General features: G+C 40.1%; 4 protein-coding genes across 4 annotated transcripts; 1 reads left to right on the forward strand and 3 right to left on the reverse strand.

Annotated features, from left to right (window-relative positions):
* Positions 1–17: 17 nt before the first annotated feature.
* LOC112568207 (probable G-protein coupled receptor 32) lies at positions 18–3173 on the reverse strand. The gene has a single exon (XM_025245384.1). It carries the CDS (start codon positions 2374–2376, stop codon positions 1015–1017), a length of 1362 nt encoding a protein of 453 aa, XP_025101169.1. The 5' UTR covers positions 2377–3173; the 3' UTR covers positions 18–1014.
* Positions 3174–5320: 2147 nt separating this feature from the next.
* Positions 5321–109582, forward strand: LOC112560593 (low-density lipoprotein receptor-related protein 1-like). Its single transcript, XM_025232529.1, is given in 98 exon segments — positions 5321–5886; positions 42773–42904; positions 43402–43527; positions 45832–45867; positions 51586–51642; positions 52631–52765; positions 54184–54297; positions 54806–54931; positions 55100–55254; positions 55819–55903; positions 56183–56345; positions 56555–56777; positions 57110–57293; positions 57761–57889; positions 58298–58310; positions 58313–58536; positions 58716–58896; positions 59258–59477; positions 59881–60073; positions 61335–61457; positions 61719–61853; positions 62112–62237; positions 62448–62570; positions 62875–62987; positions 63226–63355; positions 63694–63834; positions 64303–64434; positions 64735–64820; positions 64822–64864; positions 65049–65165; positions 65489–65614; positions 65955–66149; positions 66594–66798; positions 67320–67496; positions 68056–68203; positions 68566–68662; positions 68798–68923; positions 69190–69417; positions 69770–69950; positions 70374–70480; positions 71489–71573; positions 71665–71777; positions 72177–72272; positions 72275–72304; positions 72540–72671; positions 72963–73097; positions 73562–73691; positions 74052–74357; positions 74697–74812; positions 75376–75501; positions 76437–76670; positions 77406–77515; positions 77839–77855; positions 78018–78222; positions 78675–78864; positions 79323–79451; positions 79593–79730; positions 79889–80125; positions 80529–80681; positions 81107–81217; positions 81807–81920; positions 82411–82542; positions 83219–83338; positions 85400–85454; positions 85456–85649; positions 86069–86191; positions 86784–86912; positions 88426–88631; positions 89337–89501; positions 89696–89815; positions 90531–90846; positions 91221–91389; positions 92116–92219; positions 92405–92536; positions 92906–93025; positions 93292–93543; positions 93879–93995; positions 94253–94369; positions 95659–95775; positions 96341–96460; positions 96698–96817; positions 97112–97258; positions 97575–97709; positions 97889–98017; positions 98391–98476; positions 99005–99178; positions 100066–100250; positions 100528–100748; positions 101354–101533; positions 101942–102137; positions 102519–102652; positions 103162–103344; positions 103597–103689; positions 103965–104091; positions 104405–104475; positions 105038–105125; positions 105341–105485; positions 105667–109582. Coding segments are annotated over 98 exon segments (13764 nt in total). The 5' UTR covers positions 5321–5792; the 3' UTR covers positions 105853–109582.
* Positions 109583–110410: 828 nt separating this feature from the next.
* On the reverse strand, positions 110411–116898 carry LOC112560605 (toll-like receptor 4). The gene is given in 4 exon segments (XM_025232540.1): positions 110411–113760; positions 113762–114277; positions 114587–115677; positions 116059–116898. Coding segments are annotated over 4 exon segments (2313 nt in total). The 5' UTR covers positions 116060–116898; the 3' UTR covers positions 110411–113055.
* Positions 116899–116974: 76 nt separating this feature from the next.
* Positions 116975–119114, reverse strand: LOC112560612 (toll-like receptor 4). The gene is made up of 2 exons (XM_025232551.1): positions 118574–119114; positions 116975–118254 (listed from the first exon to the last, which is right to left on the reverse strand). The coding sequence occupies exons 1-2, from the start codon at positions 118976–118978 to the stop codon at positions 117151–117153; spliced, it is 1509 nt and encodes a 502-aa protein (XP_025088336.1). The 5' UTR covers positions 118979–119114; the 3' UTR covers positions 116975–117150.
* Between the last annotated feature and the right edge of the window lie 755 nt (positions 119115–119869).

Consider the following 119869-nt stretch of genomic DNA (forward strand, 5'->3'; position numbering starts at 1 on the left):
CATCATCATCATTCCTTGCTACTCCTCGAGGAGCATAGGGCCGCAAATGCCGATAATACACACTTGCAAATGTCTTCTTTTTAGCTCCAGAAGATTTTCACCACCACACAGGAAATAGTTGACTCTTTGAAAGACTGAATGTCCACCTAGATACAAAGAAAATGAATGACGACAAAACTGAGAACATTTGGAATCTTAGTGTACTCACGGACACTTCTAGAATTTCACATCAATCCAGACTGCAAGTCCATCTTCCTTCTCCATAGAATCCGCAACCATTCTCTCCAGCTTCCGCCACCAAAAAAGCTTATGTATACGTTTGGGTCGTTCCAGTTAGATTCCTGCAAATCTCTACTCGTCCCCCTCTCTAATCTCTACTGGACAGGATTAAGAAGGCTCAAAATGCCGCTCGTATTGTCTTCTGTCAGCGAAAAGCCGATCATGTTGTATTCCTCCTTCTCTGGCAACATTGGCTGCTCTGCTAGCAAGGTTCTGTATGTCAATAGAACTTCCCCGCGATGAATATAATTCAGTGATGGTGAAGGGAGGACGGGGTTGCGATGAATAAAGACCAGAGCCAGCTGCACAACATCTTTAACTGTAAACACATTAATGTTATTAAATCTGTTTAAACAGTCAGTTTTATAGAAACACTGAGCACAAGAACGTTTTAGACCTTTTTAAACTAAATTTATTTTAAATAAGATAAAACTATTTAATCCAGACTTTCGTTCACGTTGGCACATTTTTCTTATGCCCTTGGGCAATTCTTCGAAATGGCGTGAGAGCGAATTTTGAAAAGCAAAACGTTTCTTTAAAACAGTTCTAAGTTTTAGAAGCCCATTGTGCAACTAGCTCCTACGGTACATTGTACGGATAAACCAAACAATGTACACGTTATTTGTTGTTGTGACTATCTGCGGTTACCTGAGGATTCATAACAGCGCTTGTAACCAGCTTTAAAAAAATTACATTAATCTGCCCGTATTCCGTAAATTACTGATAACGTTCTAATTATTGACGAGCTGTTTTGATACACAACATGGGGTACTGTAGAAAAATGCGAATAATGCAATTATATACCTGTAATTTCATGTTTTCTGACAAAGTTCTTTTTTTTTTTTTTTTCTTAAACTGAGGTTTGTACAGTCTCCTTTTCAAAACCTTAACTAAATTAGAACGCATACTTTTATTAGTGGTGTGCGCGCTGATCATATTATACAGAGTTCTCCTGAACCTTGACGACAGAGTAAAATAGACGAAGAAGCTGATGGAACTGTTGAGCATACACATCTCTAAATACACGCCATGCGTGGCTAGAAACAGGTAGGCGTAGCTGCGGTCCACTGCAAACTCGGCCACCACGGAGCGCGTGATGCCCAGGGCGATGTTTGGTGACGTCAGCAGGATGTAGATGCACGAGACGGCCACGAGCATCTTCACCAGCAGCGTCTGCCGCGCCGTGCTGCTGCTAACGGAGGACCCCCACATCTGCCTCCACGCCAGGGCTCGATTCAGCTGAACGACTGTCACGGCTGTAGCGAGGACTACGACGATGTATGTGGTGAAAGGAATCACTGTCATGATTATCGTGTTCTCGACGATGTCAAACACGTACTGGTTTTGCAGGTAGAGCTTGGTTACCCCCAGTTTGTAGTCTACCTGATTACTGTTTGCCCTCGGCACTGACGCTACACTTAGCTTCAAGGGGTATACTAAACACAACAGATGCATCGTGAAGACTATGCCCAATATTATCCTTGCCATCGTTCTAGTCTGGATCAAGTTCTCTGCTTTCATTGGGTACAACACGCAGACACACCGCTCTACAGCAATAACCATGGTCAGACAACCGGAAGAGAACAAGAAAGCCCGGTACACCCCAGTGACGTAACATCTGACGCTCCACTTCCACCAGTCTTGAATATCCGGCCGGAAGTAGCCCACGATGCAGTACGTGCCGATGGTGTAGAAGAGAGCCACGAAGAGCAGGTCGACAAGGGCCAGACAGAAGAGACAGAGGTTCATGCGGTCACGCAGCCCCTGTTTGTAGAACACCAAGCAGCTGATGAGGTTGGTCGGAACGCCAACGAGAGTGATGGCATTGTGCAGCCAGCAGGATAGGATATACTCGCAGAGAAGGTACGTCTCGTATTTCATAATACCGTTAGGATTACTCGAGGGGAGGAATGAGGTAGCCTTGGTGACATTTGCAAGAGTTATCTTCTCTGTTCGGGCGTCGAGATTGTGGACGAGCGTAAACTGCTCCACTGTCAAGCCACTGACCTGAAGGTCAGTGCGTTTTGAATCTGTGGAAATATTGGCGATAAGAGCATCGTCTAGACCAGACATGTAGGCGTTGAACAGAAAAGACATCACAGATTCGCACAGTTCTGCATTGCAGATGTTATTGTTTCTAATGAAACCGAATATTTAATTAATGCGTATATGTACGCCCTAAATGATTTTCATGTCGTCTAGACTCAACTCTATCTCACGAATCAGTTGCAGCAAAGTAGCAAAAATCTTCCGAATAAAGCATACAATGGGCTCTGATTATAAAATGTTTTGAGAGGAAGTCATAGAGACAGAGAATTAAAAAAGGAGCAGCTTCTGTTGTTTGAAGCCTAAATAAGACTCAATCGATAAGACTCAAGAAATAAACATTTAATTATACCTTGCATGGAAGCTTTTGTTCTGAAAGTAAATATGATGGTATGGATTTTGAAGGCTCGGTATTTCGTATTTACATACCCACTCTTTTCATCAAGATAGCAGGCAGGGAGAGAGTTATATAGTTTTTATTTAGTTATTTTCCACACGGCAATCCAGTATAGAAAAAAAGAATTTCTTCTCGCGCCAGACTCATGACAGAAGGGCATACAGCACGGTATTGATGGAAAGTGTTTCCAAGCATCTAGATTTTCTGTATGTTTTTACAATCAAAACAGAAATTAATGTGCGTGCACTGTGTGAATTCGTCCGTGTGTATACGTGTGCGTGAGTGCGTGCGTGTTGGCAATCAGCCTAATTCGCCCCTTTCCGATTCTTTGATTAGAGCTCACAGCTGTAAAAAATGCTTTTGGAGGACGATTATGAATTACTGTAAATGAGTAAGTGTGCAAAGACACACAAATAAATGCAGACACACACACGCAGAAAACATATTTCGAGGCGCGCACACAGCATACACATATGCACGCACGCATGCACGTGTATATATATATAATGTCACAGACCGATCGTTTACGAATACAAATTTATATAATTTACGTTCCACCGTCACAAGCTGTTGGGGAGATCGTTATTTTTTCTGCAACGAAGATATATAAATCATTTTCGACAGATCCTAAATCCTACTTGTACGGAAATAACGCTTGTAGGCTAATGTACCTATTTCCTTAAATTAAGTTGTGTTTTGTTTGTTAGCCGTGGCAAGGCCGGACAATAGGCTTGCTCAAATCATTTTCGGAGTAACGAGACGAAAATAGGTTTTACAGTAAACTGTAAGACACTGAAAAGGTGAAAAGGTAAACAATAAAACATCTCTTCTTAATAGAAAAGTACATTTAACAAGAAAGTTGTTGGATTTGAAAGAAATGATGTAATGTTATTCTGCTATATATCAAAGTATTCTATGCAAAAGCGGTCATAAGTCTCTAAAATGATTTTGAAACACGACTATACTTGGGCTTAGAGATAGGGAAGAAAGAGTAGATGATTTTTTTTTTTTTTTTTTTTTTTAAAGAGATTGGCCTCGTTTTGAAAGAAAGAAAACCAACAGCAGCAATAAGACTGAATGAAGATTGTGTGTTTGCACAAAGAAAGAAGTCATTAGATAAAGACACGCAATAACAAACGACAGTTTCTGACAGCTAGAGAATATCAGCCATTCAATTATTCACGTGCCCATAGATATCGAAAGACAAAGAAGCACCGACAAACTGGAGCCTAGAATAGACCAACCTGCAGTTATCAATCAATAGGTAAGACATGCAAGATTTATCCTCTACTGACAATCTTGGAATGTTCTGATTAAAAATGCCTCACACTTGTGCATGTGATTCGGTACTCTGACAGCATCTCTAAGAGGGTGAAGATGTTGAAAAGCAGGGGAGTAAATTGAAATTACTTTCTCATGAAGTTGCATCCCCTTAACTGACAAGAAATCCCACTGCGCACGATGAGGATAACTGCAAACTTGGATATGTGTGTGCTTTAAAATTAACTTCAAGGTAAAAATATGTTTAAAAAAGAGAAGCAACTGAAAAAAATTTGAAATCATTTAAAAGTATTTACGTTTAATGAAGACAGTCAAGAGAGGTTTCTCCTAGTTGTGGGATTATACAATTATGTGAGTATAGTACACTCAGCTCTCGAGAGCTGTTGAATGATTCAAATCTCGCCGTCGTACTTAATATATGCATTTATATACGTATGTATGATAAGTCTGTTGCTTGTGTGCGACCAGAGGTTATTCGTGTTTAATGCCACTGTGCATTTACTTTGGACTTATCTAATTCAGTGCACTTGAAAGCGAAGTGACTTTTTTTGTAGAGGTGTCTCGTGTTTCCTCCACCTCTTCCTCTGACGTTTTTTTTTTCTCATCTTAGGTGAACGTCGGTCAAACACTGCAATCAATCGAGAGAAATAAGAAATGTGTTTAATTTAACATAATGACAAATTATGATCAAGACCATTTACCTCAATCATAATGGAGTAGAGTTAGGTTGATCAGCTGCTCATATTGACTAAAGACTGTTTTCGTCGTCGTGCATTGAAACATCTGAGAATAGCTCATTCTGCAGATAACAAAGCAGTGGAGAAGGAAGATGCTCAGTTTTGTTGGGGGTGAGGGAGGACAAACTCCATATACTGTCAGACTGTAAACAATCGGTCATCGCAATCACAAAAATTATGTAATTTTTCAGGATAAACAAAGTTTATAATCATATTAATCACATTCAAGGTTTGCAAGTGAGTGTGCCAACCCACCGCCAGTCTTCTTTGATTACTGCCTTATTTGTTTGTAATTAAGTTGCGTTTCGTTTTCCTTTCTTTAGACCAAGGGCTATAGATGTTAAAAAAAAAACCACCTATAACTGTTACCCTCGTAAATAAAGATTTGTAATTTGACTTTCTCGGTTCCTTTACCTTTTTGTACTGAGGAATCACATCTCTAACATTGTGCCGGGGAGTGGGGTGCACAACAGATATTCTTGCATCCTCAGATTTTTTTTTTTTTTGATGGGATGGCTGCCCCCTCTTTTGGCTCCTTCGCCACTGCAAAAGTATTGTCAAATTTTTCTTTGTCTTTCAGTGTTAAAAGGCTGCACACTCGCAGAAAAGCGATCGTCTGCGTGACGTGCACAGATGGTAGTCCTGAGCGGTAGGCAACAATGTTTGGAAATTTCACTAAGCCTGTCTTATTGGAAAAATATTACTTCTTTACCGCAAAAAACGACCGAGAAATGTTTAGACTAAACAAAAAAATTACATTCATAAGATTACAAAGAGTGAACGCACAGATCTTCGCTTCTGCTTCTGTCGTCTGCATGTGGCGGCTAAAAATAGCGCCGTGTGAAGTGACGTCACGAGACGAGTTAGCGCCCTGTGAGAGCTCCAATGGTGTCGGGCGGCGGCGATCAGTAGTTTTGTAAGCAGCGTGCAAATCACTCTCGCCCACGGCTTCCACACTGGCGGTGTTGAATGTGACTTTCAAGATCTGCGCGCTCCAAACACCAAGAAGAGTGGTTTGAGTGAAAAGTCGCCTCTGAGAGAGGTGCAAAGCCATGGGGCTGAAATTTCTGAGGAGTTTACTTTTGCTGGCCTCAGCGATGTCTCTGCTGTTGGCGGAACATCAAGCGATGGGTGCAGTTGAAAAAGGTAAGGTCCGCTATGCTCCTCTCTACCTCCCTCGGTGTCTCGCTGAAGTACAACTGCGTCGCCGAGGTGCCCACTAGCAAAACAGTGTCCCATTTCGTGCATACTCTTTCACTGGCGAATGAAAAGATGAATAAACTTGCATTTTTTGAGAAATTTGCCAGGTGTTGTTTCTGTGCCACGAATACCTCTAACGAGAGTGCAAGCTGCGTCACTGTCAGGTACGGGACCTCAAGTTAGGTATTCGGCGTAATCGAGGTTGTTGGCGACGCGTAATTTTTTCCCCCCCTTTTTTTTATGTCCGCTTTCTGAATGAATAGATTGTTTACATCGTGACACGTTTCCTTAAAAAAGAGGAAAAACCTATTACTTTATATTGGATAAATGAGTAGGCTTACTCTTGCATCCATTTTGCAATGACTAGACTATAGACCACTGACTATGCTTGTGTCAGTGTGTGAGAGTGGGTGCGCTGGGACTGAAGAGGTAGACCTGCATATGTTATTTCTACATGCATTGGGCTGCTCAGATTGCTAGAATACCAAAGACTTTATATATCATTTTTGGTATACCAGACCTTTGAGGTCATCATGGAAGAAACAAGCAGAAGCATATCATGACACAGATCTGCTTCAGATAGTGTTGACAACTCCCTTTCATATACACAGAAGCCTGATCTGTTTAGGGAGAGATGTTACAGAATTAAAATATAGGAGAGTGCTTGAAATGGGGTAAATAATCCTTTCGAAGATAAACAAACCTGATATGCTGAGTTGTCCTCTGAGGCAGCAAGCCAAGAACAGTCAGAGGATCTGACTAATCATGGCCTTTTATTCAGTGAATAGTACTGATTTTCACAAGAGGCTGCAAGCATGAATATTTTTCCATTTTTAATGATAGAACACGTTTTTTCTCATTTTTTTTGTATTTAAAAGGATTTTAAATTTTCTTACTTCAACACTGCCTTATTTCTTGCTTAACAAAAGTGTTAAAGTGAGCAGAATATTTTTCACTCCATTCCCAGCTCACCTAGCCAAAGCAAGCGCTTACCACACAAAGGCTTTGATGTACAGTAAATTTTTTTATTTATCCGCCATTCTTTACTGAAGGCCCATACTGGTGTGTCTAAGCAGTTGTGTCCAGTAATTGACAGATTGCCTCAAAATCATTTGTACAGATCACAGTGAGAGCTATAAATACATACACACAAATACATTTGCCATTATTTGTTTCATATAGCAAAACGATTTAGTGGCCAATCTTTTCTTGTTGTCTCCATATACATAAGATACTCTCCAGATACTGACAATGCACTAATTTTTTTTTATGGTCTCATTTCTTTATCTTGCTTCACTAAAATAGTTATGACCAAAATGTCTGTACATGCTGTAACATATCAAGTGATGATGTGCAGATAAATTGCAGGTGTTTGTTTCCTTACTGTCTTTTAACTGGATGCCATCCTCTGCTTATGTGACTTAAAAATAAAAATTTCACTCTCTTTTACTTAAACTTAATTTTCATAGAACACTCTTGTATGTTTAAAATATGACAGCAGCATTAAATTTCATGTTGATTAAAGCTTCACAAAAATATCAGATTTGAATCTTATGGCAAGATAAGTTGTTAACATTTCTTGTGGACATATGAGTACATGTACATGTATTTTTGCAGACATCAAGACATTTAATAGTACAGTTAAGTACCTCTAGTATTCACAGCTTTTCAGGATATGAAAATTTGAGATGGTTTCTGTAAGACAACCATCTTCCCTGCAGTTAGAAAAGCAATTTAAGAGGGCCATAAGAAGGAAGTTAAGCTTTTAGTGTCCAAAAAATGAAAAAAACAACCCAGTCTAGAACAAATGAGTGGAAAGTGAAATGGGAGATTAAGAACCAACTTCGTCATCATTTCTGATATGGGTAGAGCATAACAAAGGAGTCAGGCACATGTTAAATATTTGCCTAAAATATTAATATCAGTTCTGTGTTATGATCATTTTATTCTGTAAACACTGTCATGGCTTACATTTTCATGTTCACACCCTAAAACAAACATGTATGCTTGGTTATGATTATTGGCATGTTTATTTGTTCATCTGTCCCTTGACTGGTATTTGTTGTTGGGGGAGTATATATATAGATGAGGCAGCTGACAAGGCTAGCCATGGCGATGACCAGGTCCTTTACAGAACAATGAGTCCATTCTTTCACATTCTTTAGCCAGTTCTTCCTTTAGCCACTATTGCATCGACTACCTTCCAAGATACCTTGAAGGAAAGCCTTTCACAAAGTGTTATGAGAGGTCACATGGCGAAACTTAGACCAACTTACATTGCTTAACTGTTTTAAGTAGGGGGCTCTTGGTGCAAATGTGCTTTATAGAAAGTTGTTGACATATTTTCTGGTCTGAAGAATCTGAAGTAGCCTCCTCAGGCAGGTGTTCTTGAATGTCTGGATTCTCCTCTTCCTATCGGCAAGGACATTCCAAGTTTCACATCTGTAAATCAGAATCTGTATTATAAGAGACTTGTGCAGATTTTACTTTGTAGTAAACCTGGTGTTATGGGTACATCAGACCCTGTCCAGCCTAGCCATTGCTGCTTTTGCTATCTGACGTGGATATCTGTACCCATTGATGGCCACTTACAGTCATGTAAAAGAAAGTTTCCATTTGGTTAACCAGCAGTACTGCACTCGTTGAATATTTTATAGCACTTCAATGACTTGGATGAGACCCTTTTTAGTGTTGAGAAAAGTCTATGAAGTTGTGATAGAGAGAGATCTTGCTGTAACAAGGCACTGGCTTGTTACAAAAATATTAAGTTTTGAGCAGTATTTGGTTGGAATATCACCTGATCAGCACACTAGATTCTTGGCTTAGTTCACTTATGACTTGTGATGATTAAGGTCACAAGATAACTACAGTGTTGATCCAGGCCCAGGTGTTGAGATGTGAGATCAAAATAACATTTGCTTTTAGAGGGATTTTTTCAGCAGTCACTATTTTGAGATCTTCACCATTATGCTTCTAAAACTTTTAATATCCAGTATTTAATCATTTTTCCTAGAGCCAGGGAGTCATTTAACAATGACAGAGAGGTTCATTGGAGACTGAGATAGAGTCCTAGTAGGACCATTCCATGACCATCAAAGCACAGTGGCTATTCAAAACAAAATTGTACATTAAAACTTTGGCGCAATTGCATTTGTGAGAAAGGGCTTGCAGCATTATGATTGAACAATGTTGCACATTACCATGCCTGGAAAGTGCTGTAATGAGCATTACATCACAACTACACTCGCCATACCTCCCCACCGCCACTGGCTATGTGTGAGAAAGGTCAGATGTGCTGAGTATAATCTTTAAGGTCATGGGTTAAAGGTTAGGCGAGTGATTCAGGTGGGCCGGGGTCTACCTGTGCTAGAAAACAAGGCCGCCAGGTGCCCGCGCCGGCTGTGGGAGGCCGTGCATGTGTGCGTTTGTGACTGTTGACTTGTGTAACGTGAACTATCGAGACAAGGCTCCCGCAGTGTCGGCTTTCCCGTGGTTCTGCGCTCTCTGCCCATTAACTGCCCTACCTAGCGAGGACGGAAATGGTCGCGTCACATCGTACCTGCCCTTTAACCTCTGTCACCTCACCGCACAGATGTCCACGTTCAGAGGGCAGACATGTGATGTGTGCTGTGCCGTGTGTTTCGGTGACTCGTTAGATCGGACATTCATATGTACGTTTTCTGATCTGTAACTATTTTGATGACAGGATGTAGAACTGTTGAAAGCAAAACAGAAAGAGGACTGCTATTGCATTTTTTTAAATAGTAGCTATTACTGCTAATAATATCTATAAGCAACTACTTGCAGGTATCGTAGCAATAGCTTCAAGTTTTTACATAAAGTGCCTGTCGATGGACAAATTCGTTTTTTTTTTATAATCTTTGTTCTGTCTTTGAACTTGTCAAGTCTGTCAGTCGGATCATGAAATTTAATGAATTTGGTAATGTACTAATTAATACACCGGATAACAGTCAGACTTCAAAAGACTCGGGCAATTCCTATGAAGAAGTGTTTTAACTTCTAGATGCCCAGTTGCTTCACTTTGCTAGCTCTTTTCTCAGCCTGGCGTGCGGGGTTCGGCTAACCTCTGAAAGAAGAGGCTTATTGCCTGCCCTTCTGCTGAACTGTACGGCTTTTCCACAAAGAGAGAAAAGAGAGAAATGTCAGATAATAATCGGGATTAGGTATGGTTGCTTAGGCATGAAAACAGGCATGTCTTATAGTGAAGACATGATAAGAATGGTTATGCTAAGTATGTTAAGCATGAAAGCTGTTTCATGCACAGTTTGGAAGTGGTGGTTGGTGTTCCATTCAAAAGGTGATTCAAAAGTAGATCAGGATTGGTACACATTTTTCCTATTGGTCTGATTTTAGCAGAATCATAAAATCTGGAAGATGTGAGCTGGTGCGCATGTCAATTTGCATAATTCCAAGTCAACTTTGAAATAAAAACTGTGGAGCAATTTTCCCCCCATATTGATTAGGAAAAGCTCACTGCCAGATACTATTTCCCTAAATCTGGTGGGGTGTTTTCATCCACATCTGGTGAATTATCATGCACTGATTTACTCCATTAGAAAACGCAGTTTCACCCTACTAGTCTCGGGGGAAAAAACTATTATTGTTGTTAGTCTTAAAGTATATTAGCTGCCTTCGTATTGCGCATCAGAACAATTAACTATGTTCATTTTAGGAGTGTGAACACGCGTCTCGTGTGGCGAGTCGCACACACAGACCCTCCGCATAGCTTGACAGGTGGTGGAGGGAGGAGAGGAGGAGTGTTTTGTCTGCTCGTTGAATCAAGACGTGAAACATCCGGTTGTAGTGACGGTCGAGCAGGACTTGTGGTAATACAACACCAAACGGCTAATGCATAGCTGGCGGGCGTCGCTGAGGTAGATTATCGAACACTTTCAAAGTGAATACGATACCTCACACCTTACGAGAAGGTGGCGGTGACTATTTAACAGTCTAGTCTGCGACAAGACCTCGCGATTGATGTTTTGTCGTAGCCTGTTACCGCGACTGGAAAGCTGCAAACGGAGGCGGGGTGGGAGGACCCCGGAAGGATAGCAGCGTCTAGCCGTAATAGTTTTACCAGCGCGGCCGCCCACATTCAAACCACACTGAAGTCGCCACTCAGGCGTTCAGTCGGTCCATGATTGATTGCATGCAGTTCGCTGGTCGTAGCTGCAGCTTCCAATAAACAGACCAGCATCGACTAGCACACGTGCGCGTGAAGGCACCGCTAGTTTCGCGCTTCATGCTTCCTCATTATCGCTTCACGCCAGACTCCGGGTCGCTGCCAATCTCTGTCTAAAAGCGGCGATTAGAAGTACGGAGTGCAGCGAAGCTTGTGGACATCACCTCCTTACACTGCCTTTGCCTTAGACAATCATCTTCTGCATGTATAGCAGTAACAGGTTCAGAAAACTTAAGATATCTTGCCAGACGCTAGGAAGAAAACTCGCTAGTCAAAGGCGAGGGTCTAGGGAAAGTATCCTTCTGTCTGGTCAGTCTTGCCCCCTAAAACTATAGTTTCGGCGATTGCAGTTTGGAGATGGTGTACGGTGCAATGAGCAGTGTTCAAGCCAAGGGGGGTACCCGCAGTGCTCGTGTTCTTTATCATCAGTGCATAGAGAGCGAGGGTTGGGGAACCTTTTTTTCTGCCAAGAGCCTTTTAGATATTTATAACATATTTCGCGTGCCGTACAAAACTATCAGCATGAAATCTAGCCTATTATTTTCGGTAAGCCATATAGTTTCGCCACATTGTGTTTTCCAACATGTTCATTCCTGGCACTGACTGTCCTCAGTCACTGCAGTACAGGCAGACGGGGTCACGGGCAGCCGACGAGAAGCAAACGTTTATGTCCCGTCATGTACTCGTATATGTCCTGTCAAACCCTGTAACGGACGTTTCTTGCCTGCCCCTCAAACTTTACGTTAGTATTATGATTCATTTAGTATACATTTATGTTGCAATAGAAAAAAGCTCCTACATTTATTCAGTTTTGAGTCTCGCCTGCTATTGCCCTGGCTTGGCTGACCAAATGATTTTGTGAGCCTTGTTCGGCTCACGGACCGGGCGTTCTCTATCCCTCGGTACAGGTTTTGTTTCTAGCAGCCGGGTAAATAAAACTCCGTGCAAGATGCTGTTTCCTCAATTCTGGATAAATACCCTCCTTCTCGAGATACAAGCCTGCAAACCTCATAGACAGTCGGACTCGTGACGCCATGTTTGTCCATAGATACCCCTAATTAGCAGTCCTAGCTCTCCCACTAGCTGTATCCTTGACAATGTAAACGTATCCATGTATAATTCTAATGTCTGACCTCTTTGCGATTGCTTCAACATTTCATCATACTAGTACAAAACAATCCAGCACATGTTTCATGCTAACGTGCTTCCTCGTCAGTTTGATGGGACCACACTAGCGTGTTGTGACCTCTGATGGTCATTATATGCTGTGAGTGCTTGCTGCATTAGTCCTTGTGAGAAGAGTGATGTGATGCGAAGAGCACTTCAAGCTGATTGCTGAACTTCGTCTGCACTCACGCCCACACCGACTCCCACGTTTCTCCTCACCTCCTTGAGAACTTACCCTCAAACTTTCATCATCTGTGTCATTCTGCTCTGTGTTTGATGACCAACAGTCGCATCTCCGTCCTACTTCCACCACCCGCCTCTAAAATACACACGCACACGCTTTATTTCTCACACGTGCTCTTTGTTTCACACACAATCTCTGTCTCACCACGGCATTGAACGCTCATGACAGGAATGCTAACCCGGACGTGTTATCATAAACACGTGTACTCTGACATGCTGTAACCATGCGCCACAGGTCGCGTCCGTACCTGGGTACGGGTTTGCTAAATGCCAGGCTCAGAGTCTGACGTGCGCGGTTCCGGGTGTCTGCAGTTCGCGTTGCTTTACGGACGTTTGGAGGACAAGGCTATGCAGCCTCAGAGGCAAGCATGGTAAAGCGGAAAGCAAGGTTTGGTAATGAAAGCCGGCTGCAGACGAACAGTTTGCCGATTTAATGAGTTTGCGACCGATTTCAAATTCTGACTTACATGACAGTCACGTGGGTATGCCATTCAGAGAGGCGTTTATGGTCTGAAGACAGTACAGGCAGAGAGTTGTGCCACGAACTTGTATTACTGGACTGCTTGTAAATAAGTAAATGAAAATACGACCTTAAAAGGAATGCTCATAACCAGAGTGACCATTCACACACACATTGGCAGTCATCTGCCACAAATGTACGTTTTCGTGAAGAATTGTTTGAATGCTGAGTTGCATTCACTCCTTTTTCTTTGTTGTGATGCAGTAAGCGCGAGTCAAGAGTCGGGCGATAAACTCGAACACTTTACATGATTGTTGCCTTGAGATACCAGTTGTTATGCTTTTAGTATCTGAACGTGCGAGCTTTTCTCTCTCCCTCCCACGTATCATATGTGTGTTGTAACACAACACAAACTTCTCAGGGTGGGGTTGTTTACGGACTCAGGGAAATTAATAGCTCACGTGTGCTAAGCTGTGTGCCAGATCCCAGTGCTTCAGCAGAAGTGTACGTAATTGCACTCGAATGTTTTTGCGATTCTCAGCGGAAGCACCGAGAACTACCGTGTGGCCGCCTGATGCAATGTTAGCTATTGCCAACCCAGATGTCTGCCCCGTCATCATCGTTGTCATTGTCATCAGTCATCGAGATGTCCGTTTTGCCTCTGTCGAAGTAAAACGACAGCAAAAGGACGCCATTTCTGTCTCACCTTGGCTAGTTTGTGGAAAGAGCAGTTTTCAACACAGAGTGTCGTCATTTTGCCCAGTCCCTTCATTAATTCCTTTCTCCCTCAAGGCAGCTAGAACAGTTAGCAGTTAGCGACCTAGAACTGTTAGCAGCGTTAGAACTGCTTTGACCGTCTCCAGCGGATGTAATCCGATGACACTGACCTGCTGTTGTCACCAATCTTGTCTTGCGGTCGTGTTAGTTGAAGAAAAACTTCCCTGTACTAAGAGTTCACGGATAGTAATCTGTATTACAGGGATAAAGATTGACCCTCACAGGGCAAGCAGATTACTGCCACTAGAGAAAGGCGGGAGATACGAAAGACCCGAAATGCCGGCTTTCCGAGTGAGGCCGTCCTCAAACCCCGTTTGCAAGTGCGTGGCAGCTCGCGGGTCGCCGATAGCTTGTTGTGATGTTGACCGGGGAGCGACAGTCGCCATGTGGGCGGCCTTCACCTCAACCATGCGACATTTCGTCGACGAGTCCTTGACACGAAGATGTTTAGTCATCACCTGCGTGCATGTGTGAAGACAACATGTCGATTGGAGAAAACGTGAATGATTTATTATGCTGGGAAGGAGGCGGAGAGAGAGACGAAGGAGACTGAATGATTAAAATTTTATTTAAAGGGGTTGTGAGAGTGTATACTCGATACATGCATGAGAACGACTTTAAGCATCAGTCACAGGTACGGCCGGGGAGATGTGACAGGCTTACCTGACCTACCTTTACCGCCGTCACGGCCACTGCACACTAGGTATACTGAAAGGTGAACGCTCAGTCTGAGTATGGGATTGGACGTTATGGACGTTATGGAGTCTTCACGTAGTGGACGTATCACGTGTCGGCAGGAAAGGATTTACGTGGGATGTGTAATAAAAATATACGACACTAATCATCTCTGCCATGCACTTACTAGCTATTCAGATTAATGTAAAGGAGTACATTAAATAGGCCTACTCGACGTAACTTTGAAGACATCTCTTGAGATATCTATGCGAGCTGTGTTAACTGTTGATGAAGTGCTGTTTAAAAAAGACGTTTGCAGAGGAAACATGAAACGTGGTGACATTCTCGTCTGTTTATTGTGTGCAAATGCGCAGTAGCCAATCTGCCTTAGAAAGTTTAATTTGTAGAGTTAAATTAACATTTTATTTCAACATGTTTTTAGAAAAGTTGCAAGAGTGGAGGTTTTTTTTTGTATGCCTAGAATTTGATCAGCGTTGGACCTTGCTAGATCGCATGACCTGAGTTAAATTTAGTCCGTTAGCAAAATACATTCTTGAAAACACACACACATATACACATTAATCATATATGAGTCTGCTGTCTCATTGTCTGGATAGCTGTGACCTGAAAGAGGTCAGGGTGTTTCGAAGACATTTGCCATCTAGTCGTGAGGTGGCTGGTGTTTATTGCGTGCTGCATGCTGCGGCATGTTCATCTGTCGTTAGCTGTGACAAGATGAGTAAGTGGACGTCAAGAAGTGAAAGCTGACCCGCTGTACGTACATCGAATCAAACCGAATTAAATACGGTCTTGTAATGGCGGACATCAGGCTGGGGTCGGCGTGAGGATGCATGCAGACGACCATTTTAGACAGTACATCGCTAAAATCATTAGAGAATTGCGCAGAATCCTCTGGTATAGTGGTCAGACCTTAGTGACGTCACAAACGGTTAGTCGTTGGTAGCGACACGGCGTGTTCAGAGATAAACATGCAGTTATCTCGCGTGCACGCACTAGCTGCGTGTAGCCTTTTTGTCTATCTCGAGTAGACAAGAGAAGATTGTTGACGAGTAATTCCTGTACATCGGAGTTTCGTGGAACATTCCAGAAGTGACAAATTCTGTCATGCCTCGCATAACTGTATGTGATCATGCGGCAGCGTGTGACGTTTTCAAGCCCACTTTAGATTACCTTGTCATGTTTGACTTCATTATCATTGTAAATAGCTTTTTGTGAAATCTGAGAAATCAGATGCCGTTGCCCTGTCTGACTTTATTCATTATTGTCTCCTTCCTTCGCTAGTTCCTGTCTCAATGAGGATTAGCTGTCCTGAATTCGAATCTCGTCTAGGCCATGTCACCTGTTTACAGTGCCGGATGTTTTGCCAGGATGCAGCTTTAGCTCCTGGCTTGGCGCGAAACACTACTTCCCCCCTCCTGAGGCCCCTTCCATTATTCCTAACTCCCGAAGAGGCTGCTCCTCTCTTTCTTTCTGGTTAAGAAAGATAGGACTCCGTTGCAAGAATGTCGCTGACCTTTAGCTAGACAGCTGACACAGAGAGGTCAGCTAAAGTCTTTATAAAATGCAAGCGGCTTGGCCGACTGGTTAGCGTTGGACGATGATCTGTTCGCCTGTCCCCAGGCTGTCGAGGCAGGACCACCGTGACACGATGTCTCTCCTTTGTTTACTCTGCTCTGTCCCCACTCCCTCTAATTCGAAACCCTGCCCCTGTGTTTGTGTGCTTTTTTATGTCTCTCTTTGGTCGTAAACGTTAATCAGACTGCAGGCCCATTTTTACCTTGACATGGCCAGGGTGAGCCAGCGTTTTTGCTGGTCGCAAATCTTGTCGTGTGTCTGGGCAGGCAAGACAAGAGTCTGTCTACTCAAAGGTTTATGTTGGGCACTTGATGAGCAGCTGCCATCTCACGAAGCCGGGTTGGGTTGTGGGTAGGGTGAGAAGAACTCTAAATCTTGAAGAGTGTTCTCTGTATGTTACGGACGTGTGCCGAACAGATAATGCTGAAGACGACTTTGGCGCGTCTAACGGCGTGCGAGAGATGTCTCCTTTGCTTGGTGGCGGATGAGTGTGTGGACGTCGGCACGCATTGAAAACAAAGCAGGTTTGAGAACTACATCTTGACGCACCGGCCACGCATATGACTCACGGACGCAAACTGGAAAAGGGGATAGAGGTAGAGGGAGAGGGGGCATAGCTAGGAAAGCATGCCCTCTCATAAACGGGAGTGGATTTTGTTGTAAACTGCAATTTCACATTTGATCCTTGAAAATTCAACAAGTATTATGCAGAATATGTTTAATATTCTTCGGAACACTCTTTCTTCACCCTCCTCTGTCAAGTGCAGCTACCGATCTAAAAATTAAAATATCCTCGCTGGTTCTTCCCTCTTGGCGCCATATTGAAACTCGTGAGGCAACACTGTCTTGTCGTTTGAGATGCCCTGGCTCTCTTGATATATGTATTTTTCATTAACGTTCTTCGCCGCATTTTTGTCAGAACTTTTAATACAGCTTTTGATTTCAAAATTGAGGCTGTAGGTGTCAACCTGTTCTTGTTCCTTGTTTGTATGACATTACGAGTTGTAATATGGTGGCTTCGGTGTGAGGACAGAGATGCTACAAATGTCACAAAAGTGAGTCAGAGTGGGGCGGGCAGCAGGTGTAATGACGCAGGGATATTCATGTCGAAGATTAACGATGTGCACGTGGTGCACCTGGCACATTTAGGATTTTCATCCATGCTTGGTGACGATTGGGACATGATCTGTATTGCAGCGGCGGTAGTGGACGCGTGGACAACAAACGTCTCGTTAGTGAGTGGTCCGGTCTGTCATGCGAAGGATTTTGCATGCACACGCCTGAACAAGAATTAACGTCCTTGATTAGAAGTCTTGATGAAAACATAAAAACGAATTGGTACCAGAAAGAAGTACAAAGACTGAAAGAGGACAAGCAAGATGTGATGCTGTCTAGTCAGTCGCGCAGGTGCACAACAGAACAAGGAGCAGTGGATGACACATGACGTCAGTACATAGCCCCTGCATATCGCCTGTGGGAAGAAATTACTCTACAAAGCAGTATTAAACTGTAAAAGGTCGTTCCCTGACCTTTTCATGTCGCTTGGAAAAGGTGTTAGAGACCTCAATTTTCTCGGAGCCAGCTTTACGTGAAGGCAGTGCTCATCTCCTCTCCATCGCTGCCTTACCTTCCCCAAGGAAGTCAGGTACCCATTCCCGACCCCGCTGGGTCGACTGAGGGAAGTTTGCTGCACTACACACTACATGGGTATCGAACAGGCGCGCCTCTCATTTCGGACACCAGTGCTCTAACCACCCGGCTGTCCGCTTCTCCAATATTAAACTGTGGGTGCATGCACTCTTACCCGGACGGCTAGTTATCGCGTCACATAACAAAGGGCGGAGGTATGATCGCGCTAGCTAAGGCTAGCATCCTGGTAGAGCGACTATGCACCGGGCCCCGGGTCGCTAGGGCTTGATGGCTAGCAGTCATTATATAATTAGATTGGGTAATTAGATTATTGTTTATTAGTCGTTCATGTCGTGCAGCCGGGCCCAGACTGACTCCCCCCTACAACACACACACACGGACTTCTCTCCCCCTCCTCTTGAGCGCGAAGGACTGGATCAGTTCAATAAGAATATGCTATTAAAAATGATATATTTGTAGTTTTTTTGTGAAGCGCACAGTAAACCCCCCCTCCTTTCCTTTTCGTCTGCAGTCCACTTGCACCACCGTCTTCCTGGGCTTGTTTCTAGAAGCTACGAAGAGGGAGGTCTGCACAACGCATAACGATGTTACAGAGCTTCAGCGCGTAATGCGCCCCTGTAGTTAGGCTGGGGATTGCAGCTAGGTGAACCTTTACGGCTCTTAGACGGTAGGTTACTTACTGTTCATCGGATACAATAACGGTGGCTTCATCGGATACAATAGGAGGAGCAAGAAGAAGGTTTTTTTTTTTTTTAAAAAGTCTGTCACTGTCGTACGAACGCACACATGTCCGCACTCCTGCGTGGATTGTTGCTAGAGAGGGGATGGTGGACTGGAAGAAGAGCTGAATATGGATCGATAGTTCTCCAACGTCAGACCGAGGCTTGGTCGTGAAAATATTCACGGCTTCTTAGGAATTGAGAGTGCCAACACTGAATCAGAAATGTAGGGGTAGGGAATCCATTAGTTTCTTGACCACATTGTAAGCATGCAAATTCTCAAGAGTTACATTTGGAAAGGGGGTGCTGCTATGCCGACGAAACGTGAATGCTTAGATGATAAAGTTGAATGTGAGGCTGTCTGCATTTAAGCAATACTTATTCTGTAGTTCTTTTAAGGGGATTGATGCTTTCTTAAAAGACCCTTTTAGACAAGTAGACGGCAAGTTATTTGGCCAGGTCTGGACCAACACATGCATGGGTGCGCACGCATTCGCACAGACGCTTTCAGTAGTCTCAGTGAATTGAATACCCTGCAACGTGTACTTGATTCTCCCAATCGGCTATGTCCTGGGTAGCCGCAAACTATGCTTATAGAGCAAGGGGTGCCTGGTTCCCACCGACTCTTGCTGTCTCGTTCGCTGTCGTGTAGTGCAGTCTGCTTACCACCTTTCCCATTTATTCACATGCTTTTTTACATCGGCGTGATGTTGATAGATTTTTTTTTTTTTTTTTTTTGGGGGGGGGGTATATTTTTTCCCCTATATGCCTTCTTGAATTTCTAATGATTTACCAGATCCTATAGTAAAATTGTGGAATGCGAGTACATATTGGTAGATCTGAAAAACGCTTGGGACAGCAGCTGCAACTGAAATCTTCCGACAACCGTGGGCCAGGGGACGTAGTGGGGTTTGCAGTCAGACTAACAGACAGCGGTCCCTTTCTCCCTGACCGATAAAGCAGAGCTGTGTCCTCCCGCCGGCTCTCTTTCCCGAGTTCTTCAAGCTCCATACTAGTTAATGGAAAGGATGGGGTAACGGATTTTGTGGTCGTCGTGGTCCCTCTTTCCTCCCGCTCCCCGACTCCGACATAGAGGCAGCCAGACATCTGTAAAGGCTGTAAAGGCGGCATTTGTCGTGGAGAGCCTTTTGTGGAGACTATCGTGTGCCGCACTGCATTACAGGAAACATTGCAATGCACTAATGCACGATTACACGTTTGTGTGTGTGGTCACTGACGTACTCATCTGTACGCAAATTACGGTTTGTTGATCTAGCGCTTTTGTCAAACTTGTTCACTGAGCGAATACTCTGACAAAATATTTTGCTTCTACATTTTTTTGCGATTTTTATTTGCACAGTAATGACACTTTTAGACATTCGGTGGTTGCTAAAATGCACAAAAATTTGCATCAAGAAGATCAGGAAGGAACGCACTGTGCGGACGCTCGTAGCTGCTGTCACCCACAGTGAGCTGAATGAGATGTCCCAAAACCCATTGTAGTTTAGTTTAAATGGCATGCCACCTGAAAAAGTTTTTCGAGTGTAATGTTTCGGTGCAGTGAATAATTTACTGAAGCCTTAAGGCCTTGGGTGTAAAATTAAAATCGCGTTTCAGCTCTATGGCTTTGGTGTCAGTGTTTGAGGGGCATGCCGCAACGCGAGCTGCGTAGAGGAGGCCCTTCATGTACACGGGCTTCATCATCTTCACCAGGCACAGCGTGCTGTCATCACCACCCACCCCATTTCGTCATCTCTACTAGGCACATCAACACCCGCCCCTTGTCGAGCTCGGCACATGCTGCTTCAGTACCTCCCTCACACCAGGCATCCATCATCCCGTTCATTTTGTGTCAATAACCCGGCAGCTTATCAAACAAGTCAAATGATATATTTTGTGCACCGTTTCGTTCAGTTCTTCGGGATGTTTATGCATTGTGTCCAGTTGTATGTTATGTCCACATGCACCTCTATTTTTTTTCCCTGTCCGCCGACGTTTTGCGTGCTGACAACAGCATGGCGTCTGAACCTGGTGTGCAAGTAGGATCCAGGTTGTGATGCAGCTATTAATCGCTTCCCTTGACAGATGAAAGCTAAACTTGCCGAGAGCGCCGACTGTACGCCAAGGAAGTTTTACTCGTTATGTGTAGACGGGTGCGTGGTAGAAGAACGCCGGGCATGTGCGCATGTGCAACGTCGCATTAACTCGCAGTAGACGTACGTATTGCCGCAGTGTACTTCCCGCAAAGACAGTTTGAAGTAAAAGACACGTGACCTGCTTCTCCATCCACACCAACACATTCGACCGACTGCATAAATAGTCTCTGTCCTTGAACCATCTGCTTCTCTTTTTCTGCTGCCTTGCTTAATGTGACAAAAGTACGAAACTTGGAGCCCTAACAAACCGTACTACAAGTAGAGAACACAACAGAACTAAAAGAACCAGATTAATCAGCACCCATATTCCAAAACCGTCGGCTGTCGTAAGGTGTAGAGCAACATTTGCTGTGCGTATGTGTCAGTTTGTTATGCTAGTTGGCTTTGGCGGTTATCATCACGACACATTGCAGGTCGGGGATTCATCGTTGAACACTTCATGGTCCGCTGACAGCTGCTCTGTAGTGCAGTAGATCAAACAGCTCCATTCACTACCAGGTTTTTCTATAGTTATTATATATATACAGAGAAAAGGGGAAAACCACTATAGAAAACCCCACTTGTATTAAAAACGAAGTCCATTTGTTCGGGATCAATGATCTACTCTTATACATGGACGCGCACGAAGCTGAAGCCAGCAACATGAAGTCCAAGTGCAAATGAGAATCTGCAGTTTTGTCTGACTTCTCAATCTGCATGTCATGGCTTGATGAGCAGCCACTCGCATTTGTCGAGCTGAGCGAAGCTCCGAGGTCACAACTTCGTTACCCCCCTCGCCGTTATTAAGGCCAGCTCACGCAGCCCCAATAGGTTTGCATCACGCATAGCAGCTAGGGGAGGGATGGGAGGGATGGGAGTTGGTCGTGTGAACTCCAGAGGCAGCCTGTCGTGTGACATTTCTCAACTTGCGCCAGTTCCCTTTTGCGTCTGCAACGGGGGAATGTGGGAGGAAGAGGTTATACCAGTGCATGGGCTCGACCATCAAGACCCGGAGGCAGGACATGGAGTTAATTGAAAGAAGAGACTATACTTATCTCTTGCACGACAGCCGAGTGTCTGGTGCGTCTGGTGCCGCCTGGCACGCTTGTTCACATGACACCCGAAATGGGGAGAGATAGTGTGTATTCTTTCCGCATCTTTGCTTGCAGCTGGTACAATTTTTAGTCACCTTTGCCACGGACAGGTGATGCCAAAGATAGATTGCTTCTCTCTCCTCGTTTCGAAGCCGAGGTTTGAGCCAAAAATAAACACCCATCGTTAAATGATTAAAAATAAAACCTCTCAGGTCATTCTTGTTACATGAGCTAGAGATGTGCAAGTGATCATTAACTGTCGCTAACTAGCATCATTTCGGTTTTCGTGCGCGCGTGTCCCTTCTCCCCCGAGCTCTTGCACTTCAACAGAAGCAGCGTGTACGCGAGTTGACGAGGTTCACTTGCCGAGAATAATCTTTTCTTGCCTTGTCAGCCTGATTTTTTTTTTTCTTTCTTTCTCCCTTACTCTCAGCATTAACGTGTCCATAAATATCGTATAGGCATGTTTATCTCAGCGACGTCAACTGCAGATCAGGCTTGCATTTATCGACAGAGGAATGCGAACGATTAACACCCAGAAATTCTGTGTAATGAAATACTTGTAAAAGTCGAGAACGTTTTAAAAGTAAGTTTTACGGAGTAAGCAGCTGCTTGTCAGTTCATAATGCTGCCTTGTGGCACCCGAAACCTAAGATGTTAGGAAATGTAGAAGAGCAAAGACCGGAGAATCCTCTTGTCAGCGTCAGTACCTTAGTGTTCACAGCTAAGCTCACAGTCTGTGGCGATGATGGCTGATGGAAATCAGAGACGTATTCGGGAAAAACGCGAAGCACGAACAAATCCTTAGGATCGATCATTTACCTAGAACTTATTACTTATTACTTGTTCGGCGCGCAGTGTTTGAAAACGAAAGTCATCCTCTGCATGACTTCTGTTCATGGTGACATGTTGCATTAAACCTAGGTGGCACAATATTTTTGCTCTTGTTTTTACTGACACTGCAGGAATAGTAGTGGCGCCAGTACCTGGCGCAGTTGGTGTACAGTAATAGCCATTTGGTGCCTTTATTATTATTGGAACCGTCACTAAACGTTTATTACCGAACAAGTCAAGGGTAGAGCTGATTAGCTAAAGAGAAAAGAGGGGTCTCAAGAGGGCAGGCGCAAATATGCATGCGGAGAAGCCCATCAGCACCACCAGCTTACTCCGGAACGGAGTGGTAATGGCTGTCAGCAAGGACGTACGAGGCGGAGCTGAGCTAATTCTGCTTTTTCTTTCCCCTCTCTCTTATACACATACACACTCTCTCATTGGCTAGAAAGCACTGCTTTTCTTCCCTTTTCTCTCTCTCTCTGTTCCACCCTTTGCCCTCTTCTTGGTCACGTCTTCTCACTTTTTTACACTGTCGCAATCGGAGTTAAGATTCGGGCGAAAGAATTTAACACACGACGACAGCCAGAGAAAGTTTCCAGGGGAACACTTACATAGGCGTGCTTCTCCAGTTTGTTCATTGATTCTCTAGAAGTGCGTTTTGCCGGGTATCGATTATTTTCCCATTCTTTCTCTCTTTGGCTCCCCTTCCTGCTCCCCGCTCTTTTTTTTTTTTTCTTCTTCCCCAAAATATGCACCATGTGTTAGAAAACGAAACTTTAATTAGCGCAGCTTGCGGCACATCTGTTGAAGTTGTCACAGTACAGTTTCATGCATGAACGTGTCAGCTTTACTGCGAAAGCTGCTGCCAGCATTATGATAATGCTTGAAAATTATATTTCCGAGTGTTAGTGTCACCTCGTTAATCCTTATGAACGCTGCAGATATGATGATAGAGAAAAAACCCTGTATGCATCTATGGCTTGGTGCAAGAGAGGACTGATAAAATGACAGTGGTCAGAAGCGAGGGGAGCAGACTAGCACGAGCAGCAAGAATGGCAGCGACTATGGCAGATTAGGGTCTAACACACCATCGTGACGTCAGCCGTAGCGAGACAGTATGTAACCTGACATCAGGGAAAGCTAGAGGTTGACTTTAATTAGGACTAGACGCGAACCTGTCATGGCACCTCTTACCCTTGTTGATAAGCACTTGCGCGCTTGGCTGTTTGCGTCTTTGTCATTAAAATTAGATGTCATCTGTGCGCAGCCATCTTGTATTAGCTCGTAAAACAGGGTGAGTGAATGATGGTTGTGCGCGCGGAAAAGAAAGAAAGAGGAGAGAGACACACAGATGTTTTAATTATGATTTATATTTTCTGAAATGTTCCTTCGCCATTCCATATCATGCTTGTGGGTGGTGGCTTGATTCGGAGAGGCGGTGTGCGTCAGTACACAACTGGGGCCAGGTGCACAGTACATCCTTAGGCACTGCTAGCTGTATAGTTAAAGCGAAACAGGCTGAAATAATCATACCCACACGAAGCGGTTTAGTTGAACACTTTGTTTTGCCTCCCTAGCTCCTCCTTATGAACTTGTTATGCACCTGGCCTCCAGGTTCTAAGCCAGTTTTTTGTGTTGTCGGAAGCCTGCTGATTTACTCTGCGCTGATTACTGGCTGGTTGCCATGTTGTGGAATACGCGCCCTGTATGATACTGTCCCACCCGGTGATAGACTGCCTGAATAATGCAGCAGTGAGCGTGCCTTCTTGATAGTATGTGTACATAAAAACTAACAATAATAAAACGCGGGACAGGGTTGTCAGCACAATGAATGAAGGGCTTTTGTTGATGAGACTCATCTTTGTGTAGGATAAGTGCTTTTTGTCTACCTGGGGGCAGTGCGTGCCTAGCTTTTGAGGGCCTGTCGTGATTGGCAGTGACATGAGGTGAATGGGACCGAGACGGGAGTAAGCAGCTACAGCACAGCGTGGCAGCTCGACGTGCGGTTCACCGGAACAAAATCATCAGCCTATCGCCATGATCTGAATGTGTATTGAAGGTGGTTTTTAAAAGTATTTTTGCTGGGTGCACGCACTGCGACACAACCCTTTGAGGTTGTGAATATGGGTCCGGCTTTAGTCACTTTAAGTTGGAGTTTTGATATGTGCCACAGCATAGGGACATTTCACACACCTTGTCGGCAGTCTACGTCTTTTTGTGCACCTGGCAAGGCGAGCGTCTCATTTACCTGTTGTTCCTGATTGGTGGCTCACGTCGCGTCATTCAGTCTGAATGACCCGAACTCAACCTGTCAAAACACAACCGCAGCTGTCTTGCCACAGTCTCCCAGTACAAGACTGGGTGGTGGGAACACTCAAAATTATTTTGTTTGCAGGACTACGGAATGAGACCCCGCGGATGCTTATTACATATTATCGTCTAAAGTTTCAATTTCCACGCTTTCTTACTTTTATGACTTTCTTCCATTTTCCCCCCATTTTTTTCCATTCTTCTATCTTTTTGTCTTTCATTTATTTGCTTGCTAGCTCATTCGCACGTTTGCTTCGTCAATCGCTCGTTCGGTTTTACCGAGTGGTAGCTTGCTGTAAGCGAGTCGCCGGCGGTTACATTTTTGTATGCGGCGCACAGTTGGGCTGTGTGGCTGATTGAACATTAAAAAGCTGCGCGAGTCGCTATTTGTAAACTGTGTCACGTCCTGTCTCCTCCCGGTGGATTGCACTCTGAGAGCTACCGGAAACAGCGAAACGGAATCGCCCCTTCATTATGTTCCCATGTGATTTTCAGGAAAAGTCAATCAATTTTTATTAGTCCTATTTTGGGGGAAATAGGATTGTGCATTTAATATTCTGCAGCTGCTGTGGATTTTTTAAAGGGTTTTATGGAGCGTAATCAGTGGGCTTTAAAGATACTCCGAAAGATTGGAAAGAGGAAATTCGGTGCTCAACCAAACCTCTGATTTGTTCTCCAGCTGCATACCCGCTTATAGCAGCTGTAGGTTTAACTTTTGCAACTACAAGCTGTTGAGTTTCATCTGTTACAGCTGCAAGCCGGTAGGTTTATTTTTTTACGGCTGTAGGCTCATAGGTTCTTCCAGTTCCAGGTGTCTTTATCTGTAACCCGCGCTTTGTTCATACATTTACACTTTGTTCCTCGATGTTAGTCCTTGAAAGCGTGTTTTTTTTTTTTTTTTTTTATACGACTGATAATGCAACATTTTATTTTAGTAGAAAACAAAGATTGGAAGAGAAGGTTTGCTTGAGTACATGTGTGATGTTTGCTGTTGTTAAAAAAGTGCTTGGTTGTTGCTGTGTCTCTCCCCTTTTCTCTTCCTTCCCTGCAGACAGAGATATGTTAACGACTTTGATCCCGTAAAGATATTCCGGCCTTCATTCCAAGCAGTGCGAGGGAGAAATAAACTTTGTCTCTCGTGTAAGGCCAGTTTTTATATGGGATGAGATGGGACGATAGAAAGATGAGCAGAACACGCCTTGCCATTTCTCAGTTCCACTTTATGATCGCTGTGATCTTGGCGTCCCCCTCCATCCCTTTCCCTTGTTTGATTGCCTCCTTTCCTTGCAGCCCTTGAGAAGAACCATTATGCTAGCCACTAGACAGTCTCTGGTAGAGTGGTAGACCACGATACAACCAGTACGAGGAGCTAGAACGCAGAACGTGGCGATGCCCAGCTGCACAGGCCGAAACGCGCTTGAGTTATTTCATGGCTGCAGTGCTACAAACTCGTTTTCCAGTGACACGTGCATCGCACTTTCTTCAGACATTAATGTGTTTTGTTCCTTTAGTTCGAACGCCGGTACGGAACGTCGTCCTTGTCGGCGGCGTCGCCACTTTTCTGTGGCCATTTACATCGTGATCTGTGCGTACTTGTGCACGCGCGAAGCATGTATTTGCTTCAGGAGAAGAGGTCACTGCGAAATTGCCAGCTTTTTCCTTCCGCTTCGTGAAATAACTTAGCCCTCTGTCCTTGAAATACTACCATAGGGCGTGGATATAGGAGACTAAACCTTAGAGAGTGTATAAAATGTGTGAGTGTGTTTGGTGAGTAGAAGGGAATGAAGGTGTGCTATTGTGAGGAGCACCGCTCTGGCTCTGAAAACGTTACTGAGGTAGGGAGAAAGGCGTGCTACTTCCAGATTGCAAATCAGGTTGACCAGGATTATGGATTGCCTGGAATTGCTCAGAGACCTCGAGAGTTGCCTGTGCCAGGTCCATGGTGCACGCGAGAACATGGACCAAGAAGGGTTGGGCTTCCGTGACAGATTGTTTACAACACGTCTCCTTATGCTGCAGAAACATTGGCGGTCGCCAAAGTGATTCAAGCTCAGTGTGTGTGAGAACGATACGGTGCAGGGAGACCAGTCATCCCACAGGTTTCTGCTAAGGCTAAATTCTTTGGGGTCCCAGGGACCTTCTTCATATTTTTAAGGGGTCCTGTTCTTCGCCAAATTTGAAGGGATTGACGAAAATTGAAGGGGTCCTCCGAACTTTTAATGCGTACTGTACGCAATTTTTTGCGGAAGCAGAAGCCCTGATCATGTCCATCGATATCGCAGAATTATCGTGTTTGTTACTTCCTTATAGAAGGCAGCGGAAGGCGTGTGTGGCCTGCACAAGTCGCGAGATGGCGTTGGTCTTTCTATTAAAGGCCTGTGAACCAATGTGTACGAGCGTTAGTGTGGCTAAGTCTTTTTTTTTGTTGTTTTAATAACCGCCATGTAAAACGTTTGCACGCTTGGTCAAAGGGTCGTCCATATTTGCCTGGTTAAGAAGTGCCATAGATAGCTGTGTTCCGCAAACTTTGCTTGATGGTAAGAAAAATTTTATAAAAATAGTCACGTATTGGACAATGTGCGTGTCCGGTTAAAAAGGTCTTTTTACAGTTCCTATCCACAGTGCAAACAAAAAGCTCCGTGATCGCCTTCAAAGTGTTGGGTGACAAAAAGAGGACGCTTGTATGTCGTTCCCTCATGACCTTAAAAGGACAATCTTAATTGGCATTGTTTTCACATGACCATTATATCGCATTGAAACTTTGTTCAATATTGAGCAAAGTCCTGTTGTATTTGCAACACGTCTGCACTTAGCTCAATATTTTAAGTGCAGACGTGTTGCTAATACAATGGGACTTTGGGGCACTTCGGAGGTTTGACGCTTCAGCACTTTACCTGACCTTATGTATGACCTCAGGAGATGCGCGGTTATGTCGTTTATCTTAAATCGCATTTATTTTAAAGCTAGCGACAACCACATTGTGAACATATGAATAGAAGGGTTATCATGTTTGCTTGTCTCTTTGCTTGTGCCTCTCCTATTTATGTGTCGTCGTTGGCAGAGACATGCAGGCCTGTAGAGCATAGTGCATCTGCTGCACACTGTTACACAGACTGTTTTCTAAACTTGTGTAGCGCACATTAATGTTTTAGGCGAGGAGTAACTTTGTTTCAACAGAGATCGCCTGTCTGTCGTCGCATTGGTCACAAATTGAGAGAAAATCAATATCAAGCTAACAAGACATCTCCATTTAATTCTGGTGATTATAAGGGACACATGTGTCAGCTTGGTCCGTGTGAGAGATTTGCACCCAGACATAATATGCAGAACACTCAGACACTAGCTCTCTGTTTAATCGAAAAAAAGTTAATTTCAAATGTGCTTGTTGAAAATGTTTCAGTTGCTAAAGTTTTTTCAATCACTATTAAATGTTGCATACTGTTGGCTGGGTATGTTCGATCGGCTTTCGTCTCGTCTGTTAGGCAAGATTTAGATGGTAATGCTGAAGCGCAGTCTTGTAGTCCTCGCAGACAAGACCTACTCCAGACCGGCAGGAGATACGTCACGTGTTATTTGCCGCGGAGGCGGACTAGATTCTTGCAAATGGAGTCTGCGGCAGAGGAAGAAGAGATGTTACCACTTGAAGTGCCGCAGTCGCCGGAGCGAGTGGACGAGCCACAGCTCTTCGTAGTGCCGGCACCGCGCCCACCACCGAAACCGATGAACTCCTGGCGCTTTCACGAGTGTCATCGAAGGAGGATGCTTGCGTCTGCGATTAGCTGTAGCAGGGAGAACAGCGTCCACTCACTGCTGTGGCTCAAACTCACTCCCTTCCCCCTTCCCCCCACACACACAGAACCAACAAACTTTGCAAGTCATAGAACACGACTGTGTTGAGAAGACAACTCTGGCAACGTAATTACTGCCCGCGATCTTTTCATGATTTTTAGATGCAGCTTGCTGCGTGTTGTCGACATTATTGTACAGTATCTCTTTTCTGTTTTTTGTTTTGATGTGTGTTTGTCGGAAGAAATATAAGCATGTCAGTCTAAACAGGCAGACAGACATGTGAAAGCTAAAGCAACGGCAGGCTTAGAAGCATCGTAACAGTAAGAAACATGGAATGTATTTAAACATTTCGCTTACGACCGAAGTAAGTTTATGAACTACAGCACTTCCATATGTTTGTTTAAACAAAGCCTTAATTCTTATACTCTTAAAATGAATATGATTGAAACTTTTCGGTGCACAGCAGTATTTATTCCCATAAATTACAAGTCTGCCTTGTTTAAATGTTCCCTGGGTTGATGAGCTCTTTAAAAGTGAAAAGGGCGAGAAAGTCGAAAATAAGGCCTCGTAAAAATGGCTTATTTCCTTTCTCAAGTACTCCCCCAGTCCAGCTTATCCAAGAAATAGGCATTCAACTCAGATCTTGCTTTTATTCTCATTATATCAGCCCTCTGGTACTGATTAATTTTAGCCCGTCTAATGATGTTAGAGGGCGCAGCGTTAATTAAAAAGGCGTTAGCATTTCTGTGCTCCAGGCCAACTTCGATCGCCAGACTTCCAGCTCCGTGGCATCCACTTGTCTTGAAACCCTTCCCACGACCTTGACACGTTTTCTCTCTTATTTTTCCCATGTGCCAAATTAAATCAACTTCACTGGTTTTTTCCCCCCTAAGCTGCACACAAAAAGGTCACGCATCCCTATAACGTAATTAAGATGTGTTTATGTTACCATAATCTGGCTACATTTTGTTAGCAGCTATGGCTGCTTGAATCTGACAAGCATGGCGCGGCCTTCCTCCATCGTCCCTGTCAGAATTAGGAGAGCTGCTACCTCCACACAGCCATTATCTGCACTGAGTGATTGCTAATAGGCTTATTAGCTGTCTGATCATTTGGTATATCTTCCATTTGTTTGCTTTTTTATATAGTTAGGCATCACCATTTTCAGTATCCGAATAAATATGTGGTTAACCCTTATTGTCCTGAAAAAGATTTTTGTTCTTTCTAGGAAAGCAAATTAAATGAAAATAAAGCTATGATTTAAAAAAAAATAGGCAGTACGAAATGCCGTTTCACTTCCTTTTTTTTGGTCTTAAAATCACTGAGACTTGTTTAGCCTTCGAGATGAAGACCACGCAGATATCGAAAGAGGCTAATTAAGTTTCTCAAGTGCTTCTTGCACCACCAGCACAGTACTTGTACATATGTACTTCAAGCAAACGAATGCTCTTTACGACGCGAGATGGCGGTGTATGATGGGCTTTCAGCCGGGTTCAAAGATTTATAGTAGTATTTCCATCTAGGGAAGTCAGTCTACTGGTGTGGCCAAAATGTCCATTAAATATGACTGGCTTATCTGGCTCTTTTTTTGTACGGGCGTTATCTCGCAAATGACTGTTGAATCAAAACTGCTGGGTTTTTAGAACTCGAACTTGTTGTTAATGAGATAACAACACTAACATGTTTAGTCAGAATATTTTCCCAACACGTTTAGTAGCTGCACATTTCTGCATGAGAACTACCCTTAGTGGGAGGGTAGCAGACCCGTTGTCAGAAAAAAAAAGCGCTGTTAAGAACTTGGTTGGCCTGCGGCTGGTCTAGACTCAGCTGGCCTCTGCAGGCGGCTGGGGTGCTTCTGGGGAATGGAGGGGAGTTGAGCGCCGAAGGAGTGGGCCGAGCCAATAACCGACCAAGAAGTGAGTCATTGTCATGGTCGCAGCCATCTTGATGCGAGAGATTGTATCGATCTGTTGGCACGTGCTGCCGATGCGAAGGTGAGCTAGAAGTCGAGATCTTCATCATCATCGGCCTTGATGTCTGGAAGCATACTTGGGCTTGCACTGGCTGATCATTTGGTAGCATTGCGGGCGGCTGATCATGTTCATCTGCTAGCGCTTGAGTCCTGCCCTAAATGGCGGCAAACGAGCGCGACGATGGTGATGGTGATGGGAAGAAATACCTCGCGGCCGGTCTTTTCTTGTTAGATAACAGGAATGACCAGCCAATTTGTCGTTTGCCCTCGGCATCTCTCGTTAACGTGAAATAACTGGCGTATTTCTTGGCAAGTTTGTTTGCCTCCATTTTGGGCAAGATGCTAGTCGCCAGCGCTAGCAGCTGATAACTGTGCTGGCAACTGACCTCTGGACGATTCGCGCTGGTGCTCTTTTATATGAGAGCAGCTTGGCGATAAAGCTCGATGTTCTGCCGTTGTAAAAAGATCTTTTAAACATTTGTGAGTGACTGTAATTGAAGAGTTATGTTCCTTTGCCTAAGAGGCTGAGGGAATCGGCTGTCCGTATCGCCATATTTATATATGTTTCTGCTGGGTCTGCTCCCGTCTTCTGTTTTGCAGCTGGATTGTAGATAACGTTTTGTTGTTGTTTTTTTGTTTGTTTGTTTTTTTGTTTTTGAAATACACAAATGAACTCATAAATCCAAACGAAATTTTACCAGCTCATTTTGCACATCCTTTGAAAATCCACGAAAGGATAACGTTAAACATTTGAAAACCTGAACTGTTCACTAATGTGCACAGCAATGTCGACGATTTTTTGTTTCTTATTGTATGAGCCCACATATTCGAAGAACTCTACATATATCAACAGCCGACATCAAACTGGAAGTGGTGGTCAACTATCGGCTTTTGGTGAAGGTCACATGCATACATAATTCTTCAAAATCCTTCATATAGGTCGCAGGCAGCCTACACGAAGCATACGTGTCGCTTCCATCAAGTACTCTTTTATGTCCTCTCTGTCCTGCAGTAGACGTTTCTTGCTAGTCCCTCAAAATTTACGTTATTGATGGGATTCACAATATAGATTTATGTTATGAAAAAAAGTTTTACTGAAATCTGCACAGGCCTTGGCGGATCGCATCAAATGATTTCACGGGCTGGACGTTTCCCATCTTTCTATTAGGGAAAAGGAAAGCTATGGGAATCTTCTACAGACAAGCAACAGAACCATCTTCTGTCTCTGTCCCCTCCCTCTTCTTCCCCATAATATCGTCATCCTCTTTCTTTAAGGCTGCATTTATTTATTTTTTATCTTGGAAGATGTGATCTTCACAGTAAGCGAACCAAGGACACTTCGTTCATCTGTTATCCTCGAACTGTAACCTGTATAATGCACGTTGTTCTACGGCTCCCAGACCCTCGAAAATTGAAGGAAATAATTGCTGCGGCTGAAGTCCTGGCTAATGATTGCCTACTCCAGTAAGATGTCATTGCCGGATGTGGTGTCTGCGTCTGGTCAAGAAACTTGAGGACTGAGAGAGGTACTGCGTGTTAGGATTGTCACATCGGATACCTGACCCTGCCAGGTACCCCCGCAACATAGATTCTCGTACACAATTGTCAGAACAGGGGGTGCCGCACCTAATCCCTCCACGTGCCGCGAGGTGAAGCCAGTTGGGAGTGTGTGGAGGGTGCGCATTCCTGGCTTACATCTGTCATCTGTCTGCAGAAGCGAACAGCGAGCACAATGGAGCATCAGGTTTTATCGCAAGGACAGACGATTACTTGGGTTGCGTGAGTGCAGACTGTCGCGTGTTTCTGAAGCACTTACAGTTCTCAGAATGGCTGTCCTGTGTTTCTTTAATCGCGCATTTACTACAGTTCTACAGTTGCGTCGGCGACATTTTGTGAGGGATGAGGGGTAGGTTACACTAGAGGCTTGACGTCTGGTTCAGGTTACCGCAGAAACTCTGTAGACGAAGGCTATTATGATAGCTAGTTGGCTGTGGCAGGACATCCTGTATTTTCAGCACCCTTCCCCTTCAGCTGGTCAAAGCAGTCTAAGGTGCTTTTAAGGTTCTGTCGATTGCCGTACCCCTTGGCATCCTCTGTCTTTGCTCATGGATACTGCATCTTGAGTGGGGCATCGCTCTGCAGACATCATCCCACACACACACTCTTCTTGAGGCTGGTCAATTCATCGGTCCTCACTGTCTCCCTTCTCTTTCATCTCTTTGTTGTCAAATGGCGATGCGGTGGATGGGTTGGGCTTGTGTGGGTTTATCGGTCTGCTTGGGACTTCTTTGAGGGACTGTCAACTAACGTTCTTCACTAGCGGTTCTCTCGGAAGTGGGCTAATTCAAGTGTTTACTGTAAGTTGTGATCAATGATCACACGCCAAGCTGATACTAGCTAGTTGGACTTGTTTATGCAGCATGTCACAGCAGCAAACGCACGCAGCTGAGCAACAGGTGCCCAAGTGTCGCGGCATGCTGTCCCCGTTTGTCCCCGCTGTCCCCCCTCTCCCTCCAGCTGCGCTTCGTGTTTGAATCATCCTGGTCGGTGCTGTGTGCATTTTCGTATAACTGCACAAGTACACCTCCCATCCTTCCCACCATTCTTATCAAACATTTTAGCATTTATTGACACCCCGAATGGATTTGCGGCTATTGGGGACCTTGGGGGAGCTGATAGAACACCTTGATTTTCCTACCGGCTTTGAGACGTAACGTACCTAAGAAGGGGGGGGGGTTGTTTGGTAACAGAAATTCCAAAAAGGATGTCTGCTTTTGTGTTAACTGAATGATTAAGCCATTTGGAATGACAGCGCGCACCTGGCCTGGCCTGATCGACCTTGCGACACTGAAAAAATGCTTACAGCGTCCCCTGATGGCAGATTTATGTATGTTACGCTTAGGAAACCTACTCCTGTTACATGGCTTTGCTTCGCATTCAAAAGCTGATACGGGGAAGAGAAGCTTTGGAAGGTTTTAGTTCTATCACTGGACCTCTTTGATTATATCTTGTCCTGTACTGCGTAAGGCTGTCACGGAGCAGCTGATACAGTCGTGAAATCGTCTGTTAAGTGCAATGTTGGCATTTAGTTTGTGGTGACAACAGGCTCCACAGTTCAGTGCTACAAGTAGATAGGACACAGATGTTATGAGTACCTGTCGGCATTTTCCTGTGCCAGTATTTTCTTAGTACAGTGATACCTCGGTTCTCGAACGCCTTGACTTTCGACCAAATCGGTATTCGACCAGGAAATTCGAGAAAATTTTGTCTTGGAATCCGAACAAATATTTGGAACTCGAACATCCGAACGTCCGAGATGAGCCGAGTTGAGCCGAATGGCGTTCATTTCGGCCAGCGCGCCTTGCTTGCGTCATCAGTGTGAGTGCAGAGGAGAAAAAAACAGCAAACAATTGACAAATTCTTCCGTAAAGAAATCAGACAAGCAACTGCAGAGCAAGATTCTGATTCTCCTCAGCAAAAGATACAGAGAACAGAAACACCCGAAGAGCAGTTACCCTCTGTTTTTATTGAAGAGGACTCCCCTTCAAAACAATAACCATCCCCCTTCCCTCCTCCCTCCACATTCATTCCCTCCTGCCATAAAGTTTGGTACAGGTACAGTAAATGAAACACAATTTACTGTACTGTACTGTACTATACAGTACATTTTATTTTTTTGTTTTTGTTTTAATAAATACACTTTTATTTCTTATTTCTTGTTGAGACTCATGTTTTTCTACATATTATATACAAATTAGGCCAGTAAATAGGCATTTTCTGGGGCTTGGAACGAATTAATCCAGTTTCCATTATTTCCTATGGGTTTCATTGCTTCGGTTCTCGAACAATTTGGTTCTCGACCGTCCTCCCGGAACGAATTATGTTCGAGAACCGAGGTATCACTGTATCTTGAAACAGCGATATGGATAAATTGAGGACGCCAACAACTGCTTATCTTTATTTTATTTTCATGGCAGTGGATAATGGTGTTATATACATAATTATCAGCTGAAAATATCACGTGTATAAAACATGCATGAAGATATATGACCTTTGATTACGACGCCGACATTGTAGGGTGACTTTCATTATTTCTTTTATCATTTTGCTGAACAGCTTGAAGTTAACCAAGTTGTAGTTAGCAACAGCATGCAGATTGTGTGTGTTATTAAAATAATTTAATATTTAAAAAGTGTGTAGGGGGGGGGAATTTACGGCAAGATTAAGATTTTCTTTCCGGCAAGTGAACTTTGTGAATGTGAGCTCATCATTCTTGAGATTATTGTGTCCCCAAAGTGATCGTGACTAGTTCTTCCTGTGGCCCTTGGCTCTGGACCGAACGTGAGGGGGAGAGAACGCATAGTTATCATCCAAAAGCACATACTTGAGCATCAAGTGTTGATGTCAGGAATTTTTTTATTCTGAAGTGTAAGTGCTGGCCTGCAAAAGCAGTGCTGTCTAGGGTTTGTTCAGATTATTTCCAAATTGATCGTACAGTTACCAGGCATGCAGAGTTGTTTTCTCTTTCTGTGTCCGCGTGACACAACTTCGCTGGCCCCTGACTTCTCTCCCTTAAGGCACACAATTTTTTTTTTGGAGTTGGGGAAGGGATTTCCATTCCCCCTTATGGGAAGAGTTTTTCCCTCAAGCTGACTGAGAAAACGTAATTTTTGTAAACTTATTTGTTTAATTTAAAAAGAAGATCGATTGTTTTAATCTCCTTTCGGCTTTAGCGGGTACACATTTTCTTTCTCTTTTTTTTCTGTTGCTGTAGTTTCAGCGATGTTATAGTCACAAAAAAGTCGAATGAAGCCCAGATCTGTTCGTTGGATTTTTTTCCCCTTTCAGCAAAAAAAATTATAAAAAAAAACAGGGACGCGAGGAATTGAATAAGCCACCCTTCTTACTGGCTGCTGCGTCAGAAGTTGATCGATTGAAGTTTTCTTCGCTGCCGGCCACTACCCTCTCCCCACGCTCCTTCCCAGAGAAGGACTTCATTACATACCCAGGATCTTGTCGGAGTGAACTCCATTACGGATTCAAGACTTTTGAATTCTAATTATACGCTGGTGTCTAGGAGAGGGCAATTGCCTTTGAAACAGGGTGGTCGACCACGTAGTGTCCGCTTATTATCACAAGCTTGCGGTGTAACTAAATTTCGCGTCTGCTAGATTGGCGAGGTCGCTCTCAACCTCTTCCCCCAACTCTTTCTCTCTCGCCATCAGGGAGGGCATAGCCGTAACAACAAAAAACAAAACAACAAAAAACGGCACACTCAGACTAAGTGTAGTAAGGAGGAAAGGTTTAGTTACTTCGCAGTCAGAGGATGCTTTCTAAAGAGGATTACATTTCAGTCGTTAAAGGATCGCAACGAGGGTGGAATTCCACCATACGACGACGAATTATATGATTACTGGCGCAAATGTCCTTATCTTTTCCTTTGGGGTTTGGCCACGAGACTGCAGACTACTCACCGTAATCCTGATCAAGCCTGGGGGCCCTCCTAGGGTGTGTTTGTGTGTGTGTGGGGAGAGGGTTGCGCATAAGCTACAAGGACATGCATTGTTCTTACTGTACTAGGAAATCGACTTTTATTTTATAAATGCTTGCGTACATATATGCGTGTTTTATACATATGATCATTATATTTGTGCGTGCATACATTCAGATATGTCTCCGTACCTGCTAAGATCAGCTAGAAGAACCCGAGCTACCGAGAAGTCATTTTCTACCATGTTTGCTTGTCACAGCTCCCTCTCCCTCTGTCACACACACGTTCAGGCACCTGCACACAACACAAACATGAGATATATATATATGCGAGCAGGGCCGTGCTTAGGGGCAGGCAGACGAGGCATCTGCCTAGGGCCCCGCACATTTCATCAAAGAACAACCGTGGCGATCGTGGTGTCAAGGGCCCCGCACATACCCTATGCCTCGGGCCCCGCGGGGGGTAAGAACGGGCCTGTATGCGAGAGAGAGAGATTGCCTTGTGATCAGAGGACTTAGCAAGACGTTATTGCAAACAGAAATGTATTAACTTTTAAGCCTGTCTTTACAGTATGGTGAAAAACATTTTTTTAAACCTCTCCTCGTGAGTGTGTTTGCCTGTGTGCGTACATCAGACAGAAGACCGCTTGAATTTTGTTTTGTTTTTGGCATTCAGTGGTTAGTTGCACACGTTTTTTTAAAACTTAAACTTAAGAAGCAAATTTTAAAACGTTTTTTTCAAAAATAACTTCCATTCGTTGGAGAAGCGCATACCAAATATAAGCTGAGGAACGAAATTCAGGCTAAAACAATTTTATCTTATTTAAAACGATTTTTGGTAAGTTCTAAAATTGGGTTGTACACTGCGTTTTTATGAAACTGATGATCTAATTAGATTGAAGGCCTAAAAGTGTTTAAAATTTGACAGGTGTAGTGCAGCTGGCCCCAGATGTTTTTAAGCTAATTATCATCTCATTCAAATAACGATCTTCCGGCAGTATAGTTTATGTATTCTCTTTTGAAATTTCAGTTTTTCCATAACAGAGTGTCACAAATGTAAGTAGTCATATGGACGTCAATAAACGTAGCCTTACTATGATAACTCCTGCTGCTTTTGATTTTTTTTAAATTCTTTGACTTTGATCATGCGTGACATTAGTCACGCTCACCTGATGTGACTTTATGACATGTTGCCATCGTCAGTACGCAAGTCGTATCCGACCACAGAGGTCTAGGACGGTAAGTCTGGATGAAAGGAGATTTTCGGCGTTTCACGGTGCGCATAGTGGGTGAGCTTTATGTGTAGTACAGTAAGGCATTATGTTATCGTTTGAAAAAAGCATTGAGGCGTGTCGGTCTCAAGTTGTCACTGCTTCACACTAGGATACGAAATGATTGCACGAACTCCATGCGGTTTTTGAAACAGCTGCGTGTTATTGCGTCTATGATGCTTAGATTAAGTTTTGAAAACTCAGTCGAGCCTTTTACAATGTAAGCTGCTTAACGTTATGAAATAAAAAGTGGAAGCTTTTTCCCCCTGTTAAAGATTTGATCTTGTTGGGAGATGGAGTGTCGGCACTCTGGAGCGGTTCTAGGAGAACATTATGAAGCCCCAGAAAAGCAGACCCCTGTAAAGGGCCAGATGCGAGAAGGGAGAGGGAGGAAGGAAGCAGGGAGGGAGCCAGGGTTGTGGGAGAGGGGTGTTGTCTGTCGCTAAGATCTGTGCGTCAGATCGATCAGCCTTTGCAAGCTGTCTTCTAGTGAGTTGTGCTGTTTGCATCGTGATTCACTGGCTAAACAGCTCCCGGCTCCCCCATCCCCGTGTTTCTTGTCTTTCTCTTTCTCTGCAAGGAAGAGAGGGGACGGGACGGTGCGTGCGACTGTGAATGTCCAGCCATGAAGACCATTTCATCCCGCCCTCTTTTCCTATTCTGTTGACTCAACCTATTGGCTGAGCGTTTTTCAAGCGCTGTCCCGACTTAATGCCCGATCTTCAACCGTTCAGAAACCTTTTGTGGTGGTCAGTGAAGCTCAACTAATACACGTTAGCCAAACTGTGTTATGTATTCTGAGGACATTTCCTCTTGCCTTGAGTGCCCTCTGGCTCTCAGAGCGAACGAGCTTTCGCATATTAAGCATTTTAGAGTACGTGCCCTATGGACGGGGATATCACTCAACAGACTTACTTGAGTCGTGTCTGTGTCGGTATCATCGTTTTGCTCGCGTTATTATTTTTCTTTTCTTGTTTAGACGTACATTTTGTGTAAGTGGGTAAGCAGGTAATACTACTAATAAAGTTTTGAAATTGCGTTTTCACAACAGATTGATCAGATGGAACAGATTTCTTCTCCCCAGCGTGCCCCCCTCCCCCAATCAACTTATACGAGTGAGGCCAAAACACTTTATAAATGGGTGCGGCGAGAAAATTAGATCGTAAACTTCCTCCGCCCTTGTATGTCTTTAACTTAAGTCATTTTGTTAATAAATAAAATAGGGAACAATATCTTCCACGTCATCTTTCGGAGAACAGAATGCATTTATGAACAACTTTTCTTGTATATTATGTTGGACATCCGGCGACTATATGTTGCTTTATATTCCATCTGCACACCATACACAAACCGTGTCTTTTGCAACGTCCCCATTGCCCCTGCTCCGATAAAATCTTGGAACCAGAACAAGTTGTGAAGAAAAGTAAAGATTTCGTGTAGTACTTTAAATGGCGACCTCGGTCACATAGCGTTCACGAAAGATACTGTCGTACCAGGGGAGCAGCGGCATCACTAGTTACGACCACCATCATCTTTGTGTCTGCAGCAGGCCGATGGCATCGCGCGCACCCAGCCCAAGTCGGCGTGATGGAAGAAGGAAGAGAAATGACGACAGGGTAAATGGCCGTCAATCGATAAGGCGTGTAGCCTCCTGAGGCCATCGTAGGGTAGGACGAGAAGGAAGGGGGATGATTGTAAGGGTTGGGGACAGAAGATGGAGGTCCTGCTGGAAAGCGAGAGACTTTCAGGATGGCCTCCTGCAGTCGAAGCGTCATTTCGGATTCCTTTAATGAAATCTTGGACTGTAGGAAGAGAGAGTGAGGACCAGCACGTGCTGTCTTTTCGAGAAACAGTTTTTGAAGGGAGCGGGGAGAGGCGGGATGTCGTCGTAAGAAGCGGCGAAGCACGTTTTTGTGGTACTGCCATGTTTCTGTGCAATAACGAGATGTTTCGTTCACTGCTGTACTCAGTGGTAGGCTTCTGTCCCGAAACTGTAATGCTGCCACAACACAAGTATTGAACACTGCTCACTGTGTGCCAGGGTGCCAGACGCGATTGTGTAGTGCCTGTGGATAGAGGGAGGGAGGATGTTCTTACCCTGGGAAAGTTCATAAGAGGCACACACACAGTGACAGCCTTTGTCGCCGCCTGTCTCCGGTCCCCTTTCCCTGGAGATCGGGAAATGTCTGCAGCCATTTCACGATCATTGCGTTTCGGTTGGCAGTCTGATAAGGTGATAAGGTGTATGGTGATAATTCCCAGAATGCCGCGGCTCTTTTTCGGAACTTTCTTGACAGTACACATCCATTAAAATAGGTGACTGTGTGTAAATATATGAAAATATGCCAGATATAGTCACATTTGACTAAAATTAATGTGTCAAGGCTCTAAAGGGAGTTGTCCATTGATCTTTAAAAAAAAAATTTGTGGTTTTCTTTTCTTACAATCTTCTAGCGTGAAGATTATGCATTGAAACGAAATATAGTTCTCGGGATGTCGCAGTTTGTTTAAAGACATTAAAGGCATTATTAACGTCCACTTAATAACAAACCTGCATTTGTTTTTTGCTTAAAGTACCATTATCGTGTATCTATCAGCGATCACAATAATAATACAAATGTGGCTTGACATCACCTCTTCAGGAAAGAGTGCAGACATTAGGATACTACAGTCAAATCTCCCTACTATGCCACCCCTCTACTATGCCACTCTCGGTATTATGCCACTTTTGCTCGGTCCCGACTATAAATTCAATGTAAAAAAAAATTTACTATGCCACCCCAGACTCTCTCTACTATGCCACTTTTTTGTGATTGTTAAAAGACACAAGTTGTGAAATTCCGCGCAGTGCTCGACTATTATACTGTATGGTAGTGTGGGACATCGCTGTTAGTGGGGATGGAACATAGCACACACACAGGGAGGGTGGAGGCTGGCAAGGTGGGGGGGGTGGTGGTGGTCGCTGGCCGGGTGACAGCCACGTGACAGAGGGAAGGTGTGAGGGGGTCGACTAGCGACAGGATGCAGGTGCGCGGATGTGGTTGGAAGGGGTGGAGGATGAAGAGGTGAGGGGGAGAATGAGAGGAGACAGCGAGCGAAGCCGACGATTCTTGAGAGCTTTGGACCAGACCTGGGCAAAGGCCTCCTGTCTCTGACCCGCCCGCCCGCCAGTATATATACTATACATACAGTATTAGGTAAAACTGAGTTAACTCTATTAGTCCGGCCCTCTAAAACCATCCCAGTTTCTCATGCGGCCCCTTGGGAAAATTAATTGCCCACCCCTGCTTTGGACTGACGGGTAACTTGAACAAATAAAGCCGTTTTTACGAACCCTCTCTACTATGCCACTCTCGCTACTATGCCACTTTTGCTCGGTCCCGGTAGGTGGCATAGTAGGGAGATTTGACTGTAATAACAACTTGGAAACGTAGAAATAAAACCCAACAGCACCCAGTTTGTCCATCTTAAAAACCGTTATTGCTTCGAAGATGCGCATGCTTTTGTATCTAATGGGTTTCTATTATCTGTTATTTTTTTATTATTTTAAACTTGAAGATAATAACATCAGCTACATGATAAGTCTGGCCTAGTTATAAACTTGCATAAAAAATGTTTGTTACCTTGGCATCAGTCAAGGCCGTAAATGGAAGACAAGCGTTCCCCTTCTCTCTCTGTGTCGCGTGTACACCCATAGTATGAATACAAATATTTGATTTGATGTGACCATGCCTTCTTCGGAGTGTATATACGAAATATGCCATTATTGCATATTATCATTTGATCACGAATTATAAGATTGTTATTTTTCTAGTATTAAAAGCTTTTTACAGAAATATCGATAAGATTCTCACAATTTCATTCCCATATATTGTGGGAAGGAGGGAGACGTGTAAGGAATGAGTAAGAGGTGAGAGATTGAATGAAGTAAATTTGTTGTGGTCGCAAGGCCACAGCCATGTCGGTGCCACTATCGCTGACGGTAGCAAAGGTCGGCGATTAGTAGCCTGAAAGCCTGAGTACACAGGATGGTGTTTCGTGGTAGCCTTTAGCGATTGGCCGCACTCGGGTTGTGACCTTTTGCTTCATGTCACTTGAGGTCGCAAACAGGGGCAGAGCTCATGTTACTCACTTCCCACTCAGATTTATCATCCCTTTACCATCAGTATATCCATGACTCGTTATCTCCATGACAAGACTTTTTTAACGACTGGCTGCCATCTTTTTTTTTTTCCTCGTCTATTGGCTACTTCCCTCGTCGTCTTCCTCTGCAGGATCACGATTTACTCAATTCCTGTTACCCGATTCCTTTTTGCGTTTTCTGTATTTGTCTTTTATTAGTCACCACTACTCTTGTTTATCCTTCCGTCTTTTGTAGGGCGGTCCGGTGGTGCAACGGTTAGCGTCTGTCGCCACTACAGCACCGAGGCTGTCCTGGGTTCAACTCTTGTCTCGGGCACGCTGTTCTTTTTCTGCGTGTGGCATCTGTTTACAGGGATGGGATGCCTTGCCGTAATATAGCCTTAGTTACTGGCTCGGCGTAAAACACCCCCAAATTCCACCGCCACCCTGTCCATCGTATGATGTCCGTGTCTCGTTCTTGTCTCAAGCGCGAGGGCACGCTCCTTACGAAAGTGAATATGCGCTATATTAATCTCGCGTGTATTGTTATTGTTATGATGGTGCAGCTGTACACTGTTTAACACCCACTCTCGCAGTGTCAAGGGGCAGTGAAATACAGGTAGTCCTCGGGTTACGACGGTCTCGAGTTACGTCGTTTCGTGGTTACGACGCTTTATATTACGCTCATTCCGACTTACGAGGTCAGTGCATCAAAGAAAAGGAAGGCCATCACCATGGAGGTGAAAGTGGATAAAATAAGGCAATCTGAGAAGGGGGAAACAGCAATAGAAATTAGCAGGTCATTAGGACTTAGTCGTTCGACTGTCGCTACGATTATCAAGGATAAAGATCGCATCCTTGAACACGTGACAGGATCTGCTCCTATGAAGGCGACAGTGATGACAAAGCGTAGTGTACTAGACAATATTTTACTGTACTTGTTTTTATTGATAATTATGTAGGGTACTGTGTTAGGATAGGTGTTTGGATAGGCTAAGTGTTTGCAGTACTGTACTGCTATTATGGTACAGTACTGTATAAACGGATGATCCGACTTACGTCGAAATTCGGTTTACGACGCCGCGTAAGAACGGATCAACGTCGTAAGTCGAGGACTACCTGTATATTGTTTGGGTATTCAACTAGAGACTATAATAAAAACGTCTCAGCATGTTTGTCTAGACTTTCTTGTTTTTGGCCTTTTGATTTTTTTCCTGAACAAAGAAAGAGAATTTACGTAATTACATATCGCTTAGCGAGGTGCATGATTGTTTGAGAACAAGACTTGTGTCTAATGTCAGGTGCTTTGTGTGGCCATGTTGCAGTGCCGGATGTCGACTCCATGTGCTCCACGGACACGTTTCGCTGCCAGACGGCGCTGCCACAATGCATCTCGCTTAACTGGGTCTGTGACGGCGACGAGGACTGCTTGAACGGCGAGGACGAAGCCAACTGCGGTATGGGGTGTTTTTCCCTGCATACCCTTATGCACCCCTAGTTCGGTCTCTCTCTCTCTTACATCATTATCGAAATATTTTTACATCGTAAGCTAAATATTTTTACCCCATTATTTGATTGCTTTTGCACAATACTTTATGAATTTTATACAATAGGTTTTTTGTGCTTGCTGTCAGAGATGGAGTTGATCTTTCAAGCTGTTCGACTTTTTAATAAACTTCTTTCTCGTAAACTTCTTTCTTCTTTCTCGTAGCATTGACTTTCATTTAACATCACAGTGACAACAACGGGGGCTGCAAAGAATACCTTTACAGCAACAGCATTGAACAGTTCATGGCTTTAGTAGCAACTTCTACTACAGAACTGAAACATCGATACCATATGCTTATTAAAGCCTTTGACTGTGTCAGGTGACTGGGTTAGGTTATATATTTCGTGATTTGTCGAGAGCCTTTTGCTTGAGTGCACATGGTTGTTTTTTCTCCTTGTGTTGTAGAAACCCCCACGTGCCCTCCCGACCAGTTTCTGTGTTCCAGCGGTGTGGCTCGCTGCATATCCTTAGGCTGGCAGTGCGACGGTGAGAACGACTGCGACGATGGCGCCGACGAAAAGCCAGAGCTGTGTAAGTTTTCCTTTGTCGCAGTCTGACGTATTTTGCATGTGTGATTTCCCCTGAAATTTGTAATTTCTTATTGGTCGTTTTACACACATAAAGCGTCACATTGAGAGGCAGTTGATACAAATGTGCTTGCTGCGGGTAGTGGAAAACGTAGGAATGTGGTTGTGGTATTGGTGATGGCGGACGAACGATAAGAAAGTATGCAGCATGTTTCAGATAGCCAGTCTTATGGATAAATGAATGTTATTATCAATTGTAATTCCCATGATAAGCATATATGCAGTGAAACATAACTAGATAATCCTAATGCTACGTTATGGCAATGTCTTTTCGTAAACTCTCAACGTTTCCTATTTATCTCTGGTAATTTTGCCACTATTCTGCGTGTTTATAGGGAGCGGAGATCACTGGTGTTCAACTTTTATTAGTGTGTTGAGAAATTATGTGTCAGTCACGTTTGTGTTTTCCGGTATGTGAAAAAAAACCCAACTGTTGTGTTGTCTTGTTCTGTCTTACTGACTGGACCAATACATCCACGTCAGTCGGTTAAATAAATCAGTCGGCGCCTGTAGCCCCTAAGTGGTGACTTTTTCGGCCTTACTACCCTTCATTTATCTGGCCGTGGCAGTGAATCTATTGTAGCAAGGACTGCAAGGACTGAATGTAGGAATGACACCCTTGCTGTGTGTTTTTGGAAGAAGTAAGGTCAGAAAAGATCAGGGCTAGCTCCAACTAGGTTTATACATAAATAGTACAACGTGTAAGCAAAAGTTTCTATAGTGTATTCGCTCTCTTCATTGTTCATTATATTTCGGTCACATTTGCCGGCTTGAAAAAATGGGGCATTTGGGTTGAGATTGCTGACTGTAGTCGACATAGAGTTCAACTGGATGCCGTCTCAGCAGTTCCGCAGCCAGGAAGTACAGCAGACGAGTTTTTCGCAGAAAGGGGGAAGGGAGGGAGAGATGAAGTAATCTGGGTGTTCAAACTCCGTCCACAAGTAGAAATTGAATGAACGGAAAGAACACAATGAAAGAGAGCCGAAGAATGTAAATGAAACAGAGGGGAATTTGACAGTTATCCAATCAGCTGTAGATTTGCTTGGATAAAGTAGATAAGCCTTATGCTCTATTTTGCTTAATGTAGGTATTGGTGGTTGAAAAAAATGTTTAATAGGAAAAGACAGCCGATTGTCTTCGGTAAAATTCTGTTTTTATAATAGGTTTTTAAAAAAAAAAAAAAAAAGATGAGGGCGGCATTGCATGTTCATTAGGCGAGACCAAGCATTCCGAACATTGATTAAATAACGAGTTAGAGCACTTCATGTCAGTTTATTTATTTTGAAAGAGAAACTATGACATTTTTTTTTAAAATAAAAAGCTTTTGCAAAAGTTTGTAGCTCCTAGTCATTTGTGTATACGACCTGTCCGTAATGGAGTTTGTACATAGTACTACCTCTTGATCCAGTGATCGTATAGTCCAGCAGGTATGGTGATGTCAAGCACTTTGTCTGACAGTGTTTTTGTCTGTTTAGTATTAATAGGCCCTTGAAATCGGGATCTTTGATAATTATGTAGTCAGGCAATGCGACACAGGCCATTGCAGACCATGTAAACTTACAGTGTGCGAATTGGTAGAGACATTTTTTACTTTAGGTCTTTCAAGATATTTCAAAGCAAGGCAGAGCGATTTGCTCTTTCTGCTCGGTTTTCCTTTCCGCAGTAATAGCACATGTAGGTTGCGTTTCCTGCTGCAGGAAGGAGAAAGCTATATGAGATGTGTCTAAAGCACACTATCCTCTAGACCCAGATGACCCTAAGCTACATCAGTATCCGTTGTCTATCAAAAAATAATAATAATAATAATTGCACTATCAATGGCTTCCAGGAACCAGGAAGCTTAGGCTGGAATTTTCTTTTTTTTTTTGCCGAATAGGATTTCGAATGCGAGATCTTAACAGGAATAAAGACAACACACAGTGGAGGATTTAAAAGTTTCTTTTATATTTCCTCCCCACCCCCCAAAAAAAATAATCTCTCTGCCCCTCCAGCACATCACCACGTCAGCATGCTTGTTTCAAGTTTACTTCAGGGCGAAGTAATCGTTGCAATTAGCCTATCAAAAGACTGAGATTTGCGTGTCCTCTATGATTCCTGTCGTCAGACAGGTCCAGTGATGCATGAATGTGTTGTAATGGTTTTGCTGTGTGAGATTTTCTTAACCCTGTTTTAAAGCCTGTTGCCTTTTTTTTTTTTTTTTTTTTTTTTTGTACTAATCATATCCTTCGTCTCCCTTATCTTGCATCAGGCCACAATCGTAAAACCAAGGGAGTGCACGATAGAGGTTGGTATAACTGCTTTGTGAACTACTGGCATTACCTTCTGCATTCATGTATATTTTGCTTAATTTCATTTTTTGTGTTTTTTTTTTCCCCTTTTTGTTCTCAAATATATATATAAATTTTCAACATGGCCTTCGTAATCATAACACCTGATCATTTCATTTCTGGTTACTCGTATGGGAGAGAGGAGGAAGAAACATTGTGGGTTGGGGGGTGGGACACCAAATCCGCACAGTGTCATGATCAGTGCTACCGTGAGCTCGACTTTCCCACCCACCCCATTTATATGTGTATGGAAAGCCCAGCTCTCGTGTGAAGTTCTTCTTTCTTTTTTTTCTGTCTTCTTTTGTTTCCTGCTCAGTGTAACTGTTCACCTCCTCTTTCACCTTTCCGCTCCACCGCAATTCCTGCCTTCACCTGTGCTGCCTCTTGCGCTGCCCACTGGACACCTGCTTGCTTTTCATTTAAGCCAGACTGACCGAAGTGTTGATGGTCACTGCTTCTGCTGTGCTTGACACCCGCCTCCATGCTATCGCTCTTGCACTCTTTGCTGTGTATAAACGGACGCCATACAATCGCACCTCGCGCTAGATCGTCTTCCCCGTTTGACGAGCCAACGGTACGTCTTAGTAGACTGTGACGTCAGATGTGTACGTGCTTTCTGTTGTTAGTCTAGTGCTGGCTGAGTGCTCTGTATGTGTGTGGTTTTTAATTGTTAATTTGTTAATATCAGTGGTGAGGAAGATTCTACCTGCAGCTTCAGTAGGATTTGTGGGAAAACGATTTTTTTCCTCGTAAAAGGAGGGAGAGACCACTTGATTACCCCTTCCCCCCCCAAAAAAAAAAAAAAAAAACGGTTTGGGAACATGTACATGAAGTTTAACGAGTAAGTTTAAAGACAATAAACCAGATCCTTTTGAAAGAAACACATGTTAAAGCTGCTGGAGCTGATTATTATCCGAGATATATGCTATTTGTATTCTGAAATATTGTATGTAGAATGTGTAATGCAAACGCATTGGGGATCGTTCGTACTAAATATAAAATATTATTATATAAATTATAATATTTCATGATAAGAGTCGGTACAACGATCGATTTTACTGTTGTGACATCATTTAGAACGCTGGAGACCTAGATGCTTACCAGTGGTCCCACAACATGATGTTGGCTGCTGTTCCAAACGCCAGTTATGACTAAACGCCCGGCGGTACTGATGCCCTCATTGGGTCTCTGTACTGTACATGTCATAAAATACTTCCTTCCATTGGCATATGTCACGACTGCGTAGAACGACTGTTCGCAATTAATCACATTGGACCACTAAAACATGCTGCAAGAAATACAAAAGCGTTATTGTGGGAACCGATCTCCTATACTTTGCATTCACAGAATGACAGCTGTACTTGTCTGTGTGTACTGCGGTCGGTGGAGCGACGGCTTAGCACGTCAGTGATGATCCATTGTTCTGTGCTCAAATCTCGCATTCGCGCAAGCTATTTCTGTTCTCCCCCCCACACACACACACACAACCCTTTCATCTGTATGTGACAACTGTTGAACGGCTTTTTGTCCGTGATTTGGGCAAACTTTCCTGACTAAATTCTACGACAGAAGAGCGATGTCATTTCTCTTCCAAGCACGTTCAAGTAATCAGTAAACAAATACATACAACCTATAAGGCTTGTATAGTCTGCTGCTGAAATAGGCTTTCAAAATATTCGCAATAGGGAGTATGTGGGGATTGCGTGAAATGTAGTCGCAGACTACAAACAACGTCGTCTTCAGCTCTGTCCCTTTGGTGCCCTGTCATGACTTTTATTATTTTTTTTTTTAATCCCTTTTTTTTTTCGGTAACTTTCGAAGCTTGTTGGCCGCTCGCACTGTCACCCACAAAAGCTTCGTTGTGACTTTCCTGCTTTTCTTCAAATGAACTAAAAACTTCTTATAGACCAAGCGCTGGATCTGAGAAGACAGTGTGAAATCCCCATGTATTTCTTCCACTCTCTAATCAAAATATTTTTTAAAAGCGGTCCTCACATCATGCCAGTGCTTACTCATTGTCGACAGTAATTTTTTCCCCTTTAGAAGAATGACCGAGTCTTGTGTTATATCATGTAATTGGATTTTTTAAAAGACAAATAAGCGGTGACACAGAGCCAATGCCAGCACTGCCTCATCCAGTGCAGAAACCTAAATGGAAGGATCAACGATGATTTGGGGTGAAGTCTCTCGAGAAAAGGGGAAAAGCAGCAGGCTCCCCCACCTTTTTTTGTGAAAATGTAATGCACAAAACTTATTTCATTATTGCCCACTTCGAAGACCACGAATGATGACCCGCTCCAGTTGATTTCAACGTTTTTAAATATTTATCTTTGTTTGGGGTAATTTTCTGCTTTTGTTATGGTTAATTTATCTGTTGCAAGTGTGGCGTACAATTTTCTGCTTCAGTTGTACTTTATTTCACTTCGGCTTTTTTCCCGCTTTCCTTTTGCATTTGCAACTTTTGCATTCCTCTTGTAAATACTTTGGTAACTATTGCATTAAAATAAGATGGTCTGTAAAACGTGCTTTAGAAAACCAACTCTTTGTGCAGCGCGACACTGTGCAAGTCTAAATCCTAATATTCTGGTTGCAATTCGGGGTTAGTTGTAAAGATTCGCTTTTATAGGATTAAGGATTTAAGGATTCAGATTTTTTATGTGACCAGATTCTTTTTGTGTAATTTCCACGATGCAGCGCTAGTGCTAATAAAATATTTGACTCGAAGCAAACGAAGGCCTGCTGTGTTGTTATAATGTAATATGTAATAATGTAATAAAAGCAGTTCCCGACTGAAAGCAGCACTTCGATAAACAAGAGGTGAAAAAAGAAACATCGCTGAAACCATGGTTCGCCTCTGTTGTCGCCTGCTTGTGAAGTCACGTGATGTATTCGCAAGACTGGATCTTTGTAGAACGTGGAAAACGCATGTAAGTCAGAAAGAGTTTAAAATACTGTGTGCTTCTAGTGGCAACAGACCAGTCTTGAGCTAAATTGTGGTTTAAGAAGTGAAGCTTCTTACGTCGGGAACTTAGGTTTGGAATGGATAGAGCAAGCAGCGATCGAGTGTCTTTTTTTCACACGCACAAACAGTACACACCCCGGCGCACGCTTACATGCGTGTGTCTAATGTCACTTCACTGCTTGTGTGAAAAGTCTTAGAACTGATTGTCCTAGTTGTGTATATCATCTGATGTTATTACAGACATGCCAAATTTATTTCTACCTTTTTTTTTTCCCCCATTTGCAAACCGCTTTCATCCGCAGGACCTGGTGAGATTCTAGATTTTGTGTCTGTATCTTTAATACCTATATAGTGAAGCTTGCCATTCTTCATCCTCTGTGCTTGGCTTGAAGCGGCAGAGATGGCCTGTGTGAGCCACTATGTTTAGTCCAAACAGTGCCTCTGAGCAGGTTTGTCTGGCGTGTGACAGAAGTCAACACGAAAGGCGCAGGAAGAAGAGTTCATTTCGGCAGCATGTGTCTCGCATGTTGTAACTGTACAGTCAGCATGCAGGTGTGTTCCTCTTAGGAAATCGCCCACTCCACTACCAAAACCCCTCCTTCCGATTGACCCACGCCCCTCCCCCTCAATCGTCCCTTTCAACGCTTGCCACTCCCAATCGTCGGCATCAAAGCATGGTTTTCTACCCATGGTTCACCGAGAATCACTAAGAACAAACGATTCTTCAAAATGTGTTCAGCTTTCTTTTTCAGTGTTTATGTCGTCGTCAGTTGTGTGCACGCTGTTTTGTGGTGTTTATGTTGTGGTCAGTTGTGTGCACACTGTTGATGTTTTGGCTGGATGTGCTGTGTCCATTGTCTTCTTATGTTTGGCAGTCAGTGGCGCGCACTGCCAAGCCGTCATCATATACAAAGCATAACGATTCCCTCCTCCAATATCTTACTTACTGGGAAGGCTGGTGGGCTGTATTCTGCATACAGACAAATCAAGCGGGCAATATTAGACTGCAGGAAAAGTCCATGCGTGCACAACTTCATTAGGCTAATGACAGTTGCTGTAGCCACCAGTTCAAGCTCACTGATCATCAGTGGAGAATCGTTCCAGAGGCCGGTGCTATGCCGTGGGAACCTGTCCAGAAAACTGACTAAACAAGATAAAACTTCTTACTGCTAATATTGACATTGAAATCCACGCAGCCTGTATTTTAGTTCTCCAAAGAGCTGCCTCCCTTGGTGGATCATTGTAAGCATGAAAAGGATGAGAGTGCCTGAAGACAGTTGGACATAAAGCAATTTAAAAGGGTTACTATTTCTCCCTGGTGCAAAATATGGCAAGCATGGCCCGTTGTAGGGTAGAACCATTCAAAGTGCTGTATAAACTCAGCAAAACTGTAGGGAAAAGGCTGTAAGAGGTTTTGAAGAGTAAGTCATTCTTTGTCAGCTAAAATTATCCAAAGACACATTTTTTCTACCTGAGATACGTTTTTTCCCCTTACTCTCAGTTCCCCATGGTAAATGCATTTTACCAAAGTAGAGTTGCTGACCAGCTACAAAACAGTTTTATAGGGCCCACCAGTATTTTTGTACATAAAAAGCAATATTTTGATTTAATAACTTGCTAGATGATTAGTTTTTTTGTGTTTTCACAATGATGGTTGCTCTGCGAAAGATAACTAGATATTATTAATAATGGAAGTGTGGCAAATTACAATTACAGCAGATGCTGCATATGCAAATAAGAAATACAGCAAGGCCCAACAGTAGATAGTGCTTCTCTCTTGATGTATATAAATATATGAAAAAGGTAATGAAATTTGCAGCATCTCTTGCCAGCACATCTATTCTGGGGAATTGTAAGAAAAATGTGGTGAGTCTTTCACCTTGTGTGCAGGTGGCAAATTTGAACACACACAGTGTCAAATCTCATGATTAGAATGTACTTCTCCAGAACGTGGTTAAGGGATTAATGTATCCATGGGAATAATCCCAACCTCAGCCTGTTATATTTGAATTCTAAATACCTATTTTATCTAATAATTGCGCATTTTAAAGTTAAAAAAAGAAAGCAGTTACTTTATAATTAATACCTAAACAAAATAAAAGGTTATTTGTGAAAATGCCATGCCTTTATTTAGTCAAGCGTTGGCAGTTAGCCAGATCAGATGCTGCCTTTCTAGTGTGTTTGGATCAGCTTTCACACAGTGTTTATTTAGAATTTGATTTTTAAATTATAATTTTTGAGCCTTGGTTTTTCGTCATCACAATGGACAGGCATTGAAAGGTAGACCAAAACTGCTTTTTAAGTCCTGACTGTATAAACACTCAGCAGGAGCAAGAGAGAAACATATATAGTTTATATATGACAGTAACAAAATTATTCTTTAATATTTACATCCTGTAAGCTATCCTGAACAGCAGAGGAGGGGGAGTGGAGGGGGCATCTTTACAAAAATGTTTTGAGAGACTATGCTTCTTAACACATTAACAAGGTTATTGGGTGTGGCCTTTCTTATGTAATTGTCATATGTAAATAGAGTGTTTTTAGCTGGATGTGGTGTTTTGAGAATTTGCTTATTTTATTTCTTCATTGCTCTTTGCTTGTCTGCTTTTTTATTTTCTTTGAACGACATGCTTGATTTGAAATAATAATCTACACATAATTTGACTGCTATTAGAAGCTTTTATAAGCTTTTTATATTGGTATCTATATACAGGTCTACCATATATACCACTGGAAATCCACTTTACCATTACCAATGCTCTACCAGAAGGTTGGTTATTTGGAGTTGGCGTGCACGCGTTACATTCTGGAATGTTGATGTTTTGTCATGCAAATCCACTGGTGTAGTTGGTTGCATGTCATGTTGTCTGCTCTCCAGATAATTTTGGTCAAAAGATTCCTGGAAGATGTTACTGAAAACTGTGGACTATGAATCGCATGTTGATTTGTTAAGCGTGCATGTCAAGCTGTTAATGAAATTTTATTTTGGGTGCTTGAATGGTTTGAATAAGAGGGGTAAAAACAACTGAAAAGTTTAGTACTACTCTCCTATGCACTATGACATTGCTGTAAAGAATAGTTCCTTTTCAATGGTTTAAGGTCATCATGCAGTTTCTTACATGTTTCCCCAGAATGTTTTATACCATGCCATATCAGTTACCTATGTTCAGCATTTTTTCTCATTTGTTTACCTAAGTTGGTAAATTTAATTGGTTTATATAAAAATATTTCATGCATAAAAGTAGATCATTCATGTTTAGTTTTGGGGGTTTTATTTTTGGCATTTGAGTTTGTTTGCTGCAGAAATGTAGCTTGGTTAATTTGCTCTGATTGAACAGAAGCATCCACTGTGTTTTGTTATGATGAAAACCATTTTCCAGAAAGTAGTGCTTGATAAATACAAAAAATAACCATTCAGTAACAGTTACAAATAAGTGTTTCCATCACATACCTTTCTAACCTTAACAATCTCATTGCTGTTTTGGTTTATAATCCATTGTTGTGCCTTAACAGCTTCTTATTAGAAATTACAAATTTTTTAATATTTGAACTTATTTTTGGAGTAACTGATATATCTAACATTAGTGAGACTTGAAAAGTCCTGAAATATTTTCCCAGGATGTATGCATTAATATAAAGAGAAGCGAATGAAGTTGACCACTAATACAGTAACAGCTTTTAGCTGCATCCTGTTGACTTGTGGCATTGTATGTATGCATGAGCTTGAGCTTAAATATGCATGGATATTGACATTCCAGGCGACCAGGTGGATCAGTTCCAGTGTTTGCCTAACCAGTATCGGTGTCCGGGTACTCTGACCTGTATATCATATCATCAACTTTGTGATGATACGACAGATTGTCCAGATGGTGCTGATGAAGGCGGCCATTGCAGTAAGTGAGCAGTCTGTGTGTGTGCATATATGTGTTTGCACACATGTACATGATTGAAAATGCAAGTTTGTAAACACATATTTGCACGAACTGTTTTGTATGGTCTGTACATGCAGAGTGGTATAAAAACTTATATATAATTCTATTTGTACATTATATTTCAGAATAAAGTTTTGTTGTGTGTTTCCCAAGTGCCATCATCCTTGCAAGCAGATCAACAGATTATTTCATATTTTGTTGTAATGCTAAACTTCGCTAAAATAATTAGAACATTGAGAAAATGTTTATTCTGGTTCCAAACTTTTTTGTTTTTGTTTTTGTTAAAAAGACTAAATTCAGAATATAATAAAGGTGATTTCTTGGTTATGTATGAGTTATATTCGTAAGACTATCTTTAAGTCAGTTTTTCGTATGTAAATAATAATAATAAAGGCAAAATTTGGAAAGCGCATACTCACACTCCTAAGGTGTATGCTCTGAGCGCTTAAGAACATGAGCGAAACAAGGACATCATACAAGGGTATGAAAAGTTATAAAAGAATAAACAACCATACTAAACGAAGAAAAAATCATACCAAAAACACAAAGTGGAACCAAATAGCAAGAACAAGAGCTGAGAGTAACATGTTATAACGAAAGGAAGGGTGTGAAAAAGGACTAGCATTATGGGAAAGGGTGTCAGGAGTCATGTTTACGGAAGAGGTGGGTTTTCAGTGAGTTCGTCTTTAGCATGAGTCATATATTTTTTACTTTTCTTTGCTCATAAAACATTTCAGAGACACTGTTAAATATCATTAATGCATCTTAAACCCATAATAATAACAACATAATAAACTAGTTCTCAAGACTGAGACTTGAAGTTTACAATTAAATGCTTAGTTTACAAAAATAATTCGTAAAGTATTTAAAAGACCAGTTGGGTGCAAACTTTTGTTCTGATGACGGGTAAAGGGTAAACTCAGTCCTTGATAATATTTCCTCAAATCTGGGTGAATAATCCTCTTCAGTTCTTGAGATATCTGCCTGCAAACATCACCATGTACAGAAAGAATTCAACAACATAGATTTCAGGATTGAAGGGTTCTTTTGCATTGTGTAAGGCCTCAGTCAATGAAAAACTGGAACCATATGTTAATTAGGCATATTTGTATTCAAATATGACATTAGGATTTTGACAACTTTTTGTGCATGGTGAGATGTATAGGCATGTATCTCAAGGATAAAGTGTGCATTCACACAGATTTGGAGAAATATTATCTACCTTGCATTAAATTTTACCCAATCATTAGGAAAAATGCACCCAACCAGTCCTTTTAGGCTCCTACTTAGGAAAATACTCCATTGAATGAGGTCTGTTTGCTGAACTGTTGATTACTAGTTGTAATTATTTTCTTAATATTTGTGCACATGCTGTCCAGGAAATGGAGCCTGCAGCCGTAAACATTGCACAGATGAATGCAAAGAAACAATACAAGGAGCTGAGTGTTTCTGCAGGAATGAATATCAAAAACCAAATGGCAGCATATGTCAGGGTAAGTTTGTGTCACCACCCGGAAACATGTTCCAATCTTGGTTTAATGCAGTGTCTTTAGGGAATGCCCCATTCTGCTGTAAATTAGTCATGTAATTTTATTCTCCAGATCATATTTATTGCTGGTCATAATCTATACACTGTTCATTTGAGAACACTTCTTCGTATTTATATTTTACCTGTCATTGTTCTAGAGGATTTATGTTACTAAAGACATCAAAGCAGTGTTCAGGGCAGTGGTTCAAAAAGCTTATTTAAAAGCTTTAAGTATGACTTACTTATATGTTACTGATACAAAAATTATATAGCAACATCTTAATGGAAAATAGGTTTGTAGTTATCTACATTTGTTATTATTCATACATAAAATTTAAATTTGAAGTATATGTGGTGCAGTAAATAAATGGACACTTATTATTCACACAAATTTTCAATTTTTTGGATTTTATGTATTTTTAAGGAAAAGATCTGTACGGTGAAAACAAATTTTGTGATTTTATTTTTTGCAGACTTGAATGAGTGCGAGTATGGAAAATATTGTGACCAAAACTGCAAAGATGTCATAAATGGCTACAACTGTACCTGTCAAGATGGCTACATACTTGTAAATAGGTCCAGGTGTATTGTTGATCCACGTAAGCATGTAGTCATGAAATGACTGTGATTTGTCCTTCAGCACTGTATGAATCTACATCCTATAGCAGTAATGTGCGGTGTTATCATCAGCAGTACCTGTGAGTCCCATTCTGTAGATGTTATAGATAATGAATGGATAATAATTTCTATGGGATTTTTACTACCAGGTCTGAAGGAACCAAGACTTTTCATTGCAAACCAGACAACCATACAGCAACTCAGTCGAGATGGGAAAGAGCTAAGACAGCCATCTTTGATAACACCACAAGGGACTAGAATCTTAGCGTTTGACTTAAATGTTGCCAACAACTCAGTCTGTTGGGTATGAATAACTTGAACATCTTTTATTCAAATAAATACTTATAGATATATACACACTCATGGAGAGTCACATGGTAGTGTTTTGGGGTTCATTGTTCAAAGAAGTAGATGTTCAGATCATCTATAAAAATTTGTCCCATTATGGCTGCTAGACTCCTAGTAGTGAGTAGTAGTTGCCATTTAAACTTGAATTAGACATTAATAATTGTTGCAGCTTGTCTGCTTGGGGAGGACTGAACTAATATTTAATTCATGACAAAGTTTTTGTTAGAGAAGACTGATCGACTTGGGCAGAATTACAATTTTTTGTTTGGAAGTGGTTTTGCATAACTATTTAATACTTTCCAGATTTGTTGAGTGCAACTGTTAAATAAAAAGAGAAAATGAATTGAATAGATCAAAGATAATCGGTTAACAGTGCATAAAATATAAAGAGCTACTGAAGTGTTTTCTCAGAAATTATGCTGACTTGTTTTAATCTATGCATATTTTGTGGATTGTAAACCCATAAAGAGGCAGTGTTTATAAGCTATCCATAGATTCATGTACAAAACAACTGTTTCAGATTTCTAGCGGATCTGCAATGACATGTGGGGATATAGATGGCAGAAGGAAGGCTTGGACTGTCACAGTCATGTTCAGTCTAGAATGTAAGTGGGATGGAGGTTTCCTTTATTGTTTTTTTTCCCCAATTCCTTTTTCAGCAAAAAAATCATTGCTGTAGATTTGCGATGACTGTTCACTAGATGTGTTAAGGGACTGTGCATAAAGTAAATTTGAGCTTTGTCAGCATCACTTAAGTACTACTATCAGTGATTAACCTGAAAGAAAAGTATATCTGTTTCTTTCTTTTGTTTCTTTTTGGGGTTTTTTTTCGATGAAGGCTTTTTTTTCCAGGATAATGTTAAAACATTTTTCCTCTTTTATAGTTGTAAAGCAGATGTCAAAGGATTGGGTGTCAGGCAACTGGTATTTTGCGGACGAAGTCAAAGAGCAGATTTTCCTGTGCACATCAGATGGTAGTTATTGTATGTCAGTCATCCACAATGGAGTCAGAAGGCCCAAGTGTCTAGCTCTGGACCCAACTAAAGGGTGAGCCTGCATTGATAAAGGATGGCTGGGTTTTATGCTTGATCTCTGGAAACAACTGGCAACTTTTTTTACATTTTTAGAGAAAATATTTACTCTATCCCTTCACTCATCACCAGAAAGATTTGTTTGATAGTAATTCAATTTTTTTTTTTTTTTTAATTATGTTTGCCTTACAAATTTTCTATTAATGAAAAATACGTCTCTCCCAGGTACATGTTTTATGCTGATTGGTCCACAAGTTCAAAGGTTAGTCGTGCTGACCTGGATGGCAATAATCCAAAAGATCTTGTGACTAAGAAGATTGTACATCCTCATGGAATTACTCTGGACTTTGCCCTGCAGCACCTGTACTGGGGTGACTCTTTCCTTGACTACATAGAACGTGTAGATTACAATGGAAATGGCCGTCAAGTCATTCTTCCAGGAGTAAAAGTGAGTTAAGACTTAAAGCTACATTATAAATATATATTCTAATATATTTATGTGTATATTATAAATGTATTAAATAATATATATAGAAAGATTGATGTTGAGACATCTTGTTATGCAGAACATTGGTTGCATTTTGTAGATGACTTACTGATTAAATTATATGTGTGTATCAGTTCCGGTTTATTATGGTTCTGTATTGTTTGCGACTTAAGAGCTCGGGATTAGCTAGTGATTGATCTCAATTCTATATTATAATAATCTTTATCATGTATTATTATTATTCATCTCTTATAGTATAGCTGACTCTGAAAGTAAAGCTGGCATTGTTGCAGGTTCACCAGGTGTTTAGTGTTGCGCTTCTTGAGAATGATCTTTACTTCATAAACCATCAGAATCGTCATAGTTCCATTATCCGTTTACATCGTGATGGTGTTTTCCATCCCCAATCTGCGATCAACATTACTATGGATGGACCAGTTGCTTTCAAGATTTTCCATCAAGTTCGACAGCCGCAAAGTGGGTATTTTCATTTAATCTGGTCAGTTTTAAAATGACATTAAGTGGTGGTCCTTGCTTCCCTTCTTCTTTTGAGTAAGTACTAATAATAATTATTTATTTGATAAGGCACATGATTCAAGAACTGTTCAGGTGCTAATTACCCTCAGTATGAACAATCAAAAATCACTTACATATGCATAGAGGGTGCCATTCCGCTCTAGTGGGACTAGAGGAGTGTGTACATGATTGGTGTAGGTGAGATTACAGTTATATAACTATTCAGTGTCTTCAGTTGTCCTTTGATTTATTTATCCTAGATATTTTTTCTTGATGTTCACTTTTATCTCTCTGTAATCAGGAGCTCTGTTCTGACATTTTCCAATGGCAGATTTGAAAATGCTTTTTATGTAACAACTACTGTCACAATAAGTAATAAGTGCAATTATTTATCGTGTAGCTGAGGCAACTGAATTCATATTTTGCAGTGCCAGAGAAAATTTGTGAGAAGAAAAACTGCAGTCATTTGTGTATTCCTGTGCCACAAAATGGACATGCTGTGGCAAAGTGTATATGCAAGGCAGGGTACACTTTATTTGAAGAGAGAGAGTGCAAGCGTAAGTGCAGATGGTGTTACATTCTGGGTCCTCAGATTCACTATTTAATGCAGAAGTTGTGTTCTTCAGAGGTTTTGTATTTTTGTATAAATTATCTCTAATATATAGCAATAAACATTGTGAAAGAGATTGAAATAAGTCATGCCAAAAGTGTTTTTGTTTCCTTGCCTCAGAAAATCCTACCTACATTACCTCCCCTGCAGTTACCTCAGGAGGCTTAGAGGTTTCATAAATGTTAGTGCAATTGTTTATTATGCAATGAAAAATTAAAAGCTATTGGAGGGCGCCAGAACTCATTAAATACATTATTTTATATGGGTGGAAAAAAATGCTTTGCACTTGAACTGATTATCATTTGATTAGTCTTCCAAAAGCATTTTATGTTCCTTCTGATGCATTTTTGTCCAGGAATGACTGTCGATGCCTATTTGCTCTACACCAATGCCCAGCAAGGTACAGTGCGAAGTGTTGCTATGGATTTTCTATTTCTGGGGATGTTCAGGAGCCTATTCACAACCTGTTGAGACCAGTTGCTCTTGCTATTGATCCACGCAACAATGATGTGTACTATTCTGATGTGAAAACCCTGCAAATAGGTCGTCATAACACAAATGGTACTGACCCTCCAATAGTTCTGTTGGGAAATGGTAAGAACCTTATAAGTTTTGAAAATGTGTGTGTAATTAGTTTTTATCAGAAGTAAATATTAACAGAACCAACACTGGGTTTTTACTGAACAGTACCATGACTAAGATGCATCCTGAGTGAATGCTGACAGATGAAGCCCTGTAACTGCTGGATTGTCATCATGGCTGATGTATTGCAGGAGTAGGAGCTACTAGCTGTGAGGGTCTGGCGGTGGACTGGATTGGAAACAACCTGTACTGGACTGATGTTGATCACAGGAGCATCTTTGCTGCGAGTCTCAGCAACTTGAGTCTGATTACGCACCTGGTGAGCAGCAACCTCACCCATCCAAAGTCGATTGTTCTGGATCCAGAGAATGGGTAAGATTGCGTTAGTCTAGTCATATTCTTAAGAATCCAGAAAGTTGCAGAGTTTTGGCTTTTTATAAATTTTTACATTTTAAAATACACTAGCCATCAAAGGTACTGCTGTGACATAATAGCACATTTTATCTTTTAATATGCCACCTTTTAAGTTATAAAGGCAGCTAGTTCTAGTGGAGATGACTTTTTTTTTGTCATCAGTCACTCACTGCCTGATTTGCTTATGCCGCAAGGTCAACATGGTACATGTCATAAGAAAGTAAATTTTGCCATTTCTGTATGATCTGTATGTTGTTAACATGCATTAAGACTAATATTTGCATTTTACTGAGTTGGTAATATGATGCTGCTCCTTTAGCATGATGTACTGGGCGGACTGGGCAATGCGACCTGCTCCTTTTGTGGCCAAAATAGAATGTGCTAGAATGGATGGAACAGAAAGGAGGACTCTGACTAGAGATGTGCAATGGCCCAACAGCCTGTTTCTGGATAAGAAAGAAAATATTCTTTACTGGACTGAGGCATACTATGATCGCATTCAAGGCATGTTCCTCAGCAATGGCACAATCTTGAATGGAGTGAGTGTGTGTTCTTTTAACAGGAGCTTTGGGCATGATTTGAGTCACATCTATAACATACACAGCATTGCTATGAAGGTTTTGTAGTCTGTTCCAGTCTATGTTAATAATAGGAAGAATTATTTTTCATTACATTTTTATTCAACTTTATTTTTAGAACAGAGGGGATGCCACTAAAAGTTTGAGCTTATGCTATGTGGTCACCCAGTTTGGGTGTGGAATTGGAGATGAGAGGGGTGGGGGAAAAAAACTGTGTATGGGTGTGTGCATGCAATTTTGCCTCAGTACATATATTACAGTACACATACACTTGGTGTTTGTTTTTATACTTTTCTGCTTAGAACACAAGGTGATTGTGCAATAAACCTGTATTTTTTGTCTTTGTTTTCCCACCCACTATTAGTCACAGGTGCCACTGCAGTATTTGGATCATCCATATGGCATAGTTTTCCATGATGGCACTTTTTATTGGACTGAATCCTTGAAAGGGCAGGTGCGCAGTTTTCGGAATGACACAGGCATGATAATTCTTCGTAATGACAGCAAGCCTATTTTCAATTTGGTGCCAGCTAACAGTCAGCATGTAAATTTTTCATGTAAGTAATGCCCTCTGTGTGTGAGTGTGCATGCAAGTACATGCATGCATGCTTTCTTCTTCATACTGTATCAGATGACATGACTGTATGGCGATAATGCCCTCTAGCTACCCAGTTCCAACTGAAAATAGGCTAATACCATAAAACCTGAAGACCTTCCCAATTAGGACCCTATCTTAGTTACGACTAAACATTTTTACATATTTTGCTACCTCCCCACCCCAACTTACAACTGACAGTTTTTGCTCTGTTACAACTTTTTTTTTATGACAAAAGATGTGTATTGAAAATAATTAAGTACATTTAGAAATAGACTGCTTTTGGCCAACCATTTACCCTAAATTGCGATTTTCTGAAGAAATAATGTAAAATTTGAAAGAGAATGTTGGTTAAGTCGCAGGTCATTATGACTCAAACCATATGACTCCAATCATATTTATCACCTCCTGAGTCATTTCATACTAACCATATTGTCCCAACCTGGACAGTTGAAAAAATCCAGGCTCAAAAGACAAATCGATCTCTGATGACAGGAGTAGCTATTAATGTAAAATATAAGCAACAGAACCATGTGTTATTCAAACAAATCCTGCCATCATCTTACTAAATAAAAATGTCCACTTTCAGAAAACTAATTACACAGTGACGCATAACATAATTTTCTCTTAAATCATTATTTTTTTTGTGTTTTACAAAGCCTCTGATGTCATTTTTAATATAGGGTCGATTTAACTCAGGCAGGAAGTTTGATATAGCCAGGGGGATATTGGTTTTGGTTGATATGACTGGCCCCTCTGTTCATTGTTGTCCAGCGCACATCTGCTGATTGTGCTTTATTAACAACCATTTTTCCAGAAGTGGCATGTTTGTAAAAATAAAATTCTTGTAACTGTCAGTTTGTGTTTTATTGTGACACTTTTCAGTAACCTTCAAGTATTAGAGCTTCAAGTATAAGAGTTTTATTTCAACATTTAAAGAAATGAATTTATAGCTGTTTGAAGTTGTGGCTCCTGGAATGGTTAATCTCCCTCTCAGTTGCGACCTGATTTTGGTGGAGGTTTAGCAAGTCTTAATAGGGAGGTTTGACTGTAACTGTATGTACTCTATAACCATTCATTACCTGTGTACATATTCTTTTGTAAAATTTCCATGTGGTTAGATAGGACACATAATAAGTTATTCTGTGTAGCAGGTAAAAGTGCCGCATGCCATGCTAATTTACTGCTTATTGTAAATTTAACAAATTAATCTCTTTCTACAGCTAACCATCCCTGCATCAAGGCCAAGATGTGCAGTGATCTGTGCATTCCTACAGGGCCAGCAACATATATTTGCATGTGTGCTTTGGGGCGAACTCTAAAGTCAGATAATAACACATGTGAAGGTGGGCCTCTTTTCAATATATTCTATGAATTAGCCTAGAAATAGCAGGAAAAAGTTCAAATGAAGAGTACATAAATTTGATTGTATATGTATCTAGGCTTCTGTTCAGCACATGGCTCTAAAAGTATATTTCTGCATTCTTTTACGCACATAATAGACTTTTTTTTTTTTAAAACTGTAAACTTTGTTTTCCCCATTTTATCACATATAAAGCAGATGGTCTCTGGTTCATATTTGAAGAATTAATGAAATTTGTTGCAAGGCGATCTGGGACGCCTGACGTGTAATGCTAACAGCCAGTTCCAGTGTCATGACGGTAGCTGCATTCCTATCACCATGAAATGCAATGGCATTCCTCAGTGCCTTGATAAGTCTGATGAAGACAGTAATACTTGTGGTGAGTTGTGCCTCTGTCATTTAACAGATATAAACTTGATAGGTTCTTTGAGAACTGCATAATGCATAAGACACACTTTGACAAGAAAAGGTTTTATTCCTTTAACTGTGGTGCTGATGTTGTATTCTGACCATAATAAAAGGTTTTATGATTCATTGCACTTGATTGATGTCACTTTCTGGTAATGGCATGTGCGAGAGCTATGTTCAGGTCTGCTGCTTGAAGATGTATGAAGACCATGTTTTATATTTGTTGCAGGTAACACTACATGTGAGAACTATATGTTCTCATGTGATATCAACAAATGCATTTACCAGCAGTTTGTGTGTGATGGGGAGTATGACTGCCTTGATCACTCAGATGAACAAGTTGACTTATGCAAAGGTGGGCAAACCTATGAAATACTATTTTCAACTGCAAATATCCTTATTATAAGGAAATATTCTGACATTTAGTAAAAATAAAATATATTTTTATAAAGCACTGTATCACAAGGTTAAGGTCATACTGTACAAGCAGTGTTTTAACTTTTTTGCTGGTACCTGCCCTCTGATGTAATGCCCACATGTAATTTCTTTTCCCAATGGTTACCAGATCGCAAATGCCCTGGAAACTATACAAGGTGTGCAAGTAACAATCACTGCATCCCTAATACATGGAAGTGTGATGGGGAGAAAGACTGTCAAGATGGTTCTGATGAAAATCCAGAAGAATGTCGTAAGATTCATTCATATTCCTGGCTCATTTTTCCCATTTCTTTGACAGACTTGGACCAAGGGCATAGAGACTTTGTTTATGTTTTGATTGAAGACATTGTGTTTTACCTTTTAGGCTTGTTTCACATTGCTGCCTAATGCATTTATTCTAAAAGACAAAGTTTGAATTTGACAAGCTGAAAAACAGCCTGAACTTTCAGGTAGATACAAGTCAGTAAACGGATACTGTGAGAAAGGTTATGAAGTCTTGCCAAAAGTACTGCAGAGATTTTGAAGTATGAGGACCGTGATTGTTGTATGTGCAGATTTCAAAAGCAGACCATGCACCCCACATGAGTTTCAATGTTTGAGTGGACGGTGTATACCTCACACCTATAGGTGTGACAATGAGTATGACTGTGACGATCACACAGATGAGGTAAGAAGCCAGTAGTTGTTGCAATTTGTTGTTTGTTGTCATCTTTATTCTGTATCATTACTGCTGGTTAAATATTACTTTCTATATCACACACACATATACAGCATATATTACACCACCAAAAAACTCTGGCTTGACACATTTAGCATAAATTTAATAGTTATTCCTGAAAAACTTTTCAAATTCTTCAGGTGGTTTCAGGGTATCTGAAATAAATTATAATTGTGACTTTGCCCAGGCTGAATGTAGTCATTGGTGTGACCCAGACCGTGAATTCAAATGCAAAGATGGCTCCACCTGCTTGCCAATAAGCTACCTATGCGATGGAGAGAGAAACTGTCCTGATGGAACTGATGAACTAAAGTGCCGTAAGATTGCTTCATTTGTGTTTTGCATGCCATTGTTGCATTCCTCTGATTTTTATTTCACAATCTCATTTGCTGCATTTTTTATTTCCACCCTGCCTTTCATATTTTCATGTTATTTGGCTAGGGGGGGATATCATCTCAGTGATCTTTTGTCTGAATCAACTAAAACTATTTCTTACTTTCAGATAGAGTGTTGGGAAGGAAACATATACATGTGTGTGTTTATGTGATGTTAAAGTCTAAGATGGGAGTGTAGATGTAAGGTGTAGATGGGAGTGGATGTGTTAATGCATTTTCTTTTGTCTAACTCCTTCTTTCCTCTGACTGATGATGTGCAGTGAACCAGCAGGTCATTTGCGAAGCTAGTGAATTCATGTGCATTGAGGACAGGTCCTGCATCCCAAATCTAGCACGTTGTGATGGCATTGGCGATTGTGTGAATTCATCTGATGAAGTTGGCTGTGATGGCATTAAAATACGTGAGTTTAGGGTAATTTTGTTAATCAGCGTTTAATGGAAATATTTCTTGATTCTCTCAGTAAGTAAAGAATTAATGACCAATACCTTGAATAATAAGGATTATTTTCAAGATCTTGATTCTTTTGTGTTCAATGGCCAGCAGAATTTTTAACCATCTGAATATGTTTGCCTCTTTTTATTTCGTAGAACTACCATAACTTTGATCATAAATTAAAGAAAAAAGGAAAGAATGTGTTCATTTTTGAACATATATTTTTATTTATGTATATATATTTTTTTTTTCCAGAAAAGCTGTTATTATTCTCAGAATAAACATTTATATTCAGTGTCAGTTATTTTTTCATTTACACTGACTCACGTTTTAAAAAAGAAAGTCATCTTTTTTTAGCAGTCTTAACTCTAACCCTGAGTTAAAGCCACTCTAGTGCTAGTCTGTAAATATATTGTTTCATTTAAAATGTTGACAGAGCATCTTAATGACACAAACAGTTGCCATTGGTCTGAGTTCAAATGTGATGATGGTAGTAGATGTATACCCAGTGCATGGAAATGTGATGGAGACAACGATTGTGCAGATCGCTCAGATGAACGCCACTGTAGTAAGTGTATAGTATTGTCACTGCCTTGGCTATTTGTTGACTCATTAAACATGTGGGTCAGGAAGGGGAATTTATTTCTGTCAGCTTTAACAGGTTAAATGATTTTTTGAGTGCAATTTCTTCCATCTTTAACTCATTCAGTACAAAGTGACACAACTGAGCTGTAGCTTTGAAGACATTCCCTTGTGCAAACTGTATAGGAAGGAGTTAAGATATGGCATTTGTTCTTTATACCTTCTTTGAGAAATCCATGGGATGTGCTATTCTGCATTGAAATATACAAATCATTTTGTTTTACAGGCTTTTTTTCAAGCTGCCTTCTTCCCAACTTCTTATGCCTAAACCATTCCTACATGTGCTTGCCACCGGAGAAGGTGTGCAACAACATCTTTCGACTGCCCAGACCACTCTGATGAGGGCCGACTCTGTGGTATGTTTCTCAAAAAGTCGTGACACCACCTGTCAACTAAATGCATTTGTTGAGGGCATATTTCTGTGGAGTTTCATCAGATGGTGTGATCATCATTCATTGTTATTACTTGAGGATTATGAGCATAGATTGTATGCATAGGCACATGGTCATTAAACTGATGCTGGGTAATTTTATTCTGCAGAATATGACAATTGCCTCAATAATGACTGTAGCGATGTGTGCTACACCTTCCCAGAGGGCTTTGTGTGTGGATGTTTCAAAGGTAGAACACTTCTTCCAGACAACAAAACATGTACAGGTAAGATTTATTTGTATTTCCATTATTTCATGGATATGCTTTGCATCAATAAATCAGGGTATAATTGTTATTTTGATTGCAGTTACTATAAAAGAGAAGCTGTGATATTTTTTGTATCAATAAAGAAGGGTATATACTATAAAAGAAATGCTGTGATAAAAATGATGCACCTGCTAGACAACAGTAAAACAAGCAGCAAATCTTTTGTTGATCTTGTCCAAATAAAGTTAATCAGTAAAGTCTATTAGTAGCATTATGTGCATGAAACATCAGTAGAGATACTGCTTAAAAACATGGCTGCTTAACTGGTCATTTGCTTTTAGACATAGACATATGTGACCAGTGGGGAGCTTGCAGTCAGAAGTGCACGAAAGTCCCTTCAGGAAAGAAGTGTGAATGCTACTCTGGCTATTCCCTTATGAGTGATGGCTACAGCTGCAAAGCTGATGGTATGTGTTAAAGACAGTTGCCATTGACAACCTGACTTTTTTGTTTTGATTGCATATCGTACATAACCAATTTCTTGAATTCAAATATGAATTTTACTTGTGAGGTTAAAGATGCGGAAGTTATAATTGTTTAGTAATCTACTTACTAAAGTAGCAAATATTTATCCTTGAACCATACAAAATGGTACAAACACTGTCATTAAGACAAGATTTTAAAACTCCCATGATCCTGCTAAAATGTATTCTGGCATTCTCATAACCCATGAAAAATGTAGTACACTAACAAAATACAGTATAGATATGCTGCACACACTGTTCAGTATGCTTACTTTTTCTCCAGGTGACGATCCCGTGCATGTGATATTTTCACGTCGACATGAGATTCGTCAACAGAATGTGAGGACTTTGGAGGAGCAGTCACTTGTAACAGGCCTCCGTAATACCATTGGAATGGACTTCCTGTGGGAGAAAAAGTGGCTTTTTTGGACAGATGTTGGAGATGATAAGATATACCGTGGGACCATTTTGCCAAACAGTGAGCTTGAGATTAGATTTCTAATAAGCATTTCTGTTTTCTTGGTTTCAAACCTTTTGTGTCCTAACCCCTGACAGCGGTGTATTCATCTGTAGGGTGACTTGGTCTGCTTGCAGTTGAGGAGTCACCCACACAAGAATGCAATGAGACAACAGTGGTGTTAAAGTCATGCAGCCACTGTCAGGCAATTAAGAGATCTTTTTCCCCTTAATAAATTCTCTCCGCCAGCCATGAAATTAAGCTTGGAGTTTCTGACCAGTTTTTAAAACATATAACTTTCATTCATTCGTAGCAAAACTATGTTGTGATTTTTTAAAGTGTTTTTGGGGGAAAGCATACTTGGATGGACATAAATTTGAACTTATGCTGTCATGGAAAGAGCTTGCCACTTTATGCATTTAATTACCATTGCTCTCTTTCTTTTTTTTCTTTTTTTTTTCATAGCTGTGACAGACATTCATCGTATCGTTGACGTTGGACTTTCCACAACTGAAGGCATTGCAGTGGACTGGGTAGCAGGAAATATCTATTGGGTGGAGAGCAATCTGGACCAAATTGAAGTTGCCAAATGGGATGGCAGTAATCGCACCACCTTACTAGCTGGCTCCATGCACAGTCCCCGTGCTCTTGCCCTTGACCCACGTGATGGGTAATTTTTTTTTCCCTTGATTTTTCAACACAAGGTTTCAGCAGTTTAGAAAGTCTTGTTGAAATTGAATTGTTAGTCCTTCACAAGATATACCAAAGAGTTCAACTTTTTCCTTAATCTTTTCTGTCTTTGAACAGCATTTTTTTTATATACATTTCTTACTACACACACATTGATGCATATGCATACATTGGCGTGTATACTCATAAACATAAACATTCAAGCATGTGCATACATTTGCATTAACAGCTGCATGTTTTCCTCGTGATGCTTTGACAGGTATTCTCTATGAAAAGATACTTCTCAAGATATGAAATATTAGCATTCTGAGGGTTTTTATGTCTGCTCATTTTCAGTCATGCTCCAGTAGGTTTTATGTTGTGCAAGAAATTTTACTTGTTACAGAGATAAAATTTGTCAATTTGAAATGGTAAAATCTTTTAGCCTAAAATGATTGTTAAGATTTGTGTAGTGAAGCTCTTTGTTTCACACGTCGTTTACTGACCTTACCTGTTTATTAGTCTTCTTTTCTGGACTGACTGGGATGGGGAAATGCCTCGCATTGAACGTGTAGCCATGAGTGGACAAAGAGAAACACGGCAAATCATCTTTGACATCCGAAATGTGTCAGGCAGTGGGTGGCCAAATGGGTTGGCTCTTGACTATGAAAATCGTCGTCTGTACTGGGTTGATGCCAGGTGAGATAGCTGTAGTAACAGTGTAGAGATCACAGCATTTATCTTTAAAATATCTATACTTGACAACTACTAATGAATTGACCTTTTTATTGATACATGGAGTCTTTTCTATAGTTGTACAAGAAATTCTGATAATTTGGAATTGTTGTGCAGGTTTTATTTCTATACTGTTTGTGTCTGCAACCAGCAGAGAATAGAAGAGATGTTGAATATAAATAATAATACAATGATTTCATAGCATTTTGTCTCACCATGGAAAGCTAGCTGAAAGTGCTTTACAAACACAGATATAATAATAAGGGCCTCAAAGCAAAGTACGTTATGTCACTGCTACTACCCAAAGAGCCATTTCAAGTCTGCTCATCTGCTTTGACAGTCTTGATTTGCAGCTTATTCATTTTCTCCCAGTCCATTAGACATAAAAGTGATAAAACTTAGAGTAACCATAATCCACAACCTCTAGATTCATCCACAACATGGTAGATCATGTTAGATACTTTTATTGGCAATTTATTTATGGGCAGAAATTAGTTATTGTTTGGTTTGGAATTGTGTACAGATCTGACTCGGTGCACTGCACAAAGTATGATGGCTCAGGGCATCAGCTGATACTTACCTCCCATGAATACCTTAGTCATCCATTTTCTCTTACTGTTTTTGAGCATTACATCTACTGGACAGACTGGCGCCTCAATGGTGTCATCAGGGTAAGACAAGGAGATGGGGGAAGAATACTTAATAAATATGTTTTGAAGTATATAATCTTAAGCTTGTTTCATAGTACACAATTTTAAGAAGTATTACAATTTACATGATTTCATGTTACATTTGGCACAAGCCTGTTGATCCCATTCCATATTATATTTAATACAAGTAAATGTTGCATATGACACTAATTTGTCACAGCTAATACTAGTTTTAGTCAACAATTTTGTCATAACTATCAAAGTTGATTTTATGCTGTGTGCTACTTGATATTGGTCTTTATATTTGAAAGAGAAAAACTTTTATATTTTGAGCTCAGCAAAAGATTGTTGATATGATTATCAAGCAGTCTTGATGTGCACAGGCAAACAAGTTCAATGGCTCGGGGATAGAAGTTTTGCAAAAAACATACACACAGCCATTTGACATCAAAGTCTTTCATCCTTTTCGGCAGCCAAAAGGTAGGTAGTAATTTTACTTTTCAAAGGACATTCATTGTTATTTCCAAATAATTCAGTAGTTCCTAAAAAAAATCTATACTTAAAGTTACACCATTTAAGAAATATTGTTGAATCGGATTATAACTTTAATTTCAGTTGAGAGGAACCCATGTGAAAATAATGGAGGCTGCTCCAATTTGTGTCTGCTTGGCCTAAATGGTACATCAGTGTGTGCCTGTCCTCATCGCTTCAAACTTGGAGCAGATAATAAGACATGTGAGAGTAAGTTATTATTGTTCATTGTACACTTGGTCTAAATGTTACATCAGTTTATGCCCATCCTCATCACTTCAAACTTGCAGAAGATAACAAGACATGAGAGTAAGTTTGTGTATGTGCTTGCACATGCCTGTATGTGTCTGCATTTATGCGTCATGTGTTCACTACAATAGAGCCAAGCAACCTTGAAAAGATTATATTTTCATCTATGTGTTTGTCAGAAAACTTGACCAGTTGGGGAAAAAATTTTATTTTCATCTTTTCCGCAGAGGATGACACATTTCTGCTGTATGTCAAGGAGCATGAGATCCGTGGAGTGGATCTGTCATATGCATACTACAATGTGATCCCATCTATCACTCTCCCTTTTGTGGAGAATGCCTCTGCTATTGATTATGATGTTCAGGCAGATCGGCTCTACTGGACAGACAGAAATCGCAATGTGATCACGTCTGCTTTCCTCAATGGGACTGGTATCCAAACTGTTATTGATACAGGTGACAGAAAGGATATATTTTGCTTTAAAGAATTGCCAGTCTGCTTGGCATAATCTTTGTTGTGCCATACTTACATTCTGTTTTTGAGATTTCAAGGTTTTTTTGTTTTGGTAACATGCTACATTTGTCCACTAACTGCAAACATTCCTTAATAAATCTAAAAATACTGCTTATTTTTGCCAAATTAATTTACATTGAATTATTTCACATTTCACGGACACTTTTTAATGACTTAAAAATGTACATAGCTTCTTCAGATATAATGGATAGAGTTCCTCTGTTTGTGACTTTTTAACTTCATTTTTCTCATATGGGAGATTTTTTAGGTCAGGTATTATATCTTGTTCATCAGGCTTGTCGAACCCAGAAGGTTTTGCCATTGACTGGCTTTCGCGCAATATGTACTTCACATCCTATGATAAAAATGAAGCCTCAATCTCTGTGGCAAACTTGGATGGGGCTTACCGTCAAGTCATCTTCAGCAGCGGAGGGGACTCAAAACCCAACTCAATGGTTATTCATCCAAGAAAAGGGTTAGACTTATTTTGTTTCTTTTTTTTTATGTAGATTTTTTTAACATATTACCTACCCTTTTATATGATCCTTTTCCCTTGTGTTAGCTTTTCTTGGTAGTGATTTGATCACCTGGGGATCTTTTCTACCCTTTTAATGTATTGTTACATTCTCTCACCATGATATTGCCTTAGTTGCTGGCACAGCATAAAACTCAAACAGCGAACTCTTACAAAGTAGTGAATGCAAAAGGCATTGGAAGCAACAAGACAACCACATGGTTTCTCAAAGTAATCAAAAATCTGAAAAATGAAAGGGTCCTAAAAATTTTATGATTTTATAAAGAAAACTTGAAAACAAATCTCTGGACTAGAAATGTATGAAAAAAACTACTTTGCCATGCGCAAAGTCTGTCATCCACTCCAATGCATCTATATGTGCAGGTTGATGTTCTGGTCAGATATTGGAGGCAGCACTCATCGAATCATGCGTGCAAACATGGATGGTACTAATGTGACAGAATTTGCCACTAATCTTAACCACCCTGCCAGTGAGTAGATAGTTGTGAGTAATGATCTCCAGCTAGTTTAGGGACAAATTAATAGATTTTCTGAATGAGCTGCCATTATCATGGTACAGTGAAATCTCCCTATTAAGAATTGCTAAAGTACACCAAAATTGGATCGTAACTGTGAGGGGTCTTAATAGGGAAATTGGACCAGTCTGCATTTATTCTGGGAAGCATGACTTAAACACCTATAAATTCAAATTCATTTATTTAAATGTTGAAAATAAAACTTTTAAAACTATATAGTTCATATCTCTCTGGTCATGCTTACTTTACCTGCCATTATTTTGCTGGATTGAAAATTTGTAGAGGAATTAACGTTCCAAATAAGAGCAATTGATCAATACACATGCACCATGGTAGACAAAGATACTTAAAATGCGCTATATGTATTTTTAAAACATGAGTCAGATAGTCACAATAAAGCACAAACATTCACAAGAATCTTATTTTTATATATATATCATGTGATATAAAAAAATATTCATTAATGAAGCACAACAGATGTGTGCTGTTAAACAAAGAGACAACAATTAACCAGGGAGCGTAGTCATAGCTGGTTTTAGGTTATATTGACCATTGACCCCATAAATAGTCTTTCAGTCATTTTCAAAATGTATTTATGTTATTCCTGCATAAAATAAAAGGCACAATATAGTTGACCAAAAGCAGTCAGTCAGCGTTTTAAATGCAGGACAAATGGGCAACTTATTCAAAAAAGTCGTAATGAAGCACAAACTGTAGTTGATTAGTTGTGTTGAAATAGTTGTAATAGAGATGAAGGTAAATATACAGTCATCAAATTTTTTAAGGTTGAATCTAAGATGGTATCACAATACTGAAAGTCTCAATGAAGAGGTTTTTTTTATACAAGTGAGCTGATAAAGCGCCACCAGTTCTATTCTACAAAAGAGTATTTTGAATAATTTATAGTCTTTCTCAGTAATAAATGCTGTCTGTATTTCCCTTCAATGTTTATGTAACTGACAGGTCTGACCTTGGATATGGAGGAGGAGAAGTTGTACTGGGTCAGCCGAAAAGAGGCCAAAGTGCTGTATTGTCCTCTCACAATCCTGTAAAAACCCTTCTGAATGGATTTCTAATGTGAACTTGAACATCTCACTGTCCTCAATGGCAATCTACCACAAAACGGTGTACTTTGCCAGCAACAGTAGCATCACAAAATTTGACCAGGAAACTCAGACCAAGATGACATGGACAACAGACACACAGCCCATCTCAGCAATGCAGATCTACAATCCCAAAATCAGGCGCGGTGGTGAGATGTTAAGAATGAAAAAAAATAAGTGGATCTATAAATCAGTACACATAAATGGAAGTAGAAGAATAAATACATGTAGGTAGAAAATGAATAAACAAGAGACATTTTGCAAAAAAATGTTTTTATATCCTATTAGATGCATTTGAAATCTTCTAATACATGAACCATAACCATGTACAGGACTATGTTTTAGTTTTAGTTGATTCATTGTTACTCCTCTTGGACTATAAGCTGCATCGGACTATGATCTGTGTTAAAATATACAGAAAAAGAACAGAAATCATCCTGAACGTTCTGAAACTTAAAAGATTAGTTTCTGAAGAAATGTGTTCTACCTGTGAGCACATGTTAGACTGTCAGGTGTGCCTATGCATAATGAAGTATATTCTGAAATAGATAGCAATGGATGCACGAAGAACAATGGGGGATGTCAGCAGCTTTGCTTGCCGTTGCCTGGGAACCCGCCCCGAATTTGTCGATGCACATCTGGCTTTGATCTGGTGCTGATGGGAAAACCTGTCTTGGTAAGTCCATTAGACCCTTTTTACCTTCTATACTTAGAGAAACCATTTTTGTTCATTTTTTTTAACACTTGGCAAATAATTTAGAGGACATAAAGGAGAAAAAGAAAAGGCATTAAACAAATTTAACAACTGACACAATCCTGTACCACAACATGTCCTAAAAATGAAGCAGTGGGCAGCAAACACATTCAGATGTGACACATACCTGTGAGATCGTCATTTCTGTTATCTCCAGGTGTTTATCCCTTTATTTTATACTCAACTGAATCAAAGATCAGAGGAATGAAACTCCACGGAGAGGTCAAGCCAGAAGTTTTAGCTCCTGTGTCGAGGACTTCTCTTGCAGCATCTGTTGACTTCTATGCCAGTAAGTTTGGTTTGTGTACAATGTTTGCAGAATGAGTGAGACTGGTACAAGGGAGCATCCTTATGCTATAGTTCCTGTGGCTACTAGAACTAATAAATAATATTTCACTAGTATGCTTTACAATCTGACTTGGTTTTTGCCAATAAATGTAATTTGACTTTAATTTTTTTCATTTGAAAGACAGGTTTTGCGCTTAAATAAATAAGTCTTGAAACTTGTGCAGCTGACATATATGACTGATTACATAAGTTAAACTACATACTTTTGCCTTCTTTTCTGAAATAATCACAGAGGAAGATATGATTTATTGGGTGGACACCAATATACAAACAATATCTCGAATCAAACGAGACTTAAGCCAGCGTGAGAATATAATTACTGATGGCATCAGTCGTGTGGAGTCACTTGCAGTGGACTGGGTAGCAGGTCAGTGCTTTGGTGATATTCCGTCACAGTTTTGTGTCTGGAAAAGGAATAGGCAAACAAGCATAAAAAATTACAATGAAAGGGATTTTAAGTTAGGGTCTTTCACCTTTTTACTAGCTGGTTTGGGAGGGAATGTATTGATGAGTGGATAGGTGTGGTTTGTATAGGAGTATTGGTGTATGGGTGGTGTAGATCTGTGCAAATGTGCCACACAGCTGTAAGAGAGATATAGTGTAATGATGGCATCTTGCACAAATGATTTAAATGATAAAAATGTTATTATAGCAGCTTGAGAAATATTCTTTGCAACGAAAACACAAAATTCTTAATCATCATAGACTTTGTCTTGCATATGAAAGTATCCATTGGTGAGCAGCTGAGGAAAGAAACTGCTTCATTGCCTCTCTGCCTTGAAATGTGCACAAATGTTTTATGAGCATATGATCAAGACTACTTGCTTTTAGGCAACATATACTGGGTAGACCGCGGACACCATGCCATCCAAGTAGCCAGGCTTGATGGATCTCATCGTTACGTCATCATACACGACAACTTGGACAAACCTCGTAACATTGCTGTGGACCCAAAGAATGGGTGAGTGCTGATTTAATCCTTACAATATAGTAATCCTCTGATTCATGAACGAAAAGTGTAGAAAGTAGTTTTGAGCGTTTCGATACAGAACCCTTAGTGGTATAAATAGTCTGAGCAGACTATGTAGACTGTTAAAGCAACTGTTTTGAAGACTGAAACTCCAGTTTTAAAGCTTGCATAGAGAAGTTACCTTTCCATGTTATTTATAGTTCATTTAATAAGGTTTGCATGCTTTTGAAAATAACCAACAAGAATTTATTAGCATTGTTGAAAGCATTAATTATTTGTTAAAAATGGATATAAAACTTAACAATCTTTTCAGTTTGTTATGCATTTTATCTCTGTACCACTTTGTTTTAGGTATTTATATTTCACCGAAACAGGAAGTTTCCCAAGAATCATTCGAGCAAAGTTAGATGGCTCGGAGCGAGAAAATTTTGTTGTTTCTCAGCTGAAAACAGAATATGAAGAAGAACTGCCCGTTCTTCTTCCTGAAGGACTCGCTATAGATTTTGCCGAGAACATGTTGTACTGGTGTGATAGAAGGAGAGATGTCATTGAAAAAGTCAACATCACTTCAAGAATTCGTAAAGTTGTTGTGTCATCTGGCTTGGTGGACTGCAGGGCTTTGGCTGTTTACGGTGATTACGTCTACTGGGCAGACCAGTGAGTAATTCTCTGTGCACTATTTGAAGGTTCTTGTCACCTTGAAACACTGAAGTGCGATATTATTTTGTTTGATCTGAAGGTATTTGGAACTGTGGTCTTCGTATTACAATAGACCTATAATCTAGAACTGGAGCACTTCCAGTTGCTGAGAATATGAACATTTGAAGGTGTCTAAAAGAAAGATATTAGCATATGTCCTGTTTAAGGGACTGGTTCTTCACTGATTAACATTTATTGTTAGGCTAATTAATGTTTCTTTAGCACAGAAATCACCTCTGTCAGTCTTGAAATAAAAACAGAATCACATGATTACTGGATGAATTTCTTTGGTGGCAGAACTGAAAGTGGAGGCTCCATTAAAAGATTCAATAAGACACATAGTTCTCAGATTGACAGTATTGCTGCCCATATTGACAAGCTTCAGGACATTAAAATCTTTTATGTAGAAAATGGTGAGTACTATATCTCTTGCCTTTTAAAGTCACTTCAATAAATCAAAGAAACAAGTGTGAATTTTAGAACATGCATGTATATATGTTCCTTTATGTGTAATGTATACATGTACATGCATTTGATTCATCCAGCCATCTGTGCATATTGCATGAGTGGCTAAGTTATATGTGGGTGCATACATATGTGTGTTTGTGTGCACTCACCTGGATTATAAAAAGAAACAGTCCCACAGATGTAAGTAGCTCACATTGTCAAGGGTATATTGGAGACGGTAGAGACCAACCCTACCCTCTGTCACTTTTTACCTTACCTAAAAAAATTAAGAAAATGCTGTATGGGCAAGAGAAGCTTTTCAGCCACAGGTCTAGACAGGGTTTTAAGTCTCCAGTAATCTAGTCAAATTAAACACACTAACCAGTAGACTGTTCCGCCTTTCTTGTGTACATTAGTATGCTTGCTCATCAGGACTTTATTCATCATGGATATCTAGGAGAAGCTTAAGTAAATGGATAGACTTTTTAGAAATATCATGTAATGATGTATGCTTACATTCACCCTGCAGACATACAGAACCCTTGCAGTGACAAGAATGGAGGATGTCAAGAACTCTGTCTGTACACTGGAGGTAACAGTACTACATGTGCTTGTTCCCATGGCAGAGTAGCCAAGGACAAAAAGTCATGTGAAGGTAGGAAGGCTTATGACATTGTAATCAGATTGTTTCATTATCATGTATTTGTCATGTTGATTTTTTCCATAAGCATGAAAATTATTGTTTTAATCATGCATAGGCATTTTTTATGTACATTTTTACCATAAGCTGACATCTGTCTGCAGTAAAAATAAAAAAACAAACATACATACAAATGAACAAAAAACCTTACAACCTTAAAGACCAACATGAATGGCTTGGATTTATTGCAGATATCAGTAGATATAGGCCACATAAACATAGCCTGTAAATTTCAGCCTCCAAAATACATCCATTAATTATCCGCTAGCAAAGTATGTGAATCAATAAGCACTGATAGCGGTTTACTACATCATGCTAGTGCATCATTCACAGCATTGCAGCTGTCAACACCAATCAAAGAGAGAGAATGAGCGACAGTTTGGGTTACTCGGACATTGAAAGTCTGCATTTCTTGTGCTAAAGTAGCAGTTTTTCAGAACCACGAGAAATGCAGACTGTTCTAATAATAATAATCTATAATAATAATAATCTGAATGGTCGCTCATTCTCTCTCTTCTTGGTGTTGACAGCTGGCAATGTTGTGAATGGTGTACCAATGTTGACATAGTACACTGATAGTGGCGCTCATTGATCGCAGGAGTGCATTGTACCGAATAATAATGAATGGGTTTTGGAGGCTGAAATTTACAGATTAGATTTATATCGTCTATATCTTCTGATATCTGGAAAATCACAAACCATTCAGATTGGTCTTTAGGCGATATCAAAAAATGAGTGAATAAGGTAGCTTAAAGTTGTCTCCACAAGCATTCCTAAATTAATTAGCTTAAATTAATTAAAAACAAGCATTTATGTTACACTTAGCAACACACATAGTATGTGAAGTTGAGTTAGATTGTTGAAAAGACTTTGACACTTTCTGTTTACAGACTATGATGCCTTCCTGCTGTACTCTAAAGTCACTTCAATTGAGAGCCTTCACTTGTCCAACAAGACAGACTTGAACGCTCCTCGGGAACCCCTGCAGAATGAACAGAAGATGCAGAATGTTATTGGACTTGCCTACGACTTTGATACACAGCGTGTCTTCTTTAGTGATATTCAGCGTGGGGATATTTGCAGTGTATTCTTCAACAACACCGGATATAAACAGATTGTCAGAAGTAAGGACTCTAGTGATTTCACGTTATGGGGGTGCTTCTTTTTGTGATGGAAATTAATTTTATTATAAAGTGATGTAGAGAATCTCTTAAAATAATAGAAAATTAGCGGTAGACGTACTTGTGCATCCAAGACAAGCCGTTTTGGATCTTTGGACCTTGTTAATGAGCATGAGATTGGTGATATAGGAAATTGTAATCATTTGCCCATGTGTAATAGGGTAGATGGGGATTGCTTTCCTGATCTCACCACAAGAACAAACACAACACTCTCATGGGTTACAAGTCCTTTTACAGTTCGATAGTTTTGGCTAAGGCGAAACCTCCACACCAACACACTCGCACTCTCGATGAGTCGTAACTTTCACTCTGTGCTCTCCCTCACATCCTGTCCTCCTGCCTTCTTCCCCCGACCTTCACACTCCACTTCTCTCTAAAACATCCCCGCACCTTTATTTTATCACCAGTTAACCCCATGCCGCGCTTCTTTGGTCACAGGTTTGTCACCCGGCCAGTAACCACCCCCTCAACCGCGCCTGTACCTTTCCTGTGAGCATGCATGTGTATGTGTGCCATGTTCCATACTAGTATACATGTAACCAATGCAGAATGTCTGATATCCTGTTCAATGTGTGATGTATGTTTAAAGAGTGTATTCCCGAAGATGCTCCTCACACTGAACTCTGACACAAGGATTTGTGGAAGCTACTACAATGTAATTATTGCTCATCTGTGCAGATGTGGGATCAGTAGAAGGGCTTGCGTTTGACCCCATGCATCAGGTACTCTATTGGACTAGCTATACCAACTCCTCCATCAACTACCTTAACTTTAAACCTCAGGACACAGCCTAGATGTCCTTCAACCCAATAAGTTAGTACAGCTGTCTTCTAGTGACCACCCGCGTGCCATTGTGGTCAACCCTTGCATCAAGTAAGTTGGAGAATCACTGGGTGAATATCTTGCATAATTACTTTGAAATGAGAATGTTACAGGTGGTGATAGCTTTTGTCCCTTCACTTACAACTCTGAGGCATTCAGTGACCAGACTGACATTGTTGAAATAATTGAAGTGATGTTAAATTTTATATAGACACTTTTATTATTCCATTCCAAAAAAATTATCAAGATTGTATGTTTGAGTTTTGGTTATCAGAATTTTGTCTTGCAGATAAAAGACCAACCATTGTATTCCTTTATGATTCACATATTGCCATTCTTTATTATTTCTGTTATTGACAGAATTGTTCCTATTGAGCCCAGTGCTTTATGTAATGTATATACATCTGCACATCTTTCTACTGAAATTCATTTTCCTGGTCTCACTCAAGTTCATTGCTTGTTCCTCAGGCGATTGTTCTGGACAAACTGGAATGACCACCAGCCAGCCATACAAACAGTGCAGTTCAACGGTCACAATGCACAATCCATCATCTCTGATGATATTCGCACTCCCAATGGCCTGACGATTGACTACGCAGCCCAGAAGCTTTACTGGTCTGATGCTCGACTGGACAAAATTGAACGCTGTGACTATGATGGTTCAAACAGAGTAGTAAGTTGTGTATTTTCTACTTTAGTTTCACATGCATATGTAATTTTTGTGAATGTGCAGATGTGTTACACACCATCTAGAAACAAACATAACTTAAGAAGAACAACTTCGCTATCAAAATAGACTCGAAAATAATGAAAAATCATTAGCTGTCTTCATGCGTTCACTTGTGTCGCCATTGTTTATAAAAAGAAAGGTACATCTGTAAAAATTCAAATCTTCAAATTATAACATCTTCCTGTTTCTATGTTAAGGGATCCAACAGAATGATTAACATCGCTAAATGACTGGATTTCATCCCTTTTTGTTTAAATAGCTTTGGAGTAAAAGTTATTAAGTGTGATGGAGACGGCCCAGACTTAATAGTTGCTGAATGGGCCAGACTCAAAAAGTTAATAGAACTGCACTTTGTGCCATTTTAAAGAAGTGCCTTTGGTGACTTACTTTTCCAGGTGATTGTGACATCAGTTCCACAGCACAGTTTTGGTATGACAGTCCATGGAGATTTCCTGTACTGGACAGACTGGGTGCTGCGTGCTGTGCTCCGTGCAAGCAAGTATGATGGAACAGGACTCACGTGGCTGAGCAAGAACCTTCAGCGCCAGCCCATGGGCATCATTGCTGTAGACAAAGAAGTCAGATGTATGTCACCACATTCTAGACAAAGAGGTTACATGTAGATGAACTCGTTTCACTAAATTACACTTAATCTGGGCGTGCACATTCTTTCAGCAATAGAAGTTATCTTTTTAACTGTTTGGATCATGATGTTTTAGTTCCTGTACAAAGTATTTTGGAGAGGACAATATGAAATACACCCTTCTAACAGTATTCAACTCCATCTACATTCAATACGTGTTGAAACACACACCAAAGACATACTGTGGAAACACCAAGATGAACATAGTTTGATTGGGGTGGGCTGGGGGGATAAAAAGTATGAAATATAAATGTACACTTACAAAGAACGTTTTATTTTTAACAGATTGAAATGTTAGAGAAGAATATGCACAGAATGCTGATCTAAGTAGCCTTAGGAAAATGTTTAGTTTATTGTCTACACATCAGATTTTTTTTTTTATGGGAGGTTGTCTTTGCAGGTGAGAAAGACCCATGCCACTTGAATGCATTTGGGTGTGATGAAATCTGCTCTGTTCTTGCTGATGGTACACCTGAATGCAGATGCTTTAAAGGACATGCCCTGCTGTCTGACAAAAAACGCTGTGTTGGTAAGTTTTCATTTCTGTAGATTTAAATTCAAGTGCAGACTCAGAAAAAGGGAGAGAAAAAAAATGAGGACTATATATATATATCTGTTATAATAGAATACTGTGTTTTAAATTCAAATGCATACTTTTCATTTGTTTCAGTTGAGGGACTTCAGGAGCTTTGCCAAGATGATGACTTCATCTGCCACTCCAAGTATCGCTGCATACCTCTCAATGCAACTTGCAATGGCATTATCGACTGCATGGAGGATGGCAGTGATGAAAATGAATTATTTTGCTGTGAGTGTCCGTGGACAAAGCTTAGCTTTTTCATGTCATTTATTTCTTTGCGAAAGTAAATGTTCTAAATGTAATCATAGACTGACAAACATGGTGTGAGTTCTTACCAGAAGAATTTTGCTTGGAAAAGTTCACTTTGATCTGTTTATGTCTTCTAGTGAACCGGGAGTGCCCAGCTTCCTACTTCAGATGCACAGATGCTCAGGGCTTGCATCGCTGCATTGAGATGCATCATGTCTGCGATGGAGCAATTGATTGTGCAGATGCATCTGATGAGGAGTTTTGCCCTTGTCATGAAGATGAATTTCGCTGTAACAATGGCATGTGCATCAAAGCCAAATATCGCTGTGATCATGACAGCGATTGTCCAGACCATTCTGATGAGATCGGATGCAGTAAGTTTTCTTTACATCAAGTAACCAAAGTTAAAAGTAATGTCCAGAGCACCATAATAAAAGCTGCATCTACAATATCATATTATCTTTGCACTCTTTTCAGATAGAGTAATAATAGCTGTCAGATATGAACAAATTTGCCTGATCTGTAATAAAAATATAAACTATTCACTATTTATCGTGCATTATTGCTTTTCTCATTTTTTAAAAAGAACCCAAAACAGAAAACGTTTTCAGCAAGGACAGACAACATGGCTGTTACTTGTTTTATTTATGAGCTTGTTTCCTGCCATTTTCATTTGCAGTATGTCCACTTCTGTTACATATCACTTTCCTACTACCAACATTGTGCAATAAAAATATACTTTATTGATGCAAACAAGTTGGATTCACCCTGTTGTAGATTTTGACTGTTCCGGCCTGCAAACATTGGGGGCCAAGCATGAGGAGTTGGTATCCTGCAACACTACCTCCATGTGCATCTATCCTAGCTGGATCTGTGACCGCAGTAATGACTGCTGGGACAACAATGATGAGAAAAACTGCAACTATACAAGTACAGAATCACTTTCATCTTCCCATTTTCTAGGAATCAAAAGTCTTTACCTCCCAGAAATGTTTCCCAAAGAAATTTGGGTGGATACTCATCTTCCATCCTCAAGATGTAGGCCTACAAAGATAAGCATTTACAGAAAAAGGTCAACATTTTCCAACTCTCCCAATGGCTGAGACCTTTACAAACATACCTGTGTTATGTCCTGTGGTATTGACTTCTCTCTATGCATGGTGATGTTTGTACATTTGTAGGTGAAGAATGGAAGAGGGAATAGTCACACAGACTTGGGGAAGTGCTATCTTGCTCTGGCTTTAAAGTATAATATGAAGTATAGAATGAAGCTCTGGCTTTATCTAATGAACTTCTGATGATTTCATTGAGACTGCTCAAATAGTTCCTTCATAAAAATGTGGACAATGTTTCAGACAAAGAATGTCTTGACAATATCTCTTGCAATGATGGGACCTGCATCTTGCCTCAGTGGAGGTGTGACAAGGATTACGACTGTGCTGACCAGTCGGATGAGGCAAACTGCAGTATGTATCGTAGTATACCAACTTGTATTTTGTTTTAAAATATTTCATTTATATCTATAAATGTAGTAAACAATAAAAATAGAACTTAACTGTGTGATTATCTTTTTGCATGGTGCAACGATGTGATCATTATTGTTTGGTCCTTATTACTGGTCATAACTGTGCAGCATATAAGTTTAGAAAAGTCATGTAGGTAAAAGCACAGCTGTTTTGAGATAAACTCTTAGCCTGTCACAAAGTTGTAGGCTGTCAGATCTCAGCAAACCATTTAACAGCTTAACGTCTGAAACTACGATAAAATTAAACTAAAGACTTGCAATAAATTTGTTAAATAACTACTTTTTTCCGGCAAAGTCCTCGACCTCCACTTCCTATGACTTAGAGCTAGTATACTGAGCAACAGACCATAAAGTTTGAGCTTTCTTACCTCCATCAACATGAGAGTTCTTTCATTAAAGCAGAAAATTCGTCTACAAGCAGTCCAGAGATTTACATTTGTGGATAAAAGAAATCGTCGTTTAAGTATGCAGCATATAAGTGTGAGAAAGATCACGTGGGTAAAAGTTATTATTATTGCTTCAATGTGCAGCATATAAGTGTGAGAAAGATCAAGTGGCATGCAACGACTCCATGTGTGTGCCCTCTACTTGGATCTGTGATTCCTTACAGGACTGCAGTGACCACTCTGATGAACAGAACTGTGGTATGGGGAAAGGGAGTTGTGCTTGTTTGTATGTGTAGGTTTGGGCGTTATATATGTCAGTGGGCTGCTTTGTGTGACTACATACATTTTGTAGAGATTTAAAAATTATTTCTCATTATGTATTGTGAGTTATAGTATATAAGTAATATTGTTAAATTGTTTTTGATATATTAACACCAGACTATATAAAGTCCCACAAAACTTTTGAGTAAACACTTTGTGCAGCAAAAGTACATTGCGCAAGTATCAGCTAAACCATTAGATGCTTCTTGGATCACCTGAGAAAAGTGCGCTTATGGTTGCTGCATCCTCTCCCTTGCTTTTTCCCATTTTACATCTAACTCCATTCCATCAGTTTTAAATGGTAGTTTTTAATGCAAGGAATGTTAACTATGATCTATAGTTTTGGGTACGATAGATTTTGAAGATTTGACCCTGTCAGAAGAAAGTTCTTATTAATGTATCTCAAAAGTGTTTGGTATTACTGCAGATCACCGGAAATGCAACAATGAGACAGAGTTTCAGTGTAGTTCTGGTCGTTGTATCCCACTCGAGTGGAAATGTGACGGTGACACTGACTGCAATGATGGAGCAGATGAAAGAGTGGACATAGCTGGATGCAGTATGTTATTCCCTTTTATGTTCATTAGTTTTCAGTTTTTTATAAGTAGACATATTGGCTGATACAGCACAATAATGTCAGTGCTGTTCTTAACTTTATGTGCAATTCCACAGAAGCAAATGTCTTCATAACTACTGTGTTTCATACACAGTAATGCACACTGAGTAGTGTCACAAAATACATCATGCTGCACGTAAATAAATGAATATTTAAGGGAAGAAACTGCTGGGATATTCGGGAATTGTTTCATATAAAATACTTCCCTTAAGAAGCTAAAGTAATCAACCATTGAGGTATTTTGTTATGTTTGAAAGTAGGCATTGAGTCATTGGTCAAAAGCCATGTTTGAGATGGTTGCTGATTACTCAGTTTGACATGGGTTTGTATTTCAACAGCCGAAAATGACATAATAGTAAGGAATATTGGTCTAGTATATATTCTGTTTAATTTTTGGCTTTTTATGTTTGTTGGTTTTCATATCTTTCCCGATATACACAAAGTATCCACGTGTACTTAACTGCTAGTCATTTGTACTGTTAACATTCAATGTAGAATAGTTCCATAATTCTGCTATTTCCAGTGTTTATCATCTTTCCGTATAAAGCCACCTGAGATGATGAGACTTTCATTGGTTTATTCATTAGAATTTTTTGCAATATCTGTTTTCATTGTGCAGTGCCAGTGAAATGTGACTGGGATCAATTCCAGTGTCTCAACCGCCAGTGTATTCGCAGCATTTTCTATTGTGATGGCGACAATGATTGTGGCGATTTTTCAGATGAGCCAGAGTCATGTGGTATGTACTTTTTTCCACCTCCCAACAAAATCACAGCAAACAGTTTCCAACATCCAGTACTTAGGGTGGTTAGCACACTCCCCTTTCCCTTTTCAACCCCTTAACCCTTACAAAGCCTAACTTCAAACACTATAACTGTAACCCAACAATTCAAACTGACCACTGACCATCTTGGTATGCATAAGTTCACACACACATTACACATTTGCTTGCTTAACACCAGCATGCCTTTAAAGTTTTTAGATGTTATTTGTCATAATCAGTCAATACAATCAAAATGATCTTTAAATTGCAAAAGTGGCAGGATTAAGAGAATATTTATTCTTTGACTTTACTAGATGACGTGACCATAGGAGCTTTACTGTCTGTAATTACCTCCTCCTTCTGTGGCCTTAAAAAGATGTATCAGCTGAACACCAGTTTCCATCCTAAGTTTTTTTGTTTTTTTTTGTTTTTTTTTTTTGTTTTTTGTAGTTGGCTGCTTAGCTACCATAACATTCAGATAGGGTTCATTTTTCATGCACCAGTATAGGTTTTTCCCTGCTGTATGTCATCTTGACTGAATTTTTTTATTTGTTTTAGTACTGATGGTACTGGGTGTTGTTTGCCCTTGAACTTTAAAGTTCTCAGAAACCTTTTTAAACAGTTATTTGTGTATGCTGCCCCATGAGCATTACTTGTGTCTTCTGGTCAATAGCTGCTGGTTACATGTCAAGAGGAATGAAGCTATGAAGATGTCAAAACAAAGGCTAGCACTACCTTAATTGGCTAAAATTGCTAATGAACAAGCTAAGAGGGTCATGCTTCTTCTGTTGATCACCCTGCTCAGCTGGCTGAAGTCAGACCTTCCATTGTTTGTGGCATTTCCCAGTTGCCGTGTGGTGTATCCCAAGCTTATGTGGCGTATGGGATCTCAGAATTTTTTGTATAAGACAGTTGAAAGAACCTCAGCTGCTTGTAGGCTTTGCACTGGAGTCACCTATAAACAAAAGGGCATGTCTTCTTGGCTTCGTGTAAAGAATGGAATCTTTAAGTGAACAAAATTTTATGTAAAAGCATATTTTTTAAAAAGTTCTTTGCTGACAAACATCTGGCCCCAATCACCATTAGAAGACACATTTTATACATCTCAGCTTGTGGGATGTAGGACAAAACAAGGATCTTTTACCTTGTGGCAATTTCACAGCTTCAGCGCCTATGCAATATATGTTTTTTCCTTCTTGGAATTTTTTATGGTTTAGGCTAGATGAGTCATTTTCCTGGCTGACAGACTCTTCTTCACTGCCATAATAAACTTCCCAGTAGATCATACTGAAACCATTTCTTACTGGTTTTTACATACCTGGTATGGCATGTGGATCCAGTGGGCATGCTTGGGATTGATGTCAAGACTTGGGCAGACAAGCAGTCAGCTTTCTTCTGTTCACCTGTCTGGACTGTGTTAGGTGGGAATTTAAATGTGGTATCTGGGTGGATAAATTGCTGATTCAGGTGGGTTACCATGACTTCTAGCAAAGTTAGGGCAAACAAAGTTCTTGCCATAGCTTCTAGCCTGGCCTTGCACCAGAATGTGGCACTTGAAGACATTTTTTTGACTTCCTTTGCAGCAGATTCATTCAGTCCAAGAGGAGTGCAAGTAACTACTTGGTTGAGTAATTGCCTTAGCCATCCTTCCTTTTCTTGTTATTCTGTGGCCATGTTATCTGGTAAAACTGAAGGAGAAATTACAGTTAAGTAAATCGTCTTTCATCAAAACTTACCAGAAAGGACATAAACCACTCACTCCTCCCCACTGCTTCAACTGACAGCCAGCAGAGAAAAATTGGTCAGCTAATAGTACAATCTTTTGTAGGTCATGGGGAAAATGAGGGCTTATTCGGGGGAAGTAACTACTGAAGTTAATTATGCCACAGTTAGGGAGCTCTATGGATGAATATAAAAGGTAGTAAAACACCCATGGTCATGTCATCAAATAAAGTTTAAAGTTTTATTTCTTTGTTGAACCTTTGTTGCCTGGTATAAACTGCATCAAAGTGACTGGCCCAGGGGTATTGGTTTCAGTCTATGAAAACTGCACAGCTGAGGAGTTTAAATGTTCCATGGGCCACAAGTGTATCTGCTGAACAACGTTGCAACAAGATGTATGACTGCCCTGATCATTCAGACGAAATCAACTGCACAGAGACAGAGCTTGTACCTTGTGGCAACTCTAGTTTTTTCCAGTGTGGTGATGGCACATGCATTTCCCAAAGCCTTTTGTGCAATAATAAAAGCGAATGTCCAGATTCCTCAGATGAACCTTCCATCTGCAGTAAGAAATTATAATTATAACCATCTATACTATAAATGGCTGAATAAAAGTTATGTTTGTTTATTTCAAATATGCACTTAAGTGTCGTAGATTGCTCTATTTTATTATGTATATATACAAACATTAGTATGAATTTGCATTGGGTAGTGTCTTTGGTGACTAATGAAAAAATACTGCCTGGGAAGAAGATAATGCTTTTAAATGATGCTGTTATTGCTTAGTTGAAGACAGTTGCTTATGCATGATTTCTTTCAAAATTTTGCTATATTTGCTGGCATTTAGATTCATATGTATACTTAGTAGCATAGCCCATACACTATCAGTGGACTTTTATGATGAGCACAGTTAAAACGTTTATATCATCAATATAGTGACATCATTTATGAATTACATACTATACTGTGTATGTTTTATTTTAGATGTGAATGAATGCAAGTTCTTTAATGGAGGCTGCCACCAGGTTTGTGTTGACAAAACACTTGGCTTTGAGTGTCGGTGTCTCCCTGGTTTTGAGCTGCAGAGCAACAAAAGGGACTGCAAAGGTATCATTCTGACATCATCAGGATGCCTATTCTATTGGATGTTGAAAATTGTATTTCTGAGACAGAAGAATATATTGATGCCCATTTCTGTGAAAGATTCACCCATTATTACTGCCAGTTTGTCAACTACACAAAGTTGCTGTTGGTAGTGCCTTAGTCCATTTAATCTACAGAAAATGTTCCTCCAATATTCATCCAATTCAGTATTGCCACAGTGGAATCGGCTGTAGTCTGTCATTACTGCTTGGGCACACCTCAAAATCTTAGACTTCATTCAGCAAGCACTGCTGAGTATTTGTAAGACTCAGTGCAAACCAGTTTTTTCAAATCCTAGATTTTCTCACATCTGTCTTCCGATTGTTAAATGGCAATTAATGTTCATCAAGGAACATCATTAGTGCAAGAAACATAATACTGTATTTAAGAAATCTGTGCAAGTTTCATTTTATAGGTGGTTTATTGTACTTGTAAACAGTTTTTTATATTACCTTTAAGCGTTTTGTTTTCGCTACTTACAAACAGCAGTTTATTTTACCTATGAACGGTTATGCTACCTATAAACAGATTTGGTAGTTCTCATTGTTCTTGGCAGACATTGATGAGTGCACCACACAGTACCCCTGCAGTCATTTCTGTGAGAACTTTCCACAGTCTTTCACCTGTAGCTGTGCTGAAGGCTATGCCTTGGAGCGAGACAAGAGATCCTGCAAATCTGTCAAAAGTAAGTTTAAGACTGAAAGATTTGTATTCAAATCTAAGAAAATGTCATATTTGACAAGGGGCTAAAAATCTTGGCTACATAGCGATCATTATATGTAAAGACCTAATGTTTGTTTTCTTTGATCCAAAGCACTTATCAAAGTAGACACGGCTTTAAAAATAGATATATATATATTAAGTTACTGGCATCATTCTAGAAGTGAATGCAAAACGTTTATCTGCAAGCAGTCCAGAGAGAACTGTTATCTAACAATATAAACTACAGATATCTGTTATCTTCTTTTGTCTTGGTAAGCTCATTGCAGTTTTATGACCTCTGAAACCAATGTTCATATGCAGTTATGCACATATAAAATGTCTATTCAATATGTTTTCAAATTAGAACATTTGCAGAAACCTAACATTTAAGCAGTTATGAGCAGTAACTGGTGTTTGATGCTATTAGATGCATGCAACTTATCCACTTCCAGTTGGGGAGGTTGTGACAAAAAATAAAAGTATGGAGGCTCCATACCTGCAATGAGTACATGCCCAATATTCGCATCAGGATTGCTACAGCAACAGCAGCAATGGCTAGACTAGATAGGATCTGGCATAGCCATAAGATAAGGTTCACCACCAAGCCTAGTTAGTCATCCCAGAGAGTGATGCCAAAGGTGATTCAGAACTGCCTCACATCAGTAGCTGAGAAACTGTTAGCTAAAGAACAGGTTAGATTTTGTGCAGACAGAAACACAGCTGAACAGATATTCAGCAGTTTGCATCCTGATTGAAAAGCACCACTAGCACAGTAAGGATCTCTGCCTTAACTTCATCAACTTTAAGAAAGCTTTCGATAGAGCATGGCATGAGGGGCTATGGCACGTGAAAATTTAACTTTTAGGCTGGTCTTGTTTGAACCATCAAAGTACGACGGTTCCAGGAATGCGGTACTACTAAACAATCATATGAGTAAGCTGTTTCCCATGATGGCGGGCATTTATTTGCCAGGGTTGCATTCTGTCTCCAGTGCTGTTTAACATCTACTTTGAGCACATCATGCTGCATACACTCCAAGACCACCACACCTGCATATCAATTGTAGAGAGGCTACTAAGTAACCTACATTTCGCAGAGAACATGGATAGCAACAAGTCACTACCATCAAGCAGCAGAAGCTGACATGGTTTGGGCATGTCACTTGAAATGACACATTGTCAAAGACAGTCCTGCAAGGCTACATGGAAAGTGATCACAAAAGAAAAATTGGCTTGCAAATGTGAAGGAGTGGACTGGCCATCCACTAGGAGATCTAGGGCAGCACAGAACCATCCCTGACAGTGAGCCTACGCTGCTGATACATCTCAGTGTCCCCTATTAATGGTTCTGTCATGTTGGGTCCCATGGGCCTAACCAGTTAAAATGTAATAAAGACATAAAGTAGTGTTCTTCTTATGAGATGTATATATAATTTAATTTACGTTATGTAAATTTGTGTCCACTGTTGATGAGAATATGTTTGTACATTCATCTAGGTCCAAAGCCTCGTCTGTTGCTGGCTAATCGCTACTACATTCGCTTGGTGAATATGACCACGGGTAGCAGTGCCATCTTGTTTAGCAATCTGACCAATGCTGTTGCTGTGGATTATGACTGGAAGGAGCAGTATGTATACTGGACAGACATCACCAGTTTCAACAGCAGCATCAACCGCATGCCTTTCAATAATACCTTCCACAAGGTAGGCAAGCTAGCAGGTTTGCAATATTTTATTGACACGTCCCTTTTAGACAGGATTTGAACTGCTGATTAATCTGCAGTGCACACCATGTTAAAATGAAGCACATTCATAGGTTCTGCAGTTATAACTGATGTGCTTGGCTGAGAGTTTGATGAATGCTTTTGGCTTTCAGATACATTTTTATTAGTCTTTGTTTTGTCTGCCAATGCCTGTCACCAATACAGTGAGGGTTGACTGTCCTGGGTTCAGCTCTCGTCTTGGGCATGCTGTCCTTTCTCTGCATGTTGCATCTGTTTGCAGGGCTGGCTGCCTTAGCCGTGATATAGCCTTAGTTACTGGCTCGGCGTAAAATGCCAATTACCCCACCCCTTGTCTGCCAATGGTAACGAGAACTTTACATAAAACATTAACACAGGCTATGAAAAGAATTTAAAACAACTTTATCAAGTTCATTTATGCTGGCACTTACAGTCTCTCGTTAAGCATTAGAAATTTGTACACATTCATATTAATTTCTGCTTCAAATAGAAAAACAAAGATGAGTGCAACATCAGTTCTAACATATACATACAAATGGACACTGGAAAGGGAACAAACAGTATGGCTATCTGCACATTCATGTGTGTGTCCTATCCTAAATAAAGAGGAATATAGTTTGAAATGTTGATATAATTTGAAGTGATTTTTTTTTATATATATACAAAGGTGGAACCTCAAGTTCTACACAGCAGCACAGTACGTAATCCTGATGGTTTGGCTATTGACTGGGTGGGTCGCAACTTATACTGGTGTGACAAGACTACAGATACCATTGAGGTGTCACTTCTGGATGGCCGATACCGCCTTGTTTTGTTACGTGAAGGCTTGGAGGTTAGTTGTCTTTAGTATTAATCACTGAAAGAGATTGTAGAGTCTGCAAAAAATTGCATTTTTTTCTCAAAAATGTATTCACATAATTATTCTTTCATACAACCATTTCTTTTTTTAAAAATTGTGTGCACAAATCAAAGTGAGTATGAATTCAGGTAAACATGCAAGATTGCCATTGTGGTGTATGTGTGCAGGAACCCAGAGGACTTGAAGTGTTCCCTCAGCGGGGACTTCTCTTCTACTCTGACTGGGGTGACACACCTCATATTGGACGTATAAACATGAATGGCACCAACCATACTCGTATCATCGAGGTTCTAGCATTATAACTCATTTTATTATTATAAATCACTATGTTTTACCATATAAATCATATGTGAATGTGGGATTCTATGCCTTGAAAGCATTTTTTGAGTGATGATTTATATTATATTAAAACTTGAAAATTTGTTCTATAGTTTAATAGAAATGCTAGGAATTTCACTATAGTTTCTTACATGCGTAACCAAGTGGTGGGGGTTGTGTAGTGACGACAACAAACTTCCAACACTCAAAGGCAGGAACAATGGCCACTGTGCTAAAAGTCAGGGCTGTCTCTTCTTTGTCACATGCCTGTGCTCCCTCTCTCATCTGCCGACGTCTCTTCTCTCGTTTACGTCTCAGCTCTGCCCTTATATATGTACCTCTCGGAAGGGTAAACTTTCCGCGATCCTCCTATATGGCCGGGGCAATTAGCCATTTAACCCTAGCCAATCGCTGCCAAGTATCCTCTTTCAGCAGGTCCCGCCAACAACAATCATTCGCCGGCCCTGCCAAAACTTACAAGAACAACACCGGACTACCGGCCCTCTACACATAAATAGCCTGCATATATAAAATTAGCCATAATGTTGATGTATTTTTTTAATATTATTTATGAGACATGAAGTGCAATGATCTGAAAGTAACCTATTTCTAATCAGCAAACTTAACATTTTTTCTCTGTCCTAAGACATTTTATCTCACCACAGATTGCCTACTCCTTTGCAGGGGAACCTAGCCTGGCCTAATGCACTGACCATAGACTATGTGACAGGAACCATCTTCTGGGCAGATGGTAACCTTGACTATATTGGCATGGCTGATGTTGATGGAAAGAATCGCAGAGTGGTGATAGGCCAGGACCATGTGGTGCCCCATATATTTGCCATTGCAACTTTTGAAAACCGCTTGTACTGGACTGACTGGGGAAGACATGCGGTGACCTATGCAGACAAGTTTTCTGGCCTTAATGTTACAAACCTTACCACCCTGGTACACCGACCCATGGACATTCAGGTTGTGCACCCACTCCGTCAAGTGCCTGGTGGGTGCTGATCTTTTTAAATAATAGTAATATGTCGTTTATATAGTGCATAATCACACTCATGAAGGAGCATGTCCTCAGTGCTTAAGACAAAGAAGAGACCCAAACAAAATACAAAGGACAGAAGGAGAAACAACTATGCACACAAGTAATAAAATACAAACATAAAAGACACAAACAGGAATCAGGGAACAAGCAATAGGACAGAGAGTCATAAGTCTGCAAAGAAAAACAAGTCAATTGACTATAATCACACCTATTGGCAGCTACATATAAGTGTTCTTTTTCTGAAGTAATTTCTTTCAATAAAACTTTGTATATTATGTAGTACTATTGTAATAATTGATCAGATTCTTAAATTTTGTTTTCTTCAGTATTGGATGCTTATCACCTTGACCCCTGTGAACGCCTGCAGTGCTCTCATCTGTGTCTGCTACGGCCTGTAGTGGTTAATGGGATAAATGCAGTTGTTGGGGGATGTGCTTGTCCAGAGAATCATTACCTTGCACTTGACAACCGCCAGTGCATTTCAAATTGCACCAGGTGAGTGTATGACTGATCCCACTACATGTATGTGTTTATTGAGGCTGCTTTTACCAGATGAATGTATGTTGGCTGCTCTTATTGATTGAACTCAGGTGAGCTTATGGACCTAGAATTCTGTCCTCTTGTGAATCTGTGTAGAAAACTGTTATTAGCCTAAGAATGTGAATGTAGGGTTTGCCTTCCTTGTCAGTCTGTTGGTTAGGGCTCCAACAGATAATTCCAGGTGCACTAAGAGTCTGTATTTGAAGCATTGGTGGACATTTTTGTCTTAATTAGAGAACTGTCGCTTACTTTCCATTGCCTTTTGACACGAATAGAATTTTTTTCCTAGATATATTAAAAATATTGCATCATTCTGTCCGTCTCTAATTTTAAAAAAAATATTTTTCTGATCTAGAAATAAGTGAGGATAAAAAAAAAACATGAGCAGCAAGTAAATACTGTTAATGTGTACAAAAAAGCAATATTTTTTTGTTCAATCTTTGCATCTTTAGATGTTAATATGATTGAGACCTGATGCTGATTATATGCAATCAGTTTATATTAACTTAAAGGTGTTTGTGTTGGTGTTTGGGTCATGTGACTAAGACTAGAGAAAGGAAGCATGAGTTGAGAGTGCCTGTAAGGGGTGGGGGGAATGTAAAGTTAAAAAGTTGTAGTGTTTACTACTTGCAAACATTAAAAATTTACTTCAATATTTTTTCTTCTCTTCTCTTGGAAAAGTTCTCAAGTACTGTGCAGTTCAGCATCCAAGTGCATACCCTTTTGGTGGCAGTGTGATGGCCACAAGGATTGTGAGGATGGATCTGATGAACCGGAAACCTGTGGTATGTAATCTAACAGATGCAGCTGGACTTTTGAAGACCCTGGCAGTTTTAAGCTGTCTGCTCTAGACCTCTTTTACCCTTATAAATATCTTCCTAAGCCTAATAATACTAGATTGATACTCCAGCAGATGAATTGAGTGGGAATAAACAATTGCTGTGTGTCTTTTTTTTTTTTTTTATAACAGGCAAGTACTACTGCCAGCAGCGTGGCATGTACCAGTGCCAGAATGCCAGTAATTCTGGAGATTGTCTCCCTCCCTATCAGATTTGTGATGGCCAAGCACAGTGCTCTAATGGATCTGATGAATTATTATGTGGTAAGAAGCATTGTATAGTTAAGAAACAAGTGCCACTTTCTTACACTTATTAAACATAGTCTAAATATAGGGCATTGCAACGTCACTGAAGATATTTTTAAAACACTTTTATGACCCCACACTTTACATATGTCCGAATCAAACATAAAATTCCAAGCAGTGTAATGGTAGTGTGCTGTTGTAATGGCAGTGTCCAGTGCTGTTCTAAAGCTCAGTATTTATACTGGTAGGAAGTAGTGGGAGGTTTAGAGATGCCCTATGCTACTGTTAAGGTATTTTTGATTGATATCACTGTATAACATAACTGAAGACAGTTTGTTTGAAGTGATTTTGGTACCTAAGTAATGTTTGCGTATTATTTTTCTTCAGAACCTTACCAGTGCTTACAACATTATATGAAATGTAAGGTCGATAATAAGTGTATCCCTGAAACACAACGGTGTGACAATCACAATCACTGCAGTGATGGAGAGGATGAAAAAGATTGCAGTAAGTGGATTGTGTTTACTTGCATGTATTTTCAATATTACATGTGTTTGTGTATGTGGCCTTTCTGTTTGCTAGGATAACATTTTGGAAAATGTGCAAGTGCATTGATATTATGTGTTATGGTAGTGATTTAATGAATAAAATAAGCTGATATTTGTATGTTTCTGTGAAGTTCTTCTGTAGATTGATTCTATCACAGCAGTGTTCCAGACTAGAAATCTTTCTGGATGTCATTTTAATACTTCTTATTTCTTTCTTTTAATTAGTGAATAAGACTTGCAGCCCCAACCAGTTTCAGTGCAACAACACACGCTGTGTGCCCTTTGTTTGGCGGTGTGACAATGATAACGACTGTGGGGATGGCTCTGATGAACCTGAGAACTGCCGGGCATTGGAATGTCAGGAAGCTCATTTCAAATGTAATAGAACTGGCCGATGCATCCCTCAGGCTTGGATGTGTGATGGTGATAATGACTGTGGAGATCAAGACTACTCTGATGAAATGAGTCAACAGTGCCGTGAGCTTTTTTATAATTAAGATTTTTTTTCCTTTCTTTCTTCTCTCACCTTCTCTGCACTTTTATCCTAGGACATTGTTGATCACCAGATCTGCTGGACATTTATCTTAGCTCTTTATTTATTAACTCATTGGACCCACACTGTTTACTGTGCAAGTCTGATAGCTATTGCGACTTAAATGTAGAGTGAGACTACAGTTATGAGCTGGGTGCTGTCTATTGTTAATTTTATAGAAAATAGTTTTCAGTAAACAAGTAAAATATTATGACACCAGTCCACTCCCCATCAATGTAGATCCTTACACTAACTTCATTATCCTCTCGGGCTTTTCTAGACCAAAAAACATGTGATCCAACTTACTTCAAGTGTACCAATGGACATTGCATTCCTGGTCGATGGCATTGTGATTTTTACGATGACTGCAAAGATGGCTCTGATGAGGCTGGTTGCCGTAAGTCATTTTTCTTTCTCCCTTTTTTCTTTTGTTTACCATTTTTTAAATTGAGATTTACAGAAAACCTAAATTATTCAATATCTACTATTATTATGGCGAAGACAATTTTATCAAAATACAAACATTTTTTTTTATCATTTACACTAAATCTAGAAATGCATGAGGCATAAGAACTCCATCAAGGCAAGGGCTGGCCTGCAAGAATTTTAGAAGTCTTTTTATAAACATGATTTAATTGTGAATATACTTTTCAGAGCGCAAGAACTGCTCAGAAGCAGAATTCAGATGTGAAGATGGGAAATGCATACCCAGGAAACTACAGTGTGACCGAAATGTAGATTGTTCTGACCACAGCGATGAGAGAAACTGTGGTAAGTGGTTCTTGTTTAGATGCAGGCACGCTAGACACATGAACAAAGTGGTCTATAAGTAGCAGGTAATTTTTAACTAGCCTATAACAAGCCATATTTATTTTTCTAAATGCTAAAGAGAAACAAATCTTTTTAGTTATATTGATGTTATATGTTGGAAAATATTAAAAGATGGTAGTACAGTAGAACTTTGATTATCTGGAGTAATGATTGTCGACCGGATAATCAAAAATCATAGATAATCGAAAATCTAAAAATTTGCAAATGCTAGAATAGGTGCTGTACAGTGAACTTCTTACCTTTCTTGTGTTATGAAGTTTCCTTGAAGAAATCAGACAGGAGACGCTACTTTGTATTCTTGCAGCACTTCAATTTTGTTGACATGCAGAGTTTGTGAAGTGTTGAGGATGTCACTAAAATTTGAATCCTCTTCTTACTCAAGAAAGTCTAGCAATATTTTGGCACAATTTAATGCTTCTGCATTTGAAACTTTCTTTTCTGAAGCTTCGTCTTCAACTGCATCATCATTGCTTTCTTCCAACATTTCTGCAGCAATGGCATCATCTTTCACTTGATATCCAGGCTGATCATTATCAGAAAGTAGCAATTCTTCAGTGTTTTTTCTGTTGACATCTTCATATCCATTTACATTTTAAATTTCCTCCAAAAGCAATGCTGCTCTTATTTCTTGGCTTTCAATGTCATTGATGCTTTCAACACTATTCATCGCATCAGGGGACAATTTTTGCCATGACTTTCGAAAGGTTATGTTCGGCATGTTATCCCAACTCTCTGAACATGAGAAAATTGTGTCCAGTATTGTCCATTTCTTGTAAAAGTCATGGAGATCTCTGTCTTCTTCCAAGATCAAATGGAGTAAAAATATAATATTCTATAACAACGCTTGAATGCTTCTAAGATACCCTGGTCCATAGGTTGCTGTGATGTCACATTTGAAGGAAGATATGCGATAAAAATCTGGCCATCGCTTGTTTTCAGGACATATTCATTTGGACAGGAAGGAGCATTTCCCAACAGTAGCACATCTTTTTGTGGGAAATTTTTGGAGCATATATGATCTTGAACATTAGGAACAAAATATTCAAAAGAACCAATTTTTAAAAATCTCTGTTCATTTATGCTTTAGTCTGACTGCAGTAAAGGACAGGAAAATAGTGCATTTGTGTTCCCTTAAATGATTGTAGATTCAGGGTTTAAGACTATGGCTGCTGTAGAAGCATATCTATGTGTTTCTTTTTATATTGTCTTTTGTTTTTTTAAATGTAAAGATTCCAACTGCACTGCAGAGGAGTTCAAGTGCAGGAATGTGGAACACTGTGTTCCACTGGCCTGGAGGTGTGATGGAGATACAGACTGTGCTGATGGTACAGATGAATGGAATTGCCGTGAGTACTGCAGACCTTTTTGTCTCATTTCTCTGACACTGGTTTTGTCAGCAGAAGCAGGATCCCCCTGTACGTCCCATCCATTCTCCAACACTCACATTAGCTATGGGGTGTTAGTTTTTGTTGGCCTGTATGTCGAAAGACTTTGAAAAACCTGTACTGTCAGATGTATGTGGATGAGGTAAAGCTGTGATATACTGACACATAGTAAAATGTTTAAGTCCTGTGGCCCCCATTTGGAACTTACATAAAACTGCTCCTCTGCATACTGCAGAAAGTTATTAAAATATGATTACCACAATCAGATTATCTCCTAGCAACAAGAGTTGTAAAAATATTAAAAAGCTTTGCTTACATGACATCACCTTAATTAGAGTAATCGATTATGTACTTTATTTAATTTTTGAAAGATTATTTGTGAACCATTCTCATCACCCAACCATCTTCAGTTAATTACTAAGTACAATTTGAGTTCATTTTTATTTAGCAGCTACATTGAAGTTAAGCACACTGTCACCGCCTACATTGTTGATTAACCAGATTTACTTTTTTCCCATGTATCAAGAACGCACCTGCCCACCAGGAGAGTTCCAGTGCAATAACAGTATCTGCCAGCCTCTGCTGTGGCGTTGTGATGGTGACAATGACTGCGGTGACCACTCTGATGAGGACGAACATTTGTGTGGTGGGTTTTGTATTGTGTCCTGGGCTTTTTGTCCGGCTTTCATATTTCCAGAACTGTCAAATAAAGCATGACTAATTAGAGGGTTACTCAGTAATTTTACTACTTGTTAATTATTTAACACTAAGCTTTTATAGAGAGTTCTCAATATTCAAATGCTAAGTAGTAGAAACTGTTATATATTGTCTTGCTTAGCTCTATGTTTGTATGTGGTGTGTGTGTGCACATGCGTGAATGCAGCTAGTTTCAGCTGTGCCCCAGGACGATTCCGCTGCACCAACCACATTTGCATCTGGAACAGCATGGTGTGTGATGGCAATAATGACTGTGATGATGGATTAGATGAGAATAACATCACATGTAAGTCCAGACAGCTGTTTAATACCAGAAAATCTAACTATACACAGCATTTCAGATGGTGCTATAACATGTTCAGAGCATGCCTATCTATATGGACTTTGTGCATGCCTTGCTGTAAAATAATTGATTTAATATATTCACCATTATGTATATCAACCACAATACTGCTGGAAAAGTGGAGAATCTGACACAGAATTTGTGATGCACAAATATAATTGCTTTGCAACTAGTATTTGCTCCCCATCTTGAGATTTTGCTAGTTGTAAAGCTAACTTATCCTCTGTTTCATTACAGGCTCTGAAAGGAACAGATGTGTGACTCCTAATATTCAGTGTCCTCTCTCTTACTTGTGTCTGCCACCCAGCAAACTGTGCAATAACATCACAGACTGCAGCACCACTCACATCAACGACCAGTCTGATGAGGACCCAGCTTTTTGCAGTCAGTTTTCTTATATGTATATTGTTACCACTCAGTTTTCTCTTTCATTTATGATAGTTGACATTTTATCTCCCTCTTGTATGTGTGGTTTAAAAGTTTTGGTGGAAAAGACATTTACAGATTCAAAAGACTTCATGGTATAATTGAGCTGTTAACACTTCTAATGATACACTACATTCTCCCAACCAACTTTCATCTGTATTTCAATGCTGCTTGTGGCTCCACACACTAACAGGCAGCAACAGATAAGCATTTCCTATGTTTGTCCTGAATTTTAAATGCATTTCTGATTATGACGTAAACCTTGGTGTGACAGGAACAATGGTGCCATATCAAAACTGCAGTGAAAATAGAGGAGGTTGTGACCATACTTGTCACCAGATGGAGTATGGTGTTATTTGCAGCTGTAAAAAAGGCTTTGAACTGGCTGATGATGGTCACACCTGTACAGGTAAACACTTTGCTTATGCAACAGTTTTTAGTTTATGCATTTAGGATCATGAACTTCAGTTAAAGTAAAGTTGTATATCGATGCTAAATTTCATGTGACATTTTTTTTGCGGTAGATTTTGCTTATGGGGGAAAAACACATGTTTTCAGTTTATTATATTTTGACTCTTTTTCATGCAGAAATCAACCCGTGTATTAAGTGGAGAACGTGTTCTCAACTTTGCAAGTTTGACAACCAAACTCATACACACAACTGCTCTTGTGAGAAAGGCTACCAGTCATCTGGACTTTACTGCTTAGCTCCTAAAGGTGGGTTTTGAACAAGCCTTTATTCCTAAAATGGCACATTCGTACTAGGAAGTAAATTTGCTTCTTTAAAACAATCCACGTTCATCTCCTTTCGGTCTTGTGCTCCAAACAGCCACAAAATATAATTCTCTTGTTTGTCTCAGAGACTCATAACTTGCTTCAATATGAAGATAAAAAAGCAGGCTTATTTTCAAAAGGACTTAAGTTCTGAGAAATTTAGAGAAAGCTAAACTATATGTCAAACTGTTCCCCATAACATGTTTTTATTTGGGAGAAATTGGCATGGCACCAAACGTTATCTATATTAAACTAACCACTATACTACAAGGGGGCTACAGTAGAAGTGTACCTATTTTTATGTACCTACCACTAGATGCCCCACCATCTTTGCTTGTGGCTATGAATGCAACACTGCACAGAGATGTTCTCAGATCAGCAATGGAAACCCCTTCTGTGGAGGTAACAGCTATGTATTTTTGTGTTTAAAATGTGTTGGCACCTTCATGATCATGTAGATCAAAACATAGATGTTCCTTTTGTTCCTACCCAATTATTTGGAACTTTTCTCATTTTAAGAAAACTTAATTTGCAAGATATTTTAAAATGCTTTAGTAATACATACTATTTGTAGTCTGGAATCTTCAATAAAAATGTTTTAAGAAATAGAGGCAAAAGCAACAAATATAAATTCTCACATCGCACTAAGTGATGTTCTAATTTTATAACAACCATGATCTTCATTGAATCAGTACTCTTACCTAGAGCATTACTTTTACAGCTACTGTGCAGGAGTCGCAAGTAATTCAAGGTTAAATACAGTGTTAGGAGGACGCTAGTGCAAGATTGTTATTTGACAGTTTTGATCTGTTCATTGATGATTCCAGTCTTCACCTTGCTACTCTTAATGTTATCATCAGATGGGTTTCCTTAAGTGTCAACATTCTGTAAATTTTCTTTGTGACTTTAAAGGGTTTTGGCTTTTGACAGGTGGAACTGCACACAGGACAAAAGATTATTTCCATGGATGTGGACATGAATGGTAATGATTGGCAGATCTTCTATAGTGTCCATAACAGACAGGAAAACCTGTGGCACATCTACAAAAAGACCATTTCATCTAATGGCTCTAACCGCAACCGCAGAGATGTTTCTCCAACCAAGGTGTGCTTAACAACTGGTGCTGTGGTTCCTTTCTGTTGTAAAGGAACACTTGAGGTTTCAAATATATATATATAGACAAAGCAGGCTTTTAGTTTGATCCTGTGTTTATCTGCATGCTTGCCCACTGTGTTTATTGGTAAATATTATTGTTTGAAACAGGACCATTTTATAGTTTTAAATTTAGAACAGTTGGGAAGCTTTGGCATCAGAGGGTGTCATTTCATTCATGCATAGCATGATTCACTTGCGCATGGAGCCAGACAAATTCTTTCTCACAGACAAAAGGCAACTATTCTTTCACTGCAGGCCCTGTTTAGAGTTGCAAATCTACAAATGTAATAAAATGACTGTTGAGACCTGCTGCGTTATTTGGAGTTCACTCTCTTTAAAGACTGAAGATAAAAAAGCTTTTTGGAGAAAATATTAACTTTTAAATCTTCAAATATTGTTCAGCCTTATATGTTTTGGTCTCATTTCAGATTCTCTGTTTACCATGAATAGTGTTGGAAATGACATTTTTTTTTTAATCACTTGTTATGTGCTGTGCTGTGTATCATAATTTTTTTTCAATCTTTATGACAAGAGATGTGTGCTTTTGAAAGATTATTAATACTCTGATTCTTTCCCATAATGCTAGTCCTTTTCCGCACTCTTCCTTTTGCAATATCATGTTACTCTCGTTCTTTGGTTCCTTTTCGTGTTTTCTGTATTTGATTTTATTGATCATTAGTACTGTTGTTTATTCTTTGATAGTTCAAATGTTATTTGTTTGTTTTCCTGTCCCTCGAATGCTGTCCATGTTTCATTCTTGTTCTTAAGCGCAAAGAGTATCCTTCTTAGGAGTGTGAGCATGCGCTTTGCAAATTTTATATTTATTATTATTACAGATCTACAATAGCACAAATGAGATTCGAGGTCTGAGTGTTGACTGGATCTCCAGGCGTCTGTACTGGGTTGATGCTACCCAGCGTGTAATTCGTGTGGCTGAATACACTGGAATGCGCAGCAAAGTGGTAGTAAATCACACACAGCTGCATAGTCCTCCAGCCTTAGTTGTTGATGCTGCTGCAAGGTGAGAGCAGCAGGGCAGTAGCAGTAGTTATCTGAGCTTTTAGATCAGTTAGGAACTCTATGGCCGGTCTCTGATTTTTGTTTTTGTTTTCATCTTCAGTCTTTAATCTGTAGAATAAACATTTTGGCAAAGGAGAGGAAGATCCTTTTAACACCCAACCCTTTTTTTTCTTAGTAGCATAAATTATAGTCTGTATAGTCTCTTATTTAAATTTGTACAATTATTATTAAGAAGGGCTCTCATTTGCCACCCTAATTTACTATTCTGCTGACTTCAGTAAGCTATACTGGACAGACAGAGGGCTGTTTGCCAGCATCAGCTGTTCCAACCTGGATGGCTCCAGTCGTGTGACACTTGTGGAAAAGGACATCTACTGGCCTATTGACCTGGCATTAGACTCAGCGAACGGCCGTCTTTACTGGGTGGACATAAAAAAATACACTTTAGAAACAGTGTCCATGATTGGCAAGGATCGGCACGTGGTGCACAAGTTCCCTGGTAAGAGAATGAATATTTGCACCAATACAGTACATGCTACACAACACAGTATATGCCAGATACTCATGTATGAGACTGTGAGGTTTTGATCACGATTGCTTGGTTTAGGACCATCTTTTTTCACAGTCCACATACAGAATTAAAAAAATTATTTTGTTTTTGTTATAAGAGCACTTAATCTCACTTGGTAGTGAGCTCAGTGTGCATCATGAAAAGAGTACCACACAAAAAAATGTGAAGTGACAGGACTTTGGAAGCTCTGATTTGTCCATTCAGCTTTGTGTTGCTTTTTCAGTTTGATTTCATCCTTGTACTCCAGCAGTGATATCATTAGGTGATGACATTTGCAAATTTACATATACAGGAATGTTCACATGAATTTACATGTTTAGCAGATAGATTACTCCATGCCAAAATTTTTTTTAAAAAAAAGCATTCACATGTAAATTGTAAATTACAGTTTGTTATTCTAAAAATTTATTAATTTATTATAATTCAGATTAACATTTTGAACAGATTATTTCATACTATGGTCCATTTAATCTATTTCAAATGTATATCAAAATGGGCTTGGACATACAATTCTGGTTTATATAATTTTTCAGCTTCAGAACCACCACTGGCACTAGATGTGTTTGAGAACTCAGTATTTGTTCTGGTATCGGGTAGTGATGGAAGCATTGTCTTGGAGCTTGACAAATTTCTTGGTCGAAACCATTCAAAGATGTATTTGCCTGATCATACCCATGACATAGTTGTGGCCCATCCCTTGAAGCAAAAAAAAGGTAAAGATACCTTTTGTGTTTATAGCTGACCCTTCTACATCTGTTTAATTCTAGACAGCAAGCCATATATATCACAAGCTTTTTTCACAGTAGATGCAATATTTTGATTGCATAACATGAGACAGGTTTGTAAGAGCCTGCTTAGGATTTAAAAAAATTATTTCATATGTTGAGTAAGTTGAGGATGTCATGGTGAAATACAAGGTGACTGTTCACTAATACAACAGCACAATAACTCCTGTTATCAGACTACATGTACTGTTGATAATTACTCATGCAGATGAAGTGTTCGACTGCTGATCATCCAGCATTACTAGTAATGAGGTCATGAGGTCATCAGGTTCGTTGTGAGCCTGAAGGAAACTCCTTTCTTTCACACATCACAAAGCAGTGGGTTTTAATTTTCAGTGGACAGTGCCTGTGATAAATCAGCATGCAAGGAGACACAAGTGTGCTTCAACCTTCCAGATGGTCACACATCTTGCTTATGTCCCGATGGAGCTGTCATTGATGGCAAACGCTGCTCCTTCCAGAAGCCATGTCCCCCTGATCATTGCATGAATAATGGCACCTGTTTTGAAAAGCTTGGAGTATCAAAGTGCAGGTGAGGGACACATAAAGCAGATCTATGCCTGGATTGGAGTCTGAGTTTGCATATTTTATGTATTTTCCAAGTCATCCACTTTTGTTTGAATCTCGTGACTAATTGGCATCCATTATCCTGTTTTACTCCTTGGCACCTATAGCATTTGATTGTGCACTATTCCGTGATCACCACCATCCAATTTCATGTGGTCTTTCCGAAAAAATATTTCCTTGCAGATGTGAGATAAAGGGTTTCAGACTTGTGTGGGGAAAGTGTGTAAAGATGATGGTCTGCCTGCAGACTCTTTATGGTGCATGCTACAGTATTCTCACCTATCAGCGACTAGTGAAAGAGTGCTCATTAATAATATTATAGCACTGAATTTCTTAATGGTTGCAGCTGCCCACCTAATTTTCAAGGAGAGCACTGTGAGATAAGTCGTATCTTGTGCAGTCAAGATCCTTGTCTGAATGGTGGCACTTGTTTTGCGAAACCGTATGGCTTCAGCTGCGAGTGCCTACCTGGTTTCTTAGGTAAGTAGAAAGCTCTAAGTAGAGCAAATGAAGTGCTGCTGAGATGGAGTGGAATAACAAAGTTATAATTCCAAATATATTCAGAAGCAAGCAAAGTAATTAATATAACCATGTTTGCATGGGTGCTTAGTTGCCATATCTAATAGTTACCCTGGAAATCTTAAAAACTTGATTGTTATGGGATAGGGTTGCGGAAAAACTCCCAAAGCTAATCGCCTGAAATTTCAATATTCTCCACAGCAATAGGCAGATTTTCTTTATATATATTTCTAGTACAGTATGTTACAACTTTATTCATCCTTAATGATACTTAATGGTTGTTTTGAGTGATTTTGAGGTATCTTTGGCCGAAAGCAGGCTAGGAGTATATATTGATCAATCCTTCATGAACGTGTTGATATATTTTAGTTACTAATTTACTTCTGTGCTGCGTCACATTGAAGCTTTTTTCCAACTGTCAGACTGGATTTTAAATCCCCTTGTTAAGATATTTTCTTCAAAATGCATAGGTGACACTTGTGAGCAGTGTGTCAACCATTATTGTGCCAATGGAGGAAAATGTATACAGGAAGGATGGCAGCAGAAGTGTAAGTGTCTGGATGACTTTGATCCTGCCACCAACTGTAGATTTGTTACCTGTGCAAAGTCTTGCCAGTTGGGAAACACTCCTGTTAATATCTCTCGGCAACCAGGTGAGTTGTACCAGTGTTTAGATTAGTTTGCCTACTGATTTCTTGTGCTTATGAGGAATTCTCAATTAAAAATGTCATCAACAAAAATGTCAGCTGAATGTTACATAGACCACTTTGATATGGACATGAAAAATTTGCACTGATGTGCCGTTGTAAAAGGGCACGATGTATGATGCCCTGTGCAGAATCTTGCTTATGTTTTCTTACTCTGCCAATTGTATGTCAGTACATACTATAATATTTTGAAAACAGAATGTGACTGTAACTGTCCCCCATCATACACCGCAAGAGACTGCAACAATGAGTGCATCGACTTTTGCCTTAACAAGGGTGTCTGCAGCATTGGTAAGTAGTCTACTGAAGATTGTATGGCTGCATAACACATGGGTTTCAGATTTTTGTTTTCAAATTGTACATAAACATGTGAAGCCCAGCACTTGAAGTTACAGAAATCTAAAGGTATAAAGTAGCTATCATTCAAACAGGACTTTGTTTACTTCAAGGAGTTGACACCTTGGTCTCTAACATATACTTTGATGTCTTGTACTGAAACATTTGACAGCATGATTTTACTCAAGGTGTCAGATTTAATTCCATGAAAAGTATGTATATGATCACAGATCATGACACCCAGGAGCCAAGGTGCAGGTGCGATGAATTTCATTCAGGAGAAAGGTGTGAAAACTGTAAGTGTGAGCCAGGAGGAAAGTGTTTGGATGACAGCACAGAGGCCATCACATCCTGCAGGTAAGGGTCTCATAACATCATGATGATTTTCTCTCTCAAGGCTGTTGGGTTAAATAAGAATTGCAAAAATGAAACATCATCATGTTTGTCTTTAAAAGTAAAAGGTGTAAAATTGGGGCATCAAACTATAAGTGACTCACTATGTTTGGGGCTTGTTTCAGGAACATAAATATGTAAGACTTGGAGACTGACATTGACCTTGAAGTTCTTGAAGTTTTGCACTATTTTCTTGATTTCACTGTAAGATGAAAACATATTTAGAAGGTTATGTTATACATTAAGAATTATAATTTTTGTTTCTTTCATCTTTAAGGTGTAAAGATGGTTACAGCGGTCACTTCTGTGAGTCTTTTCAGACCACCACACAAAATCGATCAGGAATAGGTAAGATAGATTTAAATGTTCTTTAATTTCTAGTGCCAAAGCCACACTGATTTAGGATGGGGAAAGACTGAATTCAGTGTGTGTACAGTCGTCCCTTACTATATCGCGGTTCACTTTTTGTGGCTTCACTGTATCGCTCTCTTTTTTTTTGAAAAAAAGTCTAATTCTGTATCATAGAGTTTTTCTTTATCATGGGATTTTGTGGTATATATATGTATTTATATAAGATTTATGATTTTAATTATTTTTGCCTGAAAATTTTAAAACAATGTAAAAAATGTATAAAATGTTAGTTCAAACATATTAAAAGAATATTAAATTGAAATAAAATACAGTATGTATAGGTATTTCATCAGCGGATGAATACTGTAAATAAATATAACACCGCTACTTCGCAGATTTTCACCTATCACTGGGATTTCTGTAACATAACCTGATAGGTGATGGATTACTCTAACCCTATACAAAAGAAAACTTATCTTTTTTAGCATGCAGAGTTGACCACTGTTTCACAGTTCTGGAATGCCATGTTAAATATGTTGTGTTTTTTCCTGAATTATAGATGGACTCCTGGTTGGAATACCAGTGGCTGCTGCAGTAGCAGTTATTGTGTTACTTATTATTTTCATCGTGGTGAGGCGCAAGAGGAGGTGAGTGTGAAGTGGTCTGTGAAATTCAAAGAGTTTGTATAGAACTAGAACTTCACTGCAACAGATACTGGCTTCATCATAGCTAAAAAGCAAAATAGCACTTACCAAACTTTGTTTTACTTTTTTGTTATCCCTCAGTGTGTATTATGATTGTGCTACTGCTGAAACACGGCTTCAAGATTATGCATATACCCTTTCAACCACTTTCTGTTCAGGGAGAGCCAGTATAACCACAAACGTATGCTGGAAGGAGGAGAGCTGAATGTTAGCAATCCTGTTTACATGCGGAAAGATCCTGATGACGAGGATGATGATGAAATGGAACCACTGGGGGCTCGTGACATCTACACTGGCAATTCGGTAAGAAATTCTGGTTTAATGCATAGTTTGAGGTGACAGCTAGAGAAAAAAAATCTTATTATTAAAACAATGGTCATGATATTTTTAGTTACTTCTCAGCTTTCCTTTTCTTTAAGGTCTTTGGGTAGGATGTGTGAAAAGGAAGATCTCTATTAATATATTTTGTAATGTTTGTCTGCAGGCCGCCAACTTTGGTAATCCTATTTATGAAATGTACACAACTACTGGTGACAGCACACAGAAACTTCTTCAGGAGGCTCCAATACAAAATGAAGAACAAGAGCTTCTGGAAAGTGGATTACCAGTACGCTATTTTGGCACAAACGAGGGGACACACACCAAGACAAAGAAATATCCCATGGCATAGCAGCCATGGCTTGTTCAGTGAGAGGCACAGCTGGAGGAATTTGTGGAGATGCTACTGTGGTACCAGTTTGAGTCCTTTTCACAAGGATCCATCAGTGGTCTGCTCTGTTCCTGACCAACTCATGAGTGTCCAGGCTGCTCACTTCTCACTAGGTGGCAGGCTCCACGAAAAGGCTTGCTGTGCACTACTGAAAGACATTAGTCTTAAATGACTAAATAATGTCCTCTTCAAGCAATCTACTTCTTGTTTATAGGAGACATTCCACTGCCACCTAGTTCACGAAGGTTCAGAAGTTTCTCATCTGGGTCAGCTTGCTTTTTTCCCCAGGATTCTGTCTTGGTAAAGGAAGTTTCATGGGCATTATTTAATGGCCACATTCATCATGTTTCTTGTTGGAAGTGATTGAACTTCAGCAACAGTTTACAGCAAATCAGTTTGACACTCATTTAAGTTTTGCATAGCATCTACTACACCTGATATATTTGGAGTCGAAAGATTTCTGTACACATCCACAGGATTTGTAAGCGTTCCCTTTGTCCACATTCTGGTGTGAAAAGCAGTGACTGGTGCAGCAAACTTACAGTTTGATGTGGAAGAAGAACAATGCAACAGTTGCAGCTGATTTTCCCCACACACAACCTGCATCTATTGCTTAAAAGTGATGATTACTGAATGTATTGTGGAACTAAATGACTGGACCTAACAAAACATAGTTTTTGTATTAATATTTTTTTCATGATTATGAAAGAAGAGGTTTAATTAATTAGGTGGTACTTTGAAGTACTTTTGATTCTGGCTGCTGTAGTAACATTCATGTGTTACCAGCCCATGACCAGTGCAGACCATGCATTTTGCTAACTAAATTTGAATATGTGATAGTTACTTGGATACAAGAGGGAAAGAGAAAGAAGACTTGGATGTTGGAGCTTTCAAAACATTGTTAAGCAGATCTGTGATCACGTCGAGACGGGTTTCGTGCTGCAAGATGTGGTAGAGCATCACCGAAGACTTGATGCTGTTTGGTTGTGAAAGACAAAAGTGTAATGTTGACCTACTTGTTTTTCAAACCCTTGACCACCCACCCATCCAAATACACCGTAAGCCAAAAAACAAATGACTGAAGGATTGAATGCATTGGCCCATGATGGCAGAGTTAACATGATGAAACGCAGACAACCTGCTGACACACGAGTCTGCTCATTTTATATTCACTGTTTTATACTTTGCTGGCAGTCTTTTCCTGCTCATTTGCTGGACCTCATGTTCATTTTCTCAGGCAATATGAGTCCAGGGCATGGGACAGGATTTATGTGTTGAATAACACCAGGTAGTGCATGGTATTGTGTTAAATATTCCGTAAATCTGCAGATGTCTTCTGTTCAACTTGATCTTTTTGTATTAGAAAAATATTTTCTGTAGAATCCACACATAAACGGGTTGTAATTACAGAATGTATTATTTTTGAAGAAAAATCTACTTCCAGGGAACTAAAATAATCGTTTTATAAATTTTATGACATAGACTTGAATAATTGTGTAATATATATGTGTGTGTGTTTTGAAATAAATGTTTGTGTGTGCACTTTGTCTTGTATGAACAGTCATAAAATATGCCATAAATCGCATATCAACATTGTAGATGAAACCATTCCTAAATCCAGAAAGTTTAACTGTTCTTGTAGAGTTAAGTCAGTCTCCATCAGCTGCAATTCAAGACTTAAAAGACAAGTTATTATTATTTGTCCCCTTCCAGTAAATCACCATCTTGCATCCAGCATGTACCTATTTTGTGGAAGTGAAACTAAAGCCAAGACAGAGACAGCTTATAATTTCTAGCTGTGGGTGCTGTATGTCCCATCAAAATGTGTGAAGATTCAAATTACACATCATCCAGAGATCCATTTTATGTAAATGCATCATACTTGCATTATGTTGACTGATTCCTTCCCAAGAGGAAGAAAAATTTGTTTGTTACTTTTCATGGATTTCTTTTTTTAAAAGTCCTTGACCTCAGTGTTTCTCGACTTACAGCCAAAAAACTAAAAACACGGCAGACAATAAAGTTTGAGCTTTTGTACCTCTGTCAACACAAGAATTTGCATCATCGGCTGTTCTTCTTCTTGATGTTGATAATTAAACCAGAAATGAATTGGTGCTTTAGCATCGAACTAGAAGTTAAGGTGGGGAAAAATCATCTGCAGGCAGTCTAGAGATATAAGTCCACACTTTAAGCATAAGCTCTTTAAGTAGAACTCCAAAACTGAAGCCTTTTTAAACCAATAAAATAGGTGAAATATTTTAGTGCACACTGAATGTCAAACTTAAAAAATAGTGTACAAATACAAAAAATATTTGTATTGCAAATTGCTGTTTGTCTAATGTAGATTTTTAAACAGTACAACACAATCAGATCCTTTTTTTCCTTTATGTGTGTGCGTGTCACAACAGTGATTCTAGACAACGGTTCTCTAAGTGATGAACAACTGGAAACACCAGCTGACAATATGTGTGAATACTGTACAGATGGTTTAATAGCTTGTAATTTTTCCTCAGTATGGAAAACATTCCGCTTGGTGTTAATAATTCATGCTAACCTTAATTCCATAACAATTACAATTTGTTGTTTTTCTCCCTCAATAACTTGGCTAATTTTTTTTCTTCTTTTCTATAATGCTTTCTCTCAGCTCATCTAATTTGTTTTATTGCTCGGGTTGCACAATAAATTTTATTTCTGCCACTACTGCTGTCTATAGTGCTAAAGGGATAGATGATTAGAAGACAGTGACTCTTAAGAACGGACTGTGAAAATGAAACAGAGTGACCAATGTGGTTGTAGCATATTTTGTTCCTATAAAGTCTCTTTAAGCTTGCTCTTGCCTACAGGTCTTGTTTATTTTGCTAGTTCGTGAATAGCATTCATTATATTAAAGGTTTTTTTTTTTTCTTATTATTGATCTAAAGGATTCTCTAGCCTCATGGTAGTATATGCCTTTATATAGGAGAGACAATTTTAAATTCCCTAGTAAGCATGTTGTGGCAGTGTAAAATATTTCTGTAGAAAAACTGCTGTTGGCTCTCAACCTTTGCACAGAACTGAATCAAAAGTAACAATTGTGATTTGTTTTATCAAATCAAAAAACAGCACTTTGTCATATGCTTTTATTTAACTACTTTGAACGAAATGTTGCAATTTTATTAGTAATTTTTTATTTTTAAAAAAGCCAAAGCTGTGCCATATCTTCTCACCATAGATAAAACAGTTTCAGGCATTCAAAAGCATATGTATGGTTGTTGAAATGTGGTATTGTAAAACCTTGGCAACTGTGAAAGTTTGAAGAATTGATATTTTCATTCTTGGTTAAAAACAAAATGCCAGTTTTGCTGTCACGCTGGTGGATGATCATACTTTGTATAGTGAGTGAATGCTTGTTGAGATTTGAATGCAATGCTGTTTACTAATGTTCAGTGTCTTCCATACAATGACCAAAGAAATACTTATGTATACTTAGCCCTCTTTTTCACAATTAGGTGTTTTTTTATCGAGTTATTGCAGATAGAGAGGTGGCATCTGTGATCTGCTTACTCTGTGTATGTCTAATTAAAGCTTTCTGTCCTATTCAGTTCCTTGTGAAAAATAAGCAGTCTTTAGTAATCTTCAAAATTGTGACTGTTGTATGCATTTATAAGATTTTTAACTATCATATCCCATTTAAAGAAAAACTTCACAAGTATGTTTGTCTTTATTGTATGTGATGTGACTGAGCTATTGGTGCATTTGTTTGTTAATGGATAACTTTGGAGTGTCTGTCAATCATTTTCACTGTGATTTTTTTGTTTAGTCTTCCACCAATTATGATGGGTTCTGTTGTATCTATCCTTGTTAACAACCACCAAAAGCATAGTTGATGTCTGGTTTAACCATATGGTGTACAGTGTGATATATGAAACTTCTGGAACACCTAAAGCATACTGCTTCTCATTAACAAAGGTAAACCACCTTAATTTTGCATTTATTGGGTTACATAGAAAATGTCCTTTATACTTAAGTCATTATAGCCCATTATGATTACAGTCCTGTAGAATATGAACATACACAATACAGAACTGAGGGGTGGAGATGTTCATTTAATATACTTTCTTTCCAAGTTTTGTCAGTAATGTTAAGATTCTTGAGTGCCCTGAACAGCTTGTGGATAAGCATTTTTGAAATTTGAGATAGGACACATGATTATTTTGGAAAGGGTAGATGTTGCAAGTGCTTTTTGACCAAGTGAATTGGACTGGAATAGTAATATTGCAGATTACCATTTCAATATACTTCCACGCAAACTTCACAGTGTTATTTCTTCAGATGGAGAACGTTATAATAAAGCTTTCATTAGTAGTGAAAGAGTCCTACTGGTGGTTTGTTTTGGGGTTTTTTTTTTAGAAAGCATGCTAAGCAGAAATTTTAATATCCAATATAAAGTCAAAGTTGCTGTCATGGGTGCAGATTAACTCACGCACCTTACCAGACACTTGCGTTCGATCTTTTGCTCAAAACAAGGAAAAACTACATCTGTCTCCTGCATTGTCTTTAATCATGTTTAAGATTCTGAGGCAGAGGTGCACACTTCCTACTTCACAACCAAAACAAAATCATAAAAATTAAGTTAAAATTAATCAACCTGAGCTCTTGTGAATAGGTTTGTTGCAAATAATTTTGAAGTAAATGTACGACTCCACTGTATGCAACGCTATGAGTACGAACTAATATCCCGTCCTTGCTATGAGCGTTACCTGACTGGCCTAATTTTAACCGGAAGCCCAATTCCTCGGCCACGAAATAAGTACATTTTGATGTAATTGACCTCCATCTTGCACTTTCGACCGAGGCCAATGCATAGAATCGACTTTAATTATGGTTGTGATTGAATCAGGGACGGACGTTGCATAGGTGGATGGCTGAGTGTATGCCGAGACCAACGCTCAGCCTCTTGCAAAGTTCTCCGCGAGCAGTTGACAGAAGTGTGAACTGTTTTGTTGCACTATTAACCTAACCCTTGCTTGTTCAGAACACTAAATTATTTACTTCATTAGACTGAAATCTTTCTTATGGAATGATAAATATGAAACGCACATAAAAATTGACATCTAAAATCTTGGCTGTCAATAGATTTAAACTTTTGTCGCAACGGCCTCTAGCATAAATGAGCCGCTCGATCGCTGCTCGTCTTGCTCTTTCGATTAACTGCCCGCGGAAGCGGGAAAAGAACACTGAAACATTTGACACTTGCACGGTGGCATCCTTCCACGCTAAAGTATAAACCACGTCCTGACTATTGTTATTACTCTCGTACACTGCTGGCATAGCCACTGTCGTTCGCTAAAACGGAAGCTGTTCTGTCAATAGCATCGTTCTAGGAGTTAATTGAAAAAAAATCGTCTGCGATCGAGCCACCCAGGGGATAGAGATTCATGGTTAAAGCATCCCTATTCACTTTTGTTCAAGCACCGAATTTCTACAACTACTCTTCTGGTTGACATAATTTATGTAAACAGTGAACGCCACTTTCGCACCGGAGGGAGTGCGCCTACACAATCATGAAATGTGCCATTAAAAAATCTCTCTACGTAAGCAGGTTTGATCACAAGTCTGTTAAAACAAATTTAAATAAATTGTTGACCTTATTCATAGGTGATAGAAGGATGGCTTTACTTACTAACGCCAAGTAGTTCAGAGGTGTGGGTAGCAGAGATGGTCGAATCGGAAAATCGACTGGCTCTCCGTATAGTAATCACGATGCGATTGTTTCTAGACTCTACAGATAGCACAGAATTCTCAGTTACACTAATCGTCATGAAATGTTTTCTCAATTGTGAACACAATCATCATCCCGTGGGAAACAGTTCGAAATGCATGTTGTCAACCGCTGGCGAATTTAACAGTAACTCAGTCATGCCGTTGTTTGGAAGTAGCACCACTTGCGTCGTGGTTATATGATAAAATTAGTTCGCCGCGAGATAACTAAGCGACATACAATTATTCATTTAAACTATTTTGAAACTATATATATTATTTTATTAGTAATACAGTAACGTTAAGAATTCCTTATGGTAACCACTGCGCAGAAAAATCCTTTGGGAAATTAATGTCAATAAATAATAGAACTATTTTGTGGATGGATATCACGTGGTGACAATCACTCGAGCAGACGTTGCAGGAAGACCAGAGAAAATACAGCTACGAAAGCTGCTATAATGGTAAGCAGAAAGATAACGGAACATTTTGCATTACTTTCTAACATTCTGGGCCTTCCAATAGTACGACAAATATGCAGATATTGCGATACATATATATACGTTTTATAAAAAAAAATTCGAAGCGCACTATACATATATATAGCTTCTTAGAATGTGGAAACATTTGCGTAAAATGATAGATTTCATTGTACCAAATAGATCTACCTAAGAATTAATGGGAAAAGTAAAAATTATGGATGAAAAATAAAGATTGCTGTTGGTAAGCAAGGTTGTTGCCTACAGATTCAGTCTGACAAATACCTCTGCGAAAGAAATCAATGTTCAGTAACAGGAAGTTGACAGTGATATATTTTACACCGAATCAAAATATTGTGGAAATCGACTTGCATGACGTGTCAACAAATAGAGGGTAAGGTTAATTGGCAGTGATGCCAGTCACAATAAAAATAATTACAGCTATCTTAATTATTAACTACGAAAATCAGAGACAATATAATAGTAGATTTGATATAAGACACTGTGTTCACACCGTAACGGAATGTGAGGAGGTGAAACGAAAACTGATATTTACTGTCGGTAAAAAAAAAGTCTCAAGCCACTTTGTAGTCTTAGGACACTTGAGGAAGCAGTGTTATATAAAGATACTCTCCACTTAAAGAATTCACAAAAAGCTATAATCTTTGCGATCGAAATACTCCGTATATGAAAAAAAAGTGAATGTGTTCGGTCTCTTACATCTTCATGTAGCTCTACACCCGGTGGCGCAACGGTTAGCGCCTGTCAAAAGAAAAGTGAAGGCTAGCTGTCCTGGGCTTAGCTCTCGTCTTGGGCATGCTGTTCTTTCTCTGCATATAGCATATGTTTATAGGGCTGGCTGACTAGCCGTGATATAGCCTTAGTTTCTGGGTTGGCGTAAAGTACTGTTGCATTCCTCCTCTTTGTGTGTCATTTCAAAATATTGTCACGTTCTAATGGCACTCGCCAGCCGGGACCAAAATGCAGGTAACATTGTGGGATCATGATGAGGGAACTGGATGTAGGTAGAAGACTGTAGATTGTACAGCACCTGGCGGGGAAGTTCATTGAAAGGGATGTCTTCGTACAGAAGAAACACCAGCACATCGCGCCCCGTGTGTACGGCCTCCATGGTGGCCATCCGCATCTCGTATTCACATCGCTCCGATTGCAGGAGATGTCGGGTCAGCACAACCACAGTCCGGCGGCTGTTTTCAACTGCTGCCACAATGTTGTAGGGGATGGGCTGTCCGAGTGTGATGTCGTGCATGTTCAGTCGAAGATTTTCCTGCACTTCTAAGTTGTGGACGAGCTGCCCGCGAACAAAGTCTTCGTCATCCGAGGCGTAGGACACGAAGGCGTCATAGTCGAACTGGCGAGCTTCCTGTGACTGTGCGCGTGTGTACGACATGCGTGAGGCGTAATACCAGTAGCGCAACTTCCAGCGGAAACGATACATCAGGGCCGACACGACGGCCACGAGAAGACAACAACAGCAGCACACAGTCCCAACTATGATACCTATGTAGCTGCTACACTCCTTCTGTAGATCGTTAATGACCTCGAAAATATTAATAGAGGATTTAACACTGCCGTCAGACATGAGACAGGAGTATTTTTGGACTCTTGGGAAATATACCTTAGTAGTGTGCCATCCAAGACAAAAACTCGATATTTTCACAAGTGCAGATTATGTGATTATAGGTAAGATTCACAGTGACATTATCTGACGCCGTCTGTGCTACTGAGTCCAGGTGAGTACAAACGTGCGATGGAAGGGAGTGGATATTGTTGTAAGCCAGATCCAGAAGTCTGATATGGTTGGAAGAAATGTTGACGTCAAACGAGGATATTTCGTTGAAGGACAGATTCAACACTCTCAGGCTTACTAAGCCATTCAAAAACGTTGTTGAAAGATTGTAAATATAATTATCGGATAATTCCAAAGTTTCCAAATTTACTAACGGTGTGAACAAGTCCGCGGACGAATTTCCGATGGAATAGCGCAGATAATTTCTGTTCAGTCGCAGTACCTTCAGTGAGGTAAAGTTATAACAGAATGTTTCTGAAATGTGATAAGCGAGGTTGTCGCTGAGATCCAAATATTGTAGATAGTTCAGCCCTGTTATTGGTCCTACCATCTTTGTGATCAGATTCTGGTCTGAGGTCTAATCGTGTAAGTGTGTTGTTAGAGTCCATGTTAACCTGTGTTAGCTGGTAGTATATCTGGTTTTGCCTAGACCGAAAGTCCGTCAGATCTGGCGGAAGAACAAAGAACGTGAAATTATTAGTTACTCTACCTGTGGCGCGTATCCCTCTACATGATCAGCCAAACTTTCTGTGTAACCAGTCGAGCCAGCAGGCCAGTAACATTGGCTTTTATTTTTCGAGACAGTTCTACAAGAAGAAGCATCCCACCCCAGATCTCAGCATCGCTGTACACACACTTCTCATCTGGATAATGTGTCGGCGATTTAGGGAATGTTATATCCATCAGCGTGAATTTGCTTCAAACTTTTTAGTTTATTTAAGTCTTCAAGATATTTTCCAAACCCTAAATGGTTTCCATCGAGCGAAACGAACTCAAGGGAATCTGGCATGTTCAGCAGGGCGCCTTGGAAGAAAAATTGAAGACCGTTGTAGTTGGCGTAGATGGAGATGATGCAAGTGTTCTTAAAGTATACTGTGTCTTCTTTAGTGATAGAGACACATAACGCATAGTGAGAATTTATGTGGTTGATGTGAAGAGTGTGAAGAGCCGATCCTTGAAGACCGTACACAGCTAGTCCAAGCCTTTTAAATCCAAGATCTTCATTGTGGGAAAGATCAAGAATCTGAAGAGTTCGTAGAGGTGAGAAGGCGTCTGCCTCAATGCAGCGGATGTTGCAGTAGGACAGGTTTAAGTATTCTAAAGCTGGTGGATGGTGTTTAAATGTGTCATTGTAAAGGATCTCTATGTCACAGAATCCGTCATGTGAACCTGAAAGACTTAGTTTTTTCAAGTTCTGCAAATGTCCGAATCCAGGACCGAATTCCTTTCCATTGAGTCCATCCATAAATAACTCTGTTAGATTGAGGAGTTCTGAAAGAGCCTTGTCAGGATAGGAAACGTTGAGCGACTGAGACTGGTTAGGGGGTGAGTTACCATTGAGGTACAAATATAAAAGCGACTGAGAAAAGGGAGAAAACACCCCAAAAGGATAAGTTTCATCGCTCAAAGGCAGATTATTCCAGGTGACACTAAGCCACTGCAGGTTGCGGAGGCCCGCAAAGACACTGGGTGTGAAGCTGCTCAAGTAATTGTAGGACAAGTCTAGAACTGACAGACTGGTCAAATGGTGAAAGACGTTGTCTGAGAGATTGCTAAGTAGGTTGTGGCTCAAGTTGAGGTTGACAGCACTTGGTGGCAGGCCATTGGGTACTTGGTGGAGATTGCGGTAAGAGCAGTTGACAGCTCCTCCCGTGCACGAACAGATTGTGCATGCGTCGTGCAAAGCGAGGGAAGATGTTCTCCCAAACGTCAACAGCATTATTGCCAGTCTGATTACCGTTTGCATCTTGGATGACACTGAAAAATAAACATCATCGTATTTCATTATTAGCGTTGTGTGCTGAATAAGCATTTTATTGTAATCTTCGCCAGACGAAAATTGGCTTTAAAATGTGCGTGTGTGGTGCAATTTTCTGTTTTAAGCAATCTTATTTTAGCTGCAGTTTTAGTGTCAATTATCTAGACTGTGCGTGGTCTTTCTATTCCTGCATTTATAAAAGAATCATCCAGTAACGATGTGAACGCGCCTTTGCACTGGCAATTACCATCCGATTCTAACAAGTCTCATTAGTATTTTTAAACACTTGAGGACTCTTCTGTTTGTACATGATTCCGTGCCTTTGCTTATGTTATATTTGTGTACTGGCTTGCTTACACACAGAAAAGGAAAGTACTTACTTTGTGACTCATGTACCACAAGTATCTTCCTGCTGCAAACCAGAATAAGAACATAGTCAAGTAATACACAAAAAAGTAATGTGGAGCTATCTTTAAGCAGATATATTAATTTAACTTCTAGGAAGAGCGAATGGTTGCTACTTTTCACGTTTTGTTCATGCTCCCGTCTCCCTCCACTTGGTTTTTAAGCATTCTTTGTTTATTTTGTGGAAATGTCCTTCATGCGACCTGTCATATTCCTGACACGGTGCATGGTTTGGGTCAGACTTTTATCAAGCAAACCAAAGTAAAGAAAAATTCGCTTATGGGACTACTGCATACAGCCTGTCAGATTATGCACCACAAGTGTGCACATACTCAAAGTATAATCAGCGTTACTTCACGTAAAGTTCAGCTGCTCTAGAACTTAAACTTGTAAATCAAGCTTCTTTCGGATCAGATCTACTTTTGTGTTGTTGTCATATATAGAGACAAGCTGTAGGAAGTTCGGCTAAAAAGAAAGTACTGTAACGCTACATTAAAGCGCGAGAAGGACCAGTATATGTCCCACGTTTACTTTGTAGACAGTGAGCCGCAGCCCCCTCCACTCCCCTAGTGCTACCCATTTACTCCCTCCTTCTGTGTGTATGTGTGTGCAAGCATTTCTGTGGGGCACGTAGGCACAACTAAGACTAACAATGTTAATGTTGTATTGAATGAAATGAAAATATTTGTAATTTACTGAACTTATCGATCTATTTTCGTTTGACCTGCCCAGTGTACGTCTTAAGTAAGAAAACTTCCTGACTAGCCCTCGGCACCACTCGAAAGAATTTCAGAATAGGTATAAGCAAATACTGTACATACCGAAGCTTTACATCCTAACGGCACGTGCAAGGTGGGACCAAAACGTAGGCAGCAAAGTAGGATCGTCATGAGGATACAGCATGTAAGTAGAAGACTGAAGGTTGTACAGCACATGTCGAGGCAGTTCGTGGCTGGGGATGTCCTCGTACAGCAGGAACACAAGCACATCGCGCCCCGTGTGTACGGCATCCATAGTGGCCATCCGCATCTCGTACTGACACCAGTCCGACTGCAGCAGGTGTCGCGTCAACACAACCAGCGTGTGGCGACTGTTCTGAACGGCAGCCACGATGTTGCAAGGGGATGGGTTGGCCTAGCGTGAAGTTCGCGGTAGTGCACGTTCAGTCGAAGATTTTCCTGCACTTCTAAGTTGTGGACGAGCTGGCTGCGAACAAAGTCTTCGTCATCCGAGGCGTAGGACACGAAGGCGTCGAAGTCGAACTGGCGAGCTTCCTGTGACTGTGCGCGTGTGTACGACATGCGTGAGGCGTAGTACCAGTAGCGCAACTTCCAGCGGAAACGATACATCAGGGCCGACACCAGGGATAAGATAAGGCAAAAGAAACAGGACACAGCTCCAATAAGGATGCTTGAGAAGTTGGAACACTGCTGTTGCAGATCAGCGATAACCTCGAAAATATCAACCAAGCGTTGCACTGTTCCGTCAGACATAAGACAGAAGTATAACTTTTTGTGGGGAAAGTGCACCTTAGTAGTTGCCATCCAAGACAAGAACTCGATATTTTCACACGTACAGCTAATGCTGTTGAAGGTAAGATTCACAGTGACATTTTCTGACGTCGCCTGTGCTACTGAGTCGAGGTGATCACGCACATGCGATGGGAGAGAGTGGATATTGTTGTAAGACAGATCAAGAAGCTTAAGACATCGGGCAGACGAAATGTCAACATCAAATGAAATTATATAGTTGTAGGACAAATTTATCATTTTCAGGTGTTCTAATCCAGTGAATACAGTCGTTGGAAGTGTATATAGGTAATTGAATGATAAATCCAGTAGCTCGAGATTTAGCAAGGGTGCAAATATACTGTCTTTGTTACTTCCATTGAGATAGTATAATACGTTTTTCTGTAAGTGTAGTATTCTAAGAGAAGTAAAATTACGGAAAAACGTGTCTGAAATATCAGCAGCTACATTGTTGCTCAAATCCAGATACTGTACTTTTTCCAGTCCCGTTACAGGACCGATCAGTTTGACCAAAAAGTTACTGCTGAGATCCATTCTTCTCAAAGTATTGTTGGGATCAAAGTCTACTTGCATAACTTGGTAGTAAATCTGATTTTGCCTGACCGGAAGTCGGTTAAATCTGGCGGAAGGACAAAGTATGTGGAGTTATCAGCTGTTGTATCTGTAACGTCGTATCCCAGAACTGGAATCCACGAATTTTCTCTGCGCATGTCTGAGATCACAGACCACCTGCAATGTTCTGGAGCTTTTTTGCACAAAGATGGACCACTGACATAATTTTCAGCTACGCTATATTTTTCCCCCATTGCAGGGTAATGTGTAGGTGTATCGAGAGGATGATTATAGCCATCGGCTTGAATTTTTTTTAAACTTTTAAGATTATTCAATTCTTGAAGATAACGCCCAAATGCTAAATGGTTTCCATCGAGGGAAACAAACTCAAGAGAGTCTGGCATGTTCAGCAAAGCGCCTTGGAAAAAAACTGAAGATTGTTGTGTTTGGCGTAGATGGAGGTGATGTTAGTGTTCTTGAAGTAGACTGTATCTGCTTTAGAAATGAAAACGCACAAAGTATATTTAAGGTTTATGTGATTGATGTAAAGAGTATGCAGAGCCGATCCCTGAAGACCGTACACAGCTTGTCCAAGCCTTTTAAATCCAAGATCTTCATTATGGGAAAGATCAAGAATCTGAAGAGTTCGTAGAGGTGAGAATGCGTCTGCTTCAATGCAGCAGATATTGCAGTTAGACAGGTTTAGGTATTCTAAAGATGAAGGAAGATGTATGAATGTCTCATTTTGAAGTTTTACCAAGTTGCAGAATCCGTCTGGAGAACCCACAAAACTCAGGTTTGTCAGGTTCTGCATCTGTCCGAATCCAGATCCAAGTCGCGTATTCCCAAGTCCATCTATAAATAAGGCTGTTAGACTGGTGAGTTCTGAAAGCGCCTTGTCAGGATAGGAAAATCTTGAGAGAGAGCTTGATTAGGTGGAGAATTACCATTGAGGTATAAATATAAAAGCGTCTTTGAAAAGGGTGAGAACACGCCATCAGGATAGGTTTTGTCACTTAGAGAAAGATTATTCCAGGTGACACTAAGCCACTGCAGGTTGCTGAGTCCCACAAAGACACTGGGTGTGAGGCTGCTCAAGTAATTGTAGGACAAGTCTAGAACTGTCAGACTGGTCAAATTGTGAAAGACGTTGTCTGGGAGATAATAAAGTAGGTTGTGGCTTAAATTTAGGCTGACGGCGCTTGAAGGCAGGTCATCGGGAACTTGGTGCAGTTTGCGGTACGAGCAGTTGACAGCTCCTCTCGTGCACAAACACAGCTCGCACGCGTCACTTAATATGAGAAACGATTCCCTTATGGTAAGTCGATGACAGCAGCAATGTTACTGTGCATGTGATGCTCACTGACCACATCCTGCGAGGAACGTAACATCAGCATAAATATGTAGAGAATGTTTTCCCTTAACCCTTCCTTACATCTAACTACATCATTTCCAATCTTTCTGCTATATATGTGTAGCTCGTACATGTGTATTTTTGCGATATTTATATTGCATTTCGTGTATTTCTACTTAACACCGCCGATTCTTTTAGTAGTAATCATCAAATCGATCAGGACAAACACAATTTTAACAATAACGTTCAGTTTCCACAGAACTTTAAAGAACCAACTTAAATTTTACTTGCCAGACGTCTCTTCAACAAACCATCTATTATAATGAACGCCTTTTGTCTGACATCGTCTAT

The sequence above is a fragment of the Pomacea canaliculata genome, linkage group LG1, assembly GCF_003073045.1.
Source record: "Pomacea canaliculata isolate SZHN2017 linkage group LG1, ASM307304v1, whole genome shotgun sequence".
Taxonomy (NCBI): Eukaryota; Metazoa; Mollusca; class Gastropoda; order Architaenioglossa; family Ampullariidae; genus Pomacea; species Pomacea canaliculata.

Excerpts from the sequence above, each read along its gene's own strand:
- LOC112568207 (XM_025245384.1), bottom strand. The coding sequence starts at position 2,376 with ATGTCTTTTCTGTTCAACGCCTACATGTCTGGTCTAGACGATGCTCTT.
- LOC112560612 (XM_025232551.1), bottom strand. The coding sequence starts at position 118,978 with ATGCAGAACCTGACAAACCTGAGTTTTGTGGGTTCTCCAGACGGATTC. Across the intron at positions 118,255-118,573 it reads TTTTTTCCAAGGCGCTTTGC|CACATACTTTGTCCTTCCGC; the intron begins TGAACATGCCAG and ends AGCTGATAACTC.